Below are 103,993 nucleotides of genomic sequence, written 5' to 3' on the forward strand. Positions count from 1 at the left end.
CAAATGTTACTTCCTAATGTAGCGGACGTTGATAAGCCATTTTTTTTTTCATGTGAGTCCCAAATAAGTGTCTAAATCTAGATTTTGTGAGTGGGAGTATGCGTTTTTAAATGAATGGTTTTTTCAAAAATAACTAACCTCAAGTCTCCACCCCATACACATCTTGGATGTAACCAAACCATCCAATTTGACCAACTCCAACCAATCCATAGCCACCATTCCCCTTTTTGGTGCCCCATGAATTTTTCACTTCAAAACATGCAATGTCGTTTACAATTCTAATTCTGGTTACTAAGACAGTATGCATCGTTGATGGATATATTTTACACTCCTATTTTATGTATATTTTTATAATATTTTTACATTAGTTATTAATTATTATTTAATAATTATTTCATTTTAGAATTTAATTAATTAATTAGTGTTTTATAATAATATTTAGTTAATAATTTAAGTTTTGAATCCATTAAGCTATTAGCCCAATTCCTTAATTTTATGTTTAATTTAAATCCTATCAGTTGTTGGCCAAGTCTTATCATAAAGACAAAAGAAATAAAACATTAACAATTGTTATACCCTGCACCAAGGCGTACGTAGCACTGTGCGTCCCGCGCCTCCTAAAACGACGTCGTTTTGGTAAGTTATATAGGGAGTTGACGTGATTATGTGTATTTGTTTATACAATTATGCACATTTTTATACAATTATGTACATTTTTTATACAATCATGTACATCTTTTTTATACAATTATGTACATCCGAAATGTGTATGATGTTAAGAGTTGATGTTTATTATGTTAAAAGTTTATGTATATTATGTATTATGTTAGATTATATGTATTATCTTTTTTAAAAAAAAGTATGTGTATTTTGTTATACAATTATGTACATTCATGTATACAATTATGTGTATTCTAGTATAAAATTATGTACATTTTTGAACATGAGATTTTTTTTTAAAGAAAATTAACCGCCAACATAGGGTAGTGAAATTTAAAAAAAATAAATAAAAGAAAACAAAAACTGAAACGACGTCGTTTTGCATTAGGGCGCACAATGCAATGCGCGCCCTGGTGCAGGATATAAATTGCCTTGCTTTTTAGCATGAAGACAAAATAGAATTAACAAAAGCTTTGGTTTTCACACACTAAATCTTGATTTAGACACTTGTATTGCGATTTACATGAAAAAAAATGATTTATCAGAGCCCGCCACGTCAGAGACTAAAATTAAGAGAGTAAGATTTGGGAAAACATGTAGTAGAACTCTTTAAATAGCAACATCATATATATATATATATATATATATATATATATATATATATATATATCCTAAATTCTAAGAAAGCCGTGATTCAGTAAATTTGAAGGGGAACTCGTATCTTCCGGACAAATCTGCAAGCAACACTTCAGGAAATCAAGTAAGTCCGGAGAGGCCCCTTCGGGTAAGGCTGGGATGTTACTGCATATAGTCTTATGTATATTTAAGAGATCATCATAAAGAGTGCAATTGTTGAATGGGTATCTACTAAGAAAGAGTTCCCACGTGGTGACCTCGACCCTCCAAACATCTGCAACAAAAGTCAATCTATTGAAAATGCATATCCTTCTCTTGGAAGCCATGATGCATTCAGGGTTCATGTATCTAGCCCATCATTGAGGGCGGCCTCTTCCCACACCCCCTAGTGGATGGTATGATTGGAGTCATGCTGTCCTCTAGTAACCGGGAATAACTGAAGCCTACGAGTTTAACCACCCTGTTAGTATCAATGAGCAAATGTCTAGGTTCTATTCGGATATGAAGAATGCCCTGCAAATGAATATACTTCAAAAGTGTCAAAATTTTCCGCATCAAACCCGAAAGAAATGTTTCTTCATAAGCATACAATCCCAACATTGAGCCATCCACGAACTCCAATAATAATTTGCCGACTCCTGTAATTGAAGAATGGGTAAAAGAATACATCCACACCACATTTCGGTGCCGGATTGAACTGTAACAGTCGTACACACTGACATCAATGATTCTATCCGTGGGAAAAGGAGGAGGAAGGTTAGGTTAAGAAAGGATGGGAGAGAAGTGGCAGTAGCAGGGAAAGAGGTTGGAGAAGGTGGACAAAACGGCGTCGTAGAATAAAGGGAGGTTAAAAGCCGTTTACAAAGAACATCAGACGACGTCGTTCCCTGGGTCGTTGGAATAAGTTGAAGGCCGTTCAGACGACGTCGTTTTACTACTCTTGCCAGTCGTTTTAACATTTTGTTATGATCCGGAATTGTTGGGTAGTGGATTGCTTAGCTGTATTTTCCTTGTTTAAATGGAGTAGAGAGCTGTAGAAGTATTTTCTTATGCTGAATAACAATCACAATTTCCTTTTCTAAATTCTTCTTCTCTTCCTTACCCTAATTTCTACCCAAACCCTTTCCAATTTTCTGTTACAACTCTAAGGAGCGCTTCAAGTGGTATCAGAGCACACCATGGATGAAAGGATCAGGAAGCTTGAAGCTTCAGTCATCGAGCTAAACAGCAAGATAGATACCAGGTTCCAAGCTTCACAGGACTCTGTGGAGGTCCTTGCCACTCAGGTGGGAACCCTCACCACTAAGCTGAACAATCTGGCTTATTAGTTTGGAGGTTTGAAGGATGAGCTGGTCCAACTCATCCGATTGAACAGACCAGCACCTCCAGATGAGGCTGAACTGGAGGTGGAACTTCCTTTGCCTGAGGCACCTCTGGACAAACAACCCCAACCTGGGAGGAGAATTTTGGAAGGAAGACCAGCACCACCTGGCCAGAACCAAGAGTTTTTTATGAGGTATAAAAGTGAATTTCCTGTGTTTGATTACTCCCACCCTAGGCAGTGGATCATCAGATGTGAAAAGTTTTTCATACTATCCCATATTCCCAGAGCTGAGATCTCAAACTTGTTATACATACACTTAGCTGGGAGGGTAGGACAGTGGTTTGATAGTTACATGCATAGCCTAAGAGGGGAATTCCATTGGCCTTACTTTGTAGAGGCAGTATGTAGGAGGTTTGGGGATAATGGAGTCTCTCTCATGGAGGACTTTGTATCCCTCAAACAGAATGGGAGTGTGGATGAGTTCACTGATGAATTTGAGGAGTTCAAGAGCTTGCTTGTCCAGACCCAACCCTTCTTAACTGAGGTCTATTTTATGGAAAACTATATTGCCATATTAAAACAAAATTTAAGGTGTTTTGTTAGAACATCAAGACCTGTGAGGTTGGAGGATGCCATTTGGCTTGCCAGGCAGTATGAGAGAGGCCTAAGGGCTACTGATAACCTGAAAACATCACCCTAGAATGCAAAAGTCACTCAGCCTACTAGAACCCAAAGTGTCCATTCCAATCAGCCCTCACCCATCAGCCTAAACACTAAACCAACACCCTCTACCCAATCAACTGCATCCAAAAGCCCAGAAATCAACCAATTCAGAAATCAGTTAAGAGAGCAGAAAAGGTGCTTTAGATGTTTTGATCCTTGGCAACCAGGGCACAAGTGCAAGAGCCCTACATTTAACATTATAGAAGGGGAAGAAGGAGGAGAGGTCCCTGAGTGTGTAGGGCTAGAAGAAGGGAAACAGGTGCAGGTGGCAGAAGTATCTATCTGTGGTGTAGTAGGAGGAGAGGGTTTGAATACTACCAAATTGTTGGGAATGATTCATAAGCAGCCTGTAGTGATCCTAGTTGATAGTGGCAGTACCCACAGTTTCCTTGATCCCCAGCTACTACACCATTTGAGAAGGGAACCTGAGCAAGCCAATCCTCTAGTAGTGACTGTGGCTAATGGAGAGAAAGTGGTCTGTAACTCAAAATGCAAAGGGCTTAGCTGGCAAATCCAACAGGAGGAATTTGTAAAGAGTTTTAGACTCTTAAGGATGGGAGGTTGTGATATGGTATTGGGGATGGATTGAATTGATCAATTTGCTCCCATTCAATTGTACACGAGGCCTCCAGGAATATCTTTTCACAAAGAAGGGAAAAAGATATTCCTCAAAGGGCTCAGCAGAAAGGTTTTGTTGAAAGCAGCCTCTGAGAGAGAAGTAAAGAAATGACATAAGGAGGGGGTGCAAGGGCTACTGGTGTAATGTTTGTCTATGGCAACCAATGTATGTGGCAGTGAACCTTGCCTTAACAACACCAATGGACACATTATGATTCCAGAACTGGTACAGTTGCTCAATGAATTCAGGGATCTGTTCCAAGAACCCACCACCTTACCCCCAAACAGAAGCCTAGACCACACCATTCCCTTACTTCCCAATTCTAAATCAGTCAACATTGGCCCTTATAGATATTCCTTTGATAAAAAAAAAAAAAAAAAAAAAAAAAAAAAAAAAAAAAAAACCATTGAGAAAATGGTGGAAGAGATGCTCTCAGCTGGCATAATCACCCCTAGCTCCTCATGTTTTGCATATCCGGTCCTTTTAGTGCCAATAAAGGACAATACATGGAGGTTCTGTGTGGATTATAGGGCACTCAATAACATCACTGTCAAAAACAAATTCCCCATACCCTTAGTGGAAGATCTGTTTTCAGAATTAGCAGGTGCAGTGTGTTTTTCCAAGTTGGATTTAAGGTCTGGGTACCACCAAGTAAGAATGAAGGAAGGGGAATAGTTTAAAACAACATTTAGGACTCATCAAGTGCTGTATGAATTTAAGGTAATGCCCTTTGGTTTCACCAATGCCCCTGCTACATTTCAGGCATTAATGAACCAAGTGTTTAGGCCATTACTCAAGAAATCAGTATTAGTGTTCTTTGATGATATGCTGAATTATAGTCCCTGCTTGGAGGACCATTGGAAGCATCTGAGAGAAGTTTTAACTATCATGAGGCAGCATCAACTCTTAGCCAAACTCAGTAAGTGTTCCTTTGCACAAGACCAAGTGGAATACCTTGGCCACATTATATCCAAGGCTGGGTTACACACAGATCCTGCTAAGTTACAAGCTATGGCAGCATGGCCTAAACCAAATACTGTGAAGGCTTTGAGGGGATTCTTAAGCTTGACTGGCTATTACAGAAGGTTTATTCAAGGATATGGAATTATTAGTAAGCCACTGACAGATATGTTGAAAAGAGATGGATTTAAATGGTCTGAGGAGGCTGATGTAGCTTTTGAAAATCTTAAGAAGGCCATTTGTCACTCCCCTATACTGATCTTGCCTGATTTTCAACAAGAATTTGGTGTGGAGGCTGATGCTAGCTACAAAGGTATGGGGGCAGTACTGGTTCAAGAAAGCAGGCCTGTGGCTTTTTACAGCAAGGCAAGCACTTAGGACTTTCCATATATGAAAAGGAGTATTTATCCATCATTAATGCAGTGGATAAATGGAGGTTCTATCTCTTGGGAAGGCATTTCATCATTAAAACTGATCACCACAGCCTACAATTCCTCTTGGAACAGAAAATTACCACTGCACTACAACAAAAGGGCCTCACAAAGTTACTTGGATTGGAGGGAAGAGAGAATGCTGCTGCTGATGCACTATCCAGAAGAGCGGAGGGGGCTGAACCCACACTACATTCCATTTCTGCTTTACAGCCACAATGGATAGAAGAAATTATCAAAAGCTATGAACAAGATGAATGGGCTTTTGAGAATTTGACTACTGCACTAATATCTCCTGCTGCCAATGGGAAAATTTCAGTATCTGGGGGCCTTGTAAGATACAAAAATAGGCTGTATGTGGGCACTGCAGGGAACCTCAGAAAGGAACTGATAGAGAAGTTGCATAATTCATCTATTGGGGGTCATTCAGGATAGACTGGTACTTACCAAAGGCTGAAGCATTTGTTCTACTGGAAAGGGTTAAAAAAAGATGTCAAGGAGTTTGTGAGAAACTGTGACATTTGCCAAAGGTGTAAAAATGAACATGTGGCAAGCCCTGGCCTCTTGCAGCCCTTGAATATACCCAAGGAAGCCTGGCAGAGCATATCCATGGACTTTGTGGAGGGTTTGCCCAAATCCCATCACAAGGAGGTCATCCTGGTAATTGTTGATAGGTTGACTAAATATGCTCACTTCATAGCTCTTGTTCATCCCTATACTGCTGAGAGTGTAGCTGAATTATTCATGGAAAATGTATACAAATTGCATGGCCTTCCAAGGAGCAGTGGGTCTGACATGGACAAAGTTTTTAATAGTAAGTTTTGGCAGACCTTGTTCAGGGAAATGCAAGTGAAACTGAATCTATCTACTGCTTATCACCCTCAAACAGATGGGCAGACTGAAAAGGTGAATCAATGTTTGGAAGGATACTTGAGGTGTATGGTTTTTCAAAGGCCTAAGAGTTGGGCAAAATGGCTTCATCTGGCAGGATGGTGGTACAACACCAATTACCACTCATCCTTAAAATGTACCCCATTCCAGGCCCTATATGGTTATCCACCCCCACTTTTGGCTACCAGAGTGTATTCTGTGGAAGGGAAGTTGGATTGGCTAGCAAGGGATGCAGTACTGGCTGGTCTTAAAGAAAACCTGAGACAGGCTCAGGAAAGAATGAAATTACAAGCTGATAAAGGGAGGAGTGAAAGAACCTTAGAGGTGGGAGATTGGGTTTACCTAAAAGTTCAACCCTATAAGCAGGTATCTTTGGTATTGAGGAGGAATCTGAAACTACCCTCAAAGTTTTTTGGGCCCTATAAAGTAATAGAAAAGATTGGGGAAGTAGCTTATAGACTCCAACTACCACAAGGAACACTGCTCCATCCTGTATTTCATGTATCTCAACTCAAAAAGAGAATTGGAGATGGGGTAGCTGCACAACTTGATCCTCCTGCTGTTGGACTTGATGGACAATTGTTAGCTGAACCAATGGCAGTCCTGGGGAAAAGACTTGTAAAGAAAAATAACAAAGCTGTAGTGGAATTACTAATACAGTGGGCTAACTTGCCCACAGAGGATGCCACATAGGAAGTGTATCACCATTTGAGAAGTCAATTCCCTATATTTGATCCTTGGGGACAAGGATCAAGTGATAGAGGGGGAGATGTAACATCCCTACACACTGACATCAATGATTCTATCAGTGGGAAAAGGAGGAGGAAGGTTAGGTTAAGAAAGGATGGGAGAGAAGTGGCAGAGCAGGGAAAGAGGTTGGAGAAGGTGGACAAAACGGCGTCGTAGGATAAAGGGAGGTTAAAAGCCGTTTACAAAGAACATCAGATGACGTCGTTCCCTGGGTCGTTGGAATAAGTTGAAGGCCGTTCAGACGATGTCGTTTTACTACTCTTGCCAGTCGTTTTAACAGTTTGTTATGATCCGGAATTGTTCGGTAGTGGATTGCTCAACTGTATTTTCCTTCCTTGTTTAAATGGAGTAGAGAGCTGTAGAAGTATTTTCTTATGCTGAATAACAATCACGATTTCCTTTTCTAAATTCTTCTTCTCTTCCTTTCCCTAATTTCTACCCAAACCCTTCCTAATTTTCTGTTGCAACTCTAAGGAGCGCATCATGAACGTAATATTTCGATTTCGTAGTTCTCTTGAAAGCAATCCATATCGCATTTGGTGTGAATCGTCTTGATTACATAAAAGCTCCTAGAACTGTCGATTACTTTCACGACTTTTGAGCTCAGAAGCACGCCAATATCTTTCACATCTAAAGAACTCTTTCGTGGCCGGAGGTTAGCCGCATGAAGTGTGGAAAATCCATGCAGGGATGCGACTAACTCTTGAAGTGTATGGATTGTGATTTTTGAGACCACTGAAGCACAACATGACACAATTATAACTCCAAACATAATGTTAATCTTCCAAACTATTGCTTGGGAGATAGAAATTTCAAGTAAAAACTTGAATTCGCAAACACCTCCTTGCAAGTCTCATAAAGATTATGAACCGTCGTGACTCTCCTCTGCTGCCCTCTCCGATGTTTCATGGGCTCTTTCAGCTATGAAGTGAAGGAAGAATATCAAATGTTTTGAATGTGAAGATAACACAACAAAGATATGAAAAGAATAAATTAAAATAACATATAGGGTAAACCTTACTCTATCAAAGTTCCCGTCTTTGCTTGGTCTGTGGGTTTGGATTTGAAATTTTTGTATTTAATTACAAGGGAAAAGGCTAAGTTGGGTATAGATTTGTCAAAAAGTAAAATGTGGTGGGAGTAAAATGTGGTTGGAGTTTGTGGCATCTGTGTTACTTTGATTCAACGTAGACATATGGGTATGATCAAATTCTTCACACATGATCGCGATATGAGTAATGACCTCTATTCGAGTTATGTTCCTAGCAATCACATAGAATCTGCAATAAAAGGATGATATAACGTTCTGCATGCATATATTACAAGCAAAAGCATTTAAAAATAAAATAAAAAAATAACTTGCAAGGGCGCGATGTAGTGCAATCTACATTAGCCTCCCTCAAATGAGCAGGCTCTGCCCTTGCCCAGGGTCCACGTTGGAAGAGGCCCATTAGCCGATACCATACCCTTTTATATATTGTAGATATAGTATAATAATTTAGTATAGATTTGCATTAATGAATTGGAAGTTAGTTGAGTTGGTAGGGTTTGTGGTTTGCATGGTTAAGATCCACTAATTGAATCTCTGTATGCGTATTTATACATTGATCTTTTCCTCTCTACTCTTTAGGGATACATATTTTTTAAAATTTAATTGGTAACTTTGTGATTTTTTTTTTAAAATTTTTTTACCTTTCTATAATTATAGTGAGATTCATAATATAGATTGATTTGTTATTCATATTAAATTTTGAGTCTATTCTTATTCCAGTAATTTATTACTTATATTTAAAATATGTGTTATTTTGTGAACTTTATAATGAGTTATGTATATGTAATATATTTTGTGACTTAGCTATGAAAAATATTTTTTAAAATAGTTATTTTTTGTGATAAATTATCTAGTCAATGTAATTTAGAAGTCCTATTGTGCATCATCATATTCAAATTAATTTAGAAAAACTTGAAATTGATCTAACTCAAAGAAAAAAATATTTCTAAATATGATATTAATATTGAAGATGTGTTATTTATTATGTGTTCTTTATTTGAACTATTTTATCCAATCAATTATGTATTATATTTTATTATGAATATCTTTTATCACGTTTAGAGTATTTTGATTTATTTATTGCTCCGAATAATTAAGATTTTATGCTCTGCTCTTCTTGTAAGTTTTGTTTTATAAATTTTTATTAAAAATTACTTGATTATTTATTATAATAATAATGTGATTCTCTGCTCTATAAGCTCATTTGGTTTTAAAGTATTTATTCATTTTTATAAATTATAATTATTAATTTATTATTATAATAAATAATAATAAAGAACCGGTTATTACTTATTTTGGATTTATTAGGAATGAATCTAGAAATGTGTTCATGTGTATGTATAATTGTTAAAAACTTGTGAATCTTTAAGTTATTTGACATTAGTATTTTCCCTTATTTAATTATAAAAAAAATATTAATTTAATATAGTGCTCATTTTTGTGACTATGGCAAATTATTGTGTGAACCATGGTCCACATAATGTTATATGGATCATCAAAGAAAGTACATTTTTAATATACTAAAAGTACATTATTTGTGTACTGAATGTACATTATATAAAATAATGTACTTTTAGTATTCAAATAATGTACATCCCATGAATACAAAGGACATTTTTAATATACTAAATGTATATTATTTGTACTAAATATACATTATTTTATACTATACGAAATATGGTTCAAACACCTTGTGTGGACATGGTCCACACAATAATGATTGTCCAATCATTATTACATGGACCATGATCCAGACAATTGTGTGGACCATAAATAAAAAGTACATTTTTAATATACTAAGGGTACATTATTTTAAATAATGTACCTTCAGTATAAAAATAATGTACTTTTAATATATTAAAAATGTACCTGATATTCATGGTCCACACAATTATGTGGACCATGGTCCACACAATAATTTACCGTGTTCCTACAAGTCATTATATCGTGGACCACAGTGCACGTGCATCGTGGTCAAAACGACGTCGTTTCTTAAGTAAAGAAACGGCGCACCGTTACTGTTAACGGAACGCGCATCTTTGGGTGTGTTAATTACCAACTGAAACTGCAGTGTATCTAAACGAACACTGCCTCACGTTTATTTTATATATATATATGAGTTAATTCCAGCAATGGTCCTCTGACTATTGCAATTTTCCAAAATTGGTCCTCGTCTTTTAATTTGGACGAAATAGACCTTTGACTATCAAATTTGTTCCAGCATTGGTCCTTCCATTAAGTATCAGTTTGTTAGGTGTTAAGTAGAGGGGTACAACAGTCATTTCATCTCATTGCTTTCTTCCACAGTCCACCAACTCCATTGCTTATGCTTGAACAAAGGACCCAGACGCTAATTTGACGGTGGCGGCATCCAAGAGGGCACGGCGGCTGGTTTCTGCCTCGGCGAAGCCCTGCTGGGCTCTAACGACCAACCCTGGAACTACTCGTCTTTCCTGACTTCGCCGGCGGCGACGGCGGAGGGTTTTCCTCCTCGAAACTGAAATCGACAAATGGAGGATTATAAAATGCGGGATTGGGAGGCAAAATGTAGTCGTAATCGAAGATTTAGATGTGATTTAGATGTTGGGCTCCTCGTTGACGACGAAGGAAACAGCGTCAGCCGTGGGTTGTGGGCGGCAACGGTGGTGGAGACTCGAAACGTCCGCCATTGAAATGAACAGAGAGAGAAAAAAAATAAAATCTTAGCTTTTAAGTTTGCTGCTTTGATTCTGAAGAAGAAGAATGAGAAAAGGGGAGTTTTTTTGATTTGCTAATTCGTTTGTTATTCAATTTCAGGCTCAATTTGCTAATACGTAGTGTTGACAAAGCAGATGGAGTTGGCTGAACAGAGCAATGGAGTTTGGAGGAATTTTATTATTTAGGTTTTGGATTTGCGTAACACTGTCTTGCTGCATCAAATACATTTTTTATTCTTTTTTGAAAATCGTCAAATATATTCATATACTGACTAACATGAGGAAGATGAGACCAAACTAATGAAAATACAATTTTGACCCTTTCACTAACGGCTAACAGATGATAAATAACGGAAAGATCAATGCTGGAACAAAACTGATAGTCAAGGGTCTAATTCGTCCAAATTAAAAGACGAGGACTAATTTTGGAAAATCGCAATAGTCAGAGGACCATTGCCGGAATTAACTCTTTTATATATTGTCAAATGAAACTGCAGTTATATCAAAATGATACTATAATTGTGGTGAAATGAAACTGCAATTTATATAAAATGAAACTGAATAACATTTGAGTGTATATTGTGCAATGAAGCTGGGTAGTTATATCGAAATGATCATGTAGTTGTGTTTTAATGAAACTATAGTGTATATAAAATATCGAAATGAAAATGTAGTTATATCGAAATGAAACTGTAGTTGTGTTGAACTGAAACTGCAGTGTATACAAAATGAAACTGAATAACAGAGTTACATTGTGCGGAACGGCGCGAAACAGGTACCGTTTCTTTTCATTAAACAAAACGACATCGTTTTGAAGTTCGGTGCATAATCGATTATGCACTGCGGTGCACGATATAATTTGCATGTTCCTACACCCTGGGCCTATAAAATGATAGGACCAGGGACGGAACCATGAAACTTTATAAAAATATTCATAACAAAATATGAAACATAATTAATTTGATAAAATAATTTGAATAAAAGACACATTATAAATTACACATCTCATTATTAATATAAAAGAATGTTATATATGTGTGTATTAAATATTAAAAACATGATTGTGTTAAAGCTAAGATTTAAACTCATGACTTTCATTATAACCAAACATATGCTTTGCCAACTAATCTAACTCATTTCTTGATTAATATTCATCTGTTTTTTTATACTAATACTAAAACTTGGTACTATATATACATACAAAGGTTATATATATATAATGTAAATTAAGGATAGGGGCGTTTTTGGCTCATATCACGCTAATGACGCATGCGCTATATTATTCACTTTATCAACCTCAAGATGATCAATTACATTCATTTTCTTCCACCATTTTTTTTTTAATTTTTATTATTATAGACGTCTGGGTATTAATTAATTAGTTATAATAATAATATCTCTTCAACAGTATATATCTAGTAACGTATATATTTTGACTTTAATTTGCATTCCACAAATGGCACTAATACTTGCTAATCTACATCAATATGTTTGCAAATTGATTGCATTCAACTAGATGATAGAATATAGATATAGAAATCCATGAGGTATGGATGAGATGACGTGAGTCTCTTTCAGTTTAACCATATGCAATGTAATAAGATTGATATTGATGTGTGGAATCATAGTGTACCCTAATTGGAGAAACCTAACAATACATACATGTTTGATGCCGGTAAAAGTCTGCTCCCTTAACACATAATGAATCCGAACCACCCAATCGCGCTCCACAAGTAATAGAGGATGATAAATAAGTAGCAAAAAGGGATATTTTTGTAATTCAAAAAGGGTACTTAGTTTCGGTTATAACCGTCTTCCACTTTGACACCATCTATATAAGGTGGCCAGCTATCTCTTCATACATACACAATAATATACAGTTTTCTGTTCCCATTCTGTTTCGTTTTCTCTCTGCTTCAAATCGTAAGATGGTATCAGAGCAGCGGTGGAGGTCCTACGCCGCCGCTGCCTCCGGTGACGCTAGTCAAGGAGAACAGACGGGAGCTCCGGTGATCGGATCGCCGGCTCTCACGACTCCTACCTCGAACACGCAACAGGTCCCTCCGTCGCAGACACAAAGAAGCCAGGCGATGGAGGATCTAAACAATCCTCTATACTTCAGTCCAGCTGAGAATCCGAATGCTGTGCTTGTGAGTCCTCCGCTCATAGGTAGTTCGAATTACACCTCTTGGTGTATATCCATGAAGATCGCCCTTGAAGTGAAGAATAAATGGGGCATTGTTGAAGGCAGTGTTGCAACACCTAACAGAGAGCATGTCCAGTACCAGGCGTGGAGACGATGCAATTTGATGGTGTGCTCCTGGATCTTTAAGGCAGTACATCCATCTATTTCTAAAAGTTTGATGCATCTTGACAAAGCAGGCGAAGTGTGGGAGGATCTGAGGAGGAGGTTCGCTCAGTGCGATGCTCAAAGGATCTCAGCCCTCCAAAGTGAGATCTATGGATTGAAACAGAACTCCATGACAGTCAGTGAGTATTACACGAAGTGCCGGACAATGTGGGAGGAGATGAACACCTTGAGACCGCTTCCGGCTTGCAGATGTGATTCACCAAGTGCCTATGGTCTCATCGAGCAAATTCGAAAGGAACGCGATGTTGATCAGCTCATCCGGTTTCTGCAAGGTTTAAATGACGACTATGGAAGCCTGAAATCAAATATCCTTGTACTGGATCCCTTACCTGAGGTATACAAGGTCTATGTCATGGCTGAGAAGTTGGATAGGCATATCAATGCAGCAAACTCGAGTTCAATGGATTTCAGTCAGGCAAATGTCGTCCAGAGTCCTCAAACATCCACAGATGACTTAATTGCAGCAGCAAGCACATATAATGGCAGGAAATTCACAAGCAATGGAGGTGGTAACAAGCCAAAGTGTACTTTCTGTGGAATGAATGGACACACTATCGACAAATGCTACAAAAAGCATGGCTATCCCCCGGGGGGGGGGGGGGGGGTACAAGGTTACAAATCTAAGGCTAGACAACAGAGTTCTACATCCACTGTGAGTAACACTTTTGAATTGGGAGTCACGACTGATCAGTTTCAAAAGCTCATGATGGCAGTCCAGAATCAGCTAGGTCAATCAGGTTCTAGCACTTCAGCTGCTGTGACTTTGATTCCAAAATTTGATGAAAGTCATGAAGGCAAGTCTCTCATCTCTCACATTAATTTCCTATCATTATGCAACTACTCTTGGATACTTGATTCTGGTGCTACAGATCACATTGCTTGCTGTATTGATTTTTTTGATGAATATTATGCTGTTGACAGAGATGAGGTCAGTCTACCTGATGGGAAAAAGATCATTGTTAAGCACAGAGGCAATGTGAGACTAGGCCAAGACCTATTGTTAAAGGATGTGATGCATATCCCAACCTTTCACTTCAACTTAATCTCAGTAAGCAAGTTAGTTAAAGATGCAGATTATAACTTGTGTTTTTCTCCTGAGCAGTGCATGATACAGAAACCAAGTGGGATGATGATTGGTTTGGCTAAACAAGAAAAGGGGCTTTATGTGATGATGAAGAAGCCATTGCAGTCTGAAATTAGTTCTAATACCATTGTTTCACAATGTAATAGAGTTGATGTTTGGCATCAACGTCTAGGACATTTCCCTATGAATTAATAAACTACATCTCCTTAAAGATGTTCCAAAACTTTCCACTTCCACCAAAGCTTGTGATATTTGTCATTTGGCCAAACACAAACGATCTCCATTCCCCTTAAGTACTTCATCATCCATTGCCTGTTTCGATTTAATTCATGCTGATATATGGGGGCCCTTTCCTGTTGCTTCTATGAAGGGAGAAAAGTATTTCTTAACTCTTGTTGATGATCATTCAATGTACACTTGGTTACACTTGATGAAAAGAAAATCAGAAACACAGGAATTGTTGAAAAGATTTCACAACTTTGTTTCCACACAGTTTGGAGTTTTGATCAAAGTGATACGAAGTGATAATGGCAACGAATTTGATATGAAGGATTTCTATGCAAGCAAGGGGATTATTCATCAAAGATCATGTGTTAATACACCCCAACAAAATGCAGTGGTGGAAAGGAAGCATCAACATGTGCTTAACGTGGCAAGATCACTTCGATTTCAAGCTAATTTGCCCCTAGATTTCTGGGGTTATTGTGTTATGCATGCTGTGTTCTTGATTAATCGTCTCCCTTCACAAGTTCTCCATGGAGCCAGTCCATATCTTAGACTGCATGGTCAAGAACCAAACCTTGCCACACTCAAAGTTTTTGGATGCCTATGTTTTGCATCAACACTGCCTCACACAAGAAATAAAATGGAGCCCAGGGGTCGAAAATGCATCTTCATAGGGATGCCTGCCAACATTAAAGGGTATATTCTCTATGATCTTCTTGATAAATCGGTGTTCATATCCCGTGATGTGGTCTTTTATGAGCTACAATTTCCCTTGTCTGAGCATGTTATGAGCCATGATGAATTATTTAATCCTCCTCTGCCCAACATTCCTGCTACAATGATGATGGATTATGAAGAAGAAGATAGTGGTAACAACTTACTGCCTAGAAGTGCTGGGCAGACCACACACATCTCACATGAGATGTCCAGCAGCCAGCCGCACCCCTTATCTGCTCCCAGTGCCAACCTAGAGTCTGCTCCAAACAGCATGCAAGGCAATACTCAGACTCTTAACAGTACGCAAGATAGTCCATCCACAGAAGAAGATAATGTGATTGAAGAAGTGATGAATCATGTTTCCCCTCGCCGGTCTAGCAGAAATAGACAATTGCCGGCCAAGCTGCATGATTACTACTGTGACTCAGTAGTAAAACAGAGAATTTCCCCTCATCCCTTGTCCAAAATCATCTCCTACGACAACCTATCACCTTCACACAAAGCTCTCACTATGGCTGTTACATCCATTACCGAGCCTCGAACATATAATCAAGCCATCAAAATGGACTGTTGGAAGGATGCTATGCAAACCGAGATTATGGCTCTCCAGGCTAACAATACTTGGCAGATTACAGATCTTCCTACAGGCAAGATTCCCATCGGCTGCAAGTGGATATACAAAGTTAAGCTCAGGGCAGACGGGTCAGTGGAACGTTACAAAGCTAGGTTAGTGGCTAAGGGCTACACACAACAGCCGGGAGTTGATTACACAGAGACGTTCTCTCCCGTAGCTCAATTAACCACTATCCGATCCTTCCTAGCAGTGGCTGTTTCCAAAGGCTGGCATATCCATCAAATGGACATCAATAATGCCTTTCTTCATGGTGATCTTGACGAAGAAGCGTACATGCTCCTACCCCCGGGCTTCCAAACAGCTAAACCAAATCAAGTATGCAGGCTCACCCGATCTCTTTATGGCTTGAAGCAAGCGAGCAGGCAATGGAATGCAAAATTAACCACGACCCTCTCAAGTGTTGGTTTTAGGCAATCAAGTGCTGATCCATCCTTGTTTACAAAGGGCAGTGCTGACAGATTTATCACCTTACTTGTTTACGTTGATGACATTATTGTGGCAAGTAGCAATATGACCTTAATACAGGAACTCAAGGACATGTTGGATGCCAAATTCAAGATCAAAGATCTCGGAGTTCTGGGATATTTCCTTGGCATCGAAGCTAAGTTAAACGATGATGGCCTGAACCTTTGTCAGAGGAAGTATGCTCTCGACATTCTCAGTGATACTGGCTTCACAGAATGCAAACCTGCTCCTACCCCGATGGTTCCAGGCTCTAATCTATCACAAGAAACTGGCAAGCTTTTGGAGGATCCAAGTGGCTATCGTAGGCTGGTTGGGCGACTTCTGTATTTGACAGCAACTCGGCCTGATATCGCCTATACCATTCATCACCTCAGTCAATTTGTGAGCAGTCCTACAGATACGCACATGGTTGATGCCCATCGTGTGCTTAGATATATAAAAGGGACCCTTGGACAAGGCCTCCTATATCCTGCAAACAGCACTCACACCCTAAAAGCCTTCTCGGACTCAGATTGGGCGTCATGCCCTGAAACTCGCAGGTCAGTCACGGGTTTCTGCGTTTTTCTTGGGGAGTCCTTAGTGTCATGGCGTGCAAAGAAGCAGGCTACGGTGTCCAAGTCATCTACCGAAGCTGAATATCGTGCATTAGCTTCCACAGCATGCGAATTACAATGGATCAAATTCCTTCTCCAAGACCTTCTTGTTGAGGTCACTGCTCCTGCCATCATTTTTTGCGATAACAAATCTGCCATAGCTATTTCTGAGAACTCCGTCTTTCACGAACGGACTAAGCACATCGAAATTGATTGCCATGTGGTAAGGGAAAGAGTGGTTCAAGGCTTGATCAAACTTCTACCTGTTTCTTCGCTCAATCAGATTGCAGATGGCATGACGAAACCACTAGCCACTCAGATGTTTGCTACGTTTGTATCTAAGCTGGGAGTTCAGAATCTCCACTCTCCAGCTTACGGGGGGGGGGGGGGGGGGGGGGGGGGGGTAATAGAGGATGATAAATAAGTAGCAAAAAGGGATATTTTTGTAATTCAAAAAGGGTGCTTAGTTTCGGTTATAACCGTCTTCCACTTTGACACCATCTATATAAGGTGGCCAGCTATCTCTTCATACATACACAATAATATACAGTTTTCTGTTCCCATTCTGTTTCGTTTTCTCTCTGCTTCAAATCGTAAGAACAAGCCGTTCACATTCCTCAGCTAGCCAAGTTGGATCATAGTTTTTCTCTCTTCTTTTTTCTTATACTTTCCATTTTCTATTTTCTCTTTTTTCAATTCTTTTCAATAAATAAGTAGTACAAAAAGAAGACAAGTTGTAAACAAATTAAAATTCCAACATGGCATCAAATTCTGATCATGATAACTATTCTCATAAAAGATACATCTTAGTATCCACCCTTGAGATCGTTAACCACATCGTATGGGATGGGTGTAACCGTCTCTAAAGTGGCACCTTCCACCATAAAACCGAGTTTGTGCTAATCGCCTCACCTCCAGTGGCGGAGCCACAATGGCCCACTATCCCCCCCCCCCCCCCCCCCTCAACCCTCTCTACTAATATATAAGTACATAGATAAATTACTAAAGTGTTTTAGATTAATGGGTTGAATCTTGAATATGAAAATGGAGTGTCCAAGGTTCAAAACTCACTTTTAGCATTTTATATGTTTTAGCATCTTGTCTAAGCAAATTCTTCAAACAAAATTGTGGAAGATGCAATTTTTTCTTAGAAGTGAGATCTCAAGTTAAGTACGCCCCCACTCACATTATTTTCTGGATCCGCCACTGCTCATCTCTGGCGGCTATCGCCTCGGCCTTGAGCCTATCATTATATTGTTGTTGATCCTTTCCTTGACCTCCTCGGTGCACCTGGAAGGTTGAACATGCTCAATGCGGACATGGATCCTCTTCCTGATGATCCCATTCCCAACCTGTGGTCACACCAGTATAGCAAAAAACATACAATCAGAACAGGTGTGGAATAAAAAGAGAAATAACAACTACACAGGATTTAATGAATAGCACAACTTAATGTAGATTAGCAGCAAAGAAGGCCCTTTAACCTTTCAAGTAAAGAGAACAAACCATTACAGCAATATATATATATATATATATATATAATCAGCTTATGCATGAAATAAAAATAGAAATAGCAATTATATAGGATATAGGGAATAACACACTTAATATAGATTAGCAGCAAAGAAGGCTCTTTAAACTTCCAAGAGAACAAACCAGTAAGGCCAGTAAGGCAGAAAAGATACAGTCAACTTATGCATGAAGTAAAAACAGATATATATATATATATATATATATATATATATATATATATATATATATATATATATATATATATATATATATATATATATATATATATATATATATATATATATATATATATATATGTTTTTAATATGCATAAGGGTTTGATACGTTTTCACTTTATTAGGATAGACACTACTACTAGTAAGTGCAAACCCCTAACTCGATCTTAAAGGAAGAGAAATAGGGAGGAAAAACTTGGGAGTCAATGGCGAATATTAAAACATATATAAGTTCCAATAATTCGATTAAGTTGACTCAAAACTTAAAATTCATGAGTTACATTAGAGAGGTAAAATATGTTACATTGATGCAACTAAGTGGTTAAGTCTTTAGTCAAGTTACTTGAGAATGAAATTTCATGATAAGAGTTTACAAATTCGATTTTCACTGTAAATTACACACTTGATTTTAACTGTTCGAATCAGCAGCTCAGCTACTAATTATTCAATCAATATGAATGAACAGAAGAAGAAGTTTGACATTGAATTGAAAGGAAAAGGCATTGTATTTCTCACCCCTTCTTCTTAGTACAATGATCCATTTATACAAGAAGAAAAGGAAAGAAAACAGAAGGAAGAAAGAAGAAGCTAGTAGGCAGTTATAACAGACAAAAAAGCTAATTACAATAATGCCCTCATGATTTATTTATATCATTCAACACCCTTGTTGGTCCCAAAAGAGGTAAGGTGAAAGTCTAGAAGGGGGGGGGGGGGGGGGGTGAATAGACTTTCAAACTTTTTTGCACAGCACAACAATTGCTAAGCCAGAGATAAACCAAAACTCTTAACTAGATTGTTAGAGTATGGTGCACAGCGGAAATAAATAAACATAAAGTGCGTGTGAGATTGTGTGAGCAGTATATCTCGTGTAGAGCGAATATGTAAAGAGCGGTAAGTAAAGAAAGCAGTAAAGAACACAAGACAATTATAGTGGTTTGCGAGGTGGTGTAATCCTCCTACTCCACTTGCTCTTATCTCCAAGAGCAATTCACTATATCTACCACTCCTTGTTTCCAAGATACAATGAATTTCCGTGATCTAGTGCTTTGATCACAAAGCCCGCACTAATCACGCCCAGTGACACCACACTGCTGCTTCGGGTTTCACGTCGCCGCGCTACTATCCCAGGATTTCACGACTCCGCGTTACTTTCCCCCCGTCTTCCACACTCCGGTAGAAACGTATCCCGTGATCTGGTGCTTTGATCACCAAGCCCACACCAATCACGCCCAGTGCCTCCGACACTGTTGCTTCGGATCTCACAGCTCCGTGTGACAATCCAGGATTTCACAGCTCCGTGCTACTTTCCTCCCTTCTCTTGTTTTGCTCCAAAACAAGTGTTGTCTTGCTTCCAACTTCTGAGACTCTGTAGATGATCTTCAATGATGCGCAGGTCTCTTTGATGAAGATAAACACTCTGGAATGATTTCTCTTGATAGCTCTGAGTGTTTTCTTTCTTTGAATATATCAAGTAAAGCACTTGATATTTTTGCTCTGCTTTGCTCTGTTTAAGAACTCTCAGAATATTTCTCTTTTGAAGCTCTCTGAGTTCTTTTTCTTTTCTCACTTCTCACTTGAAGATTTTTGGTATGCTCTGTACCAAATGAGATTTTTGCTCTATGCTCTTTTAAGCTTAATTGCTCTATTCGATCTCCTTGAAGAGTTTCGAATTTTCTGCTCTCTTGTTCGTGAGTTCCCCTTTGATGGGTTCGAATTTTCTCAACTGCTCTATCTCTTTTCAAGTTCGTGTTATGCTCTTCTGCTCTTCAAGTCTTCATATCTTCATCATTTTATAGCTGGTAATGAGAATCTGTCCGTTGGAAAGAGACGCTCTCATTTTTGAAATCTTGTATCTTTTTGTCAGAGATCTTATCTTATCTTCTGCAAAGATGTCAGAAAGGATAAGCTAGCCGTTGTTAGAGCTTCATCTCCATGTAAATGGGTTCTTGAACTTCATCTGATATTTCCTCTGGTTTTACGTTGAGTGGAAATATCTGGGTGTAGAACGGATTCTCTGATTAGCTCTGAAGTGGTCCTTTATCTTTGGGATTTAAAAATATTCTTCAATTTAATCCCATACCTTGTGAGAATATTTAATTTGGCTTCTCAAATTTTACCTTGTAAAATTATTGATGGTGAGTTTTGAACTTAAGCCATTTCACATAATATATCAAGCATCATCCACTTCGTCCATACAGCTTTTGATTAAATCTCCAATCACATTTGATGTACTCCTTTCTTTCCATAGATGCTTGATCTCCAAGTCAATTTCATGCATTCTTCCAACATTAATTTTCTTCACGAAAATTCTTCTGGGATATCTTCTTTGAGTAGCATTGACGTGATTTCATATCATTCATCTTCTTCTTCAATTTGTCATTTTCTCCAGACAAATTCTTGATTTTAGGCTTTATATCTTCTTCTTCTATTTTCATTCATCTTCCTCTGTTTTTCTCTTTTCATAATTAAATAATTTCCCGATCTTGGTCTAAGACTCTACTAGACCTATAAAATAAAATTGGGGGATCTACAAATACAAATTTGGCATATCAAAACCATTACACTTTATTCCTAACAGCCCTCCCGTAAGCTGGATCATGAATGTCAAGAATGCCCAGCTTAGAATGGAAGATCTCAAAAGCTGGTTTTGGCAAAGCTTTGGTGAAGCCGTCAGCCACCTGTTTTTGAGAAGAGATGGGAAGCAGCTTGATCAGGGCTTCATTTACCTTTTGCTTGACAATGTGGCAATCAATTTCTATGTGCTTTGTACGTTCATGAAACACATGGTTTTCCCCTATAGCAATAGCTGACTGACTATCACAAAAGAGAGGAGTAGTATTCAAACTCACATTCAAGTCTATGAGCAAGTAGTGTAGCCATTGAATCTCACAAACAGTTGAAGCTAAAGCCTTATATTCAGCTTCAGAAGAAGATCTTGAGACAGTTGCTTGTTTCTTAGTCTTCCAAGAAATCAGATTTTCCCCAAGGTATATACAAAAACCAGTAATAGATTTTCTTGACTCAACACAGTTTGCCCAATCAGAATAAGAAAATCCTTGCAATTTTGTGTGCGATTTAGCATGATAAAACAGGCCCTTCCCTGGAGATCCTTTAAGATATCTGAGCACCCTATGAGCAGCAATAAGATGAACATTGGTAGGACTGTCAACAAATTGGCTGAGTTGTTGGACAGCATGTGAAATTTCTGGTCTTGTGTTTGTGAGATACAACAACTTACCAATCAATCTCCTGTAAATTTCAGGGCTTTCAAGAGGAATGCCTTCTGAACTAGTGAGTTTTAAACCTGTTGTGGCAAGAGTGGCTGCAGGTTTGGCTTCAAGAAAACCATTCTCCTTGAGAATTTATAAAGCATATTTCCTCTGAAATAGACTAATGCCCTCAGAGGTTCGGAATGCCTCAATTCCCAGAAAATAATTAATGTGTCCAAGGTCTTTGATTTTGAATAACTTGTATAAAAACTGTTTTAGCTCACTAATCTGTGAGGAAGATGATCCAGCTACCAAAATGTCATCCACATAGATGAGAAAAGCTGTGAAAAATCCTCCTGAAGTTTTTGTAAACAATGAAGGATCAGCTGAGGACTGTTGGAAGCCATCCTTTTGTAAAGCTGAGGTTAATTTTGCATTCCACTGCCTGCTAGCTTGTTTCAGCCCATATAGTGATCTTAGTAATTTGCAAACTTGCTTTGGCTTATCAGTGTTAAAACCAGGGGGTGGGACCATGTAAACCTCTTCTTCTAAGTCTCAATGGAGGAAAACATTGTTAATGTCAAGTTGTTGAATATCCCACCCTTTGGCAATGGCCACAGCTAGGAAAGTCCTTATTGTAGTCATTCTAGCCACAGGTGAAAAAGTCTCATTGTAATCCACCCCTAGTTGCTGAGTGTAGCCTTTTGCCACAAGTCTAGCCTTGTATCTCTCTATTGAGCCATCAGCTCTATGCTTGACTTTGAATACCCACTTGCACCCAATAGGGATCTTACCAGATAGAAGGTCTGTTAATGTCCAAGTGTTGTTGGCATTCAGTGCTTCTATTTCAGTGGTCATGGCTCTTCTCCATGACTCATTCTGAACAGCTTCTGCATATGACTGTGGTTCCTGTATTGCCAAGATAGAGGATGCACAAATCCTTTGATGTAAAGGGATAGAGTCATAAGATATCACCTTAACTAAGGTGTGTGGAGAGGTTCTTATATGTGTGCAGTAATAATCTTGTAGCTTGGTGGGAATTCTTCTTATTCTTTCAGACCTTTTTAATTGCTGTTGACAAACATGCTCCTCTTGGGGACTGTCAAGCATTGCTGCCTCACTTCTTGACTCATTAATCAGCTCATTCTCACCACCATGTTCATCTGAATTTGCTGAATGACCTTATGTATGAGTAGTGTCATTGGGACCAAAATCTGCTGCCTGAGACATGTGGTAGGGACTGTAATAGCTTGAAGAGTTCTCTGTGACTCTCACAGGAAGGATATCTGCATCAGTGGGGATTAGAGGCAATGTAGGATTAGAATGAAAATATGGTACAGCAGGCCTGGTTGTTGGAACTTCCTGCTTGAAGGGATATATGTTCTCATGGAACTGGACATCCCTGGACACAAAAGCACAACTGTCAGCAAGGTCATACAGTATATAACCTTTTACATAGGCAGGGAACCACAAAAAAACACACTTTCTGGCCCTGGACATGAACTTATTCCTTCCTTGTGAAGCTGTAGCACCAAAACAAAGACAACCAAAAGTTCTGAAATGGTGATAGTCTACTGATTTGTCAAACAAAATCTCATAAGGTGACTTCCCATCATTAACAGAAGTAGGCAACCTGTTGATGAGATATGTAGCATGCAACACACGATGACCCCAGAACTCTAAGGATACCCCAGACTGGAACCTAAGAGCCCTAGTAACATTTAGAATGTGTTGATGTTTTCTTTCTGCAACTCCATTTTGCTGGGGTGTATTGACACAAGACTTTTGGTGCACTATTCCTTTTTCATTAAAGAAGGAAGTCATAAAGAACTCAGTGCCATTATCAGACCTCACCACTTTAATCTTTGTTGAAAATTGGGTATCAACATAGTTGTAAAAGTTCTGAAACAAATTTTTAACTTCTGATTTGTTTGCCATCAAATGCACCCATGTGAATCTACTACAATCATCAACAATGGTTAAGAAATAACGTTCCCCTTTCAAAGAAGCTACTGCAAAAGGCCCCCACACATCCATATGAATCAAATCAAAACATTTTGCAGCTTTAGTGTTACTGATAGGGAAAACAGACTTCTTGTGTTTAGCAAAATGACAAGTATCACAAACATAATTATGAGATTTTTGAAATTGAACACATTTTATTCCATTCAAGGTATGAATCTTGTCTATGGGATAATGTCCCAATCTATGATGCCACACATGGAGAGTCAAATTATTACACTGACTACTAACTTCAACATGCTGCCTTATCTTGATAGGAGGCTGACTAAGCAGATAGAGTCCCTCATTTTCCTTAGCAAAACCATCCACCATCCCAAGAAGTCCCTGAATATCACAAGAGTCAGTATTCATAATGAGTGTGCAACCAGTTTGCTTTGTCAACTTGCTAGTGGAGATGATGTTGAATGAGAAAGATGGAATGTACAAGACATTTTTCAGCAGCAAGTTAGGAAGGAGCCTGACTTCTCCCATGTGTGTCACATGTACTGTCTCTCCATTTGGCAGTTTTACAGAAGTATCACTGATTGGATGGCAATTTTCAACATAACCTAAGGAGCATGTAATGTGATCTGTAGCTCTTGAATCCAAAATCCATACAATATGACAATTTAAAACAGCATATATGTGAGGGTTTGGAAGATACTTGCCTTCTCTTGAACTGTCTGGCATTTTTGGAAAGTTAGGCCTCATTCCAGTATCACTGACTGTGACTGCAGCACTGGTGGAGGATTGATTGCCTTGATTTTGTCCTTGTAAAAGAGATAAAAGCCTCTTGAACTGGTCTAATGAGAACCCTATGTCACCCACTTGATTGACAGAGGGACTGAAAGAAGGACTAAAGTTCTGCTGATTATCTTGATTTTGCTTAACTTTGGACTTATATCCTTGCACCCACCCAGGAGGATACCCATGCTTTTTATAGCATTTATCTATGGTATGACCATTCATACCACAATATGTGCATTTTGGCACATTTTTACCTCCTGCACTATTAAATTTCTTCTTACTTTTTGAGGTTGCTACTGCAACCACATTTTCATCATCTGTCACTTGATTTTGAACAACATTAGCTTGCACAACTTCATTGTTCTTATGAGTTCCAGCATTATTAAGCTTCCTTTCTAGTTTCAAGGTCATGTTTAGGACCTTTTCCATAGTTGGAAGAGGATCCATAACTAAAACTCCTGATTTCACAGTCTCAAATTCATCATTTAGCCCTTCCAGAAATCTAATAACCTGATCCTCTTCCCTGTCTTTTCGTATCTTAGTCATAAGAGAGCATGCACATCTAGGAACACATTCACAAATAGGTAGAGGTCTTACTGCATTCAATTTTTCCCACATAGCATTGCATCTAGTAAAATACTCATTGATAGACAAGTTACCTTGTTGATTCCTGTAGATCTCATTTTGAATCTCTACAATTTTGTGAGAGTCAGACTGGGAGTATCTCTTCTTCAAGGCATTCCAAATGTCTTTAGCAAATTTGTAATACAATACGCTCTCAACAATAGTAGGATTTAGGGATCTCAGAATCCATGAACAAACAATATCGTTTGATCTCTTCCAGGCAGCAAACTTTGAGTCAGATTCACCTGGGTTTCGAATCAGACCACTCACGAACCCAAATTTGTTCTTCACTCCCAGTGCCAGCTTCATGGACCTGCTCCAAGTCGCATAATTTGATTCTGACAGAGGAGGGGATACCAGAACCACATTCGGATTCTCCGTAACGTGTAAGTACATCGGATCATCGATCTCATCTATCCGATGCACCAGATTTGGGCTTGCATGGAACTGACTGACCGGAGTTGGGGCTCCCTCCGTGTTTTCGGTGGAATCCTCACCGCCGATTTCACGATCCGTGCTCACTACTGCGGCGTAGCTGCGATGTCGTTCGAATACCATGTTGGAATCAGCAGCTCAGCTACTAATTATTCAATCAATATGAATGAACAGAAGAAGAAGTTTGACATTGAATTGAAAGGAAAAGGCATTGTTTTTCTCATCCCTTCTTCTTAGTAAGTAGTCCATTTATACAAGAATAAAAGGGAAAGAAAATAGAAGGAAGAAAGAAGAAACCAGTAGGCAGTTATAACAGACAGAAAAGCTAATTACAATAATGCCCTCATGATTTATTTATGTCATTCAACATTAACTGAACTAAAAAAAATATCAAATTGATCCATATTCATTGAAAAAAAAAAGATTAGCAGATTTTTCCATACTCAAAGCCAATATCGTATGTATGCATGCCCTAAACGTAAAACAAAATTGCCTCACCCTGCATATATTGGTTGTCCCTAACTTTGTAGTTTGTAGTGAAAAGATTGAAAATGCCTCCCATCATCTGCCATTGCCATTTTGATGCTAGAAAAGAACCACATAATTGAAGTATTCCATTCTTGATGGCAATAATGATAACTTTGAAAAGTTTCACTCAACTATTCTATTGTGTTGTGGTCACCATGTATGTCAACGTTTTTCATGTAATAATAATGTACAAGTTACCTTCAAAATAATAATAATAATGTACAAGTTACCATGGTGTCTATCTATGCCATAGTGTAGTCAATAATTTGCTGCAAACGATGAGATAAAATGATTTCTGATTAAACTCCAAAAGGATAGGAAACATAATACAAATAGAAAGTAATGTCGCGGCCGGAATGCTGTCCTCCTGCACTGTTTCGACCACCGTTGCGACCCCGACCTGCATAAAAAACCGCCGGATTTGCATGTTCTGGGGCCGCCGGATAGTCCTCAGCATGTAGAAACTCATGCGCCCTTAGATAATCCGCAATCTGCGGTATGGTGACCGGATTACCTGCTGCAGTCAAGGACGAGGCCATGGCGCGATACTCCTGCCGCAAGCCCCGAATGACGAACATATTCTGTTCGTCGAGTGAAATTGGGCGTCCAGCATGCGCGAGGTCTTCCACCAGCAGCTGAGCGCGACCAAGGTATTCTGCCGTGCTACTGCCGCCTTGCCTGAGGGCGTGGAACTGCCCGAGGAGGCCGAGACACCTCGCCCGAGTGGAACTGGCGAGCGCCGTATTGATGGAGTCCCAAACTGCCTTGGATGTCGACTGGCCTACCGCAAGGTGCATCACCTCATCCGACAAGGATGAGATGAGGAGAGACAGCAAGGTTTGATCTTGCTTAACCCAAGCCTTATAGGCGGGATTCGGTACGGTGTTGGTGGTGGACGTCGTGGATTCTCCAGTGGCAGCCGCGGCTTCGATCATCGCTGGAGGACACGGCAATTCGCCATCAACATACCCCATAAGTTCTTGTCCACGAAGAAACGGGACTAGCTGAGTCCTCCAAAATAAGAAATTCCTATATGTCAATTTGATTGACACAAAATGGTGAGCGCCGCTTAAAGAATTTTGGTTAGTTGCCGGAGACGAATTGTCATTGGCCGAGACTGTGCGTTCGGAGGAGGCGGACATGGTGGAAGCCGGTATATTTTGGAGGAGGGGGTTACGGTATTTCAGTGAGAGAGAGAGAGAGAGAACGTAACCTGGTCTAACTGATACCAGATGAGATAAAATGATTTCTGATTAAACTCCAAAAGGATAGAAAACATAATACAAATAGAAAATAAAGTCTACGCAAATAATCCTATCTAATAGGAAAGCCACATAAGACTAAGTCTAGTCTACAGATTATTAAAACCAACATATAATAAATGACAAAATAATAATCTGACTAACACAAACAACTATTGGCATGTGAATCTTCCTCTTTTTAGACAACATTAAGCTATTTATATTAGGCAAGTAACAAAAAATCTAGTCAAATTTTCAGTACTCCAATCGAATTTCGAGTATGATTTTCTAGGCGTAATAATGTGTCTAAACAAGTATAGTGGAAGAGTCTCGATTGAACTGCTAGGTGGAGGCTAAGAAGGTCAAGTCCAACATTCTATCATGCATTGAAATGTGGTGTTCACTGCTAAACAATTATTGACATCTGAATCCTCCCCGTTTTTACACAACATAAGCCATTTATATTAGACAAGAAATTACAAACAATCAATTATGCAAAAATTCCAATACCCCAACTGATTTTTTAGTATGATTTAATTTCTAAGCCTAATAATATAATGTCTTTAGACAAGAGTGGTGGACTCTCTACTGAACTGTTGGGGGGGAGGCTTGGAGGGCGCCGAGTTCAACATCCTACTATTGAAACGTGACATTGACTGTTATGCAAGTATAAGAAAATAAAGTGCATTCACTACTAACTATAACTTTTAGCATAGTATTGTAGCAATAAGTGCTTGATCTGACAATTGGTATTAAAGCAAATCACGGAGACTTGGAATAGTTTTTGACATAGTGGTAAATGCTTGATTTTGACCTGAACCATGTCTGCAAACCAAACTGGCTAGCCCCTGATGGGTGGATGCCAACATAATCGAGTTAGGCTTAATTATACTGTCACACATTAATAAAATCAATTCTATTTACTAGGACAAAATACTTTATAAGATTAGATACACTTCTCCGAAAAGATGGTTATTAACTCTAAATCGTGTCATTCTATGGAGTGTCCATGCAACATATGTTTGTGTGTGTGTGGACATAAAGATTTGATCGAGTTTAGGTTTGACTGGTTTGTCCTGTCATGTTTCTCCTAGGATATCTCAAGCATAGTGAAAGGTTTCAGAAATTGACCCTTCACCAATAAGATGTATGTTCAAGCAAAATCATCACCTAGAGATTTAAGACCTTTCAGAAATTGACCCTTCACCAATAAAATATTTATGTTCAAGCATTCAAGCTAAATCATCACCTTGTTCCATAGCCCCCATGCAGGATCGAACTACAGACCTTCAGTTTACAAGACTAACACTCTACCACTGAGCTATAGGAGCTCTGATATGCATGTCTCACATTAGAAGACATATGACTTTGCACTAATATAAATATAATTCAACTTTTTAAGTAAAAGTCAAATTGCATGTGTAATATACAAGCTTTCTTGTGTGTGAATTTTCATGTCGTTATACTAGAAGAAAATTTTCACTAAAATGAGTCTATTTTCTTTGATCTAAAATATATATAAGTTTCATTATATTGACTTTATTTTTCGTAGACAACCAAATATTGAAAAATTTGAAAGATTTTCAAATTTCAAAAATCATTCTATATTTCTTTATATAATTTTTTGAGTTACAAATTCATATATAAATAATCATCTAGTCTCTAATGTCAACTTAATTAATTATATAAATATTAGTTATTTTGTCCCTTGAATATTGAGTATTGCTTAATTAGATATTCAATTGACATAAAGTGAACAATTAGTTCAATAAAAATGAACCTATTTTTCTGCGCAAAATACGATTCTGTATATATGTGTGGTGTGCCATGGTGCAACGTTTGATATTACTTTTGTTTTTCTTTTTCTTCTTTTGATGTCTCAGTCAAACTCGTTGCATATGGTATTTTTAATACTATTTATTTTTATGTATAATTTGTGGACTATTATGCATGAGCGATGTTTACTCAATTCATACAATTAGGTAATGATTGCTGGTTTTTCTCATCACAAAAATTAAAAAAAAAAATATATATATATATATATATATATATATATATATATATATATATATATATATATATATATATATAAAAGTTGCTTGTATTTATAGTTAACACATTACAATCATTATATTCTACACTAAAGTGTAGTACAGTGGTTTGGCCAGTAGTAAATTTCCAATTGTACTTAATCAGTAGGTAAGATTAGGCTACTCTCTCAATTAAAATTAGCTATTGGTGGAAATTACGTTGTTTGAAGCAACATAAATTTCCATGGATCTAGGAAACAAAAATGTCAAAAAAAAAAAAAAAATTGAAATAAAATCATAGAGAAATTTTGCAATGCCAAATAATAAGATTAATAATTTCAAGTATTTTGTGATTAAAAGATATCATTGTTACTTCCTATAAGAAAAGTCTCATGATTGTTGAACAAACACACTACTAATGGGTTAGAGCTAAGTGTATTAAAAAATGCTCTAAATTCCTAAGTCATTGGGTCATGTCCTGTAATTTACTCTCTTCACAAGACCCCGCAATCAATCGTTATACCGTGCACCAGGGCACACATAGCAATGTACGCCCCGTACCTACCAAAACGACGTTTTGGTAAGTTCTGTATTTTCAGGTATAAAATTCTTGTCATTCTATTATATAATTCTGTACATTCGAAACATGAGAATTTTTAGTTATAAAATTTTGTGTTTTCAGGTATAAAATTTTGTGCATTCTATTACATAATTTTGTACATTCAAAACATGGGAATTTTCAGTTATAAAATTCTGTGTATTCTATTATACAATTCTGTACATTCGAACATGAATTTTTTTTTAAGGAGTTAACAGCAAATACGCAAAAAAGTCCAAAACGACGTCGTTTTGAGCTAGAGCGCACAATGCATTGTGCACCCTAGTGCACGGTATAATTTGCCCCCCGCAATTTATATACCCATCTCCACAAGGCCTTAAGCTGGGCTAGGCATTGACTCATTAAAATGCATCCCGCAACTGGATGAGGCAGGGCGGGGGAGTATTTAGATCAAAGTTGGGATTAAATTTTTTTGTCTTTTCAACGTAACTTTAATTTAAGTAAGAGTAAGTATTATGTGAAACCTCTCACGTGATACGTGTACTATTTTTTAATTAAAATATAATACTTTTCTCCATGCTCATAAAAAGTAATACATTTTAACTAAAACCTATTCCATGTCTCACGTTGAGACGCTATCATACATGACTTATTCTTTAAATAAAATCATATAAAAACTGTTGAGTCGTTTATCCTCAACCACGACTTGTTTGTTTGGATCCAGAAGTAATCATAGTCTGCAAGAAACATAAAAGATATGTTGTTTGGTTTTCTAAAATTGTACCGTGAATCCTGAATGCAAGAAATAACTTAAGTTTCTACTTCGTTTTAATTTAGAGATTTACCGTACCAATTAATTAGCCTATTGAACGGAAGTAAATAAACATATAAGCAAGAATAAAAACCAAATACACAGGAATTGATCACGCAGATCGGAGCGCTTCTCTTACGTCTACGGGGTAACCCACGTCTGCCCAATCTATCTACTAGATGTTCTCCAATGTTTACAAGAGGTTATTACACACGGCTAACAGCCATTACAACCTTCAAAGCATCTTTTACAGAATTGGAGCGTGCATGTCGTTTATGACTTCACCAGCTGAAGCTGCTGAACCAGGTTCAGGTTAACTGTGTCAGACGTGATCTCCTTCTCCAACCAAATATAGAAACCAAAATATAATGGAGTGTTTGGAAATTTTTCTCAAAATTGCATAGGAGTTCGTGATCTCAATTAAGAAAGTGTTTCCTTTTTATAATGATCACTCCTTCAACTAAATCCACCTAAGTAATAGCCATCCACTTATTTTGCAATAAATCACCACCACACCAATTACACTAATGAGTTAATACCCAAAATTATCCTCGACTATAGTGGTTCCTCGACTATAGTGATTTTTCTCAATTTCGTCCTAAACAACTTTGGTAACCTAATATAGTCCCAGACTTTTGTGTTTCGCTCAATTTAGTCCTCCTTTTGTTATTCCGTCAAATTGGTGTTAAATAAAGGGACAATTCAATAATATCAATATTGACCTCTCTTTACTTTCAACCTGTGAAGTGAGAAATATCTCTTTCTTACACGAATTACACCTAGAGTTACTCTCAGACCTACGAATCAAATTTTATATTCGCAGCTTTAGAAATGATTATGGGAGTAATTCGTAAAAAAAAGAGGGATTTCGCACTTCGCATGCCTATGAATAAAGAGATGTCAATATTAAAATTACTGAATTGTCTATTTATTTAACAACAAATGGACGGAATAACAAATGGGTGACTAAATTGAGCAAAAACACAAAAGTCTGAAACGAAATTGAGTAAAAACACAAAACTCTGGGACTACATTAAGTCACCAAAATCGTTTAGAACAAAATTGAGAAAAACCACTATAATCGAAGACCATTTTGGGTATTAACTCTTACACTAATCTTCATAGCAATAAACCACCACCACACAAAATATATTGATCCCATAGTAATAGCTTTGACCCATTGAACAAGCTGATTCCTCCTCCAAAATATACATACGTTGATTTCGTACATAACCCATGTGACAGTAGAAGATTTATCATATGATAGGTGACAGTCCAAGGCTTCAATATACATAGAATCTAATTTATTGAGTAAATACCATCTATGGTCCCTCGAGTTTAGTGGCATCGCCATCAATGGTCCCTAACTTTCGTATTTACCGGGCGTCATCCTCCGAGTTGCCAAAAGTGGCCTACAAGGGTCCTTCCGTCACTTTGTCCCGTTTGAGACGTCAAAATGGAGGGCAAATTAGTCACTTCACATTATGCGAATGTTTTAATGCTTTTTACATTTATTTGGAGAAAAAACGTCCATCGTCCATCGATCCACCCTCAATTGATTCCCAAATTTCCAACTACCAAACCCTAAACAAAATCTCAGTCGAATTTAGCGGCGATTGCGAAGGATTCTTCATCGACGAAGTAGCAATTTGGAGGTCAGAATTCAAGGCGAGAAAAGGGCAGACTTCAACGAGGTCATGGGTTCTCCACAACGACAGTCGAATGGTATGTGAACTAACTAAGTAGGGAGATCTTTGTGTTACGAAAACCTCGTATTGGTTGTTTTTGTTACAAATTTGAGTATGTGAACTGCATTCGTTTAAAGTATAGTATTGGGCTTTGTTTATGGGACCATGGGGGCCCTGTCTAGGTGGTGGGAGACCATGAACTGCATATTTTGTTTAAAGTAGATTTTTTGTGTTTTTTTTTTTTTTTTTGGTTATTTATGTTCAAAGCACATATGCTGGCTTGAAATTGGGGACCACAGAGGGTTGAAAGCACATGGTAGTGTGTCGTTTTGTTCTGGAAATAATTGTGGATTTGTTGGCTTGAAATTGGGGACCACATAGGGTTTAAAGCACATATGTTGTGGCTGGGTTAAAAGTTAAATGATGTGTATTGCCTTTATGTGTATTATATTATGTGTAGGGACCACTTGTCTTGGGATAGTAAACCATTTGAAATCCACATTTCTGCCTGCTTATATAACAGTGTGTAATGAGCCTATTTGTGGCTACTTTGCTGTACAGGTAATGTTCCTGGTGGTGGTTTTGTGTTGAATTTAAGGCATGGTGGTAGGATAAATAAAAGTCATAAACCAAGTTATGTTGGAGGGCAGACTACTAGTTTCTCTAACATTGATGTGAATGAGTGGGGATTGTTCACACTTAGAGATAAGGTTAAGTGTTTGGGTTATGAAATAATAGATAGCATGAAGATGTTTGTGAATCAATCAAATGGGTTGATAGAGATAGTTTCAGATTGTGAAGTATGGGATTTAGTCAAAGAAATAGAGGTGCATAATAAAATAGAGATTTGGGTTGTGCATGAGGGTGATGTTGATGGTGCTGAGGATGTTGAGGATGCTGAGGGTGTTGAGGATGCTGATCCTGAAAGTGAAGCTGAATGGGAAAGTGAGGAGGATGCTGAGTCAGATGAGAGTTCTGTGGATTTAGATGACATAGAGTTTGAGCAATTTGTTGATCCAACTGTTGAGTTTGGTGGGTCAGATGCTGGAACTGCTTTGGGAGTTCAAGTTAATGAAGATTTGGAGATAAAATTTTCAGATGAGGGGAGTGAGAAAGACAGTGATAATGAAGAGGCAAAAGAATATCAACTGCCAATGTTTAAAGGGAAAATTGAGATGGCAACACCTACATTCTGTCTTGGATTAACATTTGGTTCTAAGGCAGAATTTAAGGAGGCAATTTATAATTATGCAATGAATAAAGGAAAGGAAATTCTGTACATCAAAAATGATAAGGTTAGGTGCATTGTTGAGTGCAATGAAACTGAATGTCCTTTTAGGATTACACTAAGGAAACAAGCCTCAGAAAATGACTGGAGAATTACAGCAATCAATGACAAGCATGATGGCTGTTGTTGGAATAACATAAACTACATGGCTAACTCAACTACAATTGCAAAAAGGTGGAAGAATGAGGTTGCATCAAACTCCAACTGGACAGCTTCTGAATTCCTTAAAAAGGTGTCAACTACTGATGGAATCTCAATATCCAGAAGGCAAGCATGGAGGGCAATGAGGAAAGCAAGGGCTGCCATTTATGGTGAAGAAGAAAAATGCTTTAATAAGCTATGGAGTTACTGCTTGGAGATTGACAGGACAAATCCAGGAAGCAAATACCATGTGAAGTTGGGTGATAAACTAGATGATGGCAATAGAAGGTTCAAGAGATTTTACATGTGTTGGGAAGCATGGAGAATAGGCTATAAGTACTGTAGGCCTATTATTGGAGTGGATGGGTGTCATTTGAAGGAATTGCATGGGGGTCAGTTGCTGTTAGCTATTGGAGTGGATGGAAATGATAGTGTATTTCCTCTTGCTTATGCACATGTAGAAGGAGAGAATAAGGAAAGTTGGATTTGGTTTTTAAAACATCTTAAGTCAGATCTTGCAATAACTCCAGCTGATGAACTGGAATTAACATTTATTTCAGGTATGTGAACTGGAATTAACATTCATATCTTATACAGTTAAAAGCTTACCATTGTTTTGCATTCATTTATTTCTAAGTGTTTACCTAACTGTTTGGCAGATAAGCAAAAGGGTTTACTCCCTGCATTTGAGGAAGTTCTTCCAGCTGTGACTCACAGATTCTGTGTGAGACATTTACATGGGAATATGAAACTAGCTGGCTTCACTGGAAAGGCAATTAAAGATGGGTTATGGGATGCTGCTAGGGCCACAACAGTTAACACCTTCACAGCTGCAATGAAGAAGATGAAGACCATTGACTCTAAGGCATATGAATGGCTTGTTGAAAAACACCCTTCAGAGTGGTCCAGGTCACATTTTAATACAAATGCGCATTGTGATATCTTGGTCAATAACATTTGTGAGTGTTATAATTCTGTTATATTAGATGCTAGAGAGAAGTCTTTAATTAGCTGCCTTGAAACATTGAGGAAGAAAATTATGCATAGGCTGTATCAGTGTAGGAAAGAGGCATGGAAATGGACTGGCCCTATATGCCCTAGGATTATTTAGAAAATAGCTCAGTATGAAAAACAAGCCAATGGGTATACAGTCATACAGAGTGATGACAACTTGTTTGAGACACGTGGGGTGATTTATAGTGAATTTGAGCAGCATGAAGTTGACTTGGGTAGAATGACATGTACTTGTAGGAGTTGGGACTTGACTGGTATTCCATGTAGACATGCTATAAGTGCCATTTGGATGAAGCATGGTAAGGGTCCAGTGAATGACTATGTCCACCAATGTTATTTCACACAAACATACTTGAGGGCCTATGGAGGAAGCATCAAGCCTATGGCAGGTCCTACTGAGTGGCCTGAAACTGATAGAAAGCCACCTCTTCCACCTGTATACACTGCCAAGCCAGGAAGACCCAAAAAAGCAAGAAAGAAGGGAATGGATGAGATATCCACATCTGGGAAAAAGAAGGGGGTTGCTGAGGTATCCAAATCTGGGAAAAAGAAGGCAGGTGATGAGGTCTCCAAAGATGGTATCCATTTGAAAAGAAGCCATGTGAAGATGCATTGTACCAAATGCAAGAAGGAAGGCCACAACAAAAGAAAATGCCCTGAAGATCCTGCTGTTAGGGAGAGATTGGTAAGTGTTATGGCTTATAACCTGTTTTAAATTTTCTTATAGCTTAAATTTAGTTGTGATCTAACTGTGATATTTCTGTCCTAGGCCAATCCAAAGAAAAGAGTTAGGGCAAAGGCAAACAAACTTACAAACAGTGAAGCTACAGAATCTGAAACTGCACAAGAAACAAAGAAAATGGTGGTTCCTACACTGCCTGATGCAACACTTGAAGATGAAGATGATAATTGGTTGGCAAACATTGATATTGATGCAGTGGTGTCTCAAGTGCTGCAAAACCAAACAATGCAACCACAAGTGGATGCTGAGGAAATACCAATTACTAGTCAGCCACCTACTCTTGGAGAAGAAGAAGATAGCCAACAAGTGACTCCACCAACAAAGAAGAAGCTGCAAGCCAATGCAACTCAATGGAGGAAATATAACACTCGTGGCAAGATGAAATCAAAATTCAAGAACACAAGTGATGATCCTATAAGCATTGATTAACAGTACTGTTTAAGTTATGTTGTTTAAGTTATGTATTTTGGTAGCCAAAACTGCTGGATCAGTTAGACAAGACAGTTGTATGTTACTCTTTTTTGTATAGCAGTAACTTTGGCAGTTTAGTCTTATTTTGGCACAATTGAATATGACTTTGGCAGAAATGAAATGGTTGCTCAATTGGCTCAGTTTAGTCCTATTGGCTCAGTTTCTCTGGTTGCTCAGTTTAGTCCTATTCTGCTTATGTTATTGTTAAGGTTTCTTGACTAAACACACTCCAAACACACTTCAATATCATTGTTCTTACCTATACAGACAACAAAGACAATACAATAAGATGGTGCTTAACTAAACATACTTCAAACACATTGCATTAAATGGTCCAAATCAGGTTACATCATTAATTGCCTGGAAGCATTTTGACAACTGCCATCGATTGAGAACTACGTTTGCTAAACACATGAACTACAAATCCAATTGCAAAGATGATTACAATTGCGAAATTGCAACACTTATATTTCATAGACAAGACTGCATTTGTCTTAGTAGCAACTTCTAGCATAGCCTTTAACTTCTCCATCTCTTCTTTGTCTCTATTTATCCTCTTCAAAAGTCCGGGTATTATACTGATTGCCCGTGAACACATTGGAGGATCTGCCCAATCAAAGAAACCACAACTGTTGCCTCCCTAAAATCAAAAAAAAAAACAAAAAAAAATACAAAATTGAATTTATAAAATTCAAATCTGGAAAAATGAAACTGAATTCAAAAATTTATAAATTCGATATTACAAATTCTAAGATTACCTGACCGGATTCAGAGCATTGCCAAAACCTCCTACCCGGATTGCGATCTGTCCAAGACGTTCGAAGCACCACTTGATTCCCGCACTCACACCCATGACTGTGTATGGAATCTCCAAAATTATATCTCCTCCTTGAAGTAGTTGAAGAAGATGACATTGTTGAAGAAGATGACATTGTTGAAGAAGATGAAGATGATTAGGGTTCTTGCTGAGGCTTATGATATCGTCGAACCTAAATAGAAAAAGCATTAAAACATTCGCATAATGTGAAGTGACTAATTTGCCCTCCATTTTGACGTCTCAAACGGGACAAAGTGACGGAAGGACCCTTGTAGGCCACTTTTGGCAACTCGGAGGATGACGCCCGGTAAATACGAAAGTTAGGGACCATTGATGGCGATACCACTAAACTCGAGGGACCATAGATGGTATTTACTCCTAATTTATTTGTCTAAACAAATTCTAATGAAAATTGTCACATAAATTGTCAATAAATGATATGATTAATGTGTATCAGTTTTGTACATTTACAATAATCCCTTTTGACAATTTATTTGGCAAAAAACTAAAACATGTTTACTTGGGCAAAAATAGATATGACAGTTAACTTTATTAAAATAAGTAGCCCTATGACAGTTAACTTTATTAAAATAAGTAGCCCTTAGTATATATACTTTGACAAAACCCTACGAATCAAAAAACATTACCAAGCCAATTTGGACTGTCCTCCATCCGTATACCTCATAACAGAACTGTAGATATAATGAAACCCAGTAGAAATACCCAATCATTGAGACAATAAGAGAGAGTCCAAAATACCAATGTGCAAGATTAGATTAGCTAAATAAAAGCATAATCATCCAGTAAATAATATAATACCCAAGTGATTAGATTAGCTAAATAAAAGCATATTCATCCAAAAAATTATATAATACCCAAGTAGCTAGCAAGAGATGTCCAAAAGAAAAGTATAGAGAGGTTAACATACCACAACCATACCGAATCAACAATCAGGTATAAATCCACTCCAATCAAACATTCATAATCCATAATCCAAACTACTTCCCCTCACATATTACCCCTTTATTTAGCCAACCAACCAAAAACCAAACTCCACCTTTGTTCATACTCCCCTTTTTTGTGCCAAATAAATGAAAAATGAACGGTGAACATCATCGTGGAAGGATCATCGTGCTGACGGGGTGCCGAGCAGCTAGAAACAAAGTGTGGCCGAACAGCTGGAATCCAATTGGCTGAAGCTACTCGAAAGAGCACAGAATAAACTGTAGTTAACTCTTGAGTCTTTAAACCAGTGTTAAGCCATGAGATTTGACGATTGTGTGTTAAAGTGGCAGCGACACGATTCAGATTGGAATCAACAGAGTGTGCTTGCGTGGGAAGATTCAGGTATTCATTAATGTCCTCAGGTCCAAAGGGATACCACTTGTCCCGAATAAAAACATGTTGAAAGTGAGATGAGCATGCAGTGGAAGTGTCCATGGTCAGATTTGTGTAGAACTCGGCAGTGACCCAAGGAGAATACAATCCAACTGTTGTGAGGCTGGAGAACAAATGTTGGTCCTCAGCTCCTCAACATTTCTTATTTTTTCGAGAATCAACTCTCTTCTTGAATGAACTTCCCAGTTATCCTTCAGATTTAGAGTCAACAGTTTTGGCCTATAACACTTTCGTTTGGACCCTTTCGGCCGAGAGCTTGGATTTGTCGCAATTCTTTGTCCGTGAGTCCTGCTAGGAGCACCGGATTTTGTATAATGGAAGCTAAAACCCGATCTTCGGCTTCAGGGAGAAGAGGCGACTCAACATCAATGATTTTTCGAAAGAGAGCAAGCCTTTGAGATTTTGTGGTGAAGGTTTCGTAAGGATATGATTGTCCATGGTAGAGCTTGGAGAGGATTCGGCCATGGTGATGAGATGAAGAAAGAAGATGAAGTGAAGATGGGATGGTGGTCTCATGAACGGTGAAGGAAAGAGAAAGAAAAAAAAAAAATATATATATATATATATATATATATATATATATATATATATATATATATATATATGTGAGGTTCAAGTGAGGCCAGGGTATTAGGTGAGGATTGTGGTCAAATTGCAGCCATCAGATCAGGCCAATTAACGACCCCGATTGCACAAGGAGTCAATTGACGCGTAGTGGAATTTTGGTAACTAAGTTTACTAGTAATTAATAGAAGGGGTAAAATGGTAAAATCAAAATTGATTGTGCAATTAAATAAAGGAAAGAGCGAAACGTTGGGGAGGAACGCGTAGGGTTAAAACGGCAGAAGTTCTGGGAAGCTGTCGGGATTGCACATTCACCATAGACGAAACCGAGAGCTCAAGCGACGACTAGTTGAAGCGGTGGGAGATAGTACACAATCAGGAGCTATGGCGGACGGAACCTCGAGAAGAAGTCAACGGCGTGCATCTGTTGAGGCAACGAGCAAATTCCGTAAGCGAAACCTTGTATATGTTTTTGGATTTTTTTTTTTTTTGTCGCTAACTTGCATGTAAAATTGGAAAGAATTTTTGTGAAATTCCATTTCGAATGGTTTGTTTCTGTGCAATTTTTGGGTTATTATTATTATTTGTGTATAAAAAAATTTTATGGCTCTGCTGTCTGTGTTATGCGAATGAAGAAGCTTTGAATTGTATGGTTTTTTGTGCTTGGGTGTGTTATTGTTTTTTTTTTAAATTTTTTTTAGTACAAACCACTGTCATAGATAGATTGTGTGGTTTCTGTTCTTGTTATTTTATTTTTGTTGTGTTTTTTACAAAAAAACGCTGGTAATGGGGGTGGATTCAGCCGTGGGAGTGGTGGTGGGCCTGGGATGCCGGAACTGTGACGATGGGTGAGACATTATCGAGACGGCGGTGGGGTTTCAAAACGTAGTTGATTTTTATTTTTTTTGGGAATTTGACTCAAACACGCCGCTAGTGGGGGGTTGGTTCAGGGGTGTGTATGTGAGGGCGTGGGGTGCGGTGAGACAGGAAGGGCAGAGAAGTGCATTTGTGTGCGATAATATAGAGACATAAGTGCATATTTTAAACATAGGTTAGTTAGAGTGTAAACGCCGCTAGACATTGTCCATTGAAGCATAGAAACCTAGTATTTTTGTTTGAATGTGCAGTGTACGTCAAAGTTGACATAGTAATCAATTGAACAAAAAAAAAGAGGGGAATACTAAAAGCAAAAGACAATTTTAAACTGGTTGGGAATATGTAATGTTCATTTGTTGATTTAAGAGGGGTGCATGTATTTAGTAATAAGGTTTCATGACTGGAGGTAGTATTTGTGCAATTGAATTATGCATGTGTGGTACGGTTAGAGTGCATGACAGTACTTGTACTTGGTGCATTTTATTACACTACGCAGTAATTTAAGGAATATGTGGAATACTTAATGTGCATTTGATGAGTTTAGAAGGGTGAATGGTATGCAGTAATAAGGTTTGTTGACTAGAGGTAGTATTTGTGCAAGTGCATGTATTCAGATACCTATGTGCATTCCCTTGATCAGTTTGTGTGCAGAATCTTTTTGTTTGGGTGATGATTTAATGGGAATATGTTAGAGAGTAGATACGATGCATATAATCAATAGTGATTACATAATTGAATATGTGTGATGAAGGAATGAGAAAAATGAGGTGAGGAATGAAGTTGGTTGGTTTAGGATGATGTTTAATAGGGAGATTAATGAATACATCTAGTTTCTATGGTACATCTAATTTATGTGCATATGTGGTTTTAACCAACATGCAGTGGTTTGGGTAATTGAAGTTAACTCCATTTTGCAGGCAAGAATGCAAAAAGAACACAACATTCAACATCGAATGCCATTAATTCGATCCTAGATGATGATTTTATAAGTCCGCTAGTACGAGCTACACGAGCAGAAAACACACAAACAAACGATGCTTCCGAATACGAATTCGCAACGTTTGAAACGATAAATTAACTTAAAGTTGTAATCTCTGTTTGAATATTAAATGAGTTTATTTATTTGTAAGTGTAATAACTGTGAAAATATAGGAAGTACGTTCCCACATGCAAAACAGAGGTTGTGCATCTGCGAGTTTAACCAAAGTGCAAAAATGCAAAAGCAATGAATGTATAAAGATTATTATTTTTCATATTACACGTGTGATGGATTATGCATTAGAGAGGATTGCATATTGGAAGTACGAATTTAAGGGAATGCGTTAATTTTTAACAACATCGAACACTCGTTAATTAATATTAAAGTTTTGCTTCATGATTTTTCACGGTTCAGTACTTGTGCAAGTATGGACAAGTTTCTAGGAGTGGTTTGTGCAACGTTGTGAATTATCATTGTGTCAATGCGATATTAAGCGACGAAAAATATTAAAAAATAAAAATAAAAACACCGGAGAAGAACAGTGCACAATAAACATAGTGGGAACAACATCCACGACAGAGAAAGAGAAGAGAACAGTGCGACGATCGGAAGAGAAGTCACCGGTTAGCAAGCACGAAGCTATGGCGGACGGAACTCCAAGAAGAAGTCACCGGCGTGCATCGGTTGAGGCAACAAGTAGACTTCGTAAGCATCAACGTTTAATTTCGTTGTGATTATGAATTTATTCTGATAGAATGTGTGCAAAATTATATTGCATGTTTGTGAAATTGAGTGCTATTATATAGTGTGTTAGAGTGGAATTTGGGTAGGGTTATCACTCCATATTAATTCACGTCACTTGATATTCCTATCCAGTTAAAATGCACACGAAACTGCCACTGCATTGCATAGACGAGCATAACTTGTTCCTCAAAACACGTTAAATTTAGGTGAACTACACACCCATCTTACGTATTTCTACCACCGATCGCTCACAACCCCATGACCAACTACAAAAATTGGTAACATGATAAATAAAAAAAACCCCATGACCAACTACAAAAATTGGTAACATGATAAATAAAAAAAAAAAGAAAAAAATAAATCATAACTGCAAACAAGCCGAATAAACTCAGCTAGACTCCATAAATGCACAAATACAGTCAACAACGGCGCACACAGCAACACAGCAACACAGCAACACAGCAACCCAGTAAAACAAAAAAAAAAAAAAAAAAAACAAACAAACTATACAGTACCTAGACTTGCTAACACGCTAAAAAAAAAATGAAAACAAATGAAAATTGCATACGAGCCAGGAAAGCACAAATACAGTACACCACGATACTGATTATATAAACAATGAATAACGATGGACACAATGACATACATGTTGACTCCATAGCAACAACCAATCTCCACAAAATACCGAAGAATGAAGGAAAGCTTGGGAAACTTCAGAAGAAAAATGACGCCAGACGAGAAAGACTGTGAAACGGAAATGATTAGAGGAATCCTACATTACCTTAATTATTCATCCTAAAAACATGCATAATAAAACTAATCTAATTAAAACTAGGAAAGATAAATAAACTCATTTACTAAAAAATCCCTACCATGCAAAAAAGGAAAGAAAAAAATAAAATCACATCCACACATCTAAACAAAATTCATGGATAAGATTAATCCTCACGTCCTCACCTAAGGATGAGTACTCATTTTATCCTTAATCTATCTATCTATATCTATATATATATATATATATATATATATATATATATATATATATTTGGATACCTAGAAAGCCGCGATTAGATGAGATAGATGGGAAAAGGAAGATTTGATGTTTGTATGGAATAACATTTAATGTTTAGGTGGTCAAAGTACATATGAAGTTTCTGTACTATACTTTTTTGTTCAATTTAGTCCTTCTACCTTAATTTTATTTAATTTAATCCCTGTACTTTAAAAAGTAAACAATTAAGGACAATAGCTGATATGGCGTTGCCATTTTATCTATCACGTCATCATACTTACACGCCAACTCATATATTATTTTATAAATATTTAAAATTACTTATTTTTACCACTAGTATATTACATAATATGTCCAAAATAAATACATAAATATCAATTATTGTCCTTAATTGTTTCACTTTTTAAAGTACAAGGACTAAATTGAACAAAATTAAAGTAGAAAGACTAAATTGAACAAAACGCTTTAATACAAGGATCTCATAGATACTTTGACCTGTTTAGGTTGAGATTTTTGCACTTTTAGTCCCACGACTATAGTGGCACTGGCAGAATTGATCCATGACTTTTGAACCTTGCAATTTTAGTCCACGACTATTGATTTTTTTGCAAAAATGGTCATTCTGGCCACTTTTCCGTCAAAATTTCACCGGAAAAAAAATATTCTCTATTTTTATCCGGGTTAAAATTGACATTTTACTTATCTAAAAAAATTAAAAGAAAATAATTGATATTTGACTACATACAATATTACTGGGCTACATACTACTGCCCCAGGCAGCAGAGTACATGTACCACTCCAATGCTGCTGTCGGATAACCCAACTAGCCCGGGGAACGCCACGGCCGCTCCGCCGCTTACTAACAGCCCTGCCTGCTCCAGGAACTCCGCCGTCTGGGGCAGTAGTATGTAGCCTAGTAATATTGTATGTAGTCAAATATTAATTTTTTTCTTTTAATTTTTTGAGATAAGTAAAATGTCAATTTTAACCCGGCTAAAAATGGAGAATTTTTTTTTCCGGTGAAATTTTGACGGAAAAGTGGCCGGAATGACCATTTTTGCAAAAAAAATTAATAGTCGTGGACTAAAATTGCAAGGTTCAAAAGTCGTGGATCAATTCTGCCAGTGCCACTATAGTCGTGGGACTAAAAGTGCAAAAAATTCTGTTTAGGTTGTAGGTTTTTAACATTTTATTAGGGGTTGAAGATAAAATTGGTTAAAGAATTAGAGTCCAAATATGATTGACTTTTTAATTTCCCTCAAAGCTGATGAATGGTGTGAAGCCCTTAAAAGATGAACTGTTTATTGCGTCTGAACCACACACAAAAACAGACAAAGCACGAGATTAGCTAAAAAAAAAAAAAAAAAAAAAAGGAATAAGGGTCAAATAGGCCATCGAACTGCATACAATAATATAATTAGGCCATTGAACCAAAAAAAAAACAATAATTAGGCCACTAAACTAAGTAATTTCATTCAATTATTCTAATTTTCAGATTTTGTAGGTTACTAACAGGTCACCCAAACAATTTAAAATATTATTTTAAAAATTATTATTTAAAAATAATAAATTAAAATTTTTAAAAAAAGAACCTCGTCTCTGCCGGACACGAAGAAAGTTTCTTCGTCTCCGGCAATGGAGACGAAGAAAGTTTCTTCGCCTCCGGCCAGAGACGAAGAATCTCCATGGCCGGAGACGAAGAGACTCTCCGTCTCCGGCCATGGAGACGAAGAAACTTTCTTCATCTCCGGCAGAGACGATTTTTTTTTTTTTAATTTTATTTTAATTGTAATTTATTATTTTTAAATAATAATTTTTTTAAAAATATTTTAAATTGTTTGGGTGACCTGTTAGTAACCTACAAAACCTGTAAATTAGAATAATTGAATGAAATTACTTAGTTTAGTGGCCTAATTGTTTTTTTTTTTTTTTGTTCAGTGACCTAATTGTATTATTGTGTGCAATTCGATAGCCTATTTGACCTTTATTCCAAAAAAAAAAAAAAAACAAATTATAAATTTTATTTACTTGGATTTGTTGACGAATTTTTCTTTTTTAAGCGGAAGGATTGCACACGCCTAGATCAGCTCGTAGAAGTTCGAATCTCGTTTTGTACAACGGCTTTGTGAATAGGTCTGCCAAATTTTTTCAGTGGAGATATAGTTTAGATTAATTTCTTTTTCTTCAACAAGTTCCTGTATAAAGTGGTGACGGATGTCAATGTGTTTTGTTCTGGAATATTGAACCGGATTTTTGGAAATGTTAATGGCGCTGGTGTTGTCATAGTAGATGGTCATGCAGTTTTGATTTAGACCATAATCAGATATCATTTGACGCATCCAGAGTAATTGTGTGCAACAACTTCCTGCTGCTATGTAATCGGCTTCCGCAGTACTGAGCGAAACTGAATTCTACTTTTTACTTAGCCAAGACACTAAGTTTTAGAGATAAAAAAAACAACCTCCACTTGATCTGTCGCACCTGTCTGTGTAGACCCAAAAACGATGTCATCAACATAAACCTGAGCAATAGTTAAATGTTTACCTGATCATTTGATGAACAGTGTTTTGTCAGCTCCCCCTCGATTATAGCCATGTTAAAGGAGATATTGTGTGAGCCTTTCGTACCAAGCTCTTGGGGTTTGTTTAAGACCATACATGGTTTTTTCTAGTTTGTACACGTAGTTTGGGTGATGTGGGTCTTCAAATCCCTTTGGCTGAGCTACGTAGATATCTTCGGTTAGATAGCCATTTAGAAAAGTCGTCTTAACGTCCATCTGAAAGAGTTTGATTTTTAAAGCACATGTAATATCGAGAAGTAGACGAATTGATTCTAGACGAGCAACAAGGACAAACTTCTCGTCGTAGTCGATCCCTTCAATTTGGGAGTATCCTTGGGCTACAAGACGTGCTTTATTTCAAGCTATGTTGCCAGAAGAGTCGGTTTTGTTGCGAAAGATCAACTTGGTACCTACAACATTGACATTTTCAGGTTTAGGAACTAAAATCCATACCTTGTTTCTTTCCAATTGCCTTAGCTCTTCTTACATGGACTTGATCCAGTGTTCATCTATCAAGGCTTCTTTAACATTTTTAGGTTCAATGTTTGACGTATAGCAGGCATATCCGGCTAGTTGAAGATAATCACATCTTAGCTTTCCTCTAGTCCTTACAGCGGAACTGGGATCTCCAATGACATTTTGAATTGGATGGTCTTTCTGGATGCGAGTTGGTATATCGATTTCATTCTGATCTGAATCGGATTCTGACTCTGGTTCTGGATCATGTTGAGCAGGTGCAGAAGTTGACGTAGAAGGCTCTAGACCTGACTTAGAGGATTCTGGACGATTTGGTTCAGGTTCTAACACTGATTCAGGTTGCGGAATTTCAACAACGTCATCAGGTTGATCCTCGACCACGATACCAATTGTGTGGGGGGAGGCTAGATTCGTTAGGGATAGTAAATTAAGTAGATAAATGTGTTAAAATTCTATACCTTAAGGTTTCTAATTTTGTAATTCCTATTTCAGTATTTTTTATTTCGTGGGCTATTTGATTTATTTGTTCTGTTACTTCTTTAAGCTATGTTTCTATTTTTATAATTTCTATGTCCGTATCTTTTATTTCTTGGGTAAATTCATGTTTCATTTTATGATATTTTTCTTGAAAATTACTGTGAATTTCTCTAAGAATTTCATAAGTCCTTTTTATTTCTACTAAAGCTTCTTTGTTTACTTTTATTCCTTTATCAAGTACTTTAATAATTTTTCCAGCTCTGAATTTATCCTTACTACTCATAATTTTAATCTGGGTGTTCTAAATGTTTAAATTTTTCTAAATTTTTAAATTTTTCTGTTAGACTTGTAAATATTTCCCTTCTTTTGTCTACTGCTCTTTTTTTCAAGTTCTAATATCTTTTTATATATTCTGTTTATATTGTTTACTGTTTGTTTGCATTTATCATAATGATAATTTTTCCTTGTCTGATTTTCACATGTTATATATTTCGCTCTATGATAATTCCGTATTTGATACCAATCTCTTTGTTCTTGTTTTAGCTTATTCTTATTATTAATAAATTTATCCCACTGTTTAAAGTTTTCAAAATTATTACTAGTTGAAGCTTCTTTGCTATATTCCATTTTAATATTTTCCAAGATCTTTTAAACCTTAAAAAAAGTGAATAAGTGATTATTTTTATTTAATACTTTCAAGAAATTTATAAGGCAAACAATATGAATAAACATTATATTGCAAGCAAAAGTAATCTTCAACCTAGAAATCATTTTTCATTAAATTAAAATTTCTATAACCTCCCATCAATTTCTAAACAACATACCCCTTCAGATATTACTCCTAAAAAATTATCAAACAAAGTTAGCTTAACTCATATCTGTGCAGACATATCAGGTCACCGGATACTCAACCCTTCCTACCCTTATGTTCCCCTTACTGTTCACTCAATTCAACACAACGTACGAGAGATAGGCTAGAAGCTGGGAGTCCTCAACGGATCATCCTAATATATATTTCTACACAATATATGGAGTGTGGCTAACAGATGTTTAATAATTTTTCTAGAGCTTTTATTTTCTTTGGGTAATATGTTTATACTCTTGATAGTTGGTTATAGAAGAAAGAAAGTTTAGAAAGCCATGAAAAAAGAAACAAGGATTTTTTGAAGAAAGGAACTCAACTGACGACTTATCTGATCTCAAACTTTTCTGATGATTTTTTTTATACAAAGAGGTTCCTTATATAGAAAACCTCGTAGGAAACTTACAAGATTTTTACAACTCCTAAGAGATAACTACTACATAAAAAGTCTTCAAACTAAGTATAATAAGATAACTACTACATGAAAAGTCTTCAAACTAAGTACAATAAGATAACTACTACATGAAAAGTCTTCAATCTAAGTACACACTAGTACAATAAGATAAGATCTATTAAACTGTCTTTATTTCTTCCTCCTTACATTTTGCCTTCTAGTATTTTTGTCTTCTTCTTCTTTTGTTGATAAGGCATTTCTTCTTGATCTTCATCTGAAAATATTTTTCCACTTGTCTTTGGCTGATTTTATTTCTTCTCTTGGGATTCCTTCCTTTAATACTTGCTAATATTGAACTTTCATCAGTAGTAACATGGATAATACAGCTTTAATACTCCTGATCTTCCTTGTTAATATGCTGCTAATACGTCCATTGGACCAGAAAATTTGCGATAATACGCCGCTTGTGCCAACCATGATAATATTTTGATAATAATTTGTTAATACGCCCGCTGGGCCTAAGAGCCATTTGCTTACTGTAGTTTTTAGGCTACATTGGGCCAGTTGATAATAATACTTGATAATACAGTCGATATTACATCAGGTAAGATCATACATCCTCAGCTCCTTTAAAAGGGATCTTCAGAGCTCGGACTTGCCTTGTTAGTACTTTGTTTTTTCCTCTGCTCGATGACAGTTGTATAGAACTTGATAGTAGCTGGATCATGCTTATGTTTTAAGTTTATTAATTTATTATGCAATTTTAATAAATCAGTTTGGATCATTGGTTATTACTTCAAATATAATATAAGGTTATTATTTCTTCCACTTCTCCTCCTTTACTATATCCTATTACACTAGTTCTTTTATGTCTTAACATATCTTCAATTCTTGATTTTAAAGTTAATATTCTCCATGCCCTTTTTTGACTCATCCATTCTTGAAATGTTTCTAATGTGCAAGAGATTTTCATATTTAAACTAGTATTATCTCCTTCTATTGTAATATTTCTTCTTATTTTAAATAATTGACATATTGACATATTACTGTGGGTTTTCCTAAGAAGTCTGTAGATGCATAAAAAAAATTGTATTCCAAATGTTCCACTTCCATATGTTTCCATCATTTTCAAAAGTGAATCTCCTATTACAGTTGGTAATTTGCTAATATTATACATATCTTCATTTACTATTATTTTATCTATAAATTCATAAGTAAATAGTTTATATACTGATGTAGGGTTTGCTTCTTCAGTGCATAAAAACCTAGGATATTTTGTTAATTTTCGTACTCTTAATATAGTATCATTAGACTTATATTCATAAAATTTATTTATTACTTCATAGACTTCTATTACTTGTGAGGGGTGCTTAATTTTGTCTACTATGGTAAAAGGGATTTTTGTAGTGGTGGATGATTCTGGTTGGTTAATTAATTTTGATGAAAGAGTTTTTAAGGGTTTGGTAGGGAAAACCCCGACCGACATGCCACGTGTTTTATTGTTGTTTATGCAGGTTTACAGGTCGGATATTCCTGAAGGAATCCGGTCGGACCCGACCGCTGCATCTCCCGACCGATGTCTTCAAACACCCGATCGATAGCCCTTGGATGAGAGAGCTGAGAAGAAGCACGTGGCAACGTTACGCGCTGACAGGCAGGGCTCGCGGGGTGGAGACACGTGGTTGATACGTGGGTTACATGCCGGCCGGCCGGAATTATGTCTCCGGCCTAACGGCTATAAATACCCGCGGCAGCAACAGTGTGGAGGACTTTTGGAACGATCGATAGGCTATTTACAGAGCAGCCCGACCGCAGTCAGTCGGCCCTCGGAATAGCCATTTTAGATTGTATTACGTCCTTTACCCGATCAATAAAGACTTTATTTGCTTTCACTTGATCGTGTTAACTTCTTTGACAGCATTACGTGGAATTTACACTATCAGGGTTCTAATACAGTTTTTACAGTGAGTTAATAATAGGTTCTTCTTTATACTCACTTAATATTTTAATAAGCTCTCCACATTCTGCTAGAGTTTTAAAGATTTGTTCATGTTTTTCAGTAATTTCTACTATAGCTTTCTTCATTTTTTCATTGAAACTTTTACTACTTGACATTTTTCTACCTGCTCAAAAAATAAGCTAAGACATTTTTAGTTCCAGATATAGGTTTAAACAGTAAAATCATAATAACAAAAGAAAGATTGACAATATCTTCTTCTTTTTAATTCTGGTAATGAATCTATTTTATTCATAATAAAGGCTCTTACTTGAGTATTATCTGTTCTTACTACAAATTTTACAGGTAATAAATGATAATGAAATCTTTTTATTCTTAATTTCACCGCTAATACTTCTTTTTCATTTATATGATAATTTTGTTCATTAGGCTTCCATGTTCCTGATCCATATCCTCACATTAAATATTTACCAACACTTAGAAAACCCTTACAAAGTTTAATTAAAAAAATCTAATATATTTGACTGGAAAGAAGAACATACTAATGCAATTAAAACAATAAAGAAAAGAGTATAATCTTTACCAAAATTAAGGTTACCAGAAAAAGATGATCAATTAGAATTATATACAGATGCTATTGATATAGGATGGGGAGCAGTATTAGTAGCTTATACTAAAGAAAATGTGAAAATATTTGATGTTTGGCATCTTACCTTTCCACAATTCATACAGAGTTTGACTTTATCATGGTCGAAGATAGACTCGATTTATGATATGACACGCAGTGTTTACAGCTTCTGCCTAGAACTTTTGGGGTAATCCTTTAGCATTAAGTAGTACTCGGCCTATTTCTTGATAGTGCGGTTTTTTCTTTCAACGACTCCATTTTATTGAGGATTCTTTGGTGCTGAATACTCGTGAGTGATTCCGTGTTGGTTACAAAATTCTTCAAACAAGTTGTTGTCGAATTCTCGCCCATTATCACTTCGAATACGAAATTGGTTCGTTTTTCTCATTTTGCAACTTTAGTCCCAAGGTTTTGAACGCTCCAAGAGCTTCAGATTTTTCCCTGAGAAATATTACCCAAGAAAAACCTGAAAAATCATCGACACATACCAAAATGGGTATCTCTTACCTCCAAAGCTTTCTGTCTGAGTTGGACCGATAAGATCCATGTGGATCAGTTCCAGGCAGTAACTTGTGTTGATGGTCTGTTGAGCTGGGTGAGATGTTTTGGTCTGTTTTCCAGCTTGACACGCACTGCATATGCCAGATGAGTTAATTTTGATCTTGGGTAGACCACGAACAACTTTTGTCTTTATTAATTTATCAAGAAGTCTATAACTTTGGTGTCCTAATTTTTGATGCCATAACTCAGACTCATTTATATTGGACCTGCAACAAAGAATATCATTTGTTAGAATATAGCAATTTTCTGTTGACCGCTTACCTTCCATAACACATTGGTTTTCTTTATCCATAACACTGCAGCTGGTTTTTGTAAAGCATATGTTCCAGTTTTGATCACAAAGTTAGCTGATACTTATAAAATTAGCATGAAGACCATTTACTAGCAGCACTTTCTTTAGCTTGGATAGTCCAACCACGTTTAGAGTGCCTACTCCAGTGACTTGGCCTTTAACACCATCACCAAAAGTTACTCCACATTTGCTTGCATTAACGTCACTTAGAAACTTTGCGTTTCCCGTCATGTGACGTGAACACCCGCGGTCAAAGTACCACTTTTCTTCTCTCCCTGCACTTTTAGAGTGAAACGAGACAAAACAGATACAATCAATTTTCTTAACCCAAATTTGTTTAGTGAAGGGCTTGATGTTCTTGTGTCTGAATTTTTTAATCCTTTGATCCTTGTAAAAGTAGTAACATTCGGGTCTGATGTGACCACACAACCTGCAATAATGACAAACTGGGTTATAGAGTTGAAAGGAATGTTTATTTCACCGTACTATACCATTGTTTTGTCCTGCCGAGCTAGTATAGATTCAGGAATATCTTCTGGATCTAGTCCTGATGCTTTGACAAAGACTGTTTTTTTCTTTTGAAGCACCCCCAGTGAAGCCTAGACCAAATTTCACAGAATATTTTCTTCCTGAATCAAGTATCTGGTCAAGTGTTGAGGTAGTGTCCATCATTTGGATTTGTTTTCTAAAGGCGTTCAGCTCCTGCTTTAGTGTATGTACTTCCTGTTTTAGTTTCTCTTCTCGGTCAGAAGCTGCTTTAAGCAGTAAATCCCTATCAGCTACTTGATTCTGGTACACTTTACTAGCATTTGTTAATATCCCTACTTCACTAGTCAAGATACAATTTGCTTTACGTAGGGCTTCCCACTTGGGGTACAATTTGTTAAACTCTACTTCATAAGACAAAGCAGTTAAATCTAAATCTTCAGCTGAGCGATAGTCGCCTCTCTCTGAATCAGCTATGTCTTCAAGTCCTGAACTCGGTGCAACACGGGTAGTGAATGCTACAAAGTTATCAGATATCTCCACTGCATCAGACACAACTGCGTCTGACTCAGGTTCATCGTCACTCCAGGTAATAGCTGACATAGATTTCTTGCGCCTTAGATAAGTGGGACATTCAGCTTGGACGTGACCAAAACATTCACACTTATAACATCTAATCCCATTGTTGTTGGATTTGTCTTTAGAATGCACTCGACGAGAGACAGAAGGCTTGTAATTTGATGAGCCAGACCTGGGGCCAGTTTTTGATGCATTTGATGTTGACCCTTTTTGAAATTTTTTGTTGCGGGAATTCTTTTGTGAGACCTCTTTCAAGATTTTAGAGAATTATTTAGTTAAAAAAACAACTGGATCATCACCTGGTTCACCTAAATCAGAGGCAACATTGTTTTCTTCAATAGCAAAAGCTACAGTTTTTTGTTTTGTTTTGTTTTTTGTTTTTTTTTTTCTTTTTTGTATGATCGGTTAGAATTTTCATTTCATAAGTTTGAAGGTTTCCCATTAATTGAGTAACAGTCTTTTTTTCCCAACTGTCATGTTCCTGAATGGCCGTGACCTTCATTCTGAATCTTGACGGTAGAGATCTCAGAATTTTCTTAACCAGTTTTGGTTGAGAAAACGACTCACCGAGGACCATTGCACAATTCGCCAATTCTTGCACATGACTATGAAAGCTCGTGACGGTTTCAACTTCATTCATCCGGAGTTCTTCAAAGTCAGACTCTACCAGTTACAGCTTGATTGTTTGACCAAATTCGTACATTTGTAGGTCAACTCAAGAGCTTCCCATGCACCTTTTACTGAATCAAAACCTGCAACTAAGGGAAATTGACTTTCATGTATCAAGGAGTAAATAGTATCAAGTGCTTTATCATTATTTCCCGTATTAGTTATTTCGATTTGGGACCATTTGGTTTCAGGTTTTGCCACTTGTGGACCGTCAGCGCTAGTCCCGGCTTTAGTCGGATGTGTCCAACTTGTTAGGACAAAACGCCAAACAAGTTCTCCTTGAGCTTTCAGGTGAGTTCATGTACGTGCTTTCCAATAAGTATAGTTGTCGCCTGCTAACTGAGGAAGAACCTTAAGACGTCCATCATGAAACACTCAACACACAGTGAGATTGAACAAAGCAATAAAATAGACAAAAGCACTAAAAACCGCTGAAAACTTGAGTTCAAAAAGCACGGGATAGCCAGATCGATAGAGTAATAATTTAAGTCTCCGAGCTTTGATACTAATTAAAATTGTACCGTGAATCCTGAATGCAAGAAATAACTTAAGTTTCTACTTGATTTTAATTTAGAGATTTACTGTACCAATTAATTAGTCCATTTAACGGAAGTAATAGCCATCCACTTATTTTGCAATAAATCACCACCACACCAATTACACTCATCTTCATAGCAATAAACCACCACCACACAAAATATATTGATCTCATAGTAATAACTTTGACCCATTGAACAAGCGGATTCCTCCTCCAAAATATACGTACGTTGGTTTCGTACATAACCCATGTGACAGTAGAAGATTTATCATATGATAGGTGACAGTCCAAGGCTTCAATCTACCTAGAATCTAATTTATTTGTCTAAACAAATTCTAATTTAAATTGTCACATAAATTGTCAATAAATGAAAGGATTAATGTGTACAGTTTTGTACACTTACATTTTCTATGGTGAAAGTTAGGCTAGCACGTACGTTTACTCCTCAAAGATTTTGTTTTTTTGTTGGATGGTGCATGAACCCTAATTTTTAAGGAAACGACTAAAAGGCCAGAATATAATGCATATCTTTTCATTGCATAGTTTATTTCTTGTGCATGTGTTTACGGGCTATTATGCATTTATGCAACTATACATAGATACGATTTTCATAGTATATACTCTTACGTAGTAGCTGTGAATTGAATTTTCATCCAAAAAAAATATTCTAATTAAACATTAAAGATGTATAGCCAAAACACACATTCATAACAATAGATAGTGGTGAATTGGGTTTTTCTTTCTAATATTTTTTTTCTCAATGCTTTTAAGGTTAACTGATATTTGAAATTTCAAAAATATTTTAAAAAATCAAGTCAGTAACTTCAAACTTTTTAGTGATCTTGTTTAATTAAATATGGATTTAGTGATTCTCATAGTGTCTACGATCGGCAAAAGTCGAAGTCTCTGTAGGAGCTCATCAAAATCTACAAACCAAGGGGATTTTGCGCTAATAAAATTGACACATTCTCCCGCTCAAAAATTTTGGGATTTTTTTCCCTTTTCAATTTTTTTTTTTTTTATTAAAAGTTAATGCCTTTAAAAGTTACAGATTTTCAATGAGTGTAATATTAGCTGTAGAGATTTTGCTTCACAATGACATTGTCAGGTAATTAATTAGTTACACTTACCAATGTGTTTACATTTACAAATTACAATAAAAACAAGCATGTTAAAGAATAATGGTTACAATTTTTGAATTTAAATTTTGGTGGGAAATATTCTATAAATACTACATGCCGTGCAGTGCAATCTCACATTTACATTGAAACCAAAGAAGCTAAGGAGAGAAACAATAAGGAAACAAGAGGTATTAACTCATTAGTTCCCCTTTATATCATTTTAAAGTTCTATTTCATGAAGAATTGCATTTAGTGTAAACATTTTAGAGGATGCACTTCTTCCATTTTTTATATGAAAAATATCCTATAAATACTATATGCCCAACAGTGAAATCCCACATTTACATTGAAGCCAAGGAAGCCAAGGAAGCCAAGGAGAGAAAAATTAAGAAACAAAATGTATTAACTCATAAGTTCCCTTTATATCATTTTAAAGCTCTCTTTCAACAGCATACCAAGCACTACCCCTGCCATAGACACCTGAAATCATGAAGAGCATATTATTATGATAATAAAAGCAATAAAACTCAAACACGAGTAAGTGTATGCCTCTAGCATTTATAGAAATCAAATTTTATAAAATATTTAATGCATAAAAAACAATCCCTACGGTTCTTGTCAATGAACCTACGGTTTTCGAACAATGTATCTACGCAAGGGTCGTAGTGTTTTTTTAAACATGTAGAATAGGGTACTCAATAAATACACAGAGTGGCTCAAATCATGAATGGCCGTCCAACATCATATCGCCTAAAGTAAAGACATAATCGAGTCAAGATTGAACAATAAAAGTTTGCAAAACAAATTTGATATAAAATTTAAAAACTTTTGTTCTAGTTTCATGCAATTTTATTTCTAAACTCAGAATTTAACTCAACTTAAATTTTGAAACTATTCAAACTTGAGTTTGATGGTGTACGTATTTCAATAACCGGAAAGCAGTGTCAAGACCTCAATTGCAGGTGACCTAAACCGTTATCATACCTTAGAGCATCTATATCAATTGGTTTTTGCACAATAATTAAGAAGCCAAGTAAGAGAGAGAAGAAGGAAAAAAAAAAGGAAAAAAAAAGCATTCAGACACAAGAAATGCCTTCTCTTTCTCTCTCATTGGAATCCACAAAAAACCTTACCTTGCAGGAGATCAAAATGCATTCTCTCTCATTTTTCTCTATCATCCACCTCACCTTGGGCCCTACAAAAAATCAAGAAAAAACTACTAAAATGTGGATGCTCTTAGTACTTTACCCTAATTAATCATACAAAGATAAAAAAAAAATTGCATGTTGGTTAATTCCATTATGTTATGTATAATTAATCACAAATTGCAGACGCTAACACGAAATTTTTCCACAGGTATGCCTCTCACCGAAAGAAAAAAAACTCATTATCTAGATTAATGAATAGTAATGGGGATTGGGTGGAGGGAAGTGCCATGACAGCAGTTATTCAAAATTATTTTAATGTGATATTCCAATCTAATATGCCGGAAGATGGGAATCACTATTACAAAAAAGGGCTTTAACGTCAGTTTTTTGACCCCATTTAACGTCGGTTTTCGACCGACGTCTAAGTAGCAGACGTCGTAAATAGTGAGATACGACGTCGGTTGAAATAACCGACGTCGTAAATATTTTAAAATTATTTTTAATTAAGAAACGACGTCGATTTTAAATAAAACCGACGTCGTATATTTAAAAACAAAAAAAAACAAAATAAATTCACATAAGACGTCGGTTTTTTTTTAAAAAAACCGTCGTCTTATGTTAACTTTAAAAATAAAAAAGAAAAATAAACAACGTCGGTTATTTATAAATAACCGACGTCATTTATTTTTTTAATTTTTTTAACAATTTTCCACCCAATTAATCCTGTACACCTTTTACGATTTACAACAATTTTCTTAACTTGTCAAGCAGTTTGATATTCAAAATCTCACAATGAATCAAAACTAATAAAACTTATAATTAATTCAAAAGCAACTCATACCATCAACTAAACAAGTTAAATTTATGATAATTCTACAATTGATAATAATAATAATAATTTCAAACTTAAATGAGAAAATTTCAATTTTGATCACATGACTATAGGGGTATTGTTAATTTCAGCACCTGACTTTCAAAAGTGTCAATTTAGTACCTTGACTATGTAATATTTGTCAATTTTGGTCATTCCGGCTGAATTGACGGTCAAATTTGACTGGAAAAAATTAATCAAACATTTAGTCTATAATCTGAGGGGCAAAATCGTCTTTTGATCCTTTATAGACTAAATGTTGGATTAAATTTTTTTGGCCAAATTTGACCATCAATTTGGCCGGAGTGACCAAAATTGACAAAAATTACATAGTCAAGGTACTAAATTGACACTTTTAAAAGTCATGTGTTAAAATTAACAATGCCCCTATAGTCATGTGACCAAAATTAAAATTTTCTCAAACTTAAATTATCAACATCAACTAAACTTCAAGAATTGCTTTAACCATTCTTTGGGATCTTTTGAAATCAATGATGATGATTTCAAACTTAAATTCTACACAAGTTAAAATTTATTTTAAATGCTTCCAAAATATGTTAAACAGGGTCTCTCATTCTTTGGGATCTTTTAGAAACAAATAGAAGACATTTCAAAGAGTAGAGAAGCAAATATAAGAGGCCAGGTTTGCTTCAAGAGGTTTTAGATATCCTTTTTTTTTCAGCAGTAATATTCATCCAGTCATTGTAGACCTTTTCATTGGATCGTTCCTTGTTTACACTAGAATGACTTGTCAAATGAAATAACAAGAGTAATTTGCATTACCACTCAAGAAAAGTATTTTACCCCTCTCATAGCAAAGAATAGCTTTGGCATTCTCTAAGGTAAACCTTTCCATGGGACTGCAATAGCTTCCTGTGGAAAATAAACAAGCAATTGCCATATGAATAGAAAACCAACAACTCTGAAGAATCATACTTCCACCTAGTGGTACAATATAAAAGCAAAGGTTAAAGAAAAGAGTGTTAATTAAACCTTCAGAAAGTGATACCTCAAAACTTGGATAGTTCAGTTGACAACTAGGTCAAAGGGGATATAATAAAAAGAGATAAGCTCATTTCTAACCTTAGAATAGGTGTAGCTCTGCAAATCAATGAAAATCTCACCACAAGAATCTCTAACATCCACGGCGTAAAAAGCAATGCGCTTTGACAACTGTACTTTCGACACTTTGCATTTACAGATTTCTGTGGAGAAATTGCAGAAAGAATATGAAAATCATTTTTAAAAAGTGACAGAATTTCATATTCAATGGGTAAATGCAAATGTATAAAGAATACCTTAGTTGAAAGAGAGCAGTGTGGCTGACATAAGAACTACATATTAAATTATGGAAAGACAACTGACTAATAACTCTTAAATTTTTAGAATGTAATATAAGAACTCACATCACATATTTACCTCTTTCTATACATGCACATTCTTCTCATTCTCTAGTTGCTTAATCTTCTCTTCATAAATAGCCTGCAGATACAAAACGTTACAAATTGCTTCACAAAAGTATGGAATATCTAAAAAGGAACTATAGAATCATTATATAGATAATAAAGAAACAGTTAAGAGGAAGAAGGCATTACCTTTACCTCTCTGCCCACCCAGTACTGTTTATCACCTTCAGATAAATAAAGTTGGCTGTAAAAGCAAGAGCATAAGAAATTATTAAACAGCAACTAGTGCAATGTGCCATTAACTCATAAAGTAGAAGGAAAAAAAATCCAACTTGAATTGATTCCATGAATTCAAATCCTAAACCTACATGATTGGTAGATAGATGTCTATTTGGATCCCTGTCTATTTTTGTTGCATCATTATTCTGCATCTCTCCAGTGTCTGTAGTATCCTCTTGTGATTCAGAAACATGGTTCTGATCATGAGGAGCCATTTGTCCAGCACCACTCGAGACATTCTCTGTGGTTCTATTCTACTTATTCTTCTTTTTCTTATTTTTCCTCTTCTTCTTCTCTTCTTCCATTATAGGACACTAGGACTTCAAAATGAGGACTTGGCAAGCTCTACAATAACAAGGACAACCTGCTAAGAACTTAGAGTCATCAAAAAGCAACAACAGCATCAGACTTATCAAAGAAATCAGCATCAGAGGTAAATTATAATTATTCAACTTCCTCATCTATATTTTAACTTTATCAATTACAATTATTCAACTTTCTCCATTTTCCTCACATGGCACCAAAAACCTACACTCCAGGCTGATTAATATCACGAGAAAAATCCATCCGCACAAAAATTCATATCAATCTCCTTGCCAATTGCAAACACCGGTAAATTAAAGCAAGCTCACGAAGGAAAATAAAAAACACATTAATTCATAACATTCACAATAACACATAAAATTCAAAATATAAACACAATAACATTCACAAATATAAAATTTCGAAATATATATAATAATAATTTAAAAAATTCAAAATATAACAACAAATTCGAAATAAAATTATAAATTTCAAAAAATATATAAGAAAAATTCAAAATATAAAATAAAAATATATATTACGTACCGTAGCGTCCGGCGACCAGGTGCGGCGAGGCGACGTCCGTTGAAGTTTTTGCTGCGACGTGACGCGACGGCTGGGGGCGGATGGCGACGACGAAGTCAAAAGGGGCGACGGCTGGCGACGACGAAGTCAAAAGGGGCGACGGTTGGCGACGACGGTGGCGACGAGAAGGAGGGGCTGGAGCAGTGGCAACATCGGCGGTGTGGTGCGTTGAAGAAGAAGAGAAATTATTTTGTTCGAATAGGCTTATATCTAGGGCTAAATTAAAAATACGACGTCGGGTATAAAGGAGCCGACGTCATATACTTAATAATTTATTTATTTTTTTAAAAAAAAAATAAAAGTTACGGCATCGGTATTCTATAAGATCGACGCCATAACCTTAATAAAAATTTAAAAAAAAAAATAAAAACTGAATACTATACGACGTCGGCTAGTTAATTAGCCGACGTCGTATAGTATATTTATTTTTATTTTTTTATTTTAAATACATACAACGTCGGTTATCTCAAAAATCCGACTTTGTATGTATTTAAAAAAATTAAAAATTATTTTAAATTTTTAACGTCGGTTTACCGACGTTAAATTGACGACGTTATAAGTGTTTTCTGTAGTAGTAAATGGATTTTTTGAGAATATTACTCCACGGGTAACGCATGCTCACAATGCATGAGTCTCTGCTTCGTCCATTTGTATTAGAGGAAGTCAAGGAGGCTTTATTTTCGATGTTCCCTGATAAAGCACCGGGCCCGGATGGAATGAATTCGGGTTTTTATCAGCATTTCTGGGATGTAGTAGGAGGAGATGTTTCTAATTTTGTTATAGGATGTCTGGAAACTCGTGTGATGCCCCCTCATTTGAATGATACTGATATTGTCCTTATCCCTGAGAAGGATACTCCTGAGCTAGTTTCAGATCTAAGGCCCATAGCCTTGAGTAATGTGGTGTATAGGTTCATGGCCAAGATGATTACGAATAGCATGAAGCCGATGATGAATGATATTATTTCGGACTCACAGAGTGCCTTTATACCAGATAGGCTGATAACTGATAACATTCTAATAGAGGCTGAGGTAGGGCATTTTTTGAACAGAAAATCATGTGGTACTGTAGGATGGGGAGCTCTCAAGTTGGATATGGCAAAGGCTTATCGTATGAAATGGTCCTTTTTGCGTGGCATGTTACTGGCTCTGGGTTTTGATAATAAATGGGTGGAGTTGATATGTATCCTACAGAATCTTAATAAATGGCAATCGCAGTGGACAGGTTGTACCCACAAGTGGCCTGAGGCAAGGTGACCCCTTATCTCCCTATCTATTTATTATTTGTGCAGAAGGCTTGTCGTTATTATTGCAGCAGGCACAGAATACTGGTTCCATACATGGCTGTAGAGTGGCAAAGGGGTGCCCCCTATTACCCATTTATTTTTTGCGGATGACAGTCTTTTGTTCTTCAAGGCTAATACACAGGAAGCTGGAGAAATAAAGAATTGTTTATCACGATATGAGAGTTTATCTGGACAAATGGTTAATTGCCAGAAATCCAGTATATGTTATAGCAAGAATACATGTGAAACTGATAGGGTGGCCGTAGCACAGCTGTTGGGAGTGGAACAGGCGCCAAATTTTGGAAGTATTTGGGACTCCCCTCTTTTATTGGGAGAAATAAAAGGGCAGTTTTTGCTTATATTGAAGATAAAATCAGACAAAGAATAGGCTCATGGAATAAGAAGTTGCTTTCGCAGGCCGGAAAGGAGATCTTATTGAAAAGTGTGGCACAATCTATTCCTACCTTCTCAATGAGTGTGTTTCTATTGCCTATTTCGGTCTGTTCGGCTATTGAACGTACGATGAATAAATATTGGTGGGGTAGTGGAGGTGAGCGAAATATACACTGGAAAGCATGGGATAGATTATGTATTCCAAAAAAGTATGGGGGTTTGGGTTTCAAAGATTTGAGAGCCTTCAATATAGCAATGTTGGGAAAGCAGACATGACGCTTTCTCACAAAACCAGACTCATTGGTAGCAAGAGTATACAAAGCCAGATATTATCCCAAGGATACTTTTATGGAAGCATCTTTAGGAAATAATCCTAGCTATTGTTGGAGGAGTATTATGGCAGCAAAAGATTTGGTTAGTTCTGGAGTCAGGCGCAGAATTGGAAATGGGCAGGCAACACTTATATGGGATCATCCATGGCTACAGGATGAGCATGATCCAATGATACACACTGAAATGCCCCCACAGTTAGCAGGTGCAAAGGTGGTAGGTTTAATTGATCAGGACACAGGACAATGGGATCATTCAATTCTAACAGATATTTTCGAACCAACTTATGTAACCCGTATTTTAAAAATATCTGTCTCACCAAACTATGAGGACGATTAGTATTGGCATGCAGACACAAGAGGATGTTACTCTGTTAAGAATGGATATATTGTTGGAAACATGTCCCAACCCAGGGCACTTTTGATAAATGGAACACATTATGGAGTCTCAAAATTCCCCCAAAATGGAAGACATTTTTATGGAGAGCTTTGAGTGATACATTGCCTACCACTACCAATCTGAATATAAAGAGAGTAGAGATTGATCTGACATGCGCAATGTGTGGTGTTACTCATGAGGATACTATGCATGCTTTAGTAACATGTGCTTTTGCAAGATCCATATGGCATGGATCCCACCTTCCAATCCCCATAATTAACACAAATATTTTTCATTCTTGGTTTGATGAAGTGATGAATATTTTAGATATTAATGGAATTATGTTCACAACAGTGATTCTATATTATATCTGGAAGGCCATGAATGGAGCGGTCTGGGATGCCTATTTACCCACCCCAAGAAGACTAGTAATCTCGGCCAACAATGGACTCAAAGCTTGGCAGTTGACTCATCCGATGGGAAGCATGCATGCAGCCGTACCACCGCAGTCTCACGAACAGCAACTCCAAGGCAGCAGTACGGATGTGCTGCAAAATCCAGTCCGAGAATGTCTCTTCGATGCAGCATATTACCCCACAACAAACAAGGCTTCAGTTGGAGCAATAGTACGCGACAACAATGTAAACTATGTTACAGCTTTTAGTACAATTTTGCCGAACTGTTTCTCACCATTAATGGCGGAAGCATATGCATGCAAAGAGATTTTGTCCTGGCTCAGGGATCGTGGAGATCGACACATACGCATCTACACGGATTGTCTGACACTGAAGAATTATTTGTCGTCCATCAGCGGACCAGTTCGTTCTTACGTTGGTTATGCCATAGATAGTTGCAGGTCTATTTTTACTTCGTTTGATTTATGTTCTATTAGTTTCGTACCTAGATCAGATAATTTTGTAGCTCATACTTTAGCATCTTTAGCTTTCGATCATTCTACTGCTATGTATTGGGATGGTGTCCCGCCAGACACTATTTCAGCATATCTCTAATATAAACCGTCTCGGTTATTTTCAAAAAAAAAAAAATCACAAATTAACCTGTGAGTGTGGTTGAGTGAAAGAGACTCATTTATCATTAACCAAAAGTTAAGGGTTCGATCTTTGATTTTGGGATGGAGCAACCTTAAATATTTAGGCCAGTTATCCCACCTAAAAGAGGTGCCTACAATTCAACAAGTGGAGGATACACCAAAAAAAAAAAAAATGCCTAAACTTATATTCTAAGAAAAGTTGGTCATACAAGGGCTCATTAAAAATTAACTCTTTAAACATAGTAGGTTTCTAAAGGAACTATTAACACATTAGTTATATTCAAAAAAAAAAAAAAAAAAAAAAAAAAAAGTAACACATTAGTTATAAAACGAGTTTATTTTCCAAGAAACTTTCCTCACATTATGCGTTCTCATATTTATAGCATAAATATTTGTGAAATTTATCCAAAACTTAAAGTTCACGGTTTGAGAAGGGCCTTTAAAATTGAATGAACATTTTTATTAGTCTTAATGTATAAATTTCAGGCACTACGGAAAATGTAATGTGCATAAAATTCAATATACGATTGAATTTTAAAAATTCTTAAAATATACCTTTCTAAAGACATAAAATATATCAAAACAAGGGAAAATGACACTTTTTCTCCTTGTGTTGTTTATTAATAGCACATTTTTCTCATATGTTGTTTGTGTAACAACTTTATCCCCCCAATTGTTTTTGAAGTGGCTATTTCCCCCCTCCCCCCCCCCCCCCCCCCCCCCCCTTTCCGTTAAATAAGTGTTAGGGATGTTAAATATGAGGGTAAAAATGACATTTCACTTATAATTATAATAATAATAATCTATCAATATAATAAAGCAGTAACTTTCTACTAAACACACTTTCCCGCCCATACGATACTGCGTCGTTTTGAGAAGTCAGAATAAAGCTTCGAATTTATTGTCTTCAATCAACGGTTGGCTTTCCAATGTGCATTATACGGCTAATATGTTATGATACCAATGTAATTAAATAGACTTCTGATTATGTAAGACTTCTAATGATAACCTAAATGTAATCTATTTCCAAGACTTCATATATCTATTTACATATATACACCTAAAGACATTCAGATATACACATACATATTGAACAACGTATTTAAAAAAAATGCTTCGAAATAATCAGCATGATGATTCTGATTTCTTTCTTGGAAACTCAAAGGTTTCCATCACTATTCCGGCTGCAAGTAATGCTATCTTCAAATTTCGAATTCCACTTCTTGAGCCTATATAAACCTCTGTGTCAATATTTTTTTACCCACCATTGTTCCATCTCTTCAGTTACATCTCTTCATTAGCAGTCAACAATATTCAAAATCCCTGCAAATTTAACCATGCCAAGTCAGTATGTTTTGGTTAAAGATATTGTCCCTCTTGATAGAGAGAGGGCCATACGAGTTAGGTGTGTTAGAGTTTATGAAATACCGGAAAGGAGAGGCTCGAAAGAGATGAAGAGTAGAGAGGTTCTGGTATGCGATCAAGAGGTAAGCACAATTTTTTTCACTGTTAAATTTTCCTGTCTTTCATTCCACAGTATAAAATCTGTTCACTAATCTATCATGCAGGGAACTTTTATTCATGTAAACATGCAAAACTCGGATGTAGACAAGTACAAGAATGTCTTCAAGGAAGGGAAGCTCTATTCTATAAAAAAAAAATTTGGTGTTCAGCCAGTACTATATGTATAGGACTTGTGATCATCAGTATATGATAAGGTTGAACTACGATACTCAGGTCAAGGCTATAAAATCCAGAGGCTTTCCTACCAACATGTTTCAGCTTAAACCCTATCAATGTCTGAAAGATCCAACTTAGTGAATGACAAAGTCATGTTTGGTAAGTCATTTATGTCTGCAATGCTAAATTTTCAGATTTAATTTTTACACCCATATAAATTTGTTTTGTTGGATTACAGATGTAATAGGCAGAGTCATTGACATACATGCTCCAGTTGACAAAATAATAGGGGGAAAACCAGCTAAACTGATAGATTTCAAGATAGCAGACAATGAGTAAGTTTCACACAATGTATGTATTAAGTTCATTAAAATATTTTTCCATTTTACTAACACATTTCAATACAGGGGAAATAATTTGAAATGCACTGTTTGGGATAACCATGTAGCTCCCATGCTACCATTCTACAATTCAGATCTCAAAGAACTATTAGTTGTGGTGATTCAGCTTTGTAGGGCAAAAATTGTAAATGGTAAGATGTTTAGTTATCCCTAAGATATATTTCTGTTTATTTTTCTGCTTCCCCTAAATCATTATTTTATACATCACTGTTTAATTTTTTTTTATGTTGTCCTATTAGGTGAAGTCAGGATCACAAGTTCCTATGATGCTACCAAGCTGTACTTGAATTCCTCTTATCAGGAAGTTGAAGATTTCAGGGCCAAGTAAGTTTCTAATTTTTCTTTTTAAATCAAACTTTGTTCAATCTTATTTACAGTACTGTATTCATTGTGTTTGTTTTTTTTTTTTTGGATTGTGTAGGATAACCACTATTCATAGTCCTATAAGAAGTATTAGCAATGCAACAATTATGTCCCAGTCCACTGGGATTTCTGAATTCAGGAGTGGTGCTCTCACTGTCACTTCAGTTGGTGATTTATTGAAAAACAAACAGGTGAGAATTGTATTCAGTTTACAATATGTCTGCTAGGACTACATTTAATCACTCAATTAGCAGTGTTACTAATTAATTTGTTGGTTCAATGTAGGATGGGGATTTTTATGTCCCTGCAGAGATTGTAGGAATTGAAGGTTCATTTGGATGGATGTACATATCTTGCATGACATCGGGTTGCAACAGAAAACTGAAACCAGATGGAGATGATCTACTGTGTACTAATTGTGATAAAAAGTACAAGGAAGGAATGACAAGATATCGGGTTAAAATAAGGGTTATGGATAAAGGATTATCATATGCTCCCTTCCTTTTATGGGATATGGAGTGTTCAGAGTTGGTAGGAATCCCTGCAAACCTCCTCTACAAGAAATATAACAAGGTAAGCTAACTATCCTAAACACATCACTGTCTTATTAGATACAAAATCTATTTCTTTGTTAACTTTTCCTAAATTGTTTTTGTCTTGGTTATAGGTTTCAGACATTCCAAAAGAGTTGGAATCACTAATTGGAATGTCAATGATATTTAAGATATCATTGAAAATCAGTGAGATGAGGGGAGCCAATCCAGCCTATATTGTGATGAGACTGTTGAGGGATGAAATATTAGTCTCTACCTACTGTTTAAAGCTGAAAGACAACCAAGAGAAGGACCTGATATCTAAAATGATTGATGAGGATGAAGAGGATGATGATGAATCTGATCAGGTAATACTATTTATGTTAGCATTTCAGTTTTTATTTCTTTTTTTTTTCCTACTTTTGCCTAAGTTTGAAAACTAAATCACTAATTTCATTTTATAGGAAGCATCCAATGGTGATAATGAGGTCAACAGTCCCACAAGTGTTCAGCAAACTCAGAGTCCAGTGCCTAATTTGGAAGAATGTAATTTGGTTAAGCGATCACTAATTGATTAGTTCTCTTCTTCTGGCAAGGTTAAGAAGACAAAAAATTGAGTGTTAAACCACAAGATTTTAGATGTCTGTTCTGTTGGTAAACTATGAGCAAAGTACAGACAATTGTCCACCTTTCTGTGTTGGTTGGAATTTTTGAAGTTTGTTTTTGGGAAGCACCAAGACTTCATAGCACTTTAATAGTGCTAAAGTACTGTATTTGAGTATTTTGGTTTATGTACTTATCAGTTGTCTAATCATCCATGAATGTTTAAACTATTTGGTATTGTATTGTGTATCTATCTGTATGCAGGTTGGATTTGAGAACTCCTAAGGATCACAATCTGATCTCTGAGTTACTAATGTTTTGCTAACAATTTTTTTAAATGGTTGTTTCTATGTCGTAAGCCTAACAGGATTTATCAAGAACCAGCAATAAAGGATATCAGTTTTCAAGCCATCAGAGAAAACCACAAGCAACCAAAGAGTAGCAACAAAAGAAAGTACAACATCAAATTGGATTAAAATGTAGTATAAGTTTTTTTTTTTTTTGGATATTCTTACCAAGTCTTTGGTAGTTGTAATTTTTCTTATTGTTGAATACTTGCAATTTGTATTATAAAACCTCATCTTATTTTGTGTGCCAAAACATTAAAGCTGTTGTTAGAATTGTTTTTTTCTTTACATTCCAAAGATAATCATCTATACTTAAATAATAAACTGCTTAGTAAGTTAAGTGATCTAATGTTAGAGTACCTAAAACAACTTATTAAATACCAAATCATTTAGGAAAGGAACAATCTGCCATCAAACACCCAAAATACATTTTTTAAAAAATATTTAGCTAAAGGAATAAAAACCATTTCTGAAACTTTAGCTAATTTGAGAATCACATTTTAAATAATGTACACATAGAACGAAATTATAAGTCATTTCAAATCTTAAATTATCAATTAGCTAAAGCAATACAGTCATAGATAATTTAATCATCTAAGAGTAACACTTTATCCACCATTTAGGCATCAGTTTTTGAAGATCATCATTTGCCTATGAAATGAACTTCTTGATAACCAATTTTTTAAAATACTTTACTAACAAAGCAATGGACTCATATAAATGGATTGAAAGTCATTTTAAATGAACTTTGAACTTAATTCCCTAAAGCAAAACAATTATTAATCTAAGAATCAGAAACTGCTAATCATTTTGGAATCACATTTTTAAGATCATCATTTGCCTATAGAAATAATTGCTTAGTAATAACACAGATAGAATTTCAAAGTAATGAACTCATATAAAGGAAATGACAGAAAATTTAAAATGAAATTTGTACTTCATTCCCTAAAGCAAAACAATCTACATATAATTGTTGGTATAATACTAAGAAATTGTCAATTGTTTTGGAATCAGATTTTGAAGATCATTTGGCTATAAAATTAACTGCTTAGTCATACCGTAGAGAAAATGTCAAAGTAATCAACTAATATAATGAATTTAAAGTCAATTTAAAATGAAATTTGGAATTAATTCCCTAAACAAAAACAATAGACATACAATTATTGATCTCAGATTCAAAAATTTTACAACGTTTTGGCATGAAATTTTTTAGATCATCAATTGCAGATATAATTAACTGCTTAGTAATACCCCATATACAATGTCAAAGTAATCAACTAATATAAAGGAATTGAAATGAAGTTTAAAATGAAATTTGGAATTAATTCCCTAAAGCAAAACAATTCACCCTTGAATTCTTGATCTAAGAAACATAAATGAAACATCATTTTTGCATCAGATTTTTAATATCATCATTTGCCTACAAATTGAACTTCTTACTAATACCACAGATACAATGTACAAGTAATGAACTCATTTAAAGGAATTCAAAGTCATTAAAATATCAATGACGGACTAAATTCCCTAAAGCAAAACAATCCACATAAATTTATTGATCTACGAATCAGAAATTTTACATCATTTTGCCATCACATTTATAACATCATCATTTGGCAATAAAATTAACTGCTTAGTAATAACACACATACAAGGTCAAAGAACTGAACTATGTGATTAATTGCAAATCCATGGAGGAAGCATATTTTTGGCATCAGATTGAAACATGGTCTAATAAAAAGAAATTTAGTTAAAATAATGGGATCTAATGTAATGCTGTAGTAATAAGGAATTATCCATCATTTTGGCATCAGATTTTAAATATCATCATTTGCCTATCAAATTAACTGCTCAGAAAAACCACAAATTTAATGTTAAAGTACTAAATACATTTAAGCAAAAATGACCTGATAAAGTCCATAGTATGATAAACTACAAAGCTAATATGTCAGCAATCTCAAAATATCAATTACATCAAAACAGATCATTTTATGCTCTTCCCAAGAGAAACTCAAGAGTCATTTAAATTATTACTGCTAATTCATTTTGCACACAAAACACCCTTTTTTAGACAAACAAGACAAGTTATTAACTAGACCTGATATAAAACCTAAATCTAAACACACTCAGACAGTTCCCCTATTGACAGTTAATGTTTTACAATAAACAAAAATTGCACTCAGTAATCATGCGGAAAATACTCAGTTCTACAATTATAGGTAGCAAAAGGAAGCAGCCAATTAACACTCCAAGTAACATACGCACATTAAGATCTTATTATTTAAGCATTACCTTTGCCAAATGTTGTTGTATGTACACTGTTTCTACAAGTTTTACCTCTTTACGCCATTCTTACACTGTAAACTTAGTGCTGTTGTCGACAATTTACCTGAAATTAAGGCAACGATGAAAATTTATGTAAAACCCTAACTGCTAAGGTATGTATACATCTATAACGATCTAAATTATAAGAAATCTATACACTAAGTACAATTCAAATTGTTGATGTACACAGATACATACATACATATATATATATATATATATATATATATATATATATATATATATATATATATATATATATATATATATATATATATATATATATATATATATAAAGATAAAAGAGTTTGAAATTTTACCTTGATATTAGGTTTCTCGACACCGTGTTGAATCCACAGATATTAGAAACACTCATCTATAACCTCTTACTCTAAAACACCAGAAATGTAACTTTAACAGTAGATCAGACCTAATTCCCTAAACCGATCTCAGATTTGTTTTTTCTGGTTAGAAAAAGGGAAGATTGTAGGGTGAGCTGTGTGTATAGACGAACAACAAGTAGTTCTACATCGAGAGAGAGAGAGAGCTCGGTCAGAATGAAATTGTGCTCGAAATTGAGTTTGAAACCTAAAGAATAGATGGCCATCGCTAAGATCGGAGAGATTCTACGCGATCGGAGTGAGTGTTAGAGAGAGAGAGAGAGCTAAGGGATTGACAGAGGTTCTACACTGTCCGAATGAGGTGTCCGGGTAGTCAAAGCCTACAATGGGTTGGGTTTGGGTTTTAGGATCCGGGTATGGGTATTACGGGCGGGTTTGGGTAGGGTATGTGGGCTCATTATTTAATAGGTTTTGGTTAGGGTATAAATGGGCTAAGTATATATTATGTGTTTATTATAATGGGCTAAGTATATATTTTGTTATGGTATAAATGGACTAAGTATATATTTTGACATGTGTTTATTTTGTACATATTATTATACGTAGGGAATAACAATTTTTTTCGCTTATTGTTCTGGATTACTATTGATAGATATTACTTTGCATCTACTTAGGTAATTATTTACTAAACACAAAGAATTACTATCTAACCCATTTTCTAATATGTTGCAGAAAATGTACATAGTAGAACGGTTGAAAAAAATAGTGATGTTGTCGGAAAAGAGAATCAGACGCACTCATACACGGAAGGAACACCAATGTTCACTTCTAATAGAACTATCACACCAAACACTTCGGTCACGAATGGTAAATCAAAACAATTTAAATTTTAATATATATGGTATTATTCTTTTAAATTCATGTATGTATAATTTTTTTGCTAATGTTTATTTTATTTTCAATGTGGAAAACAAGAACATGTGAGTATACACCTAAGCGCACATAATATGGAATATACAAAAACTAACAATAAATGCAGAAAATTCGTGCTAGGAGTCAACAGCCCTGTTTTCAATACTGGAAGTAGCGGCATAACTAATGGTACATTCAATTATGTTTTACAATCTATCAATTCTTTTATATAAACTTTTTTCATTTATACCTTCGTCTTTTATGCAATTTAACGGTACAAGGCCAATTATGCCAATCCACAACCACAAGACGACCGCTTTCAGAAATATCAAATGGTAAGGTTATTACTTTGGTTCTTAGAATGTTTCACGCACTTCGATTCTTTGAAAATTATTTTAATAATGTTTTTTTTTGTAAGTCAATACGAACGGAAAAATCATCCAAAACACGCAGTTTAGTGCAGACCCAAACGCAACAAATGTGCTTAATAGAGATTTATTTATGGCGTTCGAAGAAGTCTCCAATATTCCAGCAGCATCAACAAACCTAAACGTTACAGCGAATGGTAATTTTTTTAAGTTAATTGCGATTTTTGTTCTTTATTTTAAAGAATCAGGGAAATCATCTTTGACAAATTCTAAATTTTATATACAGGGTTCAATCAAAATGTTGAAGAAGAAGAAAATCTGACTACTGTATTACAACCGTCAGATGCAAACAAAGGTATGTCTCAAATTTAATTTTATTTAAATAAAAAAATTTTAAGTCTTATTTAATTAATTTAAATAATTGATTTAGTATTTTTCTACTTAGTGGAATACAATGATTTTGGTGATGCCAATAACACATGTCAACATTGCGAGGCGATTTTTTGGCACGAGGAAAGGATAAACAAAACAGTGATTCACGGTACACCCAGATATACAATGTGTTGCAACAATGGTAAAATTCAATTGCCAACAACACAATTGCCCCCGCCGCCGATATATGACCTTTTCTTTGGAGTTGGTGAAAAAAGCAAGCATTTCTTGAACAACATAAGAACGTACAATAATATGTTCTGTTTTACATCAATGGGTGGTAAGATAGATAGAGATGTGAACAAAAACGGTGGTCCACCAATTTTTCGGATACATGGACAAAACTTCCACTACATTGGTAGTCTTTTGCCTGTGGACGGGAAAAGACCACATTTTGCGCAGTTGTATATATATGATACTAATAATGAATTGATGAATCGTCTCAATTCCGTAAGGTATGTCTATAGTTGGATAGGTTATTGTTTAATATAATATCGCATATTAAATAAGCTGCCTTTGTAATTGAACTTATTCAAACGTTTCATGTTATATTAATAGGCCAAACGGTGATCTAAATGACATCCATGAAGAAATTGTCAAGGATATTCAACAAGCGTTGGATGCAAATAATGTTTTGGTAAAGTCCTTCAGAATGGCCCGTTCAGAAATAGAAAAAAATCCTTTGGCTGAGGTAAAGATAAAATTGCTTGGTAAGAGATCAAAGGATGCGAGAACTTACAATTTGCCTCAAGTTTCTGAAGTTGCTGCATTAATTGTTGGCGATATGGATGCAAATATTGGTGAGCGTGACATCGTTGTGGAAACGAAGAGCGGCCTATTACAACGAATTAGTGAACTAAACCCAGCTTACTTACCAATGCAATACCCGTTGTTGTTTCCTTACGGTGAGGACGGTTATAGGGAAGACATCCAATTCTCCACATTAAAAGGAAACAGTTCAGGTGGTTGTCAAAGGATTAGTCCGAGGGAATATTTTTCATACCTCATCCAGTCAAGATTATCGCAGGCTTCTACATTACTGTATGCAAAAAGGCTTTTCCAACAATTTTTGGTGGATGCGTATACAATGGTGGAGTCAGGAAGGTTGATATATATAAGGACACACCAAAAAAGTTTGAGGTGCGAAACATATAATTGCTTGAATGATGCATTTAACACGCGGTGAAGTGGATCCTCGCACTCAAGGAAAGAGAATAATATTGCCTTCAAGTTTTACGGGTGGTGCTAGATACATGATACAGAATTACCAGGACGCTATGGCTATATGTAGATGGGTTGGATACCCGGATCTCTTTATCACATTCACATGCAATCCAAAGTGGCTTGAGGTGAAACGCTTCTTGATTGATCGGAATTTAAAGCCAGAAGACCGGCCTGACATAATATGTAGATTATTCAAGTTGAAGTTGGATGCTTTAATTTCTGAATGCAGGAAGAACAAGTTGTTTGGACCCGTCATTGGAGGTACTTAACTATTTCGTTATGCTTTTTCTATTATTTGTGTAAGCTTTTTTATTGCTATTAACGTTGTTTATATTCTATTTTAACACCCATTTTTCAATGTTAACAGTTATCTATACCATCGAATTTCAAAGTTGGCTACTCATGTTTTAGAAGCTCAAATATTGACCGGAACAAGTGCTGGTACAAAGGTATTAATACCAAGGATGTCCTTAACACCGTCAGATCCAAGATTGCCTTTTAAGTTTCAAAGAAAACAATTTCCGCTAATGTTGTCATATGCCATGACAATAAACAAAAGCTAGGGACAAACATTGTCAAACGTCGGATTATTTTTGAAGAGGCCGGTGTTTAATCACGGACAAATGTATGTAGCGGTGTCAAGGGTTAGTAATCCTAGCGGGTTAAAAATTTTGATTTGTGACGATAATGTACAATCAAAAAATACGACTACAAATGTCGTATATAAAGAAGTTTTCAATAATGTTTAATAAAACTCGCAGTTCATCCTATTACTTTTAATTTTAAGTACTTACATTTTACTTCTTAGATTTATGACCGTGCATCGCACGGGTGCAAATACTAGTAATAATAATAATAATAATAATAATTATTATTATTATTATTATTATTATTATTATTATTATTAGTAATGAATTTGGTTTGCAATATAACTGTGCATTTTAGACGTGGAGTACTGCAATATATTAGGGCGTTGGGTGGGGTCGTCCTTTAATAATAATAATAATAATAATAATAATAATAATAATAATAATAATAATAATAATAATAATAATAATAATAATAATAATAATAATAATAATAATAATAAGTGAAATGTCATTTTTACCCTCATGTTTAACTGTCCTAACACTTACTTAACGGAGAAGGAGGAAAATAGCCACCTCAAAAACAATTAAAGGGGATAAAGTGGTTACATAAACAACACAGAGGATAAAAGTGTCATTTTCCCTTAAAACAATATATTATGCCTATCGAACTTACTTAAACTTATAAGCTCATAATATACAAATAAATTGCACAATCATAATAGCAATAATTTTTAATATGAGCACTCAAAATAATAAAATTTAAATTCAAATAATAATTTGAATAGTAATTTCTAATCTAAAAACATAATAAGTGTGAATGAAGGTTATACTCTTCATTTATATATGTCCGTTTTTTCTGTTAAGTTTTTTTTTTTTTATACATTATGCTATAAAAGTTGTACTTTATAATATTTTGGACAAACATACCCCTACCGTTATAACTTCTATTATCTTTTCCATTATTCTTCCAAGGCTGAACCCCAACCCTAAGGGCCCCCACACCCCGGCTCGACAGAGCATTTAGGAGGATGTATTTTTTCCATTATTGTTAGCATGCACATGCATCCACCATCATAGACGGAGCCAAAGGGGAGCAGGGGGGTCAACTGTCCCCCCCCCCCCCCCCCTCCCCCTCCCCATATATAATTTTTGTATGTATATATGTATATATAGTACATTTTTAAGTATTAGTATATAAAAACTGTTAATTATTAATAAGAAATGAATTAGATTAGTTGGTAGAGCATGCATTTGGTTATAATAATAAAGGTTAGGGGTTTGAATCCTATAGTTGTTAAAATAGTTTTACAGTTTTTGTTGGCTCCTTCCCTATGGCTTTAACACAGTCACGTTTTAATAGTTTTTTTAATATTTGATAAATACATACATACATACATATATATATATATATATATATATATATATATATATATATATATATATATATATATATATATATATATATATATATATATATATATATACACACATACATACACATACGCAGCATGGGTAATGTCCGCGTCTCGTCGCAAGGCTCATTTTTAGTTGTGGGTCATAGGGCGGGCAGCTTTATCTGATCAAGGGCCGGGGCACAAGGGTTCTGGTACTATCTAGGTGCGAAGAACCCCGGATGTGACTGCAATGAGCAAAAATCTCACTCACGGGCCTAAACGACGAGAAAACAGTCGAACGTCAGAGCAAGGGATCACCTAACGAATGGACGAGCTCAAAGGGGGGAGGGAGGCAAGAACCATGCTTTCAGAGAAGTGGCCGTCCGAATCTTATCTGAACTGCGAGAATAACTGACTAAGCCGTGCCATAAGGGGTCATTCTCCAAACGGGACGGGGCCAAGCCTTTATTTATTTATTTATATATATATATATATATATATATATATATATATATATATATATATATATATATATATATATATATATATATATATATATATATTCAAATTATTTTATCAAATTAGTTATGTTTCATATTTTGTTATGAATACTTTTTATAAAATTTTGATGTGTTTTATTTTTCGCCTATATCCCATAATATTTACACCTATATTTCTTATGTAATTTATTTATTTTTTTTAAATATCTTTTTTATTTTAATGTTTCGTCTTTACTGAAAAAAATTTCTAAATCTGTCCCTATTTCGTCCCCCCTCAACAGAATTCCTGGCTCCGTCCCTGTCCACCATATATTTTCTTATCTTCTTCAATAATAATATATACACATTATATAATGGATTTACATATATTTTAGTTATTTTTTAAAATATAAATATCAAATTTATAAAAATATTTTATATTATTATTATTATTATTATTATTATTATTATTATTATTATTATTATTATCATATACAATAATTTAAATATCCAAAATCTAAATAAATTTAATCTTTTAATATAAAGAACTAATATTAGGCACATATTTTTTACACATCGCGCATAAAAAATACTAGTTAAAATAATAAATTTCCAATTCATGAAAAACCCAATGGCTAGCCCATAGCCTAAAGAACAAATACATATACAATTGGAAAACCATAGGCCCAAAAAACTTAATAGGCTCAAATATCTCAATCATTATTGTGTGGACCATATTTTGTATACTGTAAAATAATGTACATTCAATATAAAAATAATGTACATTGTATACAGGGGATGAACATTATTTGTGTAATAAGTGTACATTATATTGTATAATATACATTCAGTACAAAAATAATATACATTTAATATATTAAAAATGTACTTTTTGTTATGGTCCATACAGCACTGTGTGGACCATGGTCTACACCCCAAATATATACATATTTGTTTACAAAAATAATACGGGCCATTTTTTTTTTCTGTGCACCCTAAGAGGGTTTATGTATATTAGAGAATGTAGAGACGTGGGTGAAGACATGAGGCATGTATGGGACACGTGGATGATAGATACGGAAGACAAGTTGATACCGTACACTTGTTAGCAATCCAGAAGGCCCTTCACACTATATAAGGCAATTTTCCCTCTCCCTTCAATATATCATCATCGGAACACTACAGGCACCTTGGTCTGGTGATCTCTGGTCTATACTCTCAACCAGCCACCTGCATTCGATTCTGCTATCAGTAGCATAGTTAGCTATAACGCATTCTTAGGGCCGTGATCTTTGTATTTCGGCTTAGGCTTTGTATTTACTATTTTAAGCCTAGCGTCCCGGGTAATAAAGTCGTTTTGTACCTATATACCCAATTTATGGTAGACCTGGTCGCTATAAAACCATCATTTTCCAATTCAATTTTTTAGACCTATATACCCAATTTATGGTACCCATATATATATATATATATATATATATATATATATATATATATATATATATATATATGGACGCATTCAGGTATGAATAAGTGCCCATGAGGGAATATGTGAACGAATTCGCGCGTGATACGTGTCCAGATCTAATAGATTAAAAATACGTGGCGGTATTTTCGTAAATAATTAAACATCGAAATGCAAGTAAAATCACTTACAAGTGTACCTACTTTCACCTATAAGTGCATGTAATTTTGCCTTGTTAACATTCACTTCCCGCAAACATTTTTGCACCTGGGTGCACCTACTCATACTATAAATGCAACTATTTATAACTATAAGTGCAACTACTTATAACTATAATTGCACCTACTTTTACTTATAAGTGCATGTAATTTGCCTGGTTAATATTCATTGATCTGAGTTCAGAGATAGTAATACCCTTGAAAACCACCCGCAAACATTCATAAACCAAAGTACAACTACTTATAACTATATGTGCAACTACTTATAACTATAGGTGCACTTTATATCGATGCTCAAATTTTTACTTACACCTATGATACATCTTACATGCACTTATAATACATTTTACTTGCACTTTGATGTTAAATTATTTACGAAAATGCCACCGCATTTTTTTAAAAAAATCAGTGTTTCTCATCCATCAGATCTGGACGCGTGAACAAACAAAATTCGTTCCTATTTCAAGCCTGGACAAAACATTCGCATGCGAGTGCGATTCTATATATGTATAGTCGTATAGATATATATAGATTTGAAGATTGTGAATAGAGGTTATTATTATTCCAGAATACAAATCATTAGTGGTTGAGTATAATAAGACATTGGGAAGAAAGAAGTATAATAAGACACTATATATAACGTAACTGCCTAGTCACCTTTCTGCCCATCTTTATCGTTATCATCTTTATTGCAGTATCTTAATGGAAGAGGAGGAACAGACTTGAATGCTCGATACTTCCCAACATTGTTCACCTGCTCATTCTCCAACCTGATAATATATATATATGCACAACATTATTTCATTACCACTTACACATACATTTATAATTTACATATTATATATTCAAAATGTTACCAGAAGAAGTTCCAAATCCCTCGACGAAGAATCTCCAAGACTGTGATCATGAAAGGCGTAATTTGCCTGCGCATCGGCCGCATATCGAAGTCGAATACCTGCTGTAGCCACGCAACCCTCAAAATGACAACCAGAACCTGCAGCCACACCGTCACATAATGTTAAAATCAAGCGCTTACCACTCAAGCCAAAATCTATAGTTAACAACGAATGTGTAATTTTATTTCTTTATACTACCACAAAATACTGGTGCTAGATTAGTTCTTTACCGACCTTCGTCCAACAATTGCAAATTATGCCGTGGAACAGTGTCTACCTTACGGTGAACACAGTTCCAAAATTCTTCATAATTATAAATATATAGTTCAAAAATTATGAACATATAGTTCTACAATTATGAATATAGATTTATGAACATAATATGAACATATAAGTTTGCAATTATGAATATAAAGATTCGTGAATGTGCAGTTCAAAAATTATAAATATATAATTCAGTAATTATGACATAGAGTTCAGTAATTGTAAATATAGAGTTCAATAATTATGAATATGAAGTTCAAAAATTATGAATATATAGCTTTATAATTATGAATATATAATTCAGTAATTATGAACATAAAACCATGTCCACCTTACAAGGCAGACACGGTTCCACAGCATAACGATTGCAACAATCTTCAGCCACCGAATATTAGACTTGACCTTTACTGGCCTCCGCCAACCCATAATCCATTCACAAAACTCCAACTTAAAGGGTAATTAATTGGTGCAATATATAATGCTTAAATTTGCAGGAAGTGAAGGGAAGTGAAGTGAAGCCTTACAATGGCTATGAAGTATGGAGTTTTATGTGGTACCAAAAGCTTGTCTCTCAGGAGCTTGTTCTTTGATTTCCACCGAAGAAGACCCCAGTCAAGTACTATATCCGAATATGTATTCACTATAACTGTAACAACTGTGCTGACCAAACCTAAAACTTTCCAAATCTTCCCCTTCTTCAATCTACACATTGTCTGAAAAACAACTGCCATTACTGTTATAATGAACCTCGCTGCAGTGAATCCATGCATCGCCTTTTTCTGTTCAATCATTCGCCGAATGCTCTACACGTACTCATTCCAATCAAACCCTCACCTTTCAAATATGTATATATGTATATATATATAGAGAGAGAGAGAGAGGCGAATCGAATATAAAGAGAAGGGACACTAGAGCAAATTAAAACCTGGAGAAAGCGAAGCCAATATGGTATGATGGGGAGAATGTAAAAGAATGCAATGTAGGCATTGATGCTTTGGCATTTGGTTTGTTTCTGAGTGGCACTTCTCCAACCATAGAAGCAAACATAATGCTGCAAATTTCTAATGGTTTGTACCTGATATCATATCAAACATACATTAACTAACAAAAATACAAAAGGGCAACTTCATGTTATTTATTTACATGTGACTAGATGTATAAACTTGTCTCTAATTGATTTTTGTAATCATTGTATTCAGTAATTAAAGAAGTAACAGACAGAAATTTTTTACTGTCAGTCTAAGGGTGTTTGGCAAATAGCTGTCAGCGGGTTTGATTAGCTGATAGCATTAGCTAGTTGTATAAAGATGTTTGGTAAATAAGCTGTTAGTTGATAGCTGATTAAATGCGAAATGAGCTTTAAGGGTATTATTTATTTTATCAAAATACTGATCGAAAAAGCTGTATTGAGTAGCTTTTTGAATTTTAACGTTTTAGAGCAATAAGCTGTTACAAAAAATTGATTAACTAAACACTAATATGAACTGTTTAACCAAGTCAAAACTGGCTGATAAGCTAACTACGTTACCGAATAAGGCCTAAATAAAATAGCAAACCTGGCTGGTAAGCTGATCTCCCAAGAAAGAATCCGGGAGTGTAACCTGCATATAGATCGAGATTATGTCAGCCGAGGGGTTGGGCTGGGCTAAACACAATTTTTTATATTGAATTATGATTGGGATTACCTTGAAGAAGGGAGCACAAAGACAGCGAAAGAAACACCCGATAATGAAGAAACGAGTTGAACGGTAAAAGATGTTGAAAGGGCAGAAAATGATGATAAAAACAACCTGAAGAACAAATTAAACATGTCTGAGGATTGGCTTTGAGCAAAAACTTATCACTTTACACTTAAAATATAAGATGATAAATGAAATGGACTTCGAATCATCTTACAATCAGTAGCACCAGAGGAACCAGTTCAATGCGAGACTCGTTTTCTTGGACCTTGGAGTCCATTCTAATGTGCAATTGCACCAGGAAAGTAGAAAGGACCAATACTGCAAGAGCACTACTTATAACGAAAATCTCGCGGTACCCTAACTCTGTTCCCTGCTTCAAATTGAACAAGAATGGATAGTTGATTCTGTAGCGCCGCCAAAAGTATATGTCTGCAGCATGAACTAGCATATGCAAGATGATAAATGCATATAAACTGCACAAAAAAATTTCAAATTACATATCTTCAGTACAGTGTTGTAAGCAAAGTCTGGATGGTCCAATTCCCATAAAGAGCTGATTCAATTCAATTCCATCCCAAAATTTCATTCACCTATAAAGAGGAAATATGTTATCCATGTAAATTTTGGCACTCTCTTTATCAAGCAACTTTCTTGTTTGTACAAGCAACACCACAGCAACAAACAGGGCAATGGAGCAACCGAGGAGAAGTCCTGAAAATACCACATAAATAAAGTCACACATACACTACACTGTTGAACTCGTCCTGTTATATTATAAACAAAGATTGGCAAATTACCCTAAAAGATTGAATCCAACTAATTAGTTAGTTTAACCCATGGCCTTATAAACTCATATGTTTTATCTTATTTTATAGATGTAGGACTCTTAACAGAATCAAAACAAGTCTAAATTTATAATGTATAGTATAGGTACCAGAAAGAAATGTTATGCTGTGTTTGTCTCTTTTCTTTTCAGGCCTCAATAACCTCTTGCCTTCTTTGCTCTTAGAATACGGAAAGTGTTTAGCAAGTTTATGCTCCACCTTGTTAAGGAGATCAGTGATCTGTGACAGATACAGATATGATAAACGAAGCCAATTATATCGATTTAATTTGTGAAAATATATATATGCCAAACCACCAATTCAAGGTAGTTTATTATAGAGTGAGTTAATGTTATGGAAAACAAACCTCATCAGAATTTGCCAAGTAAGAGTTTTCCACCTTTGTCATGAATGGTTGTGTTGTAGTTGTTGATGCAATCTGCAGTGATGTGATGCAACAGATATGTAATCTACTCAACAGATATGATCACTATTGGGCGGAGGCCGGTAAAGGCCAAGTCTAACATCAGGTTGCTAGTGGATTGTTGGGCGGAGATCGGTAAATAGTTTCTTTGAAAAGACCAAGTCCAGCACCCAAAGTCTCGAAAATGTGTGGTGCTATAAAGAAGAAATAAATAGTATTGACGTAGTGGTAAGAGCTTGATCTTAGGAGTAGTATCATCAAGCAATAACATTAACATTTAAAACTGGTTGGTGCTGGGAAGGAAAATTGTTGGGCGGAGATTGTAAAGGCCAAGTCTCAGTGACTGGTTGGTTGTTGGGCTAAGGCCAATAAACGACTTAAAAAGCCAAGTCCAGCACTTAGCTTCTCTAAAATGTGTGATGGTACAGGAAAATAAAGGTGTGCCTTCGCTACTAGCTGTAACTTTTGGCTTACTTGATATAAGAATAACTGACTCACCTGATCATATTTGTTGAGGATCTTTGAAAATGCTGACAGGTTCACAAAACTGGTAACAATTCATGAATTGAGAATATAATATAGTTAGCAGAAATGAATTGAATAGAACATAGAACTTAGAAGCTACCTGTATTGCTTCAATCGATGAACCTGGCGACAGAAATCCAAGAAGCCAAGTTCCAAGCACCTTTCAACTTGCTTGAGCTCTTCTTTGCTGAAACTGGAATTATTTTTTGCTTCAAACTCCTCCAAGATCTCTTTTACATTTGATTCTGAGGAATCTGCTGGTGGGGGTTTCTGATCTTCATCATCATCATTACACATAATCATGTCTGTCAAGTCAGAAACTGGTGGTTTTGAGAGGCCATTTTGGCACTCCTTCACCTTGCTTCTCAAATTAACTATTGCATCCATTTGTTTCAGGAGAGCACCACCTTCTTCCATCACTTCATTCACCTTTTCTTTGTAAAATTCGCAAACTTTCTTCAGCTCTTCATCCACCTTCTTCAACAACACTATATCACTATCCTCTGTTTCTGCACCCAAACAAAACTCTACTTAGGGACTTTTGGCAAATAGTTGTTAGCTGATAACTGTTAGCGTGTTGGATTATTGAGTTTGACTAGCTAATCGAGTTATTAGCTGATTATAAAAAGATGTTTTAGTAAATTAACTATTAATGATCGAATTGGGATAGTGGTTTCGACTAGTTGATAGTGTTGATTGTAAAAAAATATTTGATAAATTAGCTGTTAGCGAACAACTGATTACATATGTAAAATGATCTTTAATGATATAATTTATCTTTCACAAAAATTTTAATTGAAAAAGCTTTTTTAAGTAACTTTTTAAATTGTAACGTTTTAAAGCAATAAATTGTTACAAAATACTCACTAACCAAACACTCATATTAATAATTTAATAAAATCAAACAATTAATAACGATCAAATAAACTGCAATTAAATGATAAGTTAACTATGTTACCAGCATCCGTTTGGCACTCAATATCCGCCACCCCATCAACACCTTTTGAGGCTCCTCGTCTCATCATCTCTTCTAACCTGCGTTTCAGTCCATTATAATCCATACATGCTTCTTCCCACTCGCCACCGCCCACCTTCAACTTCATTTTGCATGGATTATGGTTTCTTCTAAAAATCAAATATAATTTCAGCTGGATGGATTCTGGAAGCACAGCTAGAGCGCAGAGATCATTCAACACAGTATTATATTATGGAGATTAGAGAAAACGGTGGAGAGCGTATATATATAATATACTACGTAGAGTTTTCAAAATAATTATCTGTTGAGAAATATTTAAATATTTAAATTAAATTAAAGAACATAAAAAGGGACACCGGGACACGTGTCTTAATTAGGGAGAGAATAGGTTGAGGAAGAAGATCCAGATTGTACCATTTTCTATTCATGTTTTCAGGCGCCGCTTTAATTTGCGGCAAAAGAAAAAGAAGGAGAAACAGCTACCGCCTGTCCTCGCAGGTGGCTGTTCTTCTTCTTCTTCTATTTATTTTTTATTTGTAATAAATCAATAATTAAATTTCAATTAAAAGTTTTAATATTATTCTCATAAAAAAAAAAAGTTTTAATATTATTTCTACTACTTTGATCATTTAGTAGAATTACAAGTTACAAATCTTATTTCAACTTCTCTAGTCATATTATTACACTTACAAGTTACAAATCTTATTCTTTTATCACAAATTATATTTTATATTAAACTAATAAATTTTAAATACAATAATTTGCATCAAAGTAAAATCACTTTGCCCTCATAATAATTTGCATCCAAAAAATAACTTTGCACTCAAAACACATTTGGAGTGTATATACTACTCGATTACGCAATCAGTTATTGCGGCCATGAATTAACTTTTCGGGTGCTTCAGGCATAAACTAACTTCTCGGATGCTTCAAGTATGAGCTAAATTCTCGGATGCTTCATGCTTCAGGCATGAGCTGACCTTTTTATCCATGAATTACTCAAACATTATGATGACACCAATCATTTCTTCATTAATACCTCATCATTTCATTATCACTACCTATCACAGTATTTGCTTCAGGCAAACTGGAATCAACAAGATGAGCTAAGATTCATTCTTTGATGACCAAATGCTTTGGTGTCCGGTACGTAGGGACAAATGCCCTTCACACCCATATTGATAGCAAATCTGCTTTTGGCTTGAATTTTGCTTCGATGGATTTGGTCATCATTTCCTTGATTATCTTGATCACTTTACTTCTTATTTTGAACTCAAAACTCATACCACATCGGCTATAACCTCGACCACAACCCCTTATAAAGTTGCTCGACTAGGCAACATTATGTGCTTCAGGCACCAGTGCAAAACCAACCAGACATGCACTATGATTCTTCATCAACAACTGGTTGTGCTTCTTAGCCACAAGAAGTGCTAAAATCAGCTTTGAATGTTTCTCGTAACTTGTTGCCATGTACTGCTGCTAGAGTACAAGGTTACTCACATGAAAAGTAGACAAAGTATTTTCAAATAAGTATTTCTTTTGAAACTTCTTGTTTGCAGAGTTTTAATTGTGATGAGGTTATTTTATGCAGAGTTGAATTATAGTCAATTACTGACTTATAATCTTAAAACTTATGATTAAGCTAGTCAAATTGTGCCTGAGGAAGGACAATAGATGACTACTAGTCAAAATGGTCCTTCAGGGACTTTCACAACGCAATAGAAACTTTTCAATCAAATACTCATTTTTAAGATCGTGGTTCAAGTAGTGATGTATGAAAATGAGAGCTTGTGCCTTCAGGGCATCGGTGCTCTGTGACTTAGCAACAAAAGTTTGGCTCAATTCCTTAGATGCCAAATATATTTCAATATCCAAAGCTCAAGTGAAAAAATTGTTATCGACATGAGCGAGCTCAATAAATTCACATATTTCAATGAAAGGCATGATCTACAATATCATCATTTGATGCAACTTTAGGAAGCAATGTGACAACTTGGGGAAAAATCAATATTTTGAATACATGTTCAAGCAATGGATGAAGAAACATCTTTTACATAAATATGCATATATGTTTCTTAGCATTCTAATACAAACACATGCAGCAATCCGATGCAAACATATAATAAGGACCGATTATGCATTCGATATCCATAGTCATAGAATATACATGGATATATACATATACATACAATTTGGCATATAATTACATGTGTTTACCATTTCAAAGCATCATGGATTCGTGGTTCATATAGAGCCTAACTCATATACAAGAATTGAGAGAATAAATAAAGATAATATGTATTTACAAATTCATGTATTTACCCAAATTCTTAACAGTGTCTTGATGAGGGGTTCATCACTCAAAAGTTGTTAACAAACAAGAAGAATAATCACTCATTTCATAGAAACAATAATTGAAGGTTCCAAACCAAACTCATAGCCATATATACGCATAATATTTATATATAAACAATGGCATATGATTCAAAAAATAACAAAATGCACAGGAAAATGAACTAATAGTACCGTTCACCGGAGATTACAATAGAGACTCGTGCTGATAACGTGTTGAGATTTGGCCTATCAATTAGCTCAGTTCTCGCGTGATGATTGTTCGGTAATTGCCCGGAGATTATATATATATATATATATATAAGATTATAAAGTGTAGAGAAATAAGAAGAGAAGAAGAACACATGATGAAGAGCACAAACATCATATCTCCATTTCATTAAGCCTTCACATGTATTTATACTAATCCATACAACCCTTCATATGCTTAACATAAACAATATATTAAGTAGATGGGAAATGGAGAGCCTCAAGATTAATGGCCACTAATAAAATATTTATAACATGACATATATTTTCTCGTATTTATATTCTCGATTGAATTTGTCAAGCAGCTAAATTGGTTACACTTTCATTGTATCTCAAAAGTTCTTAGCTGTTTATCTTGTTATATTTTGATAAAAGATTGATGATAAAAAACTTTTGAAAAAGTAAACCTAGTTCATGGTTTGAAAGTGTTATCTAATTTTTATCTTCTTAATCCTTGCTTTTGCAACACCAAAATATCATTCGTTATATTGTGGACCGCGGTGCACGTGCATCGCGGTCAAAACGGCGCCGTTTCTTTAAGTAAAGAAATGGTGCGCCGTTACTGTTAATAGAGCGCGCATTTTTTGGCATGTTAATTACCAACTGAAACTACAGTGTATCTAAACCGACACTGTCTCACGTATTATTTTATATATTATGAAATGAAACTGCAGTTATATCAAAATGATACTGTAGTTGTGGTGAAATGAAACTGCAGTGTATATAAAATGAAACTGAATAACATTTCACATATTTGAGTGTATATTGTGCAATGAAGTTGTAGTTATATTGAAATGATCATGTAGTTGTGTTTTAATGAAACTATAGTGTATATAAAATAAAATTAAATAACATTTTCACATATTTGAATGTATAAATATCGAATGAAACTATAGTTATATCAAAATGAAACTGTAGTTGTGTTGAACTGAAACTGCAGTGTATATAAAATGAAACTGAATAACAGAGTTACTTTTTGCAGAACGGTGCGGAATGACGCGAAACGAGTGTCGTTCCTTTTCATTAAACAAAACGACATCGTTTTGAAACTCGGTACATAATCAATTATGCACTGCGGTGCACGCTCCAAAATATCCAACAATTTGGGGCCAGGGCCAATGTAACATTAGTCAGCCATTCCGAATATCACACCACTTTGGTATATACTTACCTCGAGAAAAGTGACAATTTCTTTCTTTACACATACTCTTCGCTCACTAGAAAAAGAGTAATACTACATGTACTCCCACTTTCTACTCCATTTTGTACTCCCTGCTGAAGTGTCATTATCTGATTGATTTAAATAACAAGTGGGCCATTATTTTTCTTTATTCACTTGAATTCATTGATACACGGGAGTTTGTACTCAATGAAAGTACATATAGCATTTTCCCTTCTTCTTTTTCTCCGAACAAAGAGACTCCATGACCACTATTTCCTTTCCATGGAAGAATCTCTACCCTCTAATTCATTGTTGATGATATGGATGGATGACCGACCGACTGCTTAGAGTCGGCTTGCGGTTGGTCATTGTCTAAATCCTACTGCTTCTTTTTACCATCTTTTGGTGGGTCCTACAGCTGAATATTTCTTCATGATTTCTTCCATTATATTTTTCCTTCTTAGTGGACTGATGATCAAGCTCACTATTCTAGTTTAATCTTTCAATATTTTTTTTTTTCTTAATGCTACTGGCTTTATTACAATGTAGTATTGAAACCAATAACGTCTTCATTGAGACTCGAACTTACAATCTTCCAAATACATTAATCTTTCAATATTTAATGCATGGAACTGCTATTTGGATTGCACAGAATTTGCTCTTATCACTTCATCTGGGCCACTCCAATCATTTTATAGACTCGCAAAGTAAAAACCAGAGTCCTTAATACATAAAGTTAACGTGTGTGTATTGCATTATTTAGTTCAAAATATTATATGGGTTAATTAAAAGTACTTAAAGGATAACTTTGAATTTTTGTCTAACATATAACTTTTTTTAAAAAGATATTTCCAAAATTAATAAATAAATAAATAATGAAACATCTTAGATTAGCCTTGGGGTAGTGCCAATTCAAGTTTTGGGCTCTTATATGAAGTTTAATTCTAAATTAATTCAATGTTCTCTAGTATATACGGAGTATTTATTAATTGAATTGTTATATCGAATGATTGTAATGGTTAAGTAGATTTAATATTGAATACTCCATAATAACTTAAATTTTGTGAGTTCAAATCTTTGCTCATGTAAGAAAATTTTTTTTAGGGCGCACAAACAGCAATTATACTGTGGACCATGGTCCAAACGACAGACACTATAGTGTATCTAAACTGACACTGTTTCACATATTATTTTTATTATATTATCAAATGAAACTACAATTGAATTGAAATGAAATTGTAATTGTGTTGAAATGAAACTGCTGTGTATACAAAATGAAACTGAATAACAATTTCACATATTTGAGTGTATATTGTCCAGCGAAATTATAGTTATACTAAAATAATACTGTAGTTGTGTTGAAATGAAATTGCAATGCATATTTGATACTTGGACCATAATGTATTGTGGACCGCGGTCCACAGTATAATTTGCCGCGCATAGAGGCCCGGGCCTACTGAGATGGGATCCAATCGTTATGCAATGGATCCGTGTCCAGCATGCATGCTGGACACGGGTAACAGTGACGTTAGTGGCACTGTTATCTTTTACTTTTTTTTATAAAAATTTCAGACCGCTTCGTCATAGGAGTATATGTTCATAATTTTATTATTATATGTTCATAATTGTAAGTTCATAATGTCAGAGCTCTATGTTCATAATTCCATAACTGTACATTCATACTTCCATAACTGTACATTCATAATTCCGTAACTGTACATTCATAATTCAATAACTGTAACTTCATAATTTTCGAAGCTCTATGTTCACAATTTTAGAGCTCTATGTTCATAATTTTATCACTATATGTTCGTATTGTAAGTTCATAATGTCAGAGCTCTGTGTTCATAATTTCATAACTGTATATTCATAATTGCATAACTGTACATTCATAATTCCGTAACTGTACATTCATATAATTCAATAATTGTAAAATCATAATTTTCGAAGTTCCATGTTCACAATTTTAGAGCTCTATGTTCATAATTTTATCACTATATGTTCATAACGTCAGAGCTCTGTGTTCATAATTTTATAACTTACATTCATAATTTCATAATTGTACATTCATAATTCCATAACTATACATTCATAATCCCATAATTGTACATTCATAATGACACAAATGAATAACGCCGTTAACACCGAGACAAAATTCAATTTTTTTTTTAACTGAAATAACGCGTTTTTCCTAAAAGCGGTGTCGTTTTGGACTCGTATCCACAATACATTGTGGACACGGGTCCAGGGTATAATTTGCGGATGGGATCCAATGAGTGAACCAATCTCCCTCTCAATGTATGCAAGCATGCACCTTGAAGATAAGGCTATTGAGTATTGTATAATGCTATTATTGCCTTTCTCGATCAGCCTTTGTTGGGTCGATGCTGGATCACAATGATTAGATCCAGAGCCGATCTAATAAAATCAGGGTCCTGTTTGATATTTTAATTTAGATCTTTTTCAAGTATTTAGTATATATATATAAGGAATAAGGGTCAAATAAGCCACTCAATTGCACACCAAAATGCAATTAGGCCATTGAATTTAAAAAAAAATGCAATTGAGCCATTGAACAATACAAAAATATGTAATTTAGCACAAAATGACCTGTTTACCTGATGTAGCAAGTTACTCATTTTAAAAATAATTTTTAATAAATAAATAATTAATAATAATAATAATAATAATAATAATAATAATAATAAACAGGAACTGCTGCTACCGGCTTCGTCTCCCTTCTCTGGCTCTCCATCTTTCACGGTGACCGGTTGGGAGTGCTCTGGACGGTGGTGGGTTTTTGAGTGAGGTCCCTGTTCCGTGAGGTTCCCGGTGGCGACTGGAAGTAATGCTCCGTGTGGTTACGTTTTTCCGGCGAGACATACCGGTTGGGTCCCTCTACGGATTTATGGCTCTTCTTCATCCCAGGTATTCCTTTGATTTTTCTACTTGTCTCTTGCACCGTTGGTGAGCACTGGAGATGGTCATCCCTTCCGGTGGTTGGGACTTCTCCGGCGAGAGTCGCTCTGTGCTCTCTAGCTACCGTCTTGGACCTTTCTTCTTCGGAAATGGAGACCTGGAGTCCGGACAGAGTTGTGGCTGGTGATTGATGGCCGTTGGTGCATCAGTACATCCTTAACGACGAAGTCCACGTTTATTCGGTCATTTTTTGGGGTCTTTGGTTCGAGTTCATGGTGGTCTCCGTTCCCGACGGTGTTTGATGGTTGTTCCCGTGGTATTCTGCTCAGTTAATGCCTTTTTGGAGACCTTGTGCTGTTTGATTGCTTCTCTGGCGTTGGAGCTTTTTCCGGCAAAACGATTGCGTCCGGCGTTTGCTGCACCTTTCTGTTTGACCGCCGTTAATGGACCTTTATGCTCTGAAATGGCGCCTGGAGGTTGGAGACGGCCATGGGTGATTCCAGCCTTCTGTCCAATGGTCCTTGTTTTTTCCGGCCGTATTGGGGTGGTCTCTGTCTGTTCTGGGTGGTTGCAATGGTGGTGCTCGGTGGAGATCTTTGTCTCCATCGCCGGAGACGGAGGTTCGTCTCCGGCCATGGAGACGAAGCCGGCCGGAGACGAATCATCTCCGGCCGGCCGTTCCTGTTTTGTTTTTTTTTTTTTTTTTAATTTATATTTTAATTATTTATTTATTAAAAATTATTTTAAACAATTATTTTTAAAATGGGTAACTTGCTACATCAAGTAACAAGTCATTTTGGGCTAAATTGTATATTTTTGTGTTGTTCAATGGCTCAATTGCAATTTTTTTTTAATTCAATGGTCTAATTGCATTTTGGTGTGTAGTTGAGTGGTTTATTTGACCCTTATTCCTATACTAGTTTTTTTACGCGCATTGCGCGATTGGGATAATGCCCAATGCATTTTTTTTTTAAATAAGTACTTTAAAGTATATTAAGGCAGGATTATATTGAAATTATTCATGCATAGATAATTGAAGGTTGAATTTGCGTATTTAAATAGGTAATTCTTCTCCCAAAGGTTGAGTCCCCAACCCCAAGGGCCCCCCACACTCCGACCCGACAGAGCATTGTAGGAAGTTGTAAATCACGGTGACTCAATGGTTCAGCAGACAGGGTCAAATGCTGATACGCACAAGGAATCTGCCCACTTTGGACATAATTCCCGCACTGCCGCTACCGAGGTTCAAACCTTGGTCTCTTCTCCCAAATACTACCCACTAAACCATTGAGCTAAGCCCGTGCGGGTTAAATAGGTAATTCTAAGTTTACAAATGCAAGATAATATAGTCAAGATTGATTATAATTGTCAATAAAATAATTGTATAGGTATGGTTGAAACCAAATACGGGACATAAAGGAAAACAAATAAAAATTAGGGCATAAAATATTAAATATATACTAATATTGTTTGAGGAGATTCCGACATTTGGATTTGTGGTTAAGTTCTATTAAGACTTAGCTTTAATATTAGAATTAGATTAATGGTGTAGTTATAATTCTATATTAGACTTTAATATTAGAATTAAACTAACGGTGAATTAACAGAAAAGTTAAATGGATAATCATATAATTAAGGATAAATTATAAAATCTTAAAAGAAAAAAATTAAAACCTGAACAATATGAACCATTCATTTGATTTAATAATTTGGCAGTCATTTTTTTTACCCAATGTTAATAATTAAATAAATTCGCTGGTCAAATTCGCTAGTATAATCCGCTAACGCTAACTGCTAACTGCTGATTGTCAAACAAGGACATTGCGAGGTAGTTCTCACTTCAATTTGTTGTGTGATTTGAATACTCTCTTTGTCACAAAATCTCTCAAGTAGTTAATATGGTTGGCTTTATTAATTATATTTTTTTTAATGTTTTCATGGTATTAATAAAATACTTGGTAAATAAATATATAGCATTATTTTGTATTATAACTTTGATATTTAATTAGAAAAATAGTGCACCAAAAAGATAATAGATAATGTAGTGAATATAATTAATTGATGAATTTGAATGTAAAAATTTTTACATTTGAGAAAAATAAAGACAATATAACTAATGAAAATATTTCTTTTAATTAATTTATTGATAATTAATAATTTTTTTTCACTGAATAAAGACATTGTAAGAATAATGTAGCAAATATAATCAATTAATAAATTTGAATATAAAGAATTTTTATATTGAAGAAAAATAAAGACAATATAACTAATAAAATTATTTCTCTTATTTAATTTATTGATAATGAATACTTTTTTTTTTGAATAAAGACATTGTGGACACATAATTCTAAATTAAAGAAATGCATATGTATTATTTTTCGTTGTAACTACTAAATTATTATTTATATAATAATTTAATAAGAGTAAAATAGAGTACTAATTATGCCAACTTTGATTGGGATGAGGTTCGAACCTAAGACCTTTTTTTATTGAAATCAATGAGTAAGTTAACGGTGAACTAACGGCAATTCTTAAAATTTTAACGGAATTAGTAACGGTGTGTGGGTATTTTAGGAAATTTTAGTGTAAAATTTAAATCTGATCAATCTTTTAATCAATCTGAGCCATACATTTGATTAAAATCTGTGACCGCCATTTTTTCTACCCATTATAGGTCTAACTCTCTTGGGCTCTTATTAGTATAGTAGATATAAATAATAGTTGTTAAAAAGTTGTGACAAAATTAAAAAATAAAAATATTGCATAAAAAATACATTTAAAAATTTGTGACATGTGACATTTAGATGCAAAATCTTCCACCAAATTTTTAATATCAACTTCTTCCAAAATCTAGTTTTCATTGTGACCACCATCATCTAAACAACTATCAATATTCTTATCATTTTAAATGTCATAGTGATATCTATCATTGTTGTGCACACTATCGTTTAAATTTTTTTCCAGTGTCACACTCATCTTGATCTTCTGTACGAAGATTATTACTCCGTAGCATCTAACAAATTTTCACTGGCATCATCTTTTTGCTCATCTATTTGATATTCTTTTATAATGAAATTATAAGAGTTCCCTTTTGAGATTGAGTTAATTGATCAATTTTACTTTTTTTTTTTACGCTTCTCAGGCTCAAATAAATATTTTTTAGAAAGCATAATTACAAAAACTAAGGAAAAAAAAAAGGAATTTGTTTAGAAATCTAACAATATATAATTAATCAAGAAACAAATTCTTGAATATATTATTCAATACTCAAAATTATTAAGCTAATAAGTCATGTTAAAAAATAATAATTATAAAATAAATTAAATAATTAGTACGATAAGTTTTAATTAATAATTATCTGATGAAGAATTTGAGGGACATGAGGATAATGAATTTTCTTATAATTATATTTATAAACTGCCAACTTGTTCAATTCTAGACTCTGCGTACTTGCCTTATGCAGAAAGTGTGCCAATTGATGACTGGAGTGACTGCAATAAAAAAGGATTAGGGAAAACACAAAATAGGATTTAGGCATTACCGGCTTACCGCATTAGTGTTGCGTACAACCATGGTCCACACAAGCTATGTGAAACATATTTTGTATACTATAACATAATGTATATTTAGTACACAAGTAATGTACTTTTAGTATATTAAAAATGTACTCTGTATTTAAAGAAAATACACTATTTGAATGCTAAAAATACATTATTTTATATAATGTACATTCAGTACACGAATAATGTACTTTTAGTATATTAAAAATGTAATTTCTTTTATATAATTTATGATACATATGTATATATAATTTATGTACGCATTGTATGTATGGTATATATATAATTTTTTTTTTTTTTTAATAATTAGGCCCCCAATTTTTGGGGGCACAATTATATAAATAAAGTTTTATATATATACCATACAGCAATCGTTATACCCTACACCACGGTGCGCGTAGCATTGTGCGCCGCGCGCCTCCCAAAACGATATCGTTTTGGGAGGCACGGTAGGAAGTTGCTGTGATTATGTATATTTGTTTATACAATTATGTATATTTGTTCATACAATTATGTATATTTTTTATTATGTACATTTTTTTATATAATTATGTACATTTTTTTTATACAATTATGTACATCCGAATCAGGAAATTTTTGTGTATTATGTTAAGAGTTGATTTGTATTATGTTAAAAGTTTATGTTTATTATGTATTATGTTAGATTATATGTATTATCTTTTAAAAAACAGTATGTATATTTTGTTATACAATTATGTACATTCATGTATACAATTATGTACATTCATGTATAACATTATGTACATTTTTTAACATGAGATTTTTTTAAAGAAAAATTAACCGCCAAACACTGGGTAGCGAAATTTCAAAAAAAAATAAAAAAATAAAAATCGAAACAACGTCGTTTTGCATCTGGGTGCATAATGCAACGCGCACCGTGGTGCAGGATATAAATTGCCACCATACAGCATTACAGCACCAGGCTGCTATGGCGATATAGTGTATATAAATTTTATTATTATTATTATTATTAATTAGGGGTTCAAATCCTATAACACTAATTTTAATTGGATTTTTTATTTGTAACATTGTGTTTTTTTAATCTCATTTTTAATATTAATAGTGATATTAGTAATTTATAATATGTTTTTCATCTGAATTATTTTATCTAATTAATTATATTTCGTATTTTGTGAAATTTTTATTTGTAACATTGTGTTTTTTCCTATTTTTTAATATTAATAGTGATATGAATGTTTTATAATATATTTTCTATTCAAATATGTTATCTAATTAATAATATTTCATATTTTGTTTTGAATATTCTATTTTATTTCATTTTGGTGTATTTTTATTTTTCAGTCTAATTAACAATATTTATGACTCGACCTCTAAGTAATTTTTTTTTTTCAAAATATCTATTAATTTTTAATCTTTTACATCCGCCGATGAAGATTTCTGGATCCGCCCATGCTCACTAGTGACAGTGTCCAACCCTTGTAATCACTTTCTTGACTAGTACAGTACAGTAAAGCTACCTTATAACCCCATCATATATAAGTTCATATAAACCTATAATCTTAAATATGCCAGAAACATTGGCGTATGCTTTCTCCGATGGTGACAAAAAATTAAAATGGAATAACTCCTTTCAGTTTGTTTTGTTATCTAAAAACATAAAACTCCTTTCCGTTTCCCTTGTTATTGTTTACAAAAAGTCAAAGTCATTTTTCCGTTGATATTTGCGTTGTGATTAATAATGATTTTGTGTTGATTTACAAATGAATGGATAATGTAAAAATGATTACTAATTATTGGTTCATTAATTATATTATGTAATTGTTGTTAAAAGTAAAATCATAATAGAGAGATAAGGGAGAAAGAGAGAAAGGGAGAATAATCTCTTGTATTCATCTGTGTGTTCATCATATGCTATCTGATACATGAAATACATACACTTCCATATATAACTAATACAAAAGGACATAAATAAACATAATGAGCCATAAAATCATCTGTTATGTCCATTACAAATACATGTCCATTGAATATATTTATAACACTCCCCCTTGGACATTATTTGACCATGATCTTGCCTCGTTAAAAACTTGCTAGGAAAACCCTGTGGGAAAAACCTAGACAAGAAAAGAGTACAATAAAATATATATTCATGCCTCATTAAAAACTTCACTAGGAAAACCACGTGGGAAAAACCTAGTTGAAGAAAAGAGTACATGATATATGTAAAAACATATATTGTATTTGTCGCCTCATTAAAAACCTTAACTTAAGAAAACCCTGTGGGAAAAACTTAGTTAAGGGAAAAAGAGTACAACCATAAGCCTTCAGGGCGCAAACTGCATAATCTTCAGGATTCTGGGGTTTGTCCATTTAAGCACTTATTTTGAAATATTTTCCCATTTACATCATTAATATCATACTCATGCCTCATTAAAAACCACACTAGAAAACCCAATGGGAGAAAACTAGTGAGGAAAAGAGTACATGATATTTATGCATTGATGTGTTGCAAATAATGCGCAACCGTTAGTCTTTTACGACTTAATCTTCAGGATTTTACGTTCAATCTTCCGGATTGATTCAAGTAAATGTACTTCCCGTTGTGTTGCAAATAGTGCGCAACTGTTAGTCTTTTATGACTTAATCTTCAGGATTTTACGTTCAATCTTCCGGATTGATTCGAGTAAATGTACTTCCCGTCTCCCCCTGAAGATAACAATCTTCAAGTTCTACATATATTTCAAAATTTGAAGGGATGGATTGGATAAATCTTCTGAATTGTCACTAGAGTAGTGTACAATAATCTTATGGCTCTTCTAGAGCTCATATAACATTTGTGCAACACAAGTGTTATTGTCCTCATTTTGAATATTTAGAGAAATTCATTGTATAACCAGTTTGGACTTGGCATTGCGGGGATCAAACAAAACAGTCAGTACCCAAGTAGCCTATTAAAATCGTATCATGGTTTCTTACATAAAAGTCATGTCTTTGTATCTCGAAGATACCGGAGGATATGTTAATCATTATTCAAGTACTTCATTTGTAGGGGGAGCACTAGATTTTGCTAGCAATTTCATCGCAAATATGTTGCGATTATAGAACTTCTGGTTCTACAATGATGCTCTAACGATAATGAAGTAAGGGACTTCGAGTCCAAAAAGGTTCCTTATCTGCTTCAAAAGATTATTAGGCAACATTTAGTTTGATAAAAACATGACACTTATATGCATGTGAAAAAGCATTTTTAGATGTAGGCTGACTGGTGTATATATAAAAAAGATCTTCAAAGAAAAACTCGATCTTCAAGTCGAGATAATACTTATAGCTTTCACAAGCTTTTTATTTCAAAAAGTCTCAGTCTTTAAACATGAACTGACATTATCAAGCTCTTTATATATTTCATTGATGTTTACACCATCAATCTTGACTGAGATAATAAATAATGAATAAGTTCATTATCAACCATTTATCGAGCACACAATGGTACATATTATTCCTTCAATGAGGATATTAACTCCATTCGCAACCCTTTAAAGAGTAAATAATGACACATAAATTCTCATTTCGGGAGTTATAAATCCATCAGAGATTTCTCAAAATAAATTTAACTGCATATCTAAATTTATTATTTTGCCAATTGTATTATGTAGCGGAACTTAATGCCATTTACCGTGGGAGAGTATATTTGATTAAAAACAATTAAGGGTCTCTGCGTGAACCCATCAATCCCTGAAGGATTGCTATGACGTTACTATGAGTCAAGTTCTTTTTACCCAAGTCTAACTCAATGCATATCACAAATCAATCCCTCAAGGATTGCTATACCCCTTTTTCACCTAGTACATGGTTTCAGAAGTAACATTTCCCTATCTGCGTTATTTATTTATTTATTTTTTTTGCAGTCTATTTTATATCACCACCACAACGTACCTCTAAAAGGGCTATCAAAGAAACCTCCGTCTATTGATTAAATATCGAAAGCCCATGATAGGGGATACAATACATATAATTGGGTACGTTGACTGCATTCCTAATGAAGATTGTTTCTCTGCATTAGGGGAGATAATATGCTACTCCGTAGCTTTTTATGGAATGCCAAGAAATTTCATAAGAATAAAAACATCTTCATTATTTAAATCCATGTACAAGTTAGTCTGAATTAGAAGTTCAAAAGATAATCTATTTGCGATATTAGCAAATAATCTTCCAAATACATCTATTGATCATACCGATCATAAAAGAGTGACTAGGTTCCATGTACCTTCCCCAACATGGACCAAATATATCTACCGATACTCCTTGACGCCAGAAGTGTAGGAGATCTATCGATGAAAAAGATATGAATCATAATGCTAGATCTAGTAAAGAAATATTGTCACTCTTGAAATAGCATTGAACAATTATGTCCTGCAGACATTCGTCCAGATGACGAAAATCCTAGTAAAATTTATTGGTGCACCAAACAAACACAATACTAGGGATGCGGAACGACCAGATCAAAATATCTTTGGGAAATGTCCAATGGGGAGTGTTATAAATAGTAATGATTGTGGATATTATTGTGTAACGGTTTCCTTTATGTCCCATTATTGTATTTCGTTACAGTTGTTATTATATATATGTCCTTCTAATGTAATGATCATTGGTGTGGTTGAAAGGAATAAAAAACCCTCTATTTTGTCTCTACTCTTCTTCTTGTTCTTATGGTTCTTCACAAGCTAAAGGCCTGCAAACAAACTTGCAATACAACAATTGTATTGATTGATTAGTAAAGATATGTTCAAAGTATAACAAGGCATATCAAAATACTTGTTATGTTGGAAATTATTGAAAATTGAATTCAATACCGTGTGTGCAGAGTAGGGAATCTTATAGCATACGAGTAGGGAAGCTTTAGTCTAGTCTAATTGTGTTATGGCTCAGCTTTTCTTAGCAAACCTTTGAACACATCTCTAGATTCGATAAATCTTTGGATACACTATACACTACAGATTTGTTAAATCTTTGAGAACAGACAACACGATTTATTAAATCTTCGAATCAATTTCGAAAAGACAATTCGTCTACCAAAAAGAAATAATAAAGTCACAATTCTTTAATATTTTACATTTAATTTTTAAATGATAATTGGGAGGCCAAAAATGTCAATTAGTATGTGTATAACGAAATGCTTCAGCCATGTTTTATTCTATAAATATCTCTGCCCGTTTTCACAACTATTGCTCATTCCTTCGATTTCCTCCTCACAAATTTGTTTGAATATTTCTCATTCCATAAAAGTTTAACTCAACTCTTTGCATATAAAAAATGGATCTATTCGACGATATATCGTGTAACGTTGAGAAGATTTATCCGTGGTCATTCACATATCGTATTTTTGATAATGAGTACAGCGAAATCTACCGCTTAACTGAGTTAATGAGATAATTTCGATGTATGCAATATCAAAAAAAAAAAAAAAAAAAAATCTTCAATGCTAATTTTTTATGAGCCAATAATTAGTAATCATTTTTACATTATACATTAATCATTTGTAAATCAACACAAAATCATTATTAATCACAAACAAATATCAACGGAAAAATGACTTTGACTTTTTGTAAACAATAACAATACAACAGAAAGGAGTTTTATGCTTTTAGATAACAAGGCAAACTGAAAAGGTGTTATTCCTTCTTTTGCCTCAATTCAAAATCTATTTTCAATTGGAATCCATTTTCATTTTTTGTCACCATCGAGGTAATGACTCGCCAAGAGGTTTCTAAGCGATTGGAAAGAAATCACCAAGAATGACTCAACAGTTGCCAATCTTCAACATAAATTCATCAACAAATGGGGTAGGCCTCAATCTGGATATATATATAGGTGAAAGTCAATGTGGATGTGGCAGTGGATACAAATTAAACAGAGGAACTATGGGATAGGGACGATATTGGTCTTTTCTTAGCAGCAAAATGCATTCCGTTTTACTCACCAAAAGAAGCATATCAGAGAAGGTTTAAGTTGGCTAAAAAACTCATAATTGGGACTATATTCACTTGGAAACGGATTCTCCCCTTGTCACTCGATCAAGGTCTTAAAGCATCAGGATACTTATGTAAAAGAAATGTTGAGTAGTTTTTCCTTTGCATTTTTTTCTTTTGTCAAACGGACTGCGAACATGACTACCTATCGGTTAGCTCGGAAGTCTAGTTCTATGTCAGTACGTAAGGAGTAGAGTTTAGTGTCTCCTTTCATCTGTGATACTTTGTGTTCCATGGATTTTAATTAATTGAAGTTATCCTTTTCCAAAAAAAAAAAATAAAAAAAAAATAGAGTATAATGACTAGTAAAATTGAGAGACTAAATAGTTCTTATTATTCAATTTAATTGGGGAGGATGATAAAATTGACTCTAAAGGAGAATGATGAGAAGGAAATAAAGAGAGGTAAATGAAAATTTGCATAAATAGTTTTTTAGTTTCAGATTTTCGACATTATAATCACACCATGTAAAATTCTCATGAAATTAGATAAATTTAGAGTTAATTCCACCAATGGTCCCCCGACTATTATGATTTTCCAAAATTAATCCTTGACTTTTAATTTGGACATCTTAGGTCCCTTGACTTTCAATTTCTTTCCAATAGTGGTCCTTTCATCAATATACTGTTAATTAGAAGGGGTAAATTCGTCATTCAACTTGCATATGTATTATTGACCGTATATTGTATAATTGACCGTATAAGAATTAAGTCGAAGCATAATCCCTAAAATTCAGTCGAAGAGTTTTTCTCCTAAATATGCTCCCAGTCGTCGAAGAACAAAAATCCCAATTCCCCTCCTTCAAACCGAACCCTAATCTTTGAATTAAAAGAAGTGAGAAGTGAGATTGTGGTGGAAGAACGAAGCGCATTCATGGATTCGAGAGGTTTAGGTGGCAATACTCGTCCACCAGGTAATTCCATTGTACTCTGTAACATTGTACTCGTAACATATGAGATTGAGGCTTTTGTTTTATTTTGTTTTGTGTTCTGTTGTGCACTAAAATGGCGTGTGTATTGTGTATTTACGGTGAAGTAGTTTGTACTCTACAGTCGAATTGTATATTGAATTGTTTGAAGTAGTACCATGCTTTACAGTGAAGTAGTTTGTACATATACTCATGATACTTGAACAATGCTATATTGAATTGTATATTTTTACTATTTTTACTGTGGTTAGAGGCAGTGCCTAAGGAATAACCCAATGTAAAGTTTTTATATTTGCTTCGTTTACATACATGTGGGGACCATTTTTGCATTTGTCTGGTTATGCATCTGCTGGGGACCATTCTTGGGCTTTATTTTAATGTATTTACTGTAAAGTAGTCTGAAGTGGACCATCTGTTGTCTGGTAACTCAAAAGTATATGCATTGCTACTTTGTGTACTCTAAACTGTATTGGATTTTCTCAATTCTTTATTTCAGGAATTTTTACTCTTAAGTTAAGACATGGAGGTATGATAAGTCAAACTTTACCTCCTAACTATATAGGTGGCACTGTTACTTCATTTAATGACATGGTAGAAGATGAGTGGGGGTTGATTTGTTTACAGGAGAAGGTAGGGGAAATTGGGTATCCCCTGGATGATAGTTTGAGCTATTTCATAGGCACTGAAGTAGGGTTGCAAGAATTGGTGAAAGATTTTGATGTTTGGAACTTAATTAACCAATCTTGTTATCCTAAGGAAATAGAAATATGGGTTGTAAAAAAAGGGAATGGTGATGATGCAGGTGAGTGTGCTGCTAATGGAGATGACAATGAAGAAGAATCTGATGCTAGTGAGGCAGAATATGATGGTAGTGAGGAAGAATATGATGGTAGTGATGAGGATTACAATTCAGATGCCTTAGTTACTGTAGGTGTGAATGATGATGAAGAATTTGTAAAAAATGTAGATGTGAATGCAGAGTATGGAGGGTTAGTAAATGTAGAAAGCCAACCCAAACAATCTGAATCTACATTTGGTAATGAAGTCAACTATTCTGATGAAGGAAGCTTGATAGGCAGTGAGGATGAGGCAGCAGGGTTTAAATGGACAAAGTATTTACAAGACATTGAAGGTAGTTGTCCTAAATTTGCATTAGGATTAACCTTTAAAGATAAGAAGGAGTTTCGAGAAGCTATAACAAATTATGCAATCAAAGAGGGGAAGGAAATGAAATATGAAAAAAATGATAAAGTGAGATGTGTGGTGAAGTGTAAGCATGAGAGCTGTCCATGGAAAGTTACCCTGAGGTATGATAAAGATGATAAGTTTTGGAAGATAACTGTGTTAAATGAGAAACATGATGGTTGTGTAAGGACTAAAAAGAATTCAATGGTGAATTCCACCATTGTTGCAAAAAGATGGAAACAAGAGATTAAAGGACATTTGGATTGGAAAACAAATGCATTTTTAAAAAAAGTTTGCATTGATGACCATTACACACTAAGTAAGAAGCAAGCATGGAGGGCTTTAGTCAAAGCTAAAGGTGAAATAAGACATGAGGCAGAAGACTACTTTAATAAGATCTGGAGCTACTGTATGGAGATAGAAAGAACTAATCCCAAGTGTACTTATAAAGTGAAGCTGAGTGAGTTGCAAGAGGATGGAAAAGACAGATTTTTGAGGATGTATATCTGCTGGGAAGCAATGAAGGAAGGGTTTAAGCATTGTAGGAGAATAATTGGCCTAGATGGGTGTCACCTAAAGTGTAAAACTGGAGGCCAATTATTGACAGCAGTTGGAATAGATGGGAATGAAAGTATATTCCCAATTGCTTATGCAATTGTAGAAGGTGAGAACAAGAACTCTTGGACTTGGTTTCTAGGTTTGCTAAAGACGGACTTGCAAATTCATGACATGGTACAGAATGAGTTCACAATGATGTCAGACAAGCAAAAGGGTCTCATAGAAGCCTTTGAAGTTGTGTTACCCGGAGTTAGGCATAGATTCTGTGTTAGACACCTGCACTGTAACATGAGGGTGGCTGGTTTCACAGCAAAAACAATTAGAGATGCCTTGTGGAAAGCAGCAAGGGCCACTACAGTCAATTACTTTACTGTGGCACTACAAGAGTTAAGAAATCTAGATGAAGATGCCTTTGCTTGGCTTGCTGATAAACACCCATCTGAATGGAGTAGATCCCACTTCACTGGAACTTCCAGTTGTGACATTCTGGTTAATAACATTTCAGAATCATTTAATGCAATGATCTTGACAGCTAGGGAAAACCCTGTGATTAATTGTTTGGAGATAATTAGGAAAAAATTAATGTCAAGTCTATTTGAGTTTAGATGTAAAGCTGCTGAATGGAGTGGAATAGTTTGTCCAAATATTGTGAAAAAAATAGATGACATTGAGCTTCTTGCAGGAGGACTAAATGGCTATCAGTGTTCTCCAATGCTCTTTGAGATCCTAGGGACACAATCTGGGCAGTTTACTGTTGATTTAGGTAGAAGAGCTTGTTCTTGTAGGAAATGGGACCTAACTGGAATCCCTTGCCAACATGCAGTTTGTGCAATCTGGATGAAACATGGAAAAGGACCTATTTGGCATTATGTGGATTCCTGCTACTTGATTTTCACATACAAGAAAACTTATGAGGGATGTATAAATCCAATGTCAGGTTATGAAGATTGGCCTATCACTAGTAGACAACCTCCATTGCCACCACTGTATAAAGCAAAAGCTGGAAGACCTAGAAAATTGAGAATGAAGTCTAAAGGTGAGATCAGTAATGATGGTGTGCATTTGTCAAGAAGACATGTTACTTTACATTGCAAAAAATGTAAAGAATTAGGCCATAACAGCAGAAAATGTCCAAAATACCCTACTGTGAAGCCTGCCAATCAGGTTAGATAATTTGTATTTTTTTATTACATTACAGTCATAATCTATTTGCATTAGTAAACAACATAAACTTTTTGCAGTTCAAAAGAAGAACATCAAGAGGAGTAGCTGCTGCTACTGTCCAGGCTGATCAACCTCAACTCCAGGCTGCTGCTACTGTCCAGGTTTCTGCTGCTACTGTCCAGGTTTCTACTGCTACTGTCCATGAACTTGATGTTATTACTCAACCTGAAGTTGAAGATAATCAATGGGAGATTCCAGATGATGTTTTGGATGCACATTGGCACCAAATCGAAATTCAGACACAAGACATTGATGGAGGGGCTTCACTAAGTAACAGTATGGAAATTCCAGTCATAACAATTCCTTGTAAGTTTTAGTCCAGTCCATTCCTTCAATTTTAATAGAGTATTTTACCTACTGATTGAAACTTGTACTATGTGTAGTTGAACAAGCAGAAGGGAGTAAAGGGAAACAAGTCATGCAACCCAATATCCCAAGAAAAAGAACAGCCCCAATGAAGTTAGATGGGAAGAAACAACCAGTGAAGAAGTATGCTACAAGATTATAATCCACATTGGATTAATGGGATTAGTTGATGTGTGCTCACTGCTTTTTGGATATCATATGATGTAACCTAGTCACTTTTATAAACTATTTTGCATATCATATGATGTAACCTAGTGAACTAGTCTATTTTGAACTTTTATAAACTATTTTGGATATGATATGATGTAACCTAGTGAACTAGTCTATTTTGAACTTTATGTTATGTGTTTTGATGACAAAATTGGCTTTTGATGTGTAATGGGAACTAGTCACTTTTAGTAATGGATGGTTATTTTACATCATTGTCTTTTGATATGATGATTGTTTCCAGATGGTTATTTTATAGCATTGGCTATTGATATGGATGATTGTTTCTAGATGGTTGTTTTACAGAATTGGTTGTTTCCAGATGGTTTTTTTTTTTTTTTTTTTTTTTTTTTTTTTTTTTAACAAACTTGGCTTTTCTTATTATGTAAATGGAGTTTTAGAACATAACCACATAGATGTTTCTAGAAATGGAGTTTTACAGAATTGGATGATGTTTAGTGGTAATGTTATGTAAATGGAGTTATAGGATCTGATTTAATTAAACATAACCACAACTACTACCAAAAAGTTGATTTCTTATTCACACACTTGGCATAGAAGCTTACAGGCAAGTTCCACTTTCTAAGCTTAACCCCTAAAATTCAAACATTCAACATAAGGTTCTTGTTTTCTCTAAGTACATTGCACAAGCTTGTAGCCTTGTTTCCAGTCTTGCAATTTTTTCTTCATTTAGATTGATCCTTCTCAATAGCCTAGGAATAATTCTTCTTGACCAGCGCACATCGGCGGATCATACCACCTCACAAAACCACACATTTGCCTTCCCTACAAAGATTCCGGCAAGTTAGTTGATAGGAATTAAACAAATTTTAAAAATGCAATTGCTAGCTTCTCACTATGGCATAAAGTGTTTGATATGTCAGTCTTACACAAATTGAGGAAAAAAAAGAAGTTAAAATTGAAAACTAAATTTGAATCAATATTTTGTGACTGCCAAATGAAGAAAATATTAAGAGCATCTGATTGGGTGAAATACTGAAGTGCTTTATTTAATTTCTAGGTTGTATTTCATATCTTAGATTTAACATTTGAAGTTCATTGGTTCCTTGCATATGATGTAACTCAGATCTGCATTACTTGGAAGTGAGGCAAGTTTTATGTTGGATAAATGTCTACCCCATACTAATTCTCCTCATTATCTCATCATGGAAACTGAGGGTTCATTTTGATTTAGAAAATTCAAATTTTCTGTATAACACAAGGACTCAACTTGGTATTGTTGTAAAGTTTCTTGATTAACAAATTATGCTGATTTTAGTAGCAAGTTTAAACAAAAATTGCTCATAATTAAACAACAAACACAACAAAAATAAACCCCAAAAAAAACCAAAAATTTTACCCCAAAAAACCAAAAATTTTACATTCAACTGGAACAAAAATTAAATCTGTAAAATTCTTAAAACACTCACATTTTCGATTGAGCACGCCCAATACCTTCTACCAGGATTATCATTCGTTCAAGATGTTTGAAGCTTCAACCATTGCCCACATTGACAATTTGGAATGGAAACCAACTCACCGTATATGTATCCTTGCCTTCTTGAAGAAGATGAGCTAGAGCTGTTGTACCTTCTAAACATCTCAGAGGACACTAGGGCTTCCACGAGATAAACGCCAATGCTGAGAACTAAGAGATAAACAAGGGATTGAGAGTATATATCGCGTATAGGGATGACCAATATACGGTCAATAATACATATGCAATATACGGTCAATAATACATATGGAAGTGGAGTGACAAATTTACCCCTTCTAATTAACAGTATATTGATGAAAGGACCATTATTAGAAAGAAATTGAAAGTCAAGGGACCTAAGATGTCCAAATTAAAAGTCAAGGATTAATTGTGGAAAATCATAAT

General features: G+C 35.1%; 3 protein-coding genes, 3 long non-coding RNA genes and 1 other non-coding gene across 12 annotated transcripts; 4 read left to right on the forward strand and 3 right to left on the reverse strand.

Annotated features, from left to right (window-relative positions):
• The first annotated feature begins 8,570 nt into the window (after window positions 1–8,570).
• LOC109190955 lies at window positions 8,571–25,003 on the forward strand. The gene is made up of 3 exons (XR_002055835.1): window positions 8,571–8,581; window positions 14,119–14,121; window positions 24,923–25,003. It is a non-coding gene; the product is annotated as an uncharacterized LOC109190955 (long non-coding RNA).
• Window positions 25,004–28,622: 3,619 nt separating this feature from the next.
• TRNAT-UGU lies at window positions 28,623–28,694 on the reverse strand. The gene has a single exon. It is a non-coding gene; the product is annotated as a tRNA-Thr (tRNA).
• A 6,420-nt stretch (window positions 28,695–35,114) lies between these two features.
• LOC109190937 lies at window positions 35,115–36,065 on the forward strand. The gene is made up of 2 exons (XM_019341537.1): window positions 35,115–35,579; window positions 35,664–36,065. The coding sequence occupies exons 1-2, from the start codon at window positions 35,115–35,117 to the stop codon at window positions 36,063–36,065; spliced, it is 867 nt and encodes a 288-aa protein (XP_019197082.1).
• Window positions 36,066–39,157: 3,092 nt separating this feature from the next.
• Window positions 39,158–40,891, forward strand: LOC109190959. The gene is made up of 2 exons (XR_002055836.1): window positions 39,158–39,334; window positions 40,680–40,891. It is a non-coding gene; the product is annotated as an uncharacterized LOC109190959 (long non-coding RNA).
• A 13,506-nt stretch (window positions 40,892–54,397) lies between these two features.
• On the reverse strand, window positions 54,398–58,869 carry LOC109190946. Of its 6 annotated transcripts, none has more exons than XR_002055825.1 (9): window positions 58,652–58,869; window positions 57,892–58,176; window positions 57,719–57,767; window positions 57,537–57,599; window positions 57,416–57,439; window positions 57,201–57,322; window positions 56,901–56,990; window positions 55,232–55,293; window positions 54,398–54,578 (listed from the first exon to the last, which is right to left on the reverse strand). It is a non-coding gene; the product is annotated as an uncharacterized LOC109190946 (long non-coding RNA). The 6 variants fall into 6 exon arrangements; XR_002055828.1 differs by having other exon boundaries at window positions 57,713–57,767; XR_002055824.1 differs by lacking the exon at window positions 57,416–57,439 and having other exon boundaries at window positions 57,892–58,166.
• A 17,493-nt stretch (window positions 58,870–76,362) lies between these two features.
• Window positions 76,363–81,634, reverse strand: LOC109190947 (phosphate transporter PHO1 homolog 10-like). The gene is made up of 13 exons (XM_019341544.1): window positions 81,373–81,634; window positions 80,515–80,923; window positions 80,388–80,436; window positions 79,833–79,904; window positions 79,576–79,705; window positions 79,232–79,352; window positions 78,856–79,114; window positions 78,645–78,749; window positions 78,516–78,560; window positions 77,885–78,034; window positions 77,484–77,762; window positions 76,657–76,793; window positions 76,363–76,569 (listed from the first exon to the last, which is right to left on the reverse strand). Exons 1-13 carry the CDS (start codon window positions 81,515–81,517, stop codon window positions 76,449–76,451), a joined length of 2,022 nt encoding a protein of 673 aa, XP_019197089.1. The 5' UTR covers window positions 81,518–81,634; the 3' UTR covers window positions 76,363–76,448.
• A 17,760-nt stretch (window positions 81,635–99,394) lies between these two features.
• LOC109190938 lies at window positions 99,395–102,046 on the forward strand. Its single transcript, XM_019341538.1, has 4 exons — window positions 99,395–99,417; window positions 99,465–101,478; window positions 101,556–101,844; window positions 101,922–102,046. The coding sequence occupies exons 1-4, from the start codon at window positions 99,395–99,397 to the stop codon at window positions 102,044–102,046; spliced, it is 2,451 nt and encodes an 816-aa protein (XP_019197083.1).
• The last annotated feature ends 1,947 nt before the right edge of the window (window positions 102,047–103,993 follow it).

The sequence above is a fragment of the Ipomoea nil genome, unplaced genomic scaffold (genome assembly GCF_001879475.1).
Source record: "Ipomoea nil cultivar Tokyo-kokei standard unplaced genomic scaffold, Asagao_1.1 scaffold1596, whole genome shotgun sequence".
In the NCBI taxonomy this organism is placed as follows: domain Eukaryota; kingdom Viridiplantae; phylum Streptophyta; class Magnoliopsida; order Solanales; family Convolvulaceae; genus Ipomoea; species Ipomoea nil.

Coding starts and splice junctions, on each gene's coding strand:
- LOC109190937 (XM_019341537.1), top strand. CDS start 35,115: ATGACATGTACTTGTAGGAGTTGGGACTTGACTGGTATTCCATGTAGA. Junction 35,580..35,663: donor CTGCTGTTAGGGAGAGATTG/GTAAGTGTTATG, acceptor TTTCTGTCCTAG/GCCAATCCAAAGAAAAGAGT.
- LOC109190947 (XM_019341544.1), bottom strand. CDS start 81,517: ATGAAGTTGAAGGTGGGCGGTGGCGAGTGGGAAGAAGCATGTATGGAT. Junction 80,924..81,372: donor TGAGTGCCAAACGGATGCTG/GTAACATAGTTA, acceptor GTTTGGGTGCAG/AAACAGAGGATAGTGATATA. Junction 76,570..76,656: donor GGGATTTGGAACTTCTTCTG/GTAACATTTTGA, acceptor ATATATTATCAG/GTTGGAGAATGAGCAGGTGA.
- LOC109190938 (XM_019341538.1), top strand. CDS start 99,395: ATGACAATGAAGAAGAATCTGAT. Junction 99,418..99,464: donor ACAATGAAGAAGAATCTGAT/GCTAGTGAGGCA, acceptor ATATGATGGTAG/TGATGAGGATTACAATTCAG. Junction 101,845..101,921: donor TCCAGTCATAACAATTCCTT/GTAAGTTTTAGT, acceptor TACTATGTGTAG/TTGAACAAGCAGAAGGGAGT.